This window comes from Dipteris shenzhenensis, chromosome 32, assembly GCF_047967505.1.
Source record: "Dipteris shenzhenensis isolate YYH24624 ecotype China chromosome 32, Dip_SZ_1.0, whole genome shotgun sequence".
Classification (NCBI taxonomy): domain Eukaryota; kingdom Viridiplantae; phylum Streptophyta; class Polypodiopsida; order Gleicheniales; family Dipteridaceae; genus Dipteris; species Dipteris shenzhenensis.
This window is the reverse complement of record NC_141627.1, coordinates 13,355,699-13,499,877: the sequence shown is the minus strand read 5'-3', so window position 1 is coordinate 13,499,877 and position 144,179 is coordinate 13,355,699. Positions and strand designations below refer to the sequence as shown.

Genomic DNA, 144,179 nt, shown 5'->3' with positions numbered 1-144,179 from the left:
TACAAAAGTGTCTTTTGTTTCCATTTTGATAACATGCCATTTCTTTCCTTGCCTCACAATCCATTCCTTGTGCCTTGACCAAGCTTTTCAGCTTTCCTATCTTACTTCCTCTGTCTGGTTCTCTTGCAAGCCATGAGGAGTTGCATCTTGCCATTGATGCCATGGAGATGAACAGTGAACCATCACCATAATAGAGATAAAATAGCTTCTGTGGTGAACAAAGAATAGTAGATGACTTATCGCGAGTAAAGAAGATAATGCCAGACCAAAAGAACGAGGTTATGTCGAGCTGCCTCTACACAACTTAGGTTGTAGGGTGCTAGGAGAAGAATGTACTTTGCAGGACGGCACGACGAGGATGCACTTTAATATTTGAAGATTTGCAGTGCAAGAGGTGAACAAATTTGAAAATGCACGGGGATGGTCAAATTTTCATTTTTCGCCTTCGGTGATACACGTTAGTAAAATTGGATATGTCGGTTACCCTCAAGCAAGTACAATGTGTCCCGATTGCTTCAAAATACAATAGGCCAAAGGGCATGCTATCGGGTTTGATGCTGTATATTATGAAATGCAATGACTTTTGGCATGCTTATGAGCCATATAAACATGCAAGTGCATGAAAAAAGAGCCAATACAAAATTGTAAATAGTGTTGAATTTATTAAAAGACCTTGGCATATTTATGAATTATTCCATTCTAGGGTGAATCTAGATACCACCATGCAATAGTCCCACTAGTTTGGATTCCAAATTTTCAATTTCAACAAATCAAGAAACGGTTATGGAGCATGTCCTCAAATGGGTGTCGAAAAATTTAGGACAACATTGGAGGCGCCCTAAACCATACCTAAGGTTCTCAATTAGGTGTGTTATTGGGTTGAGGAGAAGCTCACATAGTGTAGTTTTGAATGATTACTTGGTTGCATTATGTGGAGAATTAAATTTTGATGTTTTTAAATCAATTGTTATATCCTATACTCTTTAGGATACATGCTTCACTTGCAACATAGCACTTGTAATGATTTAATGGTCTCATTCCAAATACTTATTCCATATTTTTTGGTCTCGTGTTCAAGATTGGAATGTGTTCTACAACTTGAAGACAAAGTTTGTTGTTTTAGGATATTCCTTTATACAAACAAGTTGTTTTAGAATCGCAATTAGCACAATGGTAGTACAGGATAAGTGCTCACAATTTAGGATCACAACCAGTACGGTGGTAGTACATGATAAGTGGTCTCACAATTTAGGATTGCAACCAGCATGGTGGTAGTACAGGATAAGTGGTCGACCACCAATGCAATGGTTGGTTGCATACAATATATGGACCTTGAGGGGTCCGCTCTAAGTGCCATATTGACATGTCCTATATGTCCAGTGCCATGTCGATATGGCCCTTGCCCCTAAGGGGGATCCCTAAGGGCCATATCGATAATTGCATTTATACAAGCTGTTTTAGGATCACAACTAGTGGGGTGATTGGTTGCACATGACAGGTCATCTAGGATTAATTGCCACCAGCACGGTGGTACTATCTATTTTTGTTGACGTTTCATAGTTAGGTATTTTGCTACTATCTTATGCTTTCATGGTTTCCTCCTCCAACTATCTTGTCACAATTTTCAAAGAAAGGACCATTGATTTCTATTATAATTTGTTACAGTGTCTACTTTTGTTGATGCTTCATAGCCTCGTATTTTGCTTACTATCTTGTTTTCTTCCTCGACCTTCTTCTTAACAATAACTAGGGTGGTGTTGGAAAGGTCACCTCCCCATCTGTAAGCCCCCATATGAGGAGAGCATGGGGGAGGTAGACCAGGGGATATTGGGGCTGCCACATGGGCAGCACACAAAAAGGGCAGAGGCTGCCACATGGGCAGCACACAGTCTGCCATGTGGGCAGCTATCAAAATAGGAATCCATGGGCCTATAAGAGAGGTGCGCAGGTGGTAGAATAGGTAGGCTGAAGGTGCTTGCATGGCGGGTTGTCTGGTAGAGGAGATGGCACAAAAGCACAGGGCAAACTAGTAGATTGGGCCAGCCACATAGAGGCCAAGTGGAGCAGCAAATGGGGCTGCTAGTGGGCAGTGGCATGCCTTATATAGGGCTGGGCCCTTGCCTAGATTGGAGGGCCAAAGGCCCTAGAAGTGTGGGCCAAAGGGCCCTGGTTTTAGAGCCCTTATGGGGCTGGACCAGCCTAGTCGGCCAGTTTGTTGTAGGCTAGTTGGTTTTTTGTCAGCCCCCTTGGGGCCTATAAAAGAAGGGCCTCCAGCCCTCATTTGGTCCTCACTTGGAGTAGCAGTTTAGGGAGCAGAAGGAGCAACAGATCAACCACCTGTGGGCCTCTATCCAGAAGGAGACAAGTGGGCTATAGAGCTGCAGACCTAGCTCAGAGTGCCACCCACCTAGGCTAGTGCAAAGATAGCAAGGTGGAAGGGATCTAGGCAGAAAGTCTACAAACGCTCGAGGTGGAGCACGCGGGCTCGAGTCTAGAGATACCAGCAAATAGGAGAAGTACCTTGTGGTAAGATCAGAGGACCACACCATTGGTGGGACTTTAGATCTCTCTCTTTTGTATTGTGTCCATAGCTTTGGACGGAAATATATTAGTTTTGGTGTCTTCTATATCTGGCTGGTTCATTGTCTATTGATGAGTCTGCACATCTATGTGATGCACATTAAGTAAAGAAGTTTATGATTCCACACCCACATGCACACTGTGTGAGCTCTTGGGCATTACTATAAGTCTTTTATTGTGCGTACCCTTTGTTGGGTAAATTATAACATGGTATCAGAGCCCAAGTAGGAGGCTCATAGGTGTGGGAGCGTGAAGGCAGGGACCTTGCTGAAGGGACCTGATTTAGAAGCTCTAGGGAATCAACTTCCACGACTGGAGGATTGTGCCCTTGCGAGAAGGAAGGTGACTCAGGTTTTAGTCAGGTACGTTTAGAGTTCTAGTCTATTGAAATTGAGTTTGGTTGACTTTGCTGTGTGGTATAAAGAGCAGAGATGTCAACCTCAATAGTCTCTTCAGCCCCTGCTCTCCCTTCCTCCTCCCCCAGTTTTCTCTCATTCACTATCCCTAACTTTAGAGAGTCTGGGAAACTGGACGAGACCAACTACCTGTTCTAGAAAGTGAAGATCCGGAGTCATTTAGTGGCTCGAAAGTTGTGGAAGCTGACCATGGGAGTGGAGGCGAAGCCGGAGGACATGGTGGATAGGAAAGGGGAGATAGTCATGGCAGTAGACAGAGAGGAGCTCGAAGCTTGGGAAGACAGATATGCCCATGCCCTGGCATTAATCATAGGGACTATGGCGGACTCTGTTCTTCCACATATCTAGATGGCCAAGACGTCAATAGAGGCGTGGGTCACTCTGAAGGATTTGTACGAGATGAACAACACCTCTCGGATTTTGCTTCTTTAGCATCAACTCTACAATCTTGATCTGGAAAAAGGAGATACGGTACATAGCCACTTGATGAAGGTAAAGGTGGTGAGGGATTAGCTGGAGCAGTTGGTTAGAAGACAGATTCATGCCATTTGGCCTTGATGGCACTGAGGAGACTACCTCGGAGTTTCAAGAGCTTTGTTACGACTGTGACAGCAGGACAGAGGACCAAACCTCTGACATTTGAGGAGTTGGTCCCATTACTGCTACAAGAGGAAGCTTGAGAGAAGCTCTACAATGAAGACAAAGATGACAAGGCGATGGCAGCAAAGGATTATGCTAGAAAAGGAAAGGGCAAGCCTAACGATGGCAAGTCCAAGAAAAACAACTCTGATGATGACGAGACTTCGAAAAGGAAGTAGAAGAAGAAGTGCTTCTACTGTGATATGCCAAGACATTTTGCAAAGGACTGCAGAAAGAAAAAGGTGGATCAAAAAAACAAAAAGGGATCCAACTCAGATTTAGAAGGAGAGGCCAAAGCAAATGTGGTAATTAAAGAGTTGTTCCTGGTGACATCACCGAGTGTTACCGAGGTCAGATATGTTGATCCAGAAATCACAGTGAGGATGTCTGACATAGAGATGTGGGTCAACGAGGAGTCAGATGCCTTTGTGAAGGTGAAGGACAGCATCGAGCACTTGGTACCTTCCAAGTGCGTGGCTGTTGACACTAACAGAGGGTGGATTCCATGGAGGGCCCTGGGGTCTCATGGTCAAATGGATGTTGTACTTCAGAAGGGGACAATAAAGGATTACACCGGCTCTTGGCGGGTGCCTCATTGAGGTACAAGGTTTGCTTCCAGAGCAAACATACAGGCAGTACAACAGTCTGGTATGTACTTGATATTTTGCATTTGAGCCTTTATAGCATGCTGTGGAAAGACTCTGCTCTTCATTTGTCTCAGGTGATACGAGATTGGAAGGAATTGGCCTTCTTCGAAGGCAGAAGGGGAAGTATTGGTGCTTCTTCAAATCTCAGATGCAGATTGCTAGAAGGTGATGGACAAAGAGTACTAAAGCCAGAAGAGTACCTACTTGAGAACTCAGCGAGAGTTCATGGTCCAGGTTATTTGGAAATATTCATTGGTTGCAGACCTTCCCAAAGGAAGGACGGGTTGAAACAGACCCTCAGAGCATGGTGCCTAGAAGACTCCAGGTTGTTCACTCATTATGAGGGGGACAACTGGAAGATCGTGACGGCTGGATTGCTCGAGTTTGAAGGTGGGAACGTGACTGAAGGAGGTTGTGCCAGGAGGTGCTACCAAAGATGGACCTATGTACCAGGATGGTGTGTGGAAGCAGAACCAGACCTAGTGGAGTAGGAGCCACTGGATGAAAAGCCAGGAATTCGACATCGAAAAGTTCCAGGGGACTACTACGACCAGGGAGTTATTGGAGCATTGTCATCGATGTGTTGGCATTGGGCCTGGATGTGTCAGTGAGAGGGGGTGTTGGAAAGGTCACCTCCCCATCTGTAAGCCCCCATATGAGGAGAGCATGGGGGAGGTAGACCAGGCGATATTGGGGCTGCCACATGGGCAGCACACAGAAAGGGAAGAGGCTACCACATGGGCAGCACACACTTGGCATGTGGGCAGCTATCAAAACAAGAATCCATGGGCCTGCAAAAGAGGCACACAGGTGGCAGAATAGGCAGGCTAAAGGCACTTGTGTGGCGGGCTGCTGGCAGAGGAGATGGCGTAGAAGCGCGAGGCAGACCAAGAGATTGGGTTAGCCACATAGAGGCCAAGTGGAGCAGCAAATGGGGCTGCTAGTGGGTAGTGGCATGCCTTATATAGGGCTGGGCCCTTGCCTAGATTGGAGGGCCAAAGGCCCTAGAAGTGTGGGCCAAAGGGCCCTGGTTTTAGAGCCCTTATAGGGTTGGACTAGCCATAGATTGGTCGGCCAGTCTACTACAAGCTGGTCGGTTTTTTGTCAGCCCCCTTGGGGACTATAAAAGAAGGGCCTCCAGCCCTCATTTGATCATCACTTGGAGTAGCAGTTTAGGGAGCAGAAGGAGCAGCAGATCAGCCACCTGTGGGCCTCTATCCAGAAGGAGACAAGTGGGCTATAGAGTTGCAGACCTAGCTCAGAGTGCTGCCCACCTAGGCTGGTGCAAAGACAACAAGGTGGAAGGGATCTAGACGGAAAGTCTACAGACGCTCGAGGTGGAGCATGCAGTGGGCTCGAGTCTAGAGATAGCCAGCAGATAGGAGAAGTACCTTATGGTAAGATCAGAGGACCACACCATTGGTGGGACTCTGGATCTCTCTCTTTTGTATTGTGTCCATAGCTTTGGACGGAAATATATTAGTTTTGGTGTCTTCTATATCTGGCTGGTTCATTGTCTATTGATGAGTCTACACATCTATGTGATGCGCATTAAGTAAAGAAGTTTGTGATTCCACACCCACACACACACTATGTGAGCTCCTGGGCATTACTATAAGTCTTCCACTGTGCGTACCCTCTGTTGGGTAGATTCTAACAATCAAGAGATGAGAGGAGATAAAATAAATAAAGAAGAATGAACGATAGTCCATGACAACATGTTACCAAAATCGTGATTTTTATTGGTAAGAAGAAGTAAGAGGAGGAAAATACTTGGTTATATGAAGCATTAACAAAAGTAGACGGTAGCAAGTTGGAGAGAACAAGGTGTATGCTTATCATACAAGCACCTCAATACACAAAAGTATAGTGTGAGAATCTAGATTAAGTAAATATATGTTGGGGAAAGAAACAAAATAATGTTTTATACAACAAGCAATTAATAAATATATTCATATAATAATATGTAACATAATTATTATAAACACACATATAATAATATGTGGACGGGAAGGCCCCTAAAGAATTATAATCCAAGGAAATGGACCCTTTCCTGGGCATCGTATTTGAGAATGTCATGTGTATTACAATCTTGAAGAAGTCTTGAGTGAAAAATAATGGATACATAAGAAACTAACATATATAACTGGATGTCAATTGGCAATCGTTCTCATACGCATATTGCAACTGAAGAAATGAATATCATGGATACACCATCCACATGGATCTCTTTCACTTTTGAGGAGAGAGGGAGAGATACAGAGAGAATTCAACACGTCTAGCATGCCAGTGTAGACGGACTCCACATTGTTGGTAGCACAAACATGCATTTCATTGTCATTTTAGTAGACATCATAGCATTGTCCACCAAGATTTTTCCCAAATACCCAAGGTAGAACCCTTCTATGCTGCCATTATCTTCAACTTTCCATAAACATTGGACTATCTATGAGATAGACACCTTAAAATATGACTTTGCCAGATGGCTAAAGCTGGCACTAAGTTGGCTCTACAAACACCACTGTGAAACAATCTAAGGCAACCATAAGCCAAAGAATGTCTTCATAACCCAATGGCATGACTTAATACTAAAGAAGTTAAGGATGAAAGAGCTCAAAATATGACAACTAAAACACTCCCATTGTCCCACATGCTCTTTTGCTCTAGCACCTTAGGTAATGCCTTGCCCAACATCAGCCAATGCCAAGATCTAACTTGCTATGCCAAAGCCTGGATCTAAAGCCTGGATCTAGCTCACCTTAGTTTGCCTACCAATGTTCAAATTAACCCACAGTGAAGAAACCATCTTAAGCTGAATTCTTTGACGATGTTGCAGGCTTCACATTTAGTATGATGTAACATAATGCTTTGCTCTGGACCCAAATGTAAGGTTTTAATGTAAGCCAAAGACAAACAAGCAAACTGTCTAGATTGTCATTACTCTCAAACTTCCAAGATTGCAGGTACTCTCAAACTTCCAAACTTTCTAATACTATTGTAAAGCCAAAACCTCATCACTCTCATAAATACAAGAGCAAACATGATCAATGAGTGAAAAGGCATAATCTCCTCTCTCATATTCTAGAACGATTAGCATGATATTGCTACAAGCTACTAAGGTAGATGTCATAATTCACAACCATAGGGACAATTGATGGAAAACAACACGAATCTAGTAAAAGATGGGATCACACAATGCTTACCCTGCTGTTAACTTTGAAGTGTCTCAATAGAGGGCCTTGGCAAACAAAGGGATGGATCAGCTCTAAAAAAGAGTAGAGAGGAATTGACACAAAATTTAAGTTACCTACAGCTTATGTACTAAGCAAAAATTAGAAAAGCAGGAAGGGGCTTTTTAAAAGACAATGTCTAATCCTTTGGATCATAGTCCAAGATCAAGGGCCTACAATTTTACAAGTGGCTCAAGGAGAGCTCACCAAAAGAAAACTTCGGTCTAGCTTGCCTACCACAAAAATCACAATTTTTGAAGAAGGAACCGTTGAATTTGCTATTGTATACTTTGATTGACACTTCATGGCCATACATTTTGCTAGTATCTTATGATGTCACGTCCCCCCCCCCCCCCCCCCAAATTTCTTCCCAATAAAAAAAATCACAAAATTTGAAGAAGGGACCATTAGCTTTTATTATAACTTTCTTCATAGCCAAGTAATTTGCTACTATCTTATGCTTTCACGATTTCCTCCTTAAACTTTCTTCTTAACAAATAAAAATCACAGTTTTTGAGAAAGGGACCATTGACTTTTCTTACAATTTTCTTAACTTGCTACTATCTACTTTCCATAGCTAGGTATTTTGATATTGTCTTACACTTTCATGTTGTCCTCCAACTTTCTTCTTAGCAATAAAAATCTCATTTTTTGACTTTTACTATTGTTTACATTTGTGGATGCTTCATAGCTAGGTATTTTGCTACTATCTTATCCTTTCACCCCAAGTTTCTTCCTAACAATAAAAATCATAATTTTTGGAGAAGGGGCCGTTGACTTTTCTCACCATTTTCTTAACTTGCTATTGTCTACTTTTGTTGATGTTTCACAACCAAGTGTTTTGCTACTACTATCTTATCCTTTCACGTTTTCCTCCAACTTTCTTCTTAACAATAAAAATCACCCCAACTTTCTTCTTCACAATAAAAATCATAGTTTTTGGAGAACTGTTCTCACAATCTTCTTAACTTGATACTGTCTACTTTTGTTGACGTTTCATAGCCAGGTACTTTTGCCTACTACTATCTTATCCTTTCACGTTCTCCTCCAACTTTCATCCTTAACAATAAAAATCACAATTTTTGAAGAAGGGACCGCTTACTTTTGCTACTGTCTACTCTTATTGGCGCTTCATAGCTTGGTATTTGTGCTTTCATGGTTCCTCCTCCACTTTCTTCTTAACAAAGAACATTACACGTTTCGAAGAAGGGACCATTTTTTGAGGTCCACATTCATTGGTCTTCCCTTTAGTCTCTCCTCAATAGACAAGATTGAATTCCGCTTCCCCTTTTGTGATAGCCGAGACAATCGTTGAGATCCATCTAGATTAGATGTCCCTTGTAAGAAATAATTTCTAGCTTCAAAAACAAAACAAAGAGAGCCATTGAATGAACTTAGACATGGACCACATACCTGATAACACTTGTTGACCTCTTGTGCTTGCTTCGACATCTATTATTTCATTCTCTTCAATGGGAATATCAGGTCCATGGATTTGATCCAATGTAGCAAAGGAAGCGCCCTTGGAACTATGAGAAGAAAAAATTGAGATAAACGTAGTATCGAATAAACCCCCCATACAGAACTTTGAAAAGCTTTAAAAGGGATGCCCCAAAAGTGCCATGCAACAAGGAAAGTTGGAAATTATATGCTTGACCGTGAAAGTCAAGGTTAGGTTTAGGGTTTTGAGCATAGAGAAATTTTTAAAAATAAAAAATTCTCTATAAATATGAGATTCCAAATTTGTTTCTCGTTATTTCCAAATACTCCCAAGAGTTCAAAGAATCACGAGGTATGTCCAATTTTCTTATGCTTTAGTGTTTTTTATTTTTAATTCAGTCGTGAAATCAACTTTTAAGACGTGCTTCACTATAATTTACCGGGTCTGCTTGAATATGATTTAAAGTACTTTAGGTTTGATTTTTTCAAACACACATTGCTTTGATTGCTAGTCTATCCTATTTACTAAAAATAGCAAGAAACATATAATCGTCCCCGAGCGGAGGCTCTGCTGCCGGGACTGAATGCGGATCGCGTCGACGATCTGTTGGCAAATGACGGGACTGTGATTCGTTGCTCTCGCAAACGATTTCCGGGAATGTGCTCAATGGAATATAATCCTAATATCTTGGTGGCTGAAGACCTGACGATTCTTTCCTATCGCGAGGATCTCTAGGTGGAATAACTCTTAGACGCAACTGTCGTCGTTTCAGCGGAGGCTCTGCTAGCGGGACTGAATACGGTTCGGGTCGACGATCTGTTGGCAAATGAGGGGACTGTGATTCGTTGCTCTCGCGAGTGATTTTAGAGCGAATCCGTCTTACAGCCGGTTCGACTTGGGGTTCTTCGCTTTGAATTGAGGGATTGAGAGGGCTAGTTGGCGGATTCTCATGTAGACAAGGGCTGGGGGACGGTGAGACTTGCATCCGTATTGTCATTTGCATTGTCTTGCGAGCTCGGTCGCAGTTTATCTCAATGATATCGCGGGACTTGTCGTGCGCCCAGTCCTTGAGCAACTGCTGGAAGTAATATATCAGCAAGCGCGCAGCGCTGCTCACATTTGGGCACGCGTGGCTACACAGATCTGCTACGTACATGCCCATGCAAGAGTCTCGCAAAACTGCCATAGTGAGCGGCGTGCGCAACAGCACGTTCAACTGTTGAGGGATTGAGAGGGAGGCTTTAGTAGAGAGGCAGAGAAGAGAGAACGAGTGGGGAGAGGGGGGGCGGGGTGGAGAGAGAGAGAGAGGCGGAGGAGGAGGAGCACGACGAATTTGTTACACGAGAGAGAGAGAGAGAGAGAGAGAGAGAGAGAGAGAGAGAGAAGGGTGGCTTTCGTATCTTCTAAATCAGCTAGCATCTCCAAGACAGAGGTCGAATTTTTCCTCTGTTGGGTGAGCAATGGGTGCAGAAGCAAATGCAAGGCAGTTAAGATTTTGCGTTGATAGAGGGGGCACTTTCACTGATATATACGCGGAGGTTCCATTTGAGCCTGGCTATCGTGTTCTCAAGCTTCTTTCTGTGGATCCTGGCAATTATGAGGATGCTCCCAGAGAAGGGATTCGCAGAATTCTTGAAGAATGCACAGGGGAAAAAATTCCGCGCTCTGCCAAGATACCCACTGATCGAATTGACTGGATTCGAATGGGTACCACTGTAGCAACTAATGCACTGTTAGAAAGGAAGGGAGAACGCACAGCACTCTGTGTAACCAAGGGGTTTAAAGATTTGTTGCAGATCGGCAATCAAGCGCGCCCAAAAATATTTGACCTCACCGTAGCTAAGCCCTCTCCTCTGTATGAAGAAGTAATAGAGGCTGATGAACGAGTGCAGCTTGCTGACAGTGGCAATTCGCAGGATCTACCACGAGTGAAAGGCATATCAGGAGAAATTGTGGAGATTCTGCAACCACTCGATGAAGAAAAACTAAAACATTCGCTGCAGGTGCTATTAGGCAAGGGAATTCGTAGCCTAGCGGTCATATTTCTCCATTCATATACTTTCCCTGATCATGAGCAGGCTGTAGAAAGATTGGCCAAGAGTTTGGGATTCAAGCAGGTGTCCATTTCCTCTGCATTGACTCCCATGGTTCGAGCAGTGCCCAGAGGCCTCACTGCAGTTGTGGATGCTTACCTCACGCCTGTCATTAAAGATTATCTCTCGGGTTTCCTTTCTGGGTTTGATGAGGGCCTAGGCAAAGTTGCTATTTCATTCATGCAGTCAGATGGTGGACTTACTCCTGAATATCGGTTTTCTGGTCACAAAGCCATATTGTCAGGTCCAGCTGGAGGAGTTGTCGGCTATGCAAAAACCACATTTGGCTTGGAGACAACAAGGCCTCTCATTGGATTTGACATGGGTGGCACATCCACAGATGTCAGCCGATATGCAGGGAGCTATGAGCAGGTTCTGGAGACCCAGATTGCAGGGGTCATTATTCAAGCTCCACAACTTGACATCAATACAGTTGCTGCAGGTGGAGGATCAAAGCTCAAATTTCAGGTAGGGGTTTTCAAGGTTGGACCTGAATCTGTTGGTGCTCACCCAGGTCCTGCTTGCTATCGGAAAGGAGGGGAGCTAGCAGTTACAGATGCCAATGTGCTTCTTGGTCGGGTCATCCCTGATTATTTCCCATCAATATTTGGACCAAATGAGAATGAACCTTTGGATGTGGAGGCTGCGAGAAAAGCATTTGATGCTTTGTCTGCAGAGATAAATGCACATCGCCTAGATCAAGATCCCCTATCAAAACCAATGTGTGTTGAGGAGGTTGCACAAGGATTTTTGGACGTTGCCAATGAGGCCATGTGCCGTCCAATTCGTGAGCTTACAGAAATGAAAGGCTATGAGACTGGCCAGCATACTCTGGCATGCTTTGGGGGAGCTGGGCCTCAGCATGCCTGTGCTATTGCTAGAGCCCTTGGTATCAAGGAAGTCATTGTTCACCGCTACTGTGGAATCCTCAGTGCTTATGGAATGGGCTTAGCAGATGTTGTAGAAGAAGCGCAAGAACCATTTGCATCAGTTTATGGGCTTGAAGCAATGGCTGAAGTATCAAAACGTGCTCAATTGTTGACAACACAAGTGAAGCAACGCCTTCTGCAGCAAGGATTTAAGGAGGAGAGCATAAAGACAGAGTTGCTGTTAAATTTGCGCTACGACGGCACAGATACAATTATAACCGTCTCCCCTCCTTCAGATGGAAGCCAAAATTATGCTGCAGAGTTTGTAAAGCAATTCCGTAGAGAGTATGGATTTGAGCTTCAAGGGCGTTCCATTTTGATAAGTGACGTGAGGATTCATGGGGTAGGGTACACAAACATTCTGAAGCCTGCAGAACTGGTAAGGGCAACTGGCCAACCTGAATCAGAGAAACTGCAACACAAGGTATACTTTGGAACTGGATGGTATGATACACCTATTTATATGTTAGAGAAGCTGGGCTATGGCCATGTTATTGATGGTCCCTCAATTCTCATAAATGGAAACAGCACAATAGTGGTAGAACCAGGTTGCAATGCTTCAATTACAAACTATGGAAACGTCAAGATTGAGGTTGCTGCTCAACATGTCATTGGTGACAGAGGGCAAGCCAGAGTTGACACAAAAGCAAACGTTGTGCAACTATCAATTTTCAATAACAGATTCATGGGCATTGCAGAACAGATGGGGCGCACTCTTCAAAGAACTTCAATATCCACCAACATAAAGGAAAGGTTGGATTTCTCATGTGCATTGTTTAGCCCTGATGGGGGGCTCGTTGCAAATGCACCCCATGTACCAGTGCACTTAGGTGCAATGTCTAGCACTGTCAGGTGGCAACTGGAGTACTGGGGTAAAGATTTGAAGGAAGGAGATGTCCTGGTGACAAACCATCCAGCTGCTGGTGGGAGTCATCTCCCCGATATTACTGTTGTTACACCTGTATTTCAAGATGGGATGGTTATCTTTTTTGTGGCGAGCAGGGGTCATCATGCTGAGGTTGGAGGCATCACTCCTGGTAGCATGCCACCCTTCTCAAAGGCAATATGGGAGGAAGGAGCAGCTATCAAGGCCTTCAAGCTTGTAGAGGGAGGCACGTTTCAAGAAGATGGTATAACAAAAATTTTGCAGGCTGAAGTTCATGTTGATACAGAGAAGCTCCAACTGGGACAAGCCAGTGCAATTCCAGGAACCAGAAGGCTAGAGGACAATCTATCCGACCTTAGAGCACAGGTTGCCGCAAATCAGCGTGGAATCACCCTTATTGGAGAGCTTATAAAGGAGTATGGGTTAGAAGTTGTACAGGCATATATGTTGCATGTTCAGGCTAATGCAGAGGCAGCTGTGCGAGGGATGCTCAAGTCTATGGCCTCTCGAGCTTGCAAGCTTTTTGAGGTAGAGGAGGCGAATCAGTTTGTTACTTTAGAGGCTGAAGACTACATGGATGATGGATCTACTATTCATTTAAGGCTCACCATTGATAAGGAAAGAGGTGAGGCTGAGTTCAATTTTGAAGGAACAGGTCCAGAGGTTTATGGAAACTGGAATGCTCCTGAGGCTGTCACAGCTGCTGCAGTGATATATTGTTTGCGGTGCCTGGTGGATGTAGATATTCCACTGAATCAAGGCTGTATTGCACCTGTTTCTATCCACATTCCTAAAGGCTGTTTCCTCTCTCCAAGTGATAAAGCAGCTGTAGTGGGAGGCAACGTCCTGACTTCTCAACGAGTGACAGATGTTATACTGTCTGCTTTCCATGCGTGTGCTTGCTCACAAGGCTGTATGAACAATCTCACATTTGGTGACAGCACGTTTGGTTACTATGAGACCATTGGTGGAGGCAGCGGAGCAGGTCCCACCTGGAGTGGTGCAAGTGGTGTACAATGCCATATGACCAACACACGCATAACTGATCCTGAAGTTTTCGAGCAGAGATACCCCGTAATTGTGCACAGGTTTGGTTTGCGTGAGAACAGTGGTGGTGCAGGCAAGCACAAGGGTGGTGATGGTATTATCAGGATTATAGAGTTTCGGCGCCCTGTTACTGTGAGCATATTGTCTGAAAGACGTGTGCATGCTCCTTGTGGTATGGAAGGAGGATGCTCTGGAGCTAGAGGACAAAATCTCCTAGTTGTGAAAGATGGGCGATCTATAAACCTTGGTGGTAAAAACACTGTTCATGTGTCACCTGGCGAAATTCTCCAAATCTTCACTCCAGGAGGTGGTGGTTGGGGAGTCCCTGATACATCAGACGTCTGAAAATATAATTAATGTCCATAGTGACAGATGCGAGTTGGGAATATATAATCTACAATAAGAAAAATGAATCTGCAATCGTTTTGCTTGTGAATGCTACTGTATGAGCAAAGAACATAGAACATGGCACAACCATTGAGGACTTACTGCGAGGGAATGCACATGCATATTTCTACACCTCACATCTGTACACATGGGAGACTCACATGGGTTGCTTGGTTTGCTGCTCCATTTGTATTGGTGAAACTCCAAAGCTTGAGAAGACAACTGCCTTATTTCCTGGCCTTAGAATATCAGATATACTATTTGTTTGGTTTTGTATGTTGACCTAGGTGTTGGGGTTATTCCATAAAGTTTGGTGCTCTGCTTTTATTTTTTGCTCTCCCTACACTCGGTATATGTGTTCTCCCCAAGGGTCTTGTCCCATCTTGGTTATTCACACTCAACCAGTGATCTTGTTTAGATACAGCTGACTGATCTTATTTTATGAGGCATCTTTTTGTATAGAGGCACTGGGTCATCTCCTCTTTCTTCACAAAAGAGTAGAAGAGAGAATAATTGACTGATTTGATGGTCTACAGATACTAAACATGGGCTATGGGAGCCAATATTCAATTAGATGTGTGATCCAAAGGTTCTCTGCATCAAAACTCTGCTTGAGAAAAGTCTTGGAATGGTACATAAGAGGATGATATTGACCTCAAGGTGATGAACTGAGATCAGTATTCAAGGACTTCTGTGAGGGATTCTATACAGGTGGTGCTCATGTTTTGCTGCTCCATTTCTAGTTACTGTAAGGAGGAACTCTTCAAGATAAGTGCTAATCCCCTTCGCGAAGAAAGTCAGATATATCACTTGGTTTGATGTGAGAGTATTGGGACAAGACCATTTGGGAAAGACACGCATGCCAACTGTGTGAAGTGCATAATATAGAAATTGGGCACCGATTTTAATGTAATGGCACCCATCTCCCTCTTTTACACTCTAATTGGTGACATATGATGACTGTTATTATCATTTAACGAGGCATCTTTTTGAGTAAGGGTCTTTGTCATCTCCCCTTTCTTGCAAAAATTTGGTCTTATATCTTGGGTCGAAATGCTGAATCAGAGCATTTGGTAAATTGCACTACATAGTCAGAGCCTAACCAACTTACCTAGGGTTAGTCAAAGTAGCTAAATGAGATCATCTTGGTTAATTTAGATTCTATTTAGTTAGGTCTACTATGCATGGCCTTAAAACCTAACGAGTCCCAAAACTTGTGGAGCAAGTAATCATTTGTTGGAGATTCCAAAACGTCCTTTTTTAATAATTTTACTTTTTCTAGCTTTCTTTTTGGTTTTTGCTTACCTGCACTTGAGGGATATTGCTAAGTAGTTCTTATTCATTTTATGTTAACATTATTCATGGGCGTTTTTTAGGTTCAAATTCATGGCCAGGTACGTTCTGAAACCCTGTCTACGACATGGCTTGATGCCACATGGCATCATCTTCTCTAGACTGGCTGTTGTGAGGCTGTTTCTTCCACTATTGGGGTTGTGAGGTTGTAATGCTAGGGTTGTGTAGCACTATGTTGCACTAGTCACTACATCAATTGTCTTGTGGTAATTATTGTGTGTTATGTTGCTGGTGTCACATGGATTTGTTTGAGATATGATGAGAATCACTCTACTTGGCCATTGCTATACTTCTTATTGCTGTATTGCTTTTGTTGAGTGTCTTATAGCTAGAGTCCTCTATGTTTGTCTTGCATCAAGTTCTACTGAAGCTTTTTTCTACTTGTCGTGCATGTTGTTGTAGCATTAGTTTTGCTACTGCTTGAGTGATGTGTTGCTAGTTTAGGTTGTCTTTTGTGTTGCGTATCTTGTGTCTCACATTTGTGTTATGTAGCTTCAGGCCTATTCCTTGCTTGCCTAACCTTGTGGTCATCTTGTTGCTATTGGTCATAGGAGTCTGCATTGCTATCACGTTTTGCTAATGTAGTTTTGTGCCTTGAGTTGAACCTTGTAGGTAGTTTGTAGTTGCAGTCAAGTTATGTTTCCATTTGAGTGTTATCTTCTCTCTCCCTAGCCTACCCTCTCTTTCTCTCTCTCTCTCTCTCTCTCTCTCTCTCTCTCCCTCTTTCATTTGGGGCATACAATAAAGGGCAAAGAGCCAGTCCTTGGTGCTTTTGGGATGGCCTAACACGACCAGCCAGCCAGGGCACTTCATTCAGTGGTCACACTAGCCCCTTTCATGGGTCTAACTTTGGTGAAGGTAGCTTCTAGTTCAATGTGTGTTTTACAATGAAGTTGATGGCTCGCACTCTTCCTTGGCATCTTTTCCGTGTGCTTTCCCATCGATTTCCTAGGGTTGTTAGCTAGCTCATGGAAGTACTCTAAAGTAGTTCCTTCCCTTCAACATGACCTTCCCCTGTTGAATCTCAGACAGCCTTCACTTCCCTTAACAAATATTAAACAAGTGCTTCCTCCTTCAGCGGCGGTGATGGGATCTTGGCAGATCTCCTCCCCTTCGTGGGAGCTTTTCTTTTGCTCTTTCTAGGGATGTGTGCTAGCTAGCTGTCCCTAGCTAGAGGCTCCCCCTTCTTTTGTCTCCTTTCCTCCCTCTAGGTTCCCGCCTTTTTCTTATTTTAGTGGGAGGTGCAATTTTTTACTCATTTCTAGTGATTGAGGTTCTTGTTGGCGACCTTTAGTCTGGCTAGAGGGGCTCTATGGCAGCACCCTCGACTCCCCAAGCTGTCAAAGTTCTCCTATCGCTGGCTGACAAGCAACATGTATAACAAGCGATGAATCTACTCCAAGACAGGGCAGTGGTGGGCAGGATAGTCAGCCTCATGCCTTCGAGGAGACAGATTAGGGATTGGATCTAGGCCAACTTGGCATTAGATGGCGACCACATTCAGGAGGTCACAATTTACAAATGAGGAATGTTTCTCCTCCAACTTGGTTCCTTGGATACTACTCTGGATCTCATGGAGAGGAGCCTTATTCTCCTGGGCCCACATTTGGTGCACCTTTTCCCTAAGTATCATGGATTTATGGTAGAGGACGTGGACTTGATCCATGTTTTTCAGTGACGGTCCACTTCTTGGGGCTGTCGAGGGAGTATAGGGCCATCCTTTCTTCTATCAGACGAGCATTTGGTATAGTACTAGAGTACCCTCTAGACTTGACAGCATCTATATTGGAAAATAGTGGGGGTTCCTCAGCTACGGTTGGTTGTAGAGAGGACAAAATCCCTCCCAGAGGTGATTCTCTTGGAGACTATCGAGGGAGGTCCACTTCATTAGAGAATGGAGGTATCCAAACTACCAGGCTAGTGTCTGAGGTGCAAACAAATGGAGCATTTAGCCCGTGATTGTACGAGAGGCTTGAGATGGGCCCCTTCCTTCCTCACGAGATACAAGGACAACATAGAGAAGCTTGAGAGCATGGGACCCAGCGGCCCCCCAGGCAGTCGTAGAGCAACAACCTTAGCGATAGCAATAGCAAGAGTCCCAGACCCCCTAGGTTGAGCATGTTGAGGGAATGTGGACCAAGGTTGGGGAAGAAGAGGAGGAGTAAGTGGGCCAGAAAGAACCAATGACAGTGTGCCAACCACAAGAGGCAAGCACAGGCAACCACCCATCCCTAGGGAGATCAGGTTGGGCCGCCCCAGACATGTGGACCTCGAGCTCCGGAGAGGGGTCCCTTGACTTCAGGCCATTCCACAGGCCGCTCCGAAGGCGAGGCTCCGTGCCCATAGGATCCCTTGTAGCAGCATGAGTAGAATCCAAAGGTTTCTGGATCCCTCGCAAACAACAGGAGTACAATCCAGATGTTTCGGGAGCCTTAGTGACCTCTACCCTTTAGATCCACCCTCCCTTGATCTCAGAGGGTGAGACCCAAAGGCCCCAGGCATCCCTATCACAACAGCAGCCTCCCCCCCGGCCCCTTTGGATCCTTCCCCCTTGCCCACCTCAAACCTACCTTCCCCTCTCCGCCTCCCCCCCCCTCCACCTCCCCACCCCCGCCACCTATCGCCCCCGCAGTGCTTACCCTCACCCCACCAGCCCCGCTTCTCCCCCCAGCCCCATCCTCCTGATAGTAGTAGACTCGCCCAACGCCTCTTCCTCGCACGCCCCTTCCGAATTTGTTGCTAACCCTCCGCCCTTGAGCAATGGAAAGGATGAGGCCACCTCGCTGAATGACGTCTCCATGATAGCAAGTCAGCTCCCTTGGACACGTAGGACACATTTTCCTTGCAAGTGGTACCATGCAGAGACGGCTTCTCGGAGACATGTATTAGAGGGATTTCATCTCTTTATGCAGGCAGATCTAGGAAGGTGATCATCAGGGGGCACACAGGAGAGGCCTTTCCTCTTTCCCATCCAGTGAGAGAGGGCTGCCCTCTTGCCCCTCCTCTACCTATTCCTTTCTGTAGCGGAAGCCTTAGGTTACTTTCTACACTCTTAGGCACTTGGCCTCATATAGATGAAGCTCCCACTCTTTGGTAGGAGGAGGAGCTCCTAGACTTTGAGTTTGTAGATGATAAAACTCTTTATGTGGAGGGCTCACCATTGAGTCTAGAGAGGGTTAAGGGAGCTTTTTCCATTTATTGCGACGCTTCCAAAGTTCACATAAACTTCTTCACAGGGCTAGAGTAGATCTAGGAGGTTCGGGACTAGGGGTTGATTTTGACTTTCAATGGATCCTGAGAAGAGAGACGGCGAGGCACTTGGGCTGCCAGGTTGGCATAGATTTCTCGGTAGAGCAGTAGTTTAGTACAGTCCTAGAGAGTGTTCGGCAGAAGCTCTTGTATTGGAGCTCAGCCAAACTCTTACTAGTAGGTAGAGCGTTGGTGGTTAAGCAGGTCCTTCTTGCCACGGCCTGGTACATTGCCTCCTGCTGGTGTTTCCACCAAGGCGGTATGGGGCAGCTATGATGCTTGGTGCAAAATTCTGTGGGTAGGATTGGATGGGATGCATAACACCAGAGCCAGGGTGGCTTGGCAGATAGTGATTATGCCATAGGCACAAGGTGGGATGGATTTTTTAATTGGTTTTTAATAGGCTATGTTTTTTTGGCCTTATTTTTTGTTTGAGGTTTTTGGTTTTTTAGGTTAGTTTTATAGTTTTATTGTTGACTAGGCTAGTTTATTAGTCTATCGTATTTTATTAGGTTAGGTCTAAATGGTCATTGTTTTCTTTTGTATAGGTTAGTCTATTACTTTAAATTTTAGTTTATTTTCATAATCTTAGATTTTACATTGAAAGTATTCAATCATTCTATTTTTGCTAGGACTTTTTGTAGGTATTTAGTTTTTAAGTTTTAAAATTTTCAAGTTAGTCTTAAATAGGTGCATGCTATCTTTTTAAAAATATAATTGTCCTTTTTATTTTAAATAGGTCATTGTTGATTCCATTGTTGTATAGTTATTTTATTAGCTTATTAATGTTTACTAGGTTAGTTTATTAGTCTTAATATGTTGGTCATTAAAGAATTTTCATATTATAGGCTCTTCATTTCTTAACAATTTAGTTTATTAGCTTCTAATAGGTTAGGTTTTTTGTTGACTTGTTTTTATTAAATGGTTATTAATTGATGAATAAATCCTTGTCACCTAAGCAATTAAATCGTCTCGCGTTTTCTTTGCTATCCTTAGGCATACTTGTGCATTATCGATGATAATATGGACAACGCAATCAATCAAAGACATAGGTAAGTCCTTTAGCTCCGAGTGTCTTTGACTGGTATGATAACATCATGATAACATATGGACATGGTCGAAGATGTTATGGTCATTTTTCTTTGTTGTTGTAACCATCACATACTAACTTCTCAATTGGTCCATTGGCTTTGTGTTTGCACAATCTTGAAAGAGTTGATAACGATGCACGTGGAGATTTGGTACATGTTGGGACTCTAAGGTGTATCAACGCATGATCAAATGCACTAACCTCAAGAGAAGCATTGTATTTTCACTATGTCTCTAGTGGTAGGAAACAATAACAACAAGCTAGAGTAATGGGTGGCACATCCAAAGATGTTGTCAATAGAATCCTTTTATACGAAACGAACTGAGCACCTATTGTTGCAATCGCATGCTTGTGCTTCCGGGTACTTTTTGCCATATCTACCATTATTTTTTGCTGAAGGGGTTTTCAAGTCGACCCGGTTAGGATTCTTGATGAGATTGGCCATACACATCAAGATATTGATGCAATGTTTAGCAGATTTTGAGAGAGGTCAAGAACCAACCAAAAACTTACAATTTTCACATCTCATGATACTTCTAGACAATGCAAGGGGTTCTCCCCTACATTTTTGGTAACAAAAGTCCCTAATTTCAAGAGCTACGTTGATGGATGCCTATTCGATGGGTAAGATGCCTTAAGTAACAATGGAATACTCAAAGCCTCTCCAATTTTGATTCATTATGCAAAATGAAGTTGCTATCATGCAATATAACTTACATCCACGGTCATTATATTGGCAACAAGTGAAGGTTTTCATTTTGTGTTGGGTAACTATTTGCAAAAGAAGCAATGCATAGCTTTAGGAGCTGTATGCAGATTGTTTTGGAACATGAATTGGATGTGCAATAAAAGTGATCCTCCATGTTGTGGATGTGTTGATGGTATTATATGGTCATGGGTGCTAAAAGGTAGTAACCACCTCATAAAGGTATCCTTGAAGAGCAACGACGACTTCCCAAACAAGGTGAATATATTAGCAATTGTACACAAGTGAGCTATATTAAGTTTGAGTCATGAGAAGGATTCGGAATTAGATATTGACTCTTCAATGGAGTGAAGGTAGTAACTTGGGAAAAGTATGTTCTAGTATGTCTCTAGTGTTATAGAATTGAATGCTCTTAAAGAGTTTGGAAAGTATGTCATTGATAAGTTTTCTTTGTTTCTTTTGTAGACCATTGGTTTCTTGCTGCTGCAAACTCTAGACACTTGGCCAAATCTCAAGAGTAGGGTTGGTTATGTCAACATGGGTTTTCAATTCAAACACAAAGTTGAATCCATTCCTTTGAAGGCCTCCAAATAATAACAATTAATAGAGAGATGATAATCAAACTTGAAAAATGATAAATGAAATAGGTCAAAGTATGACATTCGATGTCAAGATGCGGTATGCAATACAGAGGTGTAACATGATAGAAAGTAGTGATAAAGAGGAGAAAGAAGGAGGTTATGTGTCACCTTCAATGACATGTGGCAACGTTTTGTTTAGCTCCTCTCCACCTAGCCTTATAAAAGAGAGGTTGGTAATAGATGTGTGACATGATAGAGAGTAGCAATAGAGAGGAGAAAGAAGTAGGTTATGGGTCACCGTCGATGGCATGTGGCAACTTTGTGGTTAACTCCTCTCCACCTAGCCTTATAAAAGTTGATTTATAATTTTTATTTTATCCTTTAAGGCCCTCTTTTAACTTTATCCCAAGGCCCTCTTTTAACCTTTTTTACTTGAAAAAGGTTTGAGCTTGTGTGCCTCTCTAAGCCATATTTTAAGGTCACACGTCCACGTAATGGCTTTCCATATTTATATCATGTTCAAATAACGTGAATTCTGAATCCCTTTGTATAGCCCATGTTCAAAAAGCATCTCAAACACATCATCATCAAGCCCCTCCAATGAGAGTAATTTTGAAGTTTTCTAAAAGATGTTCATCAAGCCAAAAGTACTAAGATTTGAATATGCTTGATTAATTTCCAAGGCAAACACCTTGAATGAGTTCCATGGTGTTTTGCAAGGCATAAAGAAGAACTAGACTCTTGTAGAAACCATGTGCTCTCTTGCAAAAGTATAAAATTCCATGCAACTTCATAACTTAAAACCATTCAAATGCATTTTTGCATCAAAATTAGTCTTCAAGAAGACCCAATTACTGAGTACCAACATCAAAGACTTCAAGGTTTACAAGGAGTCTTCTATAAAGAGTCTATTTAAACCATGTTTTAGAAGGCATCACTTTCTAAAGGAAGACCGAAATTGTGTAAAAGTATTACATAGTGAGAGATTCTATTTAAACCATGTTTTAGTAGACATCACATTCTAAAGGAATAGGGATGTTGTGAGAAAACATCGCACATTGAGGACAATTGTGAGGAAACACACAATAAATTATTGAGCACTCAAAATGGCATTAATAATGGACATTTGAGCTCAAATATTATGATCTTTGTTAGTAACAATTACCACATATGGAGCTACAGGGTTAAAACTTCTTAGTTGACAAGAATTTAGGAAATCTAGTGTTGAATTCTATTATAGTACTAGATGAGAAGGTTGCACATGGGTAGCTTATCATGTAGACTTCCAAGGCACTAGATATTCTCACAACATGTTTGAAGGGTATTGTCTTTGCTCAACTAATGAACCCGACACATGCAAATAATTTTGGACAATGAGGCAATTATGTGCCCCCACTCAACTTTAATCTTTATGAGGGGATGTCATTGATTAATCGTTTGAACCTAAAGGCACAGTTGGCGAATATGAGAATGTAAGAAAATGGACTTGTCACTCATGGAACGTTTGACATAGATGTGTATACTTGAGAACAAAACTTTTAAAGGTTGGTGCATTGCTAGAAGATGAGAATTTGTAGAGTAGAGTCTCAAAATTATACCGCCTTCAAAAGTATAACCCCATCAAATAAGAACCTCAAGGTTTAAATTGTTGTCACTAGAGAAAAGTAGAGCAAATCAAGGAATGGACTTGGCGGAACTAACGTATGAGGATCCATAATGTCAAAGACAAAGTTCAAGGCTGGGGGTAAGAGACATGGTGATGCAACATGGTGGGACAATATGGACAATTCCTCAGAGTAAAGAAAATTTATGGCACGAGAGAAAAGTAGAGCAGATCATTTGTTGTCCATAGGCTTTTGATCGATCAAAACCCTAAAGGAATGGACTAGACGGAAGAAATGAATTGGGATCCATCATGTCCAAGACAAAGTTCAAGGCTAGGGGTAAGAGACATGGTGTTGCAACATGGTACGACAATATGGACAATTGCTCAGAGCAAAGTCTCAAACATCTAATTTTCAAATCATTACAATACACAAAGAAGAAGGATTTGATGCATGGTCTACCAAAGAGAATCAAATGGAAATTTTATGAGATTGTATGTATGGTAGGCAGCACAGAGGATCGTTTTCTACTAGAGGAGGATCTAAGGCTTCGGGTCCATTGGATGGAAAAACTACAAGAGTGGGGCTCAAGATATATCCATGCTGCTAACCAATTATTATCCACTACACATAATGGCAAAAGCTACATTGCCCATTTATTAGCCATTATAATTGAGTTTGCAATACAGTAAGAGGAAGCCTCTACACCCCTCTGAACACAAGATATAGAAGACTTTGAAAATTTGATATTATCACCGTAGTGGGAACTAGAGCCTCCAATTACTCTCAATGTGGATAACATGGATGGGCAACAATCAAACCAAATTCCAGAGAATGACGATGTAGAACTCTGCCAAAGAATCCTGCAACTCAGTTCAGTATTGCTACCACAACAAAAGGACTCGCGAGCGAAGAAATCCAAGAGGAGACCCTGCCACCCAATTACTTTACAAGTGAGCCAGAGAGTGGCTCTTCAAGAATCACAAGTCAAAAACGTTGATGACTCGACAGCTCTAGAGTCACAACTCCCAAATGTCTAGTGGCATCCTACAATAGACTGCTGTTCAGAAAAGAGATCAGAATTCCACATGGACGCATGGGAGTCAACTATACGACCACATTCTAGATTATATAGTATCATACTCAGCAATTGCAACAATGGTCACAATTATTTGCTACCATGGCATCAGATGAGTAAGAAAGAGAAATGGAAAGACAAATGTTCACATCACTCCAAACCAAGTTGCAAAGTACTGAGACTGAAATTCATAAGCTCAAGGAAAGCATGGCCGAGAAAATGCAGCAATAGCTCCTTGTTCAAAATGCTCTAGCAGAAAGGAGGAAGGAGGCCTTATAAGCCATGATTTTTCTCCAAGAAAAACACGTACAGCTATCTAATGCTTTGAACAGAAAAAAAGAGGTTGAGTTATCCCTCTCCTAAATGCAAGTCACTTGTGATGATCTAAAAAAAGAATTGGTGCACTTATACGAAATCCTACTACTTAAAGAGGACCAGATCCATGCCACAATAGACATAAATAATGATTTGCAGCACAACCTCAAAGAAGGTAAACATTAAATTTAAGCACTACAAAAGGAATGCATAGCATCAAGGGAGACACTTGTGAATGCCAAAGCAATATTGGATGCTCAAGAACAAGAGATACTCCAACTCCGCACGCTGAATCATCAACTACCAGGGCAGCTAAAAGCAGCTCAACAATTCAATAGTCTAAAGCTTGCATACACCTCAACATTGGGTAAGTATAAAGAAAGCGCATAGAGTTGCAAAATCCAACTACTAAGTCAAGCCGATGACAATGCAAAGGGGGTAACACAAGATCTGTTGTTGCAGGGCATCACTACATTATACCCAGAGCTTGTTGCAGTCCTCCAGCAAGAGGATCACCTTGAAGGAATAATATGCATTCAGTGGAAACACTTGCAAATCAAGATGTTACATGCAGTATCTGGTCTTGATTGGACCAGGCTAGTAAGCACAAAGACTCTCCTGGATCTATGCCAGCAGATGGATGAAGACGAAAGAAATGTGTTCTGCTTCTCAGTGCATGCAAATCTCATACGGTTAAAGCCTGATGCAATACTGGCATGAGTGCTTGATGGGAATTTCCCCTCTTCCAGTAGTAGTCAGCCTCCTACCCTTACTGCAACAATCACCATTAACTTCCCTGCGATATAACTCCCAAAAAAATCCTACGTTAAAGCTAATAATGCCTACCAGAAGCGACAAAGATCTACCAGAGGAACATGTGGTCTACCTTCAATCTAATCTCCCCTATCTTGTCACTCTCTTTTTTTATCTTCTCACATCCCTCCCTAACTCCAATACCATCCTTCGTACCTTTCCAAGAATCCATGCTAACTCATATTCCTTGCCAAGCCTCTTCGCCCATGCCTCTCAGCACTACCTCCTAATCCAAGAATCTAACTCCTATCATCTACCTCATCGAAATCTAACAGGCCCACCTGTCTGTTCCCAGTACGTGCATTGAAGTCACCAAGGAGGAGCTTTAAACTATCCAGGAGGACACAAAGAGGCAGATCTACATGCTGTAGAAGAGGATCTGCAGAGACTCTAGCTAGAGCAGCCCCTGAAGTCTGTGCCTAGGAGAGGTCTACAGCAGTAGAAACAGCAAATTGTTGAGTTTGGTGCCCTACGTCAGCAGATGTTTGCTGGTACTCTCTTTTCCTCTTAATTGTTCTCTCTCTATACATACATGTACATGCAGTGAGTATTCATTTAAATTTTTTGTTGTGAGATCTCGAGACGATGTTTATTCTACTGTGCAGGAATTGGCTTCAGCAAGCCATTCCGTTTCTCTAACAACCTCTCCCTATATTCCTAGCCTATGGAAGGTCAATATGGGGTATCTTCCTAGCCTTTGGAAGATCAAAACTGACTAGAGGTTGATTTAATACTTTGGTGGCACATGCCCATCCTTCAGTGTGACACTCTCCTCAAGCGCTCCTTGCCCTACTGCAAAAAAACATGGGCCTATTTCTAACAGTTTTTAACTCTTTTTCAACCCCGTCAACATAGATCTTGGATCAAAGTGCGTGATTTCTCCCATTTGAGGCTTCCATTTGCATAGTAGGCTTCAGACCTAACCTTGCAATTCCATCCAGCATGAAGATAGGAGCTGTATGCTCCCATGCAGCCATATGCACCCTGTGGTTTCCCAAGCATGAGCGTGTTTTCCTCAAGGCCTTCTCAAGCCTAGCCTCATTGATTTTTGTCAAAGTTCCCATATACTCCATATTCCCAAGTATTTGCATGATCTCGTCAAAAAAGTAATAAAACGCTTTCTTTGGAGTCACATCCATTCTAAGGTGTCTAAACATTTTACCGAGTCATATACCATGAAACCCATACTTCTCTCTTCGATGTAAAGTGAGGCATTTTTCCTTGTTGTTTTTGGAGCTATATATAGATTCTTGAAACTCATCAATGGACTCATCAATGGCATTGCCTAGATTGCCCATTTTCTGCACATCTCTACAATGAAATTGTTGGAGTCACTAGAAAACATATTTGTTGAGCCTGCTAAATAGTTGCCCAAGAGCAACACATTGACCATCTATATTCTTTCAAGAGAAAATGTTAGAATAATTGGAAAACATATCTGTTGAGCCTACTAAATAGTTGCCCAATGTCAGAGGTAGCTCTTTCTTTTTCTGCTCTCTCTACACCATTTGAGCTTGTAGGGGAAAGGTGAGTTGCCACATCTAAAACTAGAGGGGTGGGCAGCCCTTCTCCACTCACCTTTTGAAATTGAAGTGTTGATATGTAAAGTGCCAAGGAGACATTAGGAAAAAGAGGTCTAACCATGTATGTATAAGAGTCCCCAATCCCCTCAATTTTGCTAAGATGTGATTCCATCTCATTTCTTGGATATGTCAAGACTTACCATAATTACCCTCTCCTATTGAGGGAGGGCTAATTCTATGCCACGTGCACACTCGCAAAGTTCTCAAGTACTTTGCATCCCTTTATAAATTGGAAGTGCACATGGCTAATTGGGGGCTAATTAAATGTGTGATCATGTGTTCATTCCCAAAAGAATGCCTTTAGCCACGATTTTATAGTCTTCAATCCCCCAATTTAGACTTTTGGCATTACTTTGACCAGACCTAATATTACATTGAAGAGAAACCCTATTGTGATAGGGTTCGCCATCCTTGTGTATGTATATCTTAATGCATTCGTCGAAGTGTTTGAAAAATACTGTAAGGAATCCGTCAATCTTTCTTGCATTTGCAAAGCCATTGAGTTCAAGCGTGTTAAATATTCTAATTGTGGCCACTGTTGATATGCCATGTGTGTGTGGGGCCACATGCATGATGGTGCCCACCCCTTAGTCTAGAAGTACTATTTTTTGTTAATGACATTATAGTGTATAGTTAGTAAGTCACGGCTTCTAATCTCCTGTCCCTATCGTAATTATCTCCTCACGGTCGTTTGCTGTGTGTGTGTGTGTGTGCGTGCGCATGCGAATTAGGACTCCCCTCCCCTCCACTCCTTTTCATGATGAAGACCTTGCCATGGTTTTGGTTCTTGGGCCTTGCCTATATCTGATGATCCTTCTCTAGTGAGGGAGGCCTTGAAAGCAAGATGACTTTTCTATATATTTATCTGTTCTTTCAATGGAAACAATAATTTTAGGTGCACTTCCTGAATTTTCCCTCACTGTACTTCCAGGATTATTTCCCTCACTGTACTTCATGGATTATTCCATTGAACTATGCCTCTATGTGTCACAGTATGCCTGCAAGGAGTCCATGGCTCCTAGCCCGACACCATATCAAGCCATTTCCATTTACATCAATTGCTTTAAACCTAATCAAGCATTGGACTGAAGCTAAATATAGATCAACAGTATCCCATGAGAACCAAATTGTGTAGAAATAGAAGACAAGCCTCATCTCAAAAGGCCTGAAAATAATCTACGTCAAATAGCATGTCAAACCTTATTCACGCAGCACCTACTACAAGCCTATGAAGCGCCAAAACCTAGCAGACAAGTTCCAAAAAAAGTACCAGAACTCAAGAAAAAAGCATATAAAGCCAGGAGCATGCCCAAACTCATCCTATAAAAGCATGCTTAGTCACCCACAAGACTGAAAAAGTTCAAGGCCGTTGATATGGGTAATTTCTCTCCCCCCACATCAGAATCGCAAAATTAATAGCCCCATTTAGGCCGTGTACAAATGAGATCTAAGATACAAACCGACAGTAATGAGAGTGTCCTTTATCTCAATTCTGCTAAATCATGCCCTTATAAGCGTAGCACTAGGGTCCACACTTTGACCAACACAAGAATTGAACATGGTGCCCAGCATACTCACATTGTGAGAACTTGTTCACCTTCCAAAGCTAAAATCTTGACCATTCTGAAGGAGCATCCTTTTCCTTTATGCCTCACTTGCCCCTGCAACGTAAAACAGGGTGAGATGGTGGAACCAGTGGAAGATGCTTGATTTGCACACAAAAAAGTGATGTTCCCACTGACTCTTTTCCAACAGCATTTTAAAATGAAAAGCCAGAGGTAACAACAGCCCACCTACGTCTGTTTCCCATAAATAGTAGTGCTAGGCACACGTTTGTTTCTGAACATCATGTATCCAACCGGTAACACCACCCCCACCATCATTACAATAGCTCCCATTAAGTAACGTGTGGGTCCTGGCGATTCAATTTCCAGAAGGTGTCGGAACTACAGTAACATCCAATAGCAGTTACTCCTCTGCCCAAATATGAAAATCACCCTCAAGAAATTTCAGAATGCAACTTGAGAGTTGAAGTATATAATCCATTGAACAATATTAACAAGAACTAAAAGGAATCAGAGATGATTGGCCTACCAGCCCCATCTTCAAAGAGGGCACTGCCTTCCAGGGATTTCTATGGAAAACGGGTAAGCCATTTGCAAAACTGAACCTCAAGGACTTCAACGAGGAGATTCCACTGCAGGTCTCTGTAGTTGCACGAGACCAGTGGAAAATTGTTGCCCCTTTGGATAGGATTGATATTCGGGCCATGAGACTACAGAGGATATGGAAGGCTACTCCCTCCTACAAAGTAAATCTGTTGTTGTGGAGGGTATTGGCGGGTAAGCTACCTGTTAGAGCCAGGATCTCGAAGTGGAACCCGAAGGTGTCCCCCTTAAGCCCGTTTTGCAATAGGCATAGGGAAACTCATTATCATCTGCTGTGGGAGTGCTTAATGGTCTGTGAATTTTGGAGAGGAGTGGTGCTAAGATTTAGATCTATTCAAGTTCTCTTTAATATCAGATGGAAGGTGGCTCTGTTGGGTGACAAGAATGGGATCAACAATGCCTTATATTCTATATGGCAGTTGGTGAGGGGTTTAATTATACTGCAGGTTTAGTCTCTCAGGAACAGAGTGGGATGCCTGTCACTAGAAGACATTATGGAGAATTTCAAGAGAACCGCTCAGTTTTTGGAAGGAGAAGCGATGCCTTGAAGACTTTTGAGCAAGTTTTGTCCTTCCACGTGAAGGCTGCCAGTTTTCATTTTCTGTTAATAGAAATTTTGGCAATTTTACCGGGAAACAAAAATCATCGTATTGTCTGGCTTGTAATAAGCATCTATCCATGCTCAACAAAATCTCTATAGGAACACACTCAGCGAACATCGCGCCATCGCGCCCAGTCTCACAGCAGGGGCGGCACTGAGCCTTTTTAGGCGGGCTTTGACGGAAGACCTTACTTGCTTACAGTGCAAATTGAATTCTAGAGGAAAGGCCAGAAAGCGCACAGGGCCGGCGGGGGGCGCTTGTGACCCCTTCCATTTGGTATCTCAAAAATAATTTCAACTAAGCGGGGCTTCCATCAGGTCAGTACACCTTAATAAGGTGACTGACAAGCTCTAGGATCCAGTTTACATTGGTCGCTCGAGGGCACGAGGATGACAATTTTTCCAGCAGCCGGGTATTGGAGAGTGGCGTCTTGGTCTCGCTTTCAATCCACAGCAAATATTGAGAATTCTAATGCGCAAATTCTAATCTTGCACATGCATGTTTTTGTCACAATGAGATGCATGTCTTTCTACACGAAATTGATCCGCGGATCTATGATCGCTCGGGGTGAGATCGCTCCAGCAAATTAGCAATCAGGATCGTTGACATGGTTGCGACTATAGAGCAGCGATACCAAATACGACGATTTGAGGAAAGTGTACTCACAGGCATGGCGGTAGGAAGGCCTTTCCTTTCAACGACGATAACGCATATTTTCAAGCACTGTAGACTTCATCCGTTAGATCGAACGCCTACCCCAAGACAAAACTGGCCACTTTTCTCTCGCGTAAAGGCCGACACGTGGCCCCTCCCTGCCGCGTGATAGTCGCCCGGCATCGCAACAAGTTTTTTTTACACGTGGAAATTCTGGCACCGTTCACAGTTTGAGACACATCATCAAATTCCCGGCAAGGCGCTCATTTGATGGGAGTCGCAAGAAGTTTTTTTACACGTGGCAATTCTGAGCATGATGCGATCGGCACAGTTCAAAGTTTGAGACACATCATCAGATTCATAGCGCCCACCACCACCCACGTCGTATACAGAGTTCATCGAATGGCTCCTCCGAGCGCTAGTGACTTTGATTATAATCTATTTCAATAAACATTTTTCTCACCAAATCACAAAACTTGGTTTTCATAATTTTGAAGACAGTTTGCACTAAATTGAGAAAATCTTTTGTGAAAATGAAAATGTTGAAGGTTCACTGGGTTTTCTATGACCACTGATTTATATCTAAATATAATAGTTGGGCATGTGCATTGCTGCTTTGGTAAACATGATTGTACCTAGTTCTTATTGAGGCATTTCATGCCAGATGTACCTTGAGAGTGGAAAAATGGCTTGTTGATGTGGCAAGAGGATAAGGACTAATCTCAATTGTAAAGGACTACACGGAAAATTTCACTGAGAGCACGGGGAATATCAGCCACATTGCATAATCCATAACCAAGTGTCACCGCATCAAACGTTTCATCTGCCAATGGCATGTATAACGCATCACCTTGCAGCCAGTCCAATGCTTTTCTTCCTGGTAAAAATGTTGGACCAAGTGGAAAGGTGATAGGCCTGACTTCTTAGAGGAGCAGATGCTCGTAGCATAAGAGCGGGAAAAGCTCTTGGCATTTTGTAATAAAAACCAGTTTTGTGGTTTTTTTAAGCTTGCAACCTTGTGAACAGTCACTTTGTAAAGTAAATATCTTTTTACCCGTGTGGAATTAAGCTTGAAGCTGAACTGAGAAGTTGGAGATTGGTGGACGAGCTACAACTTTGCTTTTGGAAACACCTCACAATCTGGATTATGCATAAAAATATATGAGGCCTGCAAAACAATAAAAACATTGCAGTATGCAGTTAAGATATGAGGCCTGCAAAACAGTAAAAACATTGATGTATGTAGTTTGAAACCAAGTATCAAACAATTTCAGAAATTGGCAAAGCTTGTGGTGAGCAAATGCCTTGATATCGGAATTGATTATATGCCCTGATTGTGATGCATATGCCTCACATGTTGTGATAGGAAAGTCTGTGATAGAAAATAACAACTCATTATCTTGAATTGGGGCAGTTGCTTGTCTTATGCCGGAGCTGTTAATGCTTGGTTGGTTGTGGATTGATGCCCCTATTCCTCACGTTTTCAGTTTTTGAGGTATTTGATGGAGTTTATGCTTTGATTGGAAAGTGCCTACACATACCTTCACATTAAATTTCATGAGTGCTTATCGGTGGTTGTTGATGCCATAAATTGGATGGCATTGGTGCCATACATGCGCAATGGAAGCAACGGACTTGGAAGCAATAACAACCCTGGGCATTGCACGTTCTTGTGTCACTTCTACATAGTTCTCAAAAGCATGTCCTGAAAAGGGCAGGAGTGGAGGGCAAGAGCATGTTGAGCAAGGCGGCTTGTGAGGAGAGGATGGAGAGGGTGCCACTTCTTGCTTGTTTTTCAAACCTCATTTTGGGAAGGTGACAAGTGTAGAGAGAGAGGGTTGAGTTCTAGGAAAAGAACAACATAAAAAATATAGAGTATAGATTGATCTTGTTCTATCTCTAGAACTAGACGAACTAGATATTCTCACTCTTACATGTATCACCTTCATGAGGTTTAAAGAAAAACAAAAAAGTGGCACAATCAAAGCTAAGGTTTCTCATACCATCGTCCACTCCCCTGCTAGCTAAAGCCCCCTGCCCACCTCCAACACATCTCCCCCTTCCTCACTTAAACCTCTTGCAAGCTGATAGTCACACTCTACAAAGTGTATTTCACACCTTTGATGAGCTTGCCATGACTTTGAGAAACTTGGCATTATAAAGACGGAACAGGCCGTTTCCTCCCTGTTATATTCCATGCATCTCAAAGACATTTCATTTCAATAGTTTGACAAGGAAGACGGCTTCATTGATTCTATTTTTCTGTGGGTAGAAAAGCCATCTATGGAGAAAAATAACCCTTGTACGTCTTGGTTTTAGCCACCAAAAAGAGGTTTTCTAGTCCCTGCAAGCAAAAATGACCGACGTTGGTTGCGGTTTGTTGCATGTAAAGTTTCTAGCTTCGTGCTTTATTCCAAGGATTGATTCAAAGTAGCAACTTGCGGTCCCTTGCTGAAAATGTAGATTTTATGTCATTTTCAATCCTCAAATGCTTTAACAATGTCCTTTTTCCCACAAAACCATTGACCTCAAGAGCTCTTAAAAAAGGTAGGGTATGCAGAGCAGCTTAATGGTTTGGGCATGCACCCAACTTAGCTAATTGCCTGTATTTGAATCCCCCTAGATGCTCCTCTATTGCAATAGTGTAGGCCACAGGCTACTTGGGTGCGTCAATTTTACGAGCAAAAACCTATGAGCAGGTTTATTCGAGCATGATTTTCAAGAGATTTAAGAAATTGTATTTCCTTAGGAAACATGGTTTTTACACTTTTATTTTCACTAGAACTAGATCCCTTTATCATAAAAATATACAGAATTTTCACTCATTCAATTTTACAGAACATAAATTTTCTTCTTCATGGAAATCCTTTGTACCTCTGTTATTACCTTTAAAAAGTGTTGAAAAATAATTCCTTTAAGAAACATCCCTCATAATCACTCTCAATGTAATAATATTGTACATATATAATCACTTATTAAACACATTTAAATCAATATGATAAGAGCTTTCTAGAGTTTTAATAGCATAAATAACAAGATATTTATGGATATGTTTCTAAAGAAGTTTAAATTACTATAAATAAGTATTAACTTGGGCTTATATATCACTCTTATAAAATAGATTTAATATTTAATACTATATATGCAATATTTTCCAAAATATAACCCCCATAGATGTTCTCAAATGGGGTTTTTTGATCAATTTGAGTGGCTGAATGACTATATTTGGACATTCGATGTGAACGTTATGCCACTTTTAAAAGTGCTGTCCATGGTAGTTTGTCTAGCAAAACTACCTTCATCACTGGGCGAAACTACCTTGATGGCTTGCTTCAATAAGGTTTCTTTGGATAAACCCTTTCATGAGAGGTTTTTCAATGTCACCCCCTATTAAGTTAAAGTTGTAAGAAGGATCATAAGGGAATTTTCATACAGAAGTCTAATCTACATGTGGGTTTCTTCAAAAGTCATCCCATTATGTTACTTACCATTCCCAAAGATTCATGTAAAGACTTTTGTATAAAATGGGCATTGCTATAATACTTTGCATATTTCTAAGGGAAACTATGTCTTGTTCGGATCTATTTTTGCCATATTTTTACATAGTTGGAAGCTTTTTTTTCCCTTCGCTCAGACGCTTGAAAGATTTTGCTCCGAAAATGCTCATCCCCCAGGCTGCTTGGAGGACCACATGGCACCTTGGCATTAAATATCCCAATTCCCACAAAACTACCACAATGTCATACTTAACTGAGGCTTATCAAATTGACAACAAAAAGTGCATAGACATTTTGGGCTTGAATACATCTAAAAACTATGTGCCACAAAACTACCACAATGTCATACTTAACTAAGGCTTATCAAATCGATAGGAAAAAGTAGCTAGGCATTCTATGATTGAATACCTCTATATAACTATGTGCCAAGTAATTGGTCACTCAATTGAGGGAGTTGCTTCACTACATAGTGTGTAAAGGGAGTTGCTTCACTCCATTGTGGGCAAAGTGGGGCTAAAGAGAGCCCTTTGAGATTGTCTCATGAAGAACATACTTGATGTTATTATTAGTATTGGGTCTTTTCAATTTTCTTTTGATCACACTTTAGCGGTTTGGTTTCCAAGATGATTTACACTCTACTTTGTGAATGCACACCAAATGTGTCTACACTCAACGTTACTCAATTTTAGTAGGATTTGAAGACATCTTTGAATTCCTAAATGATGCACTTGTCTATGGAATAAGCCTTTTGTAAAAGTTCTTCCTCAACTAGAAAAGATGAATGTGGAAGTTGTTCAATACATGATGATATTCAAGAACTATGGGTGGCTGGTGATCAAAGATAAAACATGGAACAGTCATTTTTATCAATTAGTTGTTGGTAATGTTGATTTGAGGTGTAAAGTCGCAACCACTAGTAGAAGGATGATGTACACATGATGCACCAAACACATTTATATATGCACATAGATCACTCACAAAGAGCTCATTGGTTTTTCATACGTACTAAAGAAAAATCATTTAGCAATATGCATATGATAAGTGAGGAACTGATTTCAGCCAAGTACTTTTAAATCTATAGCTTGGGACAAAGCTAGCTTTATAGGAGACACCAATGTCCATTACAACCCCTTTTCCCCCGAAAATTGGATAATATTGAAGAGGTGACAAAGGGATAGGGATGTTTAAAGATGAAAAAGGCTTGAAATCACAACTTTCAAAACGAGTAGGAAATTTATGGGCAAGGTTAATGTTGTTGTTATGTGGAAGAGAGGTAGAAAAAATTGGACTAAAATGTTAAAGGGCTACCCAACAAATGAGTCCAATGCCTTGTTGGTTGGATCTAAATGGGGCCATATTGCAAGGATTGTATTACTACGGTGTGCACTTGCTTCCTCAAATCATCATGAGTCAAGCAATGGCAAACGTTATGATGCCATAGTTTTTGTAGGGACACGATCATTAGCAAGATGTACAAGACAAGCATGCAAACTTAGGACCCCATTGCAATTTGGGTGCCTAGCCTTTGATAGTAGTTGACACTCGCTTCTCTCAGCTTGGGTGCCTAGCCTTTGATAGCCTTTGATAGCTCTGCTCACACTCACTTCTCTCAACTTGATCTCCTTTTTCCAACCATCCTTCCTTTGCTCTATTCCCACAACTCTCACCTATGGTTGCTATGAATCTTACTACCATGAAACCATTTTCCATTGATTGAATGAAGCTTGCTATCATGAAATCATGATTTGGCCTTGATGATATGAGAGAACAAAGGTGGATCTAGAAGGGTACCTTGGGGGTACCAACATAGGTGTTCTTTACTTTGAGGACTTGTGGATGGGTATCTTTGGGGTAACAACATAGATATTTTGATTTTCTTTGATGGACAATTGGATGAACAATTACACACTACTAAGTAGATGAGATAAAGTTAAGATGAGTATTTTTGGGATACCAACCTAGATGTTCTCGGCTTGTGGCACTGCAACTTGAGCTTGTTGTAGAAGTAGCGCGCCTAGTTTGTCCCTTATTGGACGAGGTCGAACAGTCGGGGAAGGAGGTTTAGCATTATGATGTTATGGTGGTCGACCATGTCCACCTTCATGAGGAATCTAAGGACTCATGTGGGCTTGACATACATGGGGTCAAAGGGGACTCCTCCCTTGTATTTTTGGCTATCCTAGTCAGCAATCTTTCCCAGTTTGACCTCAAGATTCCACTGTTTCACAAATGGCTGAGTCATTGTGGGGAGACCAAACACAACAAAGATGCAAAGTGGAAAGTGGATTGTCTTCCCCTCATCATCATTTACCAGAAATCTTGCTTTCATGTGGTTGTTAAAGTGATCCACAAACTGTGCCACTAGCTTGAGATCAAGGAAGCAAGGGAGGTGATCCACCAATGGAGTCAGTCCTAGTGCCTCAAGGCACAGCACTACCTTTAGATCTCGCAGCACTTGATAGCAAGGAGGGTTGTGGTAGAACATGAGGAAGTCTAGCTTGGGCTTATATTGTGGTAAAGAGAGGGGACATGACACCACTGAGTGCCTCAATCCATTGTTGACCCAAGGGTGAAGTGTTGCCCATGGTCATTGAATGCTCTGTATAGAGAGGTGCTGCCACGATGGTCATCTTTCTTCTCTTTGTCAGACATATGGCTGATGGATGGACTCTTGTGGCTATGGGGTTGAGGCTCAGGTTCCAGATTCACCACTTCTTCAGTGATGTGGCATGATGGCAAGAAAGATAGAGGGAGGGACAAATGATGTTGGAGTGTGGAAGCAGAGGGAGCTATAGCAGTAGTAGAGGGGGGGGTGGAAGGGGTAGCAAGGCTGGTAGAAGGAGTGGCAAGGCTAGCAGTACCATCATAGGAAGTGGCGGACTTCATCAAGTTGAATGAGTAATAGATTTTGAGCATTGATCAGATTACTTAGCCATTCATATGAGTTGGAGGACATAAAGATTTGCAGTTTGAAAGCTGGAATTAGGCTGTAGCAAGCTGATAGGATTTCTAAGGAAAGTTTGGCAAAAGCTGGTTAGAATTGCTAATTCAATGTTCTTGGCCTAGGGGGGTGGTTTTTATAGAATTGCTATTACAATGTAGCCCCTATGCTAAATTAGCATTTTAGCCTAGCGTTGAATTGGCAAGTGCATTGGAGTAGCCCTCATTCAACATTTTGTTCCATTTGATTATTTTTGAAATTTTCTAGACTATTTGGACTTTTTTGACATTCCTTGACACTTTGATGACTCTAACTTAGCTTGATTTACCCTTGGAGGTGTGGTTCACTAGGAGGATTGGAAAAATACTCACCCTGAAAATGAGACCATGGGGTGTAGATATTCTACCTTACTCTTGTTTGCATGAGTGTTATGTTATGCATGTGTTGATTAATGGCCCTTGAACTAGAGCATTCTCTAATCACCTAGTGAATGCTGACTCTGGGTGGACCATTGACAGGGGTTGTGTAGTTGTTGAGGCTTTATTTACAAGACTACCTGTTGATTTTCCATCATGTGCCTATGCCAATCTATCCATGGGATTTCCTCACCCTTTTTGATCTCCTCAAGGGTTGTGGATTTGACACTTGCTTTCTTGCATGTGGTGAAACATACTTTGTAGCATGCATGCTTGGTATCTTGAACTTTAACAAGCTATCAATCACTCCCTTCATCTCCACTTGGATCCTCAATGCTCTCATCAACCTCATCTTTTGCTTCCCTCTGTCCACATGCATATTGCCCCTTAGTTTTCCACTCTAATGGCTCACACTATTAGCACTTTCTTCAAGCTAAGATGGGCCTTTAATATCCATACTTGAAGGCACAACTTGCTATAATTTTTCTTTCTCAACCTTAGGCATGTATTCATCCTCAACCATAATTGCTTTGGGCTGATACCAAGGTTCATGCTCACTAAAATTGACATCTCGGCTCTCATACACTTGTCTTGTGATTGGATCGTAGCATTTATACCCTTTTCTTTTAGTGGGTTACCCAAGAAACACAATTTTATAGCTCTTAGCTCCATCTTCTTTCTTACTTCATTGGGCACATGCACATAACAAACATAGCCAAATACCTTTAAATGTGCCAAAGTTGGCCTATACCCATAAAGCTTCTCATAAGGTGTCATCCCATGTATGGCATTCATAGGAGTCCTATTCATTATATGTGCACCGTGCTTTGCTTCAGCCCAATAAGTCAATGGCATATGCATTTCATCCATCATGGTTCTAGGCATATCTCCAATCACTCTATTTTTCCTTTTTGCAATAGGATTTTGTTGTAGAGTGTATCTACATGTAACCCGTCTCTTTATGACTTGACTATACAAGAACTCATCAAACTCAAGACATGTACTCAAGATGTACTTTCCACCATCATTGCATGTCAAAGAATTTTATTTGACACCCAAGCTCCTTCTCAACCATTCTTTTATATTGGCAAAACGCTTTGAAAGCATCATTCTTTGCTTTCAAAAAGTATACCCATATCATGCAGCTGAAATCATCTATGAAGGTAATGTAATACCTTGCTCCTCTTGGGGTTACAGTATTCATAGGACTCCAAATATCAAAGTGCACTATTACCAAAGTATACTTACTTATTCTCCCCCTATTTGGAAATGGCAAGTGTGTTTTCTTTGTAGATTGACATGCTCTTTTGTTTGAATCTCCTTTAACCTTCTATAATTAATATGGCCAAGCTTTTTATGCCATAATTCAGCCACTTGATCTTGTTTGTGTCCACTTTGTGCAAACATTCCTTGCTGTAAAGATGGTGTTCCTGCATCAAAAGTAAATTGTCTTTCTCTCTATGGCCTATTGCAATCACTTTTCTAACTTTGCCATTATAAAATTCATGCACAAAGCATCCGAATTTATTGAATCTCACTTGATAATATTGGTCAACCATCTGACCCATTGATGCAAGATTCTTAGTGATGGTGGGAACATATAACACATCCCCCAAAGTGTTCTCTACACCATTTCTATCAGCCAATGGAATGTTTCCAATGTGGGTGATTTTATGCATGGTATCATCCCCCATAGTCACAAACTTACCATCCACCATCTTATCTTTATAAGTAAACCATTCATCATGGTAGGTCATACAATTGGTGGCACCGGAGTCAATAAACCAATCATCACTTTGTGATGGGCTGACATGCTACCCATAACATGCTCCATGCGAAATAAACGAGCTTAATGCTTATGCTCATAATCAAATTCCCTTTGGCAAACATAATTGTTAAACTGATGCCTTCCACCATGACCGCATAATTTTGTTTGGCATAGAAATCTCTCTCATAATGACCATATTTTCCACATAAATAGCAAATTTTACTTCTTGCCAATGTGGCTAGCCCTTCCTTTGCCACAGTTTAGGGCTCTCCCCCTTCCTCTTTGCATGTAACCATGGCCTCTTGGCACATATTCATTTATTTGCCTATTGTGTTCATGAGAATATGAGGCTCTACCATGGCCTCTTGAGGGTCTACTCCTCCCTCTAACAACACTTCTACCTCCCCTATGGTAGAATAGATTGTCTCTTCAACTACTACTTGACCCTTTTAGCCCAAGCTTCACTTCTTCCATCATGCATAAAGAAACCAACTCTTCAAGATCGGGCATAGTACCTCTCACAGAGATAGATGTATTCAAATACCCCGATCCATTCAAGGTGATGGACATTAAGTCACCATCCTCCAGCTGAACCAAGTTGCTCCTGTTGCCCCCCTCTCGACTCCTCCTCCTTCCAACTCCCCCTCTTTGCCTCTTCCCTCTACCTCCTCCGCTACCTCTCAGCTCCCCCTTCCCCTCTCCCCTCGCCTACCTTCCCCGCCTCCCCTTGCCTCGTCTCCCCGTGTTGCCCCCTCTTGCCTTCCCTCTCCGCTTCCTCGCTCCCCCTCCTCCTCCCCCTCCCCGTTGCTTCTTCCGCCTCCCCTGTTGCCACTTCTCGCCTCCTTTTGCCACCTCTACCTCCTCCCCCCACCACCTCCCCCCGCCTCTGCTGCCTCCCCTCTTGCCTCCCCCTGCCTCTACCCCCTGCTGCCTCCTTTTGCCTCCCCTGTTGCCCCTCCTCGCCTCCCCCCATCACCTCTACCTCCTCCCCCTGCCTCTTGTTTCCCCTACCTCCTCCCCCCTCGCCGCCTTCCCCACCTTCTCCCCTCTACCACCTCCCCTCTGCCTCCTCTTCGTCTCTTGCCTTCGCCTTCTCTCCCTCCTCGCCTTCTCGTCCCCCCCTCCTGCTTTGCCTTCTGCCCTCCTTGCCTCCCTCCTTCCTCTTCCGTCCTTACCCCCCCTCACGCCACCTCGTCTCTACCTCCCCCTTTGATGTTTTTCTCCCTTTTCTTCTTCCTCCCTGCAGCGGGAGCATTTACACTTATTGTTAAGGCGAAAGAAAACCTTGGTGGTGACCCTTGGTCTGGCCAGAGGGGCTCTATGGCAGCACCCTCGAATCCCATGGCTGTTAAGGTTCTTCTTTCCCAAGCTAACAAGCAACAGATACAGCAGGCAGTTCAATCCTTCCAGAACAAGGCGCTTGTAGGTAGAATTGTGGGCCTCACGCCTACACGGTGATAGGTGCGAGAGTGGATCCAAGCAAGCTTGGCATTAGAAGGAGACCACATCCAGGAGGTCACTATCTATGGACGAGGCATTTTCCTCATCTAGCTGAGCTCCCCCGACACTGCCTTGACACTTGTGGAGCAGAGCCCCATCCTCCTCGGCCCACATCTTGTTTACCTCTTTCCTTGTTGGTATCATGGGTTTACAGTGGAGGACATGGATAAGACACACCATGTTCCACGTTTCCTGATTACACTTTGCTTTCCAGGGCTCCCCAAGGAGTATCGAGCCATCCTCCCTTCCATTGGTCGAGCATTTGGCACAGTGCTCAAGTCCCCACCAGAGCCAGCTGCCTCAATTCTAGCAGATGATGGAGTCCCGAGGATCAGATTGGTGGTTGAGAGCCCAGCGTCCCTTCCAGAGTTGATCCTTCTCGAGACCCTTGAAGGGGGCACACTTCGCCAAAGGGTGGAGATTTCTGGGTTACTAGGCCAGTGTCTTCGGTGCAGACAGATGGGTCACCTTGCCAAAGATTGCCCTCGTGGCCTCCCTCGTGTGCCTCCCCCCCCTCCGCAGAGTACACAGAGTCAGCAGGCTCAGGCCCACCAGTTCAGCATTGAATTACTAGTTTAACATGTGCTAAAATAGGAACTAATTCAGTGTGACCTTCCCAAACTATGTTGCCGATGGAAATTTTGGGGTTTTCAGATGTTTTCAAATCCACAAGAGGAGAAAGGGAGAAGGAATGGGAAAGGAGAGAGGAAGATGGGGAGGGGAGGGGAGGGGCACCAAAAATGAGTAGTTTTTGGTAGTGACTCACATGTTGTGGGGATCTTAGAATAATGCCAATTGAGTCTTCTACTCCAAGCTACTCCTTGTAGGAGCTATGCAAGACAAACGGTCCACATGTGTCACCCGAGTGGCTCCAAGAGTTGTTGCAATGGTGAATCCACAAGAGGAGAAAGGGAGAAGGAATGGGAGAGGAGAGAGGAAGATGGGGAGGGGAGGGGAGTCAAGAAACAAGAGAAGGGGAAGGGGGATGAGTGGCATTCACTAAAGGCATGATGAAGACCATAAGACACAACTCTTGAAAAGAAGAAACTTGAATACAACAATTGAAGACCAAAGTCAAACTTTTGGCCTTTTATACATAGCACCTTTTGAAGCCCTATGCTCTCTTCCTCTTCCTAACCTGTCTTTCCTATTGTTCCTAGTTTTTACAATCTTCTTGGGCCGATATGGATCCAAGTCAATGCCTAATAGAATCTTTAGGCGAATAGTGCATATTTACATGATTACATGGGAAGGCACAAAATGTGGTAGTGTTGACCAAGGTGATTAACAAATCATGAGACTTAGCAAGACACTTAAAGGGTTTGTAGTCCTTTTGCAAACATCACGCCTCTTATAGTCCTTTTGTGGTCCTTTTTGAACATCACACCTCTTATTTGAATCTTTCAAGACTTGAAGAGTGTGGGCAACCGCTAACCTCTTTTTGACCTTTCATGTAGTGACAACATCAATGCCGTGTCCTCTTATTGGGCATCAAGTAGCAACATCATCAGTGTAGTGTCTTTGTATATTTCACCTTTCATGTAATGTCTTCATCGATGTAGTGTCATGCTACCAAGAATTGTGTGCTTATGTTAGGACAAATCCTCCCATATACACCTTCGTATGACATTATCAGTTCCTCTAGTGTAAAGTGCACTTACAATGATGTGGTGAGGGGGTTGCCTTTTTTATTAGCTTGGTTAGCTCATGATTGTTCCAATCATCAATTAAGAAATACAATTCATCCTTGCATCAAGTGCATAAGTTTTCCAACTTGAAGATATATGATTACAAATGCCATTACCGTAGTGTGTCCTTCTCCTAAGGTTAGGTTGGAATAGATGATCCACCAAGTAATGATGCATCCCTTTTTAAACCATTATAATAAATTCAAACTTCAGGATGAGTAACCCTATTGGTATTTTCCATGTTCTCTAGATGATGCATGGCACCAAATAGAGCAATGCTTGGTGGTCAACATCAAGCTGATGTTGTTGACAAGACAAAAATGCATGTATTGCATGACTACATAAACGATTGGCAAACTTTCCCTTTAGTGGCAATGCCATTATTTTTAACATAATTTAGTTCTTAAATTGCAAAGCACACAAGTAATCTAAATTGAACTTACCTAGTGCATGAGCATATACCCATTTTGATATTTTAAAGTCATCAATGTGAACATGAAATTATATCTCCCAATTGAGGGACTTTAAGATTGAGGCTTTAATGAAGGTGTCCTCCAAATGGTTGAAAGATGTTTCACACTCCTCGTCCAGATAATTGTGATGAGGAGGTGATAGAAGGGTTTTTCCTTAGTTGTAAAGTTCAAGATAAACCTTTAGAAATTGCTACCTTTGTAACTCTTAGGAAAGCATAGTTCAAGCATCACCTTGATTTTTGACTTATTTGTGGATATACCGTACCTAGAAAGAAGGCTTCCGAGTACCCAATGGGTAACCATGAATGGGCATTTGAATGCATTGGTGATCAAAGATCTCCTTCAAGCACTTTTGGTAGTTGGCACACAGAGGTCATCGATGAATACTTCCACACACTTTTGTTGTCAACATCAATATTTGGAAAATGGTGAGGGTATTTGCTCGGCCCAAGGCAAAACCTTGTATGCAAAGCCTTCCCATTCAATAACAATAACAGTTTTGTGCCCGTCTTTTGGATTGATCCAAAAGAAGCCATTAGATAGAATTCTTCCTGTGCTACTCTTTTGAGTAAAACGGTCAAGGGTAGTAGTTTCTTAGGGTGTTTGAGCATACCAACTCATTTGATCCCTCTCCGTCTCTCTAGTGCCATAGTTGATATTAGGGCCACAGCAAAGGCAACCTACACCATCATGATGTGGTACCAAAGTTTATTAAGGTATGTGACCACCTCAAAGAATGCATCAAGCTCTAGATGTGTGTCCTCAAACTCTACTAATAGGATAAGGTGAGGGACTTATGGCTTGCTAGGGATCATCCATGCAAGATGCCTTGCCAGGGATTGTTCGTGCAAGAATAAGGTTTGGGACTAATGGCTTGCTAGGGATCATCTATGCAAGAAGTAGAGCCTGTAGTCTCTCGACATGGGATAGTCTACATTCACCTTCTCAAGGTTCACACATTGTTATATTCCTATTCTTTTTTAGCATTAAAAAAATGGGGGGAACCTAATTGGCATGCTTTATTTCATAGATAAATCTAGTTTTATGTGCATTTGCAATTCTCGCATGACCAAGCTAGATACTTAAGACTCATAGGGTAGTGTCTTTATCACGTAGTCTAGCATCCTTCCTCATTGTAATGGTATGTGTTCATGGCATGCCATTCTTGTATTTATAGGACCAAGTCAAGCAGTCCTTACACTCTAGAGAATCATTTTGAGTGACTAAAGCTTTGTCATCTCAAAAGTCCTTAGCCACAAAGACTACCTTGAGAGTTTCTCTTAGTTGAAACGTAAATACAATTCAAACACATACAATAGCACCAAAAATCGAATATGCACAGAAACTCATGAAAGACAAGAGGCAATCACTGGGTACAATCTCCCCCCTCAAGGTGTGTGGCTCATGATCCCACACCAAGATTATTTATAATATTTCAATAAGCATATGAGCCATAGATACAAAGTCACATATTCATCTCTTGATCATCCCTTTTCCATACTTTTCTCTTGAGCATCCTTTTACATTACTTTTCTCTATGTCACTCGTTTTCTCACATACTCATCCAAATTTACATGTCAAAAGTGGAAGGCTTTTAAGCACTCTCCCTTATCCAAATGTAATGACCCTTGGCCATTTAATACATCACATAGCACTAGCACAAAACCATGGCATTTAGCCTTTATTCCCTCGAGTGTGTTTACTCCCATCCGTCCATGTCATTTCTTGTACTCAATAAACCAATCCACCATGGCATTTAGCCTTTATTCCCTCGAGTGTGTTTACTCCCATCCGTCCATGTCATTTCTTATACTCAATAAACCAATCCACCATTAGTCAAATACTTAGCGCAATGATATACATCGTATGATTAGCCAATCATGCTAAGTAATGGTCTTTACAAATGACAATCCATTAATGTGAATGGCACATGTTTAGTTAGGCGTCCCTGACTAAATCCAAGGATTTAAATAGGAACCCTGCCACGTCTGGTGCAATCCTATAAATACTTTACGTCATTTCTAACAAGAGCTTTGAGAAATACTTTCTCACATTCCCTCTTGCTTAAGGTGCAACTGACCTCAATTGTGATTCCGTTTATATGAGTTAAGGATATCAGGATGGTCTCGGAAAAACTGCTCAGGAAACCACTGTGCATTTTCTTTTGGATGATTTTTAAACTTCAATAAATAGGAGTTATAAGTCTTTCCTTTGTGCTTGTTCTTTGCTGATCATCTAGAATACAATCAGGCTCCTAAACTTCAACTTCATCCACAATCAAAGGTAGTTCTTCATATACAAGATGTGTTGGTAATTCTCCCTTAAAAGGTTTCAAGAGATGAACATGAAAGGCATTATGAATCTTCCAATGATTTGGCAAGTCCAAACGATAAGTCAAATCACTTACCTTAGCGGTAACCTTGAAAGGTCCATAAAACCTTGGTGCTAATTTCACTGCAGGGCATTTATTAACACTCTTTAAACGCCTCTTTTCAATTCGTAGAAGGACAACATCTCCTTCCTTATACATCATATGTTGTCTTTTCTTATTTGCTTGCTTAGTATACTTCTCTTGAGCTCTCTCAATGGCTTCAGTCACTTCTTTCATGATCTGATCATAGTTTCTTGTAAAATCATCTGCAGCTTCTATCTTTTGACTAATTCTTATGATAGGGATCGGTAATAACTTTCCATAGATTATTTCGAATGGAGCTCTTCCTATAGCAAAATGGATTGTATTGTTATAAGCAAATTGCAATAAATGCAAATACTTATCCCAATTTCTACCTTGAGCATCAGCATATATCCACTGCATATCCAAGATAGTATTGTTGGGGTTACCTCTGTTTGTCCATTTGCTTCAGGATGGAAAGTTGAAGTAAAATCCACCTTGGTGCCAAGATTTTCAAATAAAGTTCTCCAAAGGCACTACAAAACTTGGAGTCTCGATCTGAAACTATAATCTTTGTAATCCATGATGTGGAAAAACGTACTTCAAATACATGTGTGTTGCTTGAGGTGCAGATAATGTCTTTTTGCAAGGCAAGAAATATGCTTGCTTACTAAAGCGGTCCACGATAGTCCATATCATGTTTTTTTTATTAAAAAAAGGAAATCAAGTGATAAAATCCATAGATATTTGTTCCCAAGACTGTGACGAAATAGGCAAAGGCATTAATAGTCCTGGTGTTTTTCCCTTGAAACTTTTAATCTTTTGGCAAATCAAACATTCAGTAACATACTTAGAGATGTCTTTCTTCATTAAAGGCCAATGAAATTCTTTGACAATACTTTGATAAGTTGCAGTCACCCTTGGATGTCCCACATAAGGAGGTTGATGCATTCCCTCCATTACTTGTAATCTAAATGGACTGGTGACGCAAAGTCCTTTCATAAAAGAGATTTCCATCATTCACTGAATAGCTAGATATAGGACTCCAATTGTTTAATTCAAGCTTAGTCCATATATCAGAGAAATCAGAGTCATCGTGGTAAGAATTTTTCATTGCCTCAAATGGTTGTATTTCAATTATTGAAATGTTGTTGATTTTTTGTCTTTGACTTAATGCATCTGCAACCGTATTTTCTTTTCCGAGCTGATATTGAATCATTGGCTAAAAACTTTGAATAAAAGAAGCCCATTTGATATGTCTATCAGAAATCAATGGTTGCGTCAAGATGTGCTTAATACTTTCTTGATCAGTCTTGATCAAAAATTCTGAGCCCATTAAATAATGCTTCCAAATCCTTAGGGCATGTACAACTGCTATCAATTCTTTGTCATGGGTGCTATAATTGAACTCTGGTGACTTAAGCTTTCTACTTTTAAGTGCTATCGCGGATGATTATCTTGCATAAGCACAGCTCCAATTCCAATTCCACTAGCATCAGTTATGACAACAAAGAAAGGTCATGAAAAGTCTGGTAACTAAAGTACTGGGGATTTGACTAAAGCTTCTTTTAAAGCTTGAAATGATTTTTCATGGCTAGAAGTCCAAATGAACTTTGTAGTTTTCTTTAGGAGATAGGTTAGTGGATTTGCTAAGAAAGCAAAGTTCCGAATAATGAATTTCCTGTAGTAACTACATAAGCCTAAAAATGATCTTAACTCATGTATATAGGCTTTGGCTAGGTTTCTATACATTCCACTTTCTTTGGGTCTACTCGAATACCTTTACTTGAAACGATATGACCCAAGTATTCAATGCGATCTTGAAAGAATAGACTCTTCTTAGAATTGATGTATAATTGGTTTTCTTTTAAAAGAGAAAAAGTCAATTTCAAATGTTCCTTGTGATCTTTGGTATTTTTGCTAAAAACCAATATGTCATCAAAGAATACTACGACACAATCTTGATGCTTTAGAAAGATTCGGTTCATTATTCTACTAAAAGTAGCTCGAGCATTGGTCAAACCAAATGGCATAACCAAAAACTCATAATGACCTGTTTGCGTTCTAAAGCAGTTTTGTAAACATCTCCTTCTGTCATTCTAACTTGATGATAACCAAATTTAAGATCAATCTTGCTAAAGACTTTAGCTCCTCTCAACTTGTCAAGTAAATCATCTACTCTTGGAATTGGATACCGATTCTTGAGTGTAAGTTTGTTAAGTGCTCTATAATCCACACACATCCTAAATGTGCAATTTTTCTTTTTCACCAAAAGAACTAGAGCACCATACGGGGAGCTACTTGGTCTAATCAATTTTCTTTCTAGCAATTCTTCAATTTGTCTTTGAATCTATTTTCTTTCTAAGATGTTTACTCGATATGGAGCTCTATAAGGAGGTGAATTTCCAGGTAAAATCTCTATGTGATGATCTTCAAGTCTAGACTTGGATAAACCTGGGGGTAATTCATCCAAGAAACAATCTGAAAATTGCGAGATAAAATCTTTATAATTGTCATTCGATTTAATTTGCACGGCCATAATCGAATTAACCAAAACCAAAAATGAATTTTCACCTTTCCTAAAAGCCCTTTTAGCTTGTGTGTGATTCAACAAAGGATTCATTTCACTCTTTATTTGACCCTTTAAACAAACTCGACTATCCTTGTGTGTGATCCACATTTGGTGAGTGTTATAATCAACATCAGGATTAAATTGATGTCGCCACGGCATTCCCAAAATTATATCTTTTCCACTTAGAGGGGCCACTAAGAAATTTCTCTTTTCTTTATATGGATCAATCGCGAGTTCCAAATCTTTCACTTCATTCAAGCAATTACATCTAGTTCCAGTAAAAGCAACTTTAAGATTCATTGCTTTTACTAATCGTTCAGAAATGAAATCGTGTGTACTTCCATCATCGTGTAGAATAACAATTTCTTTCTCCTTTATTTTCCCCTTTATTTTAAGCAATGCATAAGGAGAAAACTTACCTGATTTACCTGAGTCAAAAGTGTTACCCTCTTGCTTGACTTCTTCGATCACATTAATCTTTGCGGTTGATGTTTTCTTCAATTATTTGCATAATGTCCCTCTTTGTGGCAGTTGAAACAAGTTCCCTTCTTCAAGTTCGTCTTCTTTTCTTCTTTTGATTTGTCATGGTCCTTCGAAGATGTAGTCAATGGTGTAAAGTGAGAATACAGCTTGAACTTAAACTTCTTGTATCTCTTATGAAAAGGAACAAAAGGTTACTCTTTTCTCCATCCTTGGGTACCCCGTTCTTTCTTTCACAACTAGCAAGTGATATGGCCGAACTCAAAGAATGAGGATGAAACATGTTGATCTCGGCTTTTATTTTAGCCCTAAGACCAGATACAAATTTTCTCTTTTGCTCTTTCTCAGAAATCCTATCTATGGTTTGAAGTTGAATGAGAGATTGCCAAAATCTCTCAACATATAAAGCAACATTCTCTTTTTCAAGTTGATGCAAACTATCCCATTGTTGACGGACTTTTGACTTGAATTGTGTTGGAAGAAAATCTTTCTTCAATCTTTTCTTCAATTCCTTCCAGGTAGTTGGTCATCTTTTACTATTTTTGACCACATACCACCATAGTGCTGCATTGTCAATAATATGGTTAACAGCACATTTAATTTTATCTTTTTCAGGAAATCGTTCACCCTGGAAATAATCATCATGTTGACTAATCCATGCCAAAACAATTTTTGCATCTTTCTTCCCATCATAGTTTTGAAAAGTAAAAGATTTTCCACTAAGTTTATTTTCCTTTTTCTCTCTCAATGCAGATTTAACAGCTCTACAAATCACTCCCTCTGAATCAGATCCTCATGAACTCTCATCTCTCGCAAGCTTAATCTCTTCCAAGTGGCTGCTGAACACAAATAGAAGATTAAGGATGATAAAATAGCTGCACAGTGGAATATGTTTTAGAGGTCGATGCGAGTGATTATGCGATTGGGGCAGCTCTATTCCAAGAGGGCAGACCTGTAGCTTTTGAGAGTAAAATAATTTTATATAAATATATCATATTTGATTGTTTTGCATCAATAAATTTATATAGTTAATTTTATATTATTTAAGATTAAAAATATTATACATACATATGTCATAGTACTAGTATTATTTTTATAATTTTACATGATTATAAGGTTTTGTGTATGCAACACAAGCTGGGACTTTTTTTAAAATCAAGAAACTTTTCAAAAAGCGCTAACTAAGACTTTTTGACGACATTGCATACGTAGGGGCTGAGAGAGAATTTAGGTGCAATGAAAGCTTTTTGAAGGTTTTGCATACATAAGAGGTACGGAAGGAATTGATTTTTTGAAAAAATTCTTGAAAATTTTCAATTAGTGCAAAGAAAAGCTTATTGAAGTTATTGCATACGCAATAAGGTTAGGAGAGAACTAAGTTTTTTGAAAATCTAATTTTTTTTCACAAAGCTCAATTTGAACCTTTCTGAAGATGTTATGTATGCAATAGGTGGAAAGACAATTGATCTATTGCCATATTTTGAAATTTTTCAATAGGTGGAAAGACAATGACCTATGTATGCAACAGGTGGAAAGACAATTGACCTATTGCCATATTTTGAAATTTTGCCAATTCGAACAATAGGTGGAGATGTAGAGTACTTATACTTTAACCTAGAAACATGCCCTAAACCTAATTATTCCCTTACAATCCCCTTTCCATCCTCCACCTTCTACCCTCCTCCTCGTGCCCCTTCCCTCTCCTCCCCCCACTCCTTCTCCTCGGCCGCCTCCTTTCCTCTTCCTCCCCTCCTCCTCTTCTTCCCTTCCTCGCCACCCCCTCCCCCTCTCTGTCACTTCCTCTCCTCTCCCTAGCTCCATTGTTGCGTCTCTCTCTCTCTCTCTCTCATAGCACTCACTCACTCACTGTTATGGATAAATTTGACCAAGGTAAAAGGCATAAATATATGTGTGTGCTTGTATGTGTGGCAAAAGTATAATAAAATATGTTGTGCATAGGGCCCAGGGTTGAGGTGGCAGGCCATGACCATGTGCCACCCTTCCACATAAGAAGACCCATAAGGTGTGTTGTACATAATCCATGGTAGTTATATTATAAAATGTTAAGGTGGCATGGTTCCTCCATGTGCCACCCCTCCACCTAGGCGGCAGTCCCATGCCTGCATTTAGTGAGACATGGACCAAGGACCATGGGAGAAGTAATATAAAATAGGTGGAGATGGATATTCTATTGGATTATTTCCTCCATGTAGGATAGGCCCATGTGGGGGGGGTGTAGATAGTCCAAGAATGCAAGTTAAATAATGGGGAAAGTAGGATGAGGTGGCAAGATTCCTTGTGCCGACCCTCCACTTGTCCTCCTAGATGATTGAACGTATTATAAAATTGGGAAGAGACCAGGGGAGTATCTTAGACTTGGGATATGGGGTTTGATATATGTGGAAAAATGAGGCCAAGGGTTGTCGCACACAATTGAGAGTGCGTAACCACCCAGCCCACATAAGAGACTTTTCCACACACACCATGCATGTGGGAGGATGCATTTATTAGGAGAGACCCCCTCTCTTGGCTATAAAAGGAGGGGGCTATTCCTTGATGGAACACGCTCATTCTTGTAAAGCCACCTAGCTAGTACTTTGATTTCTTTTCCCAATCTTTCCTTTTAAATAAAGCATGACCCTCCTCCCTTGATGTCTCTATCTCTACATTCCTCGTCCCATCATGTACATGCTCCTCTTCCCCCTCTCCCTTCCCCCTTGTGGCATAGTCTCTCTCTTCATTCCCACCCCTCTTAATCCTTTTCCCCCACCTATGTTAATGCTTCTTCCCTCATGTTCCCTTTTCCTCTATGGCCCTCGAGCGTTGCCATGCCTTGCATCTAGCATTATGCCTCGAATTCTTTTCTAGTTAATAGAACTGGTGTGGCTGCTGGGATTGAAATCTCCACAGCTAGTGGCGTAAAAGTCGTTACTCCTACGGTTGGGTGTAGTTCTGCAACACCTTCTGTGTACAATTCTCTTCTTCTGCGCCTCCAATCTGCGTGTCTTCTGCTCACAGTTCTCCATCTCTGCGGCTGCAGAACTTCTCAATTTTTGCGCCTTCTACCTATGGTTCCTACCCATCTTCTTGGTTCTTGTGCGTCTTCTGGTTGACCACGCCTGCAAAATCGCTTTTGCGCATCTTCTGTGCGGCGCCATGCAAAACTGCTCCTCCGCATCTGCAACAGACCTCATGCCCCCCTTCTATCTTCTTCGTCTTCTTCTCCTTATGTTTCTCTTCTCTTCTTCTCTCCTCTCCTCTCCTCTCTTTTTATTAAGGAGTGGGAATTGAACCCAAGACCTCCCCATTCACAAAAGGAAGACTTACCAATGGGCCAGCAAATAGGAAGTGATGAAGTGTAATAATATTGCTTATATGGTGAAATCTCATGAACTGTAACTCTCTAACCGTAGGGAGTTTCCTCTTGTTGTAAAAAGCAAAAGTACTTTTCATGTGCTCTATTCATATCTAATACTAGATCGTAGATTCTGAACTTTTTCAAGTTCACTCCTTGAATGCACGCCACACGAGGAGGGTGGATATTTATGGCACCTCTCGACATGTGCAAGGATTTGGTGCTTGGTCTTTCGCTCATCACGGCTACCAATTGGCGAGATCTCTTTCTTGATCTTCATGTCAAGCTTTAACAACTGATTGTACAATGCATGGTTCAAGGAGACGATGGGTGGGATGATACACCATGGATGATTCAAGGTGAACAACTAGTGATACACTGGGAGGACTTTGATTTCAATTCTACTCATTGTGCAGTGATCAAGCTACTTGTTGCATCGGAGGTAATTAAAAGGGTGACATTCTCGAAGGGGGGATGCTCCCTAAGCTTGGGGGAGATTTGGCGCATTTGCTTATTAATTCCTGTGGATAAGCTCGTCTTGAATGATTTCTTCTCGATCTCACTACAAAGGTTTCTAGGGCTCGGCTATGGTTGGTAATGTTTCGACCAAGGAATCCCTTTGTACCTAATCAACCTTTTGTGCCTCATTTTGAGCTTCAAGTTGTAATTCTTTTTGGTCTAAAGATAAACTATCAACAAAGGAGCGGAACCTCTTGCTCAAGTATTGAATTCTCCCCACCCTCTCCTTCTACCTATCTTGGACTATTGAGAAACTTGGGATGTTCGGATTTTAGTCTTGCTGTGATGACATCTTGGCTCCTCCAATTTGATGGAGCATATAAACCTTCGACCAAGGCTACTGGTGTGGGTGTGAAGCTCACTTCACTAGGGGGTGAGGTGTATTGTTATAGCAAGTCTGCACCAGCAAGTACTTGCAACTAAGCTTGGTACTCGGCACTCATTTTTGGGCTACAAAAGGCACAAGAACATCGCATCAAGCAACTTGAGGTGCAAGGAGATTCTCAACTCATGTGTGAACAAGTTAGTGGAAGGTGGAAGGTGCGGAGCGAAGGCTTGGTTCCACGACATCAACAAGCATTGCAACTTTGCCAACAATTTAAAGAGGTAAAAATTCAGCATATCCCTCGAGCTCAAAATATAGTTGCTGATTTCTTGGCACGTGAAGCTTGTACTTCAATCACACATGAAGCGAGTGGAGCACCGCCCCAACAAAGCCGCAAGCCACGAATGAGCGTGATCATTTGTAAGGAATGCAAAGGTTGTGGTCATCATGAAACTAAGAGTTGGGTATATTTGATACGAGTTTACCGACTTCGGAAGATCATCAGAAAGGTCCTCAAGGACATTGCTCAAAAGAAGGATGCCAAACTGCACACCCCTTGAAGAAATAGCATGGCGACTACAAGAACTGGAAGAAGTTGAAGGTGATGTGCAAGCTCTCAAACTGTTGACATTTGTCATGGCATTCTTGTTTGCCTTGATGAACAACCTCATGCAGCGCCGCGTCTCTAACCCTCGCTTGTAAAGATGGTTGTGATATCATGAGGGTTGGTCCTTTTAAGATTGTCTATGAGCTATTCTATGCTAAAGATTCTTTCCGTATAATATTTCACAATACACCAATTACACCCTACCCTACCTATGTGTGCTTTGTGGATGTATCTTCACCTGATTTTCAGTTCAAGCTACCTCTTTCCATTGTTTACAATAGATAAGCCTCATTTCATCTCTCTCTTTTCCATTTTCCAAGCATGGTTGACATTCCCGTGTTCTGTGGATGGGTTGAAGAAAATCCAAATGAGTATCTTGTGGCCTTCAAGCGCCGTTGTGTTTCAATCAGCTTTCTTACTGAAGATAGATGGTTGTTGGTTCTTTCCACATTTCTAGAGGGTTTGGCTCAAGTGTGGTATGGGAAGTAGGCTGAAGATGTTCGCCAAAGCTGGCCAAGGTTGACATCAGCGATGATTGAGTATTTTGGCAAAGAAGAGGAGCCGGAGAATGTGTACATGCAGGTGGCAAACTTGAAGCAGTTAGAAGGTGAGACAGTGCGTCGATATGTGGATCGAGCGGCCATGCTCCTGGACTGTTTAATTGCCACGTAGGAGGACAATGCCGGATTTCAAGCTAAAATGACTCATGTGCTGGGCTACCTTGTAGTAGGAGCAAGTGATGAATTCCGCCTCAAGCTTAAATGGGAGAATCTAGAAACTATGGTGCTAGCACATGAGATTGCTCAAAAGTTTGATAAAGTTCAATCCGACCCTGCTTCAAAGAAGACAATTGTCCCTCCGCAACCCCCTCAGTTCTTGCAACAACTTGGGGGGTCCAACTCAGGGGCATACCCCCACACCTCATCAGGGATGTATCCACCGCCTCCACCTCAAATGTATGGTCCTCCCTTAGATGCTTACCCTCAACAAGGAGTATATCCTCAACCTCTGTCTGGAAGATTTCCCCAGCCTCACCCACGAGCCCCCCTCCTTCCTACTCCCCCGGCCCCTCCTGCTAAAGAACTCGGAGTCAATGGCCTAGCCAAGGCCCTGAATGATCTTCAGCTTGAGATGGTCGGAATCAGAAATCAAGCCAATCGCCCTCCAAGAGAACGTGCCAATGTTGTGCGCTATGAGTGCCACCAGAAGGGTCATTATCACACGGAATGTCCCAATATTCCAAGGGTGAATCTTCTAAGTGAATCAGGCACCGAGGATTCTAACGTGGAGATCCTTGACCTTGGGAAAAGAAGTCGTACCACCTCGGACTCCTCTCCAAATCGTGGCCCAGGCCGCCCCAGGAAGAAGGTGTCCTTCTCAGAGCCCTTAGATGCTGAGATGGCAGACCCACCAACAGAGAAGAATAAAAGATCTTGCAAGAGTAAGTGGTCGCTCTCGGATTTTCCCATCGGCTTGAGGCAAGAGGACTATTCGATCGTTCAGGACCTTGCTCATCGGTCTTTGAGCATCACGCTCCCTCAACTAATAGCATTAAGCCCTAAGGTGAGACGTGAGCTGCAGCAAGGGCTCTCAACAAGGAGGAGCAAGAAAAAGGGAAAGGTACGAGAGGTCTCTTCTATCTCTGAAGAAATTGATCGGCACCCACATACCGTAGATGTCATCATAGATGATTGCCGTGTCAAAAGTGTGTGTGTCGATGGGGGAGCTGCATGTAATATCATGGTGCCCCGTATCATGAAGAAATTGAATTTGAAATGCACAAGGCATTCCTCCAATCGAATCAAGGTAGCAGATGGTCGACAACTCGCCACCCTAGGAGTCATTGAGGATTTGCCCATCACTGTCAATGGGTTAACCACCACCGTCAATTTCTATGTAGTGGACCTCGAAGATACAGGCAGGAATTACCCAGCCATACTTGGGAGACCATGGTTGAGAAAGAGTGATGCAGTCAGCTTTTGGAAGATAGGACGCATGTCTTTTGGTGCTTCTAAGGAGAAGATTCCGGTGCAACCAGGTGCCACTGAACCAGAAGAAGAAGAGGAGCAAGACAGTGATACTCTCTCTCATCCTCGGTGTTTGAATCAATGGAAAAATCAGACCGCGGGGGGGGGGGGGTTCTCAGAGGAGGAAGTTTACATGATGGGGGTGTCTCCGACCTCGCCACCTACAGAAAAGGTAACAGCTAATCCTCAATAGCTTGAATCTATGCTTTCCCCAGACCTCACGCCAAGTGAGAAAGACGATTCCTAGAAATGTTCAAAGATTTCCCTGACCTCTTCGCAACTAGCTACCACCACCTTCGCCATGTGACTTCCATAGACCACAAGATAGAGCTGAAGCATGATGCGAAGCCTTTGGCTTAGAAGTATCGGAGATTAGGGCCCCTACAGACCGATGCTTTGTGCTCAGAGTTGCAGAAACTTGTAGAAGCTGGGTTATATTATGTCGTTCCATTTGGCATCTAACTAGTCAAGGAGCTATTCAACCCTTTCATTCTTTCTCTAAAGAACGATTGGCAGAACTATTCATTAAGGCATTGCCAAGAGCAAAGTTTTAAGCATGCAAACAAAGTTTATGTATCATAGATATGGGACATTCATATACAAAATTGTCAGAATAATTCATTAGTCAGCCTCATATTCATACATAGGTTGGTGTGTGTAAGGGTGATATAGCGTGGATAAGGGGAGCAACTCCATTCAAGGTCACCTTTGTTTTGGTGGTCTCTTTGTCCTATCTCATCTTCTCTATTCCTATACTTTGATATGAATATTTTGTTTGTAGGATCATTACTCTTGTTGGGACTCTACACCACTTCTAGATCTATCACCTTGGGCCTTCTCTAACTATTCATTGGGTCTCTAGATTTGTGACCTTGTCTATGACTCATCCTTCTGGTCCTACTACTCCATATTGATAGCATCTTCTTCTAAGACATTCTAGGTATTATCTTCTTAATCAACTTCTGTCTCACCTTATCCATGCTCTAATAGGGCCACTCCTCGAGTTGAGTATCTTTGCATTGTTTTCCTCTCACATCACAAACTGATGATTTGAGTTATCAAACACTCGGCAAAAATCATGTAATCTTATATTCTAGAATTCCTTGATATCCTGCTTGGGTACTGAAGAGAAATAAGTGTAGCTTTATTTACTAACTTATTTTTATTTGATATTTTTCTCATTTACTCAATAATTTTGTTCAAAGTCGCTTACAAACTCACTCCTTTCCTTTGTTTTTTCACTTGTTTAATACAAAATGTAATTTGTAAGATTACACCACTTCTAGATCTATCACCTTGGGCCTTCTCTAACTATTTCTTGGGTCATCTAGATTTGTGACCTTGCTTCTTCTAAGACATTCTAGGTATTATCTTCTTAATCAACTTCTATCTCACCTTATCCATGCTCTAATAGGGCCACTCCTCGAGTTGAGTATCTTTGCATTGTTTTCCTCTCACATCACAAACTGATGATTTGAGTTATCAAACACTCGACAAAAATCATGTAATCTTATATTCTAGAATTCCTTGATACCCTGCTTGGGTACTGAAGAGAAATAAGTGTCGCTTTATTTACTAGGTTGTTTTTATTTGATATTTTTCTCATTTACTCAATAATTTTGTTCAAAGTCGCTTACAGACTCACTCCTTTCCTTTGTTCTTTCACTTGTTTAATACAAAATGTAATTTGTAAGATTGGATATATTCTAGTCTTATGATGGTGCGTATATTCAAATATCTCAATATTTCATTCATAATGCAATGGTGTATGCCACTTCGATGCTACACCCAAAAGAAAGTAACCTCCTTTTCCATAGACAATTCCAACACTCTATGGTGATCGCCAAATGTTGATGGATAGTCTTCTCAACAATTACCTAGTGCTAGGAGCTAGCGAAGAAGAGTGAAACCTTAAATATATGTGGACTCAAGATGATGAACGTCTTGCTATGTATGCACCACTTAAACATATCGCAGTTGTCCATACTTATATTTGTCTCATAAGTCAAGTGGTCTAGCTAAAAGCTATCGTAGTTGATGTGTGAAGCCAAGACATTGCAATCCTATTCCATCTTTGAGATTCGTAAATTCCCAAGCATTGCTCGTGCAGCCAATACTCTCCTCGTGCTCGCAATTCCTTCTGCACACAAACGCACCCATCTATATCTTACTAAGCCTATCTGTAAGCGTATCTGGCAGAATGTACAAGAAAGCTCCCAACGCATTCAGGAAGCCTATTCTGCTCCCCTAACCAATCCTCCTCTAATCTAGTCATTAAAAAAACTGAATTTAAACGATTGGATATATTTGTCTTACATATCTTATTTAAAAAATCCTCAAATTTTCCATGGTTCTTTTGGTAATGTATATTCTTGGCCAACGGCAACTTGACTTATCGTTAGCAAGATTCTTAACCTGCACATAGCCTTGCTCTCCAATTTGATTGACTTCTAGCCTTGGTCGCATGCACCCACTTTCTAAAGTTTGATGAAGAAGCTGCCAATCTTTTACTATCATATCAAGTGGGCATTCCATTTCTTGGAGGGAGATTGTGCACATATTTTATTCATCATCAAACAAGGCTATGACCTGGTCGGATGATAATGTTTAGAGGATGGATTTCAAAAGAGCCTATGGGTGTGATTCTAAATAAGGCAATCCTGTAAACAATTTCATGTCAACAACAAGATGACTCGGCTTGAGGTAGTGTTGATTTTACTGTTGAACAATTACTCTAGAATCCCAAGTGCCCCCTTGAAGAAGAAAAGTGTGTTATTGTGCTAACCCACGAGGGAAGCCATAAAGGGATTTTTGAGGCATGCCTACGAACTTTTAAAACGGGCTATATTACTCTTTTAAAATGTCAATGATCCAACTAGATTGAAACAAGGACAACATGGTGGTCCACTACCCCCCCCCCCCCAAAAAAAAAAAAACACGGTGGTCCACTACAACTCATGCCTCATGGAGTAACTTGAGCTCATTGCACTTTGTAAGCCACTAAGTTTGGAGACTCGTGAGCAGCTAACAAACTTACAAGCTCTTGATCACAAAAAAAGTCCGAATTCTGCATGCCTCATATATAAATGTGCTCATTGCACTTTGTAAGCCACTAAGTTTGGAGACTCGTGAGCAGCTAACAAACTTACAAGCTCTTGATCACAAAAAAAGTCCGAATTCTGCATGCCTCATATATAAATGTGTATGCCCAGGCTTAGTTTTCCAAGGTAAAAATAGTATTTCAAACATAAACTATCCACAAGATACTGCACCATGGGAATTACAGGCACTTGTTACAACGTGACTTCATAAGAATCATATAGGATGCATACCCCTCACAAATCGATTAAAGCCAATATAATGCAATATCCTCCACCAAGGATGTGAAAAGAAAAGCGCATAAGCTCTCTCCCGATAGAGGTGTTGATTTCTTGGTTTTCCTTGACAAAAGCAAAAAGACAAAGAGAATCACTTAATTTAAAACCCCAACTACATGATAAGATAACAAGAAAACTGCAGTACCAAGCCAAGACTTCTAAAAAGCATCAGCAGCATGCATACTACATCAAGATTAAGAGATTGCCTTAAGACATATTCCAAGCACATGAGATCTGTGAAGCCATCAATATTGAAAGAATTCAAGAACCTTGATAGCCATCCAGGCTTCCATTAGAGTATATGATTTGCTCCAAAGCCCACATGCTAGGTCGAGAGAAGCACAAAATTTATTAGCCACAGCATTACGCACGATGTCCCCCTTAAAGTGGATTACATCTAGTCCACACTCATCGATGTCTCCATTGAGAGAAGGCCTTAGATCAGTCCCATCTGATTCGTGCCATGGGGAAAGCTGCCCCCTCCCCCCCCTCTCCCCAACGATCCTGTGGACTTTAATAGAATCATATAATATCATCTCTCTCTCTCTCTCTCTCACACACACACTCTCTCTCTCTCTCTCTCTCTCTCTCAAACCCAAACCCATACCCACACACGTGCGTGCACAGAGACACAGTATTTAGTTCCCTGCATTAAAGCAAATCAAGCAACCCAAGGATTGCACAAAAACCTAGTGCTGCTGGCAGAGCCTAAGAAAGATGAGACATTGGACGACATGCCTGAAGGCATAACTTCTTGTGTGATCTGTACAACCCAGAAGGCTAACAATACAACAAATGTATCATTTTCATCCCCACTGGTATTGTCGTGTTTCTACATAGCAGTCAGCACCTTACGATGAACCAATACTCACTTTAAGCAAAATCTTCAGCATTATAACTGGATTAATGGTTGATACAAGACTGTTCAAATCTTTAATTTGCTGGAATTGATGCTAATACTCGTTAAAATGTATTCCTCCCACCTTCCAGACTATGTAAGCAGTACCAAACATAATGCTGATGATCGTTAAAAATGAGAATATGAGAACTAATTGGCCTGTATTCAGAGTGAATTCAAACTTCTTTTCGTCTGTTGGAAGCCTCCTGGGCTCATCAAAAAGATTTGTAGGGACCACTGGCTGTCCAAATTTGGTGGTCTTACCCTGGAGATCAGCCTGCCTTAAGGCATCCAGCAAATTCTTTGAAACAGACTCTTTGGAGCGAGTGCTAGGCTCTAAAAAAACACTTGGCCTGGAATTTTTTATCTTCTCTCCTGCTGCAAATGAAGGTGCACCAAATGACAGAGAACTTTTAGAGCCTGTTACTTTGGAGCTTGGAGAGTCAACTGGGGTAGCAACCGATACTATGGTTTTTATATTTCTGCCGTCTGCCATTTCAGCCACACCTGTAGAGCTTGTTACTTTGGAGCTGAGAGAATCAACTGGGGTAGCACCTGATCCTGTGGTTTTATTGTTGCTGGCTTCTGCCGTTCGGGCAGCTATACGAGAGGAGATTTTTGCACCTACAAAGGGGCTGCTAGAGGAAATGAATGGTGCTTCTGATCCAATCTGCTGTGTACCCTTCTCCAGCGGGTCAGAACTATCTTCCCAGGACTCGGTGCTGTTGCCTTGGTTGTTTTCACCTAAGCTTGCAACCACATGCCTACTTCTAATTCGGACTTTATCCATGATAGAGGAGCTACAACCAGGTAGTAGGTCAAGATGATTCCGATAATTTTGCATCGTTTTCACAGAAGATAGAGCATGCACATTTCCCCTACACTTGAGAAAGAACTGATGTCCATGTATCTGCAAACACCAGAACACTATAGAATTAGCCTTCTCACAGAACATTGTACCATCCTAGGACAAACATACATTCATATGAAAACAGAGATCACCTGGGTTTGACTAACACTTGAACTGCAGGCAAAGGCCATAGTGGAAATCCTGACTTCACTGAAATTTTTCCCCTCGACTAAAACTGCAAATGTTCTCTGCCAACAATGTAGAAAAGAAATTAGTATGCAATACATTAAGGAGTATCCAACAAGAAATTAGTATCCAACCCATAAAAAACGCTAAACAGGCACAGATTAAAACATACATAAAGACTCATTTAGAAAGTCCAACCCTTACATTCAAGCAAGGCCACCATACTTTAATCTTGAACTGAGGACAAAGCCATGCGTGCATAAGAATTGCACATATTAGCTCTTCATTCACTCTTGTCATTGGGAGTTTCTCTCTTCAAATCACCAAGTTCATTATGTAGACCATAGAGCATACATTTTATAGCATATTTTCTTACATCAATGGTTCACATAATAGTCATGAAACAAAATGTCTCTTTTACTCTTTCATACCCACAAACTTTCTATAGCCTACCAAGGTAGAAGATTAACTATGATGATCAAGGCTGGCATCCAAGAACAAAGTTGATCAAATACCGTTTCTTCTGTTCAGCTACCAGTCTTCCCTTTTGGTTTACTCACTCCAAGTAAAACAACAAATAAAACATATAAATGATACCACCTGTGAAAGTTATGGGGGAAAAAAATTGGCTGCAAAAGGAAATAAATTTCTATCAAGCCAGTGAGAGCCTGCAAAATAAAATATCTAAATGACAAGGGAATGCACTGCCTATCAAAATGTTAAGATGGCTGCAAATGGATGTTAATTATATCAAGTCCGTGAGCCTGAAACAAGCTATAGTCAGAATACCAGGAGGCGACCAGCAGCAGGTAAAGAGCAAAGTGGACAAGCCCCCTCAGCAGAGAGCCAGGGTCAAAGTCCCCTACATCAAGTCCGTTATGCAGACCATAGAACATACATTCCATAGCATCCCTCCTCACATCAATGGTGCCTGTAGTAGTGATGACACAAAGTACTATGAGGGTACAAGCAGTAGTAGGCAGAGGGCAAACGCCATGCACAGCAATAAGCTGAGAGGTTGGCGGTCAACTAAGCTGTCAACTAACAGGGAGCGTGCCTACTCAAGTGGCCCTCCAGGTTGAACGAAATGGCCCAAGAAGACATGCAACAATTGGTCACCCAGAAACGTATAATCAGGCAGACGGAGGGAGACAAGTTATGAAGGAAGAACTGTTCAGAGCTCAGCATACATACTCAGGTTGGGCTGAAGAGAGAGGTTAGAAATGTAATTGGGCAGTTAAGGGGAGGGAGCAGAGTAGGTGGAGTGGCTGGAGGAAGTAGGCGGAGTGGCTGGAGGGAAGCAGCACGTCGGGCGGAAATGCAGCAGAGGCAATAACAGGCAGGGGACAAAGGCGAAGGTGGGGGGATATGAAAGAGCTAGTCCAAATCATATTATAGTATCTAGGGCTCCCAAAAATGCAATAGATGGTCTTTTGCAGAGAGGTCTAACTCGTGTCCTGTCTTAAGTGTCTAAAGTTTGTTAACTACAGGACACAAGTGTCGAACAAGTGTCAAACCAACCATGGTGTCACATCTCAATTGTAGATAGGCGCACTCAACAAGGAAACATCTAATTGCAAATTCCAAGAAGGTCAACAAATCATTCTTTTGCAAACTATCTCTCGGTTTACTGGGCGTCACACTCAAGCATAGTACCAAGCCACACTCCTGAGTTGCATAGCAAAGTGGACCTTCCATGCCCTCCCCCCTACAAATCTTGTATCAAGCAACCATGTAAATCCAATCCCTTTGCTCACGCACAGTCCGCTCATACACTTTGCACATTTTCAAGATTATGCCGCCAAGCATGTCCTCACTCGTATTGGAGTAGTATTTGGCTGATATGAATGCAAGATCTCAGACTCACACAGCAATTCTGAAGACTCTCTTTGTTCATGGTATTTCTATCAAATCAAAGCATTACATTTCCTCATTTGGGAGCCCATAAGCCTTAGACTATTGAATAAGCTGTATAACTTCCTGAGGTTTTCAAGCCCCAAATACAATAGCAACTACATGCCAAATATGCGCAGTACATATGGGAGCATGTTAAGAGTTGCTGGCACAACTTGAAAGCCACATGGATGCCTGTCACGGGGACGTGAAATTCTAAGTACTTTAATGTACTACAAGACCGTGACAACTTTGGTTTTAAAAGTCCAAGCGTGGGCTTAATAATGTGTAATTAAACGCGGCATGGTGCCTAGCACATAAGCGTAATTAATCCCTAGGCCCAAAGGCATTCCAAGGAATTAAAAGAGTGGTTGTTGGGAAATGATGATGTGGCATTTTTAATGGGCCCCCTAGAGGGCCATGTACCTTCAGTGGCCCCCCTAGAGTTCCAGGTGGCTCTAGTGCCTTCTACATGCTCCTTTGCCATTCCTGGACCTTCTTGGGCCTTCTAAACTTCACATGTGTGGTTTTCTCTCTCATCTTCTCCCTTTGTTGAGATTTTGGACTGGTTTTTCAGCCTCCTTCAGCTGAATTCCGTTTTTCTTCATAACTCCTCACCCGTTTGGACTCCTCGACTTCCGCGATGGCTTCCCCTCTTCCTCCCCTTCGTAGTGATATGATTTTCCCTCCGTGCGTTTGGTAGAACGAGCAGAGCTGAGCACTTCTTTTGCTGGTCGAATTTGCAAAAGTGGCTTTTTCTGAACCTTTTTGCTTCTACCGCCTCCTGGGCCTCTGCTCTTGCAAAGCTACAGCTTTCTATTGAATTTCGAGTGGTCCCACGCGCTGGTTGACTGGTTTTTCTCAGTTTTGGAGGACTTTCCGACGATGAAACTTCTCCAAAACCTTCTCAATGCGTTCCTCTCTGAAGCACGCTTCTTTTGAGCCCAAGAACTCCCACTTCTTCGCGACAGAAGTGCTTCTTTTCGCATTTTTCAATGGAATTCTTGCTGGTCGGCTCTTGTAAATGCTCTTTCTTCATGCCTTTGCACTCCTCTTTGGCTGAGAATGCAATTGGGCATTGGCTACTATGTCCTCTTGGCGATTGAGGACTTGGTTCGAGTTTTCAGGGCTTGGTGAGTTGTGATTTTGCTGCTGCAATATCTTTTTGCCATAAGCTATTGGTTGGCCTCGTGTGCCGCCTCTTTCTTGGCTCACAGGTGCCCAGGCAATGCTACATGAGTCATTCTTTGGTTGGGTACTTTGCTGATTTTATTTTGGAGCTTTGAAAAGCTTTGTGAATACCATTTGGAAACCACTCAAAGAGAGTGCAGCTGGGGTGCAGTGTGATTGCATCTGCACAGCCAATGGAATTGCACTCGGAAAAGAGAATGCCTTCGGGTTGAGCCTATGGGTTAAGTGCACTTATGTGATGGTGTTCTATGCTCGAAAGCCTTGCGAAGGCTTAGTGAATTGGGGCTGCGTGCTCAGTTGCAGGGAAGGTCTCCCAGATGCAACTTGTAATCATTTCACTGTGAAATATAAAGAAATACCGAAAGGGGCGCCACGGTGTTTCAATCGGGTGCACTTGTCTATATCTGTTGAGCAGGGGCATTCTAGCCTCCATCCCTTTTTCAGTGGTTTTGTTTGTGAACAAATGGGTAAATGCCAAATGGTGATCATGCAATGGTTAATGGTTGTGATATATGCTTTGTGAGCTGTAAATAAGTGCTGAAGTGATTAAAGGTTTAGTTCCATTACCCTCTGAGTGATTAGAGGCCGGTTTCATTGGTTCCATTGCCGGGATACCACACTCTTTCTCAAGAGGTGGGCCTTGGTAGTTTGGTGGAAGAATATCTTTGCTGCACTTTTTGACAGCTGAATATTACAACCATAAACATGGTGAGTACCCATGAGCAAGAGAGCTCCACAACTCCTCAAAGGAGAAGGCAGGAAAGCCTTAATGATTCAGCTAGTGTACAGCTGCACGGAGCACAACAAATGCCTTTTGAGCAGGCCACACATGAAGCTACAACTGAGCTCAACAGTGATACTAGTTCCAGCAGTGAGTTAGATGATGCTACTATGTTGATTGCACAGCTTGCAACTGCAGTGACTGCTTTGACTCAGCTGGCTCAAAATTTGGCTCAGATTGTGCAAACAAATGCCAAGAAGAAGAAGAAATCAAGAAAGCACAAGCACGGAAAGAGTAAGTACACACATGCATCAGCTTCTCATGGCGGACCGCACACTCATGCATCAGTTTCCCATGAGGGACAGCCATCAAAAATGACTCAGAAAGTGACTTCCAAGAGAGAGGAATCGCCCAAAAGAGCACTTGAGAAAGAGGTACAAAAAGTACAGCCAGTGCAACAGTATGAGCAGCCAGCACAAGGCCTTGGTTTGGGTACTTCTACTCCTCAAAATAATAATGTGCAGTCCATAAATGTGGCTCAACCACCTCAGCCATATTTGAGGCAGCAACCTGAATATTTTGGTACAGATTCTATCTTTGATGCTGTGTTGATTTCACAACCAATTGGGCATAGAAAGCAAGCCATGTATGACAATGTGGGAATGCAGCCAGGCATGCAAGCCACAGCATATGCTCCCATGCCTAATGTTCAGCCAAGCATGGCTCTCCCTAGTGAAGGGAATGCTGCAAATATATAGCCATCTTTGGGACAGCCAATATCAAATGTATATAAAGAATTTAAGGATGGTGGTTCTCATGTCAAGTTTAATACATATAATGGAGTACAGGACAGGTACAAAGCCCTCACATTCCTTCAACAGTTTGATGCTGCATTTCTTGGGGGTTTGTTTACAGAAGCATCCATAATGAGAAAGGTTGCCACATTTTTGAAGGGAGATGCACCTGCTACTTGGCTGGAATTTAAGCAAGTGTTCTCTTTTACTTGGCTTACTCCAACTTTTGAAGTTGAAGTACTTTCACACTGGCATGACTTGTCATACAAACTTTGCAAGAATCTTGATGATTACACCAAGAGATTTTGGGATGTTTTGCTGCCATTGAGCTCTTACAGGCATGTTTCTTTAAAAGAGCAAACAGAGAGGTATTGTTGTGGATTGCCTAGTGAGCTACGTGATTATTGCATCAAAACCAAGGTGGGTTCCATGACTCAATTAATTGAGAATGCAAGGACAGCATATGCATGGATGCAAGAGAAGAATTTGGGCTTTATGGACAGCAAGAAAGAAGACAACAAACGGCCTGCCAAACACCAAGATAAGGACATCAAATCTGAAAATAAAAATTATGGCAAATGACTGTTTCAAAAGGGAGGAAAAGCCCAATTCAAAGCTGGTCAAAGGCGTGGACAGCTTAATAAACAGCCCCGTACCAAGTTATCTGATGAAGAGAAAAAGTCACTCATGGAGCAAAACAAATGTTTTATATGCAAAGGAGAGGGACACCGCTCTTATGATTGCCCATTCGAGAAAAGAGACAGGTCAGATGATGATAAGAATGGTGATAAACAGGCTGATCGGAAGGGTAAAAAGCCTAAACCTTCCGCACGACTTCTTCCAGATGTGATTGGGAGTTTGCCACATGCACATAATGAAAAAGACTGAGATGTGCAGAGCATGGGGAAAATTCAGAAATCAGAATTGTTTGTTTTTCTTTGATTCTGGGGCAAAGGCAAATTTTATAACTCCTGATTTGGCAGGAAGGCTTGGCATCAAGCCTAAGGAAATGGGGCCATCCGGCATGTGTGATATGGTCAACCCTGAACTCAACACACCTGTCACTCCTATCATTGGTAAGTTGAGGATGCATATCCAGGGATATCAAGATACAGAGGACTTCTACATTATGCCTTTGCCAGAGTGTGATGCTTTGCTTGGGATGCCTTGGATGTACAGGGTGGGGGCTGATGTGCAGATGAGAAACAAGAAGATTTCTTTAACTCATGAAGGCAAAAATCATGTACTTGATGTAAAGTTGAAAGGGGAGTCCATCCCTGTAGTTTCAGCTTCTTGTATTTCCAATGTAATAAAGCGTCATATTTCAGCGTACTTGATTTTTGTCAAAGAGGACAGCCAACCAGTTCAGGAAGGCTCTACTCTTTCTGCTTTAGATAGAGAAAGGGCTGCTTTTATTTCAGAATTTCAGGATTGTTTCTCAGATGCACTTTCTCAAGAATTACCTCCCAAGAGGCCCGAGGATCATCAAATTGATATAATTCCAAGAAGCTCACCGCCTAATATACCTCCCTATCGTGTCAGTAAGGCACAATAGGAAGAGATAATGTCACAAGTGAAGGAACTCTTGGAAAAGGAATTAATACAGCCAAGTAATTCTCCTTACTGCTCCCCTGTGTTGCTTGTGCAAAAGAAGGATGGCAGTTGGAGAATGTGTATTGATTATAGGGCTTTGAATAAAGTCACAATTAAGAACCGTTTTCCAATTCCACGCATTGATGATATATTGGATCGGTTGGAAGGTTCCTCAATGTTCAATCGTATTGACCTTAAAAGTGGATACCATCAGATAAGGATACGGCCTGAAGATGTCTACAAGACTACCTTCCGCACTTCATTTGGCTTATATGAGTTCCTTGTGATGCCTTTTGGTTTGACTAATGCACCTGCCACTTTCAATAGAATGATGGACAGAATTTTTAGAGCACACAGAAAGTTTGTGGACACTTTCTTCAATGACATCATTGTGTTCTCTAAAAATGAGCAGGAGCACAGGAAACACCTCACTATTGTGTTTCAAGAGTTGAAAAGACACAAGCTATTGATAAACACCAAGAAAAGTAAGTTCTTTATGCATAAGATTCATTTTCTCGGTCATATAGTGTCAAAGGATGGAGTCAAGATGGATCCTGCAAAAGTTAAGGCGATAAGGAGTTGGCCAATTTTGAAAAATCTGCATGAAGTCAAAAGCTTTCTTGGGTTGCGTTCATACTATCATAGGTTTATAAAGTACTTTGCAGAAATTGCTTCTCCCTTGCATGCTTTACAAAAGAAAGCTGTACCGTTTCAGTGGGGACCAAAGGAAAATGCAGCTTTTGAAGAGCTGAAGCAAAAGTTGTGTTCTGAACCCGTTATTATCTTGCCAGATCTTGCAAAACCCTTTGCTGTAACTTGTGATGCATGTGGAAACAACATAGGAGGCACTTTGATGCAGGATGGCAGAGTGGTTGCATATGAGAGTAGAGTTCTCAAAGATGCTGGCAGCTGAATTTTCTTTCTTACTGGCACAAAGTGGACTTGTTTGCTAAACCTGCAAATTATTGTTCACAATCCATCATGTCCAGTAGGAGTACGTGAAAGATCAAACACAAATTCCATAGCTATGCTTTGCCATGATCTATCCGGAATTGGCAAAGGGTGTAACAACCCAGGTGCCTTCTGCCTGTCAAACTTTACTTTCTGACAAACCATGCATGTTCTCACATATTCTTCCACATCTTTCCTCAAAGATGGCCAATAAAAGTATTGCTCCACTGCTGTAATTATTGCTGTAATTCCCCTATGTCCTGCATATGGAGGAGCATGACTTTCCATTATGACTTTCTGTCGCATCTGATCAGTGACACAGAGTCGTCCATGCATCAAAATGAAACCCTCTTTCAACATATAGTGATCATGCCTTTGACCATCAGAAAGCTGATCATAAATAGTTGAAAAATCAGCATCATTAACATACTGATCTTTCATCACATCTAACACATTGTTGTAAGCAATGCTCACTGCTGAAACACTGGGTTTCTTGGAGACTGCTTCAGGCTGTGGTTTCCTGGAAAGTGCATCAGCCACGACATTTTTGTTACCTGGCACATGTACAATTTGAAAATGAAACATTGAGAGGAAGTTAGCCCATCTCATGTGCTTTTCAGATAATTTTCTCTGCGTGAGAAAATATCTAAGTGACTGATGATCTGTCTGCGCATAAAAATCAGCTCCAAGAAGGTAATGTTTCCATGTGGTCAAAGCAACATTTCCTTCTCGTATGTGCACATTTGAATCCCATCCCATATATGGATACATATACCCAAACATTGGGTTTCAAAAGGAAGGAAATAGAAGCTTTGTCTCTCAATGTTAATACTTATCCAAGTCATATATTATATGTTTTCCCATGATTTCTATGACATTTTATCAACATACGGTAAACGTCCTTCATATGCCTTGATATATATATGAACATATCATCTAAGGGCTACCGCCAAATTGTTTTTGCAGCATGTCTTCAAGTATCATGGGATGCCTGAATCCATAATCAGTGATAGAGATCCGAGGATGACCAGCCTCTTTTGGAGAGGACTGTTTGAAAATATGGGCACTACGCTGAATTTTTCGTCATCTTTTCACCCTCAGTCTGATGGACAATCGGAGCAGGAAAACTCTACCATCTTGGATATGTTTAAATGCTATGTCTCAGACCACAAAAGCAAATGGGAGCATTATTTGCCTTTGCTGGAATATGCTTACAATAATACGGTGCACACATCCACAGGTAAAGCACCTTTTGAAATAGTGGAAGGTGCCAGGAAGATACCTCCCATTTTGCATACAAAAGAGAAAATCTTCGAAGCTGATCGTTTTGTGGAAAGCCTTGAAGAGGCTTACAAGAAAATCAAATATGCCTTGCAAAGAAGTCAGGACAAGCAGAAAAGAGCAACAGATAAGCACCGCAGAGAATTGGTATTCACAGAAGGTGATTGGGTTTTGCTGCGTTTTCAGAAAGCAAGGCTGAAAAATAAGAAAGGCAAGGAAAGGTTGTACACAAAGCTGAACATGCGTTACTATGGTCCTTTCCAGGTTTCTGAAAAGATAAATGAGGTAGCTTACAGGCTGAAGTTGCCTCCGCATTGGAAGATACATAATGCCTTTCATGTGAGCTTATTAAAGCAATATCATGGAGATATTCCCGAGGAGATGAGGTGGAAGAACAGGATGAACTTCTGGTCCCAGAGCAGATTCTGGCACACAGGGATAGAAAGCTCAAGGGTAAAGTTATCCGTCGCTACTTGGTAAAATTTCAAAATTACCCATCACCTGGGATATTGCAGCTTTACCTTGATGCTTTTCAATTAGAGCCGACTGTGGTTCAGGCTCCTACAGGTAGTTCAGCAGAGCGAGCGTCTGGAGCATTACCTGGTGTTCGAGAGGGGGGTGGCACCTCCACTCCCTCAATACAGACGGGCTCACTGTGATTTCATGAGGTCGCTTGATGACACTGTATGTTTCATCCGAGATACTGAGCTAACAATATTTCTGTTGTGAGACTTCATGATATTGATGCATCTTGACTATTGATCGCCGAGGATCTCACAGATTTTGAGCAGTGTATATGGATGGATGCATGCCTCTCCTAGCCATATTTTCACTGTCTTTGTATACTATAGCTGCGGCTTTCTTGTATACTCTTTTATGCTATATTTCATGCTCGCTCCTGTGTTTTGGGGCAGCAAACTGTGGTTTGCTGTTTCAAGAGAGGGGTATGTCACCGGGGCATGAAATTCTAAGTACTTTAATGTACTACAAGACCGTGACAACTTTGGTTTTAAAAGTCCAAGCGTGGGCTTAATAATGTGTAATTAAACGCGGCATGGTGCCTAGCACATAAGCGTAAGTAATCCCTAGGCCCAAAGGCATTCCAAGGAATTAAAAGAGTGGTTGTTGGGAAATGATGATGTGGCATCTTTAATGGGCCCCCTAGAGGGCCATGTACCTTCAGTGGCCCCCCTAGAGTTCCACATGGCTCTAGTGCCTTCTACATGCTCCTTTGCCATTTCTGGACCTTCTTGGGCCTTCTAAACTTCACATGTGTGGTTTTCTCTCTCATCTTCTCCCTTTGTTGAGATTTTGGACTGGTTTTTCAATCTCCTTCAGCTGAATTCCGTTTTTCTTCATAACTCCACCCGTTTGGATTCCTCCACTTCCGTTTGGATTCCTCGACTGCTTCCCCTCTGCCTCCCCTTCGTAGTGATATGCTTTTCCCTCCGTGCGTTTGGTAGAACGGGCAAAGCTGAGCACTTCTTTTGCTGGTCGAATTTACAAAAGTGGCTTTTTCTGGACCTTTTTGCTTCTATCGCCTCCTGGGCCTCTCCTCTTGCAAAGCTATAGCTTTCTATTGAATTTCGAGTGGTCCCAGTCGCTAGTTGACTGGTTTTTCTCAGTTTTGGAGGACTTTTCGACGATGAAACTTTTCCAAAACCTTCTCAATGCATTCCTCTCTGAAGCACGCTTCTTTTGAGCCCAAGAACTCCCACTTCTTCGCGACAGAAGTGCTTCTTTTTGCATTTTTCAATGGAATTCTTGCTGGTCGGCTCTTGTAAATGCTCTTTCTTCATGCCTTTGCACTCCTCTTTGGCTAAGAATGCAATTGGGCATTGGCTACTATGTCCTCTTGGCGATTGAGGACTTGGTTCGAGTTTTCACGGCTTGGTGAGTTGTGATTTTGCTGCTGCAATATCTTTTTGCCATAAGCTATTGGTTGGCCTCGTGTGCCGCCTCTTTCTTGGCTCACAGGTGCCCAAGCAGTGCTACATGAGTCATTCTTTGGTTGGGTACTTTGCTGATTTTATTTTGGAGCTTTGAAAAGCTTTGTGAATACCGTTTGGAAACCACTCAAAGAGAGTGCAGCTGGGGTGCAGTGTGATTGCATCTGCACAGCCAATGGAATTGCACTCGAAAAAGAGAATGCCTTTGGGTTGAGCCTATGGGTTAAGTGCACTTATGTGATGTTGTTCTATGCTCGAAAGCCTTGCGAAGGCTTAGTGAATTGGGGCTGTGTGCTCAGTTGCAGGGAAGGTCTCCCAGATGCAACTTGTAATCATTTCACTGTGAAATATAAAGAAATACCGAAAGGGGCGCCACGGTGTTTGGGGCCAATCGGGTGCACTTGTCTATGTCTGTTGAGCAGGGGCATTCTAGCCTCCATCCCTTTTTCAGTGGTTTTGTTTGTGAACAAATGGGTAAATGCCAAATGGTGATCATGCAATGGTTAATGGTTGTGATATATGCTTTGTGGGCTGTAAATAAATGCCGAAGTGATTAAAGGTTTAGTTCCATTGCCCTCTGAGTGATTAGAGGCCGGTTTCAATGCCCAAGTATCTGACATTCACGGGTAAGCCATACATACTGCTAGATGCAAAAAATTTGCATACAGAGTAAGGTTATACCCAAAAAATCAGAAATATATATATATATATATATGTGAGTTTGTTTCAACTCTTCAAAAAGATAAATGTATTACAGAATCAACCCCACACGGGGTTCATGTTCACAACTGCAGAACAAAAGTTGAAGAGACAAAAATAGATACGCATACTAGGCAGCCATACCATCATCCAAGATCTCCACTGTCTGCACCATTGAGTCCTTACTCTATCAGCAATGCCATCAAGGATTTACTTGCCTCCTGCAAATGATCCTTAGCCAAAGCTATATCTTGCTTCATACTCTTTGTGAAATGCTCCAAACATTCATCAGACTTTCACATATTTGAAGCTCTTTCTTCCATTCATCAACCACTCTAAGATCAATTATTAGGCAATAACCCTGCCAGACTCCAAGACCACAGCATGTCTCTCCAACCAAGCATTCCATATAGTTGACACCTATTGGCATTCCACGCCACTGCAAATCCATTGGAGGATCTCCCAGCAATAAAAAGAAAAGCTCCAACCCAAAACCCGGCCTGTTCCCAAGCATAGCCCAATGTAGAACAGTTTAAAGCTCACAGGCATCTCTAACAAACATCACGACTGTGCTCCAAGACTGCAGCTCTGTCACCTATCTAACCTGCTTTATGGATGCTGAGCCAAAGCAGGCAAAGTATCTCTATCCGAAGTCCTCTAGAAACACTTTCCCCAAAGAAAGCAAGGGTCCTTGCATTGCCATCTCTAATTTAAAACCTCCAAGCCTTGCATGCCAGATCTACCCAAAGGCACATGTAGCTGTTTACACGGTGTGCACCATCCAAATCTTTTAAAAAAAGAAAGCATATGCCCTCCCATCCATGATCTTTTATCCCATAACCTCATCCTAACTTGCAATAGCACGAAATCTGCTCCCAACATTTCCATTCTTGAATATCTTTGTTCTATAAGTCATTCCAAACTCCAACTTCTTTCCCGCGAATGGTTGTAACGTGCGAAGTGGGAGCAAAGGTCTCTTCAAAGTCATGTTGCTGTGCATATCCTTTCGCAACAAGATGGGCTTTGTAGCCGTCAATGCTGCCATCAACTTTTGTAGACCCCCTTAGTGCCTATGGCATGCTTGCCTGCTGGCAAGTCACACAACTCCCATGTGCCATTTGAATTAATGGAATCAAGCTCAGCTTTCATTGCATCCATCCATTCTCTGCTATCAAATGCATCCTTATGACAGAGAGGGTCCTCACTTTAGGCTGCAGCAAATCAAAGCACCATGAAGCAAATTGGCATCCAATTGTCTAGAGCAGGCAGCCAAGGGCTCAGCTTGCTTGCTGTCCCATGGGATACCCAAGAGCCGCCTCAGAACTCATTTCTGCCTTCTAATGACAGACCGTTCCTCTATAACTGCTTGTTCAATAGCATGATTATCATGTGGCAGCCAGATTCTGCAAAGCGTCATCTGAAGTGGTGAAGGAAAGTATTGCATCACATACATCAGAGGCTTCAACAGAGGGCTGTTTTTTACAGTCCAGCCAAGGTAAAGCAACACTCTTGATCTGCATGAATGGAGGCAGCCTGATTACCGCTCCTCCTACAATAGTAGGGCAACAAGCTGATTGAACCTATAGTGGTTGGGGTTACCCATGGCCACTAGTCTAGTGGTGTAGCGAATACCTGGTATTAGTCAAGGAGCCCATCAAGTGTAGTAGACACTCCTTGTGAATCTGACACAATCTCACCAACATCTATGGGCTACTCTCTAAAATCCTTAACTTGGTGAGATAGGCATCCATGCTGTCCCCTTCGTTCATCTTAGCAGTATCCAACTGCCTCCGTAAATAGGCAACCTAGGCCTCATTGTGAATCTGATAAAAACTGGCCAAAGTATCCCCAGCATCCTTGGCTGTCTTGCAAGACTGAATGCGAGGTATAGCCTTGCTATTCATAGCAATCACAGCAGGTGCCTGCAGTGCAGAGAAAGGCCTAGTCTCTGATGCATTTACAATATCCCAAAAGTTCTGAGATACTGATAATTGGCGCACCACGTACGACCACATGGGGTAGTTGGCACCATCAAGCTTGTCTTCATGGGCAAGCATTCCAAGAAACTGATGGTGAGCCATTGCAAAAGATAATCCCCAAAAGAAAATGACCTGCAAATATCAGAGCCTCAAGGCTAAAATGCAATGAGCTGGCTGCTGCAAAGCTGACTGCAAATCTGCAAATGCCAATCCAAAAATGACAACAAAAGCTTTGTAAAAGTAAATGCAAGTTGGCTGCTCAAACACTGAGGAAAATGCACAACCTGTCCCAAAAAGGACCTACAAAAAATGTATGTCCAATCAAAGGACCCCCTAGCCCAATTCAAAGGGCAAATGTCTGCACATCTGTCCAATGAAAATCCAAGCTAAATCTGTCAAAAAATAGAGAGCTCAGGATACAAAAGCCCCAAAATTTGAAGAACAAATTACCCAATCAAAGGACAAATACAAGAAAATCCCAAATTTGACTGAATCAAGCCAATGTCACTACAATTGGCAGCAAATCTAGCAAAAGCCCCCAAGTTTGGAGAGGATAAATATGCCAAAAAGAGGGCAAATGTTGAAAAGCCCCAGATTAAGCTGCAATTTGCAAATGTGACCAAATCTCCTGCAATGTCCTGAAGTTCTCACTCACACTGAGTGTAAAAATGCTAGCAAAGTTGCCCAATTGCAAAAGCCCCAATTCATGACCACAGGAGCGAATGTCACTGCAAAATCTGCAAATGTGACACAAAAGCCCCAAAAATTGCCTGCAAATTGGCAATGTGTCTGCAATATCTTTGATGGATATCAATCCAAGACAAAATGGAGAACCTCAAACAGCAAAACTTTGCACAATTACACGAGAAACAACAATCGTATGGTAGATTTAACTAGCAGATGTACAATCGTACGACAAATTGCACGGACAAACGTACGGGCATACAACACATTATACGGGTGATTTGACAAGTGTACAGAACTTTGCAAGCAACGTACAAGGAGATTCAATTGAGCGTACGTACAACTTGTACAGATGCAATTGTATAGAAGATGATGCTAGTTTGTACGACCAGCTCTAGTTTAACGTCGAAGCAACATACGGTGAGTAGCAAAGGCTTGCAGAGATATATATGTATGGCAGGTTTTCAGATGCAACAACGTACGGTAGATTTGTACAACCAATCTGGAGGAATTGGCTTCCACGATCTGAGCGACAAATTTAAGCGTAATGTGTACTTGAGGTGTTCCAAGCATGAAGGGAGAGCTCCAGAGAGCTTCCGCACGGTGCAATGTTGGAGCTCAGGTGTAAGCACACAACAACACATGCCTGCTCTGACACCACTGTTGGGTACAGGGAGCAATGGAATGGAGATGGAATGCAAGGGAGCAAACCACAAGCTGAGGAAACGAGGAGTACTTGTAAATGGTCCATTCATTCAAAAGGCACTTAGTGCCTATGGCAGGCAAGCCTGCCATAGGCACTAAGTGGGTCTACAAATTGAAGCGAAAAGCTGATGGCAGTGTTGACCGCTACAAAGCCCGCCTTGTTGCGAAAGGATATGCACAGCAACATGTCATTGACTTTGAGTAGACCTTTGCTCCCACTTCATGCATTATGACCATTCGGTGCATCATTGCTCTCACATCCCACAGACATTGGGAGGTCCATCAAGACCGCTTTCCTTTACAAGGATTTACTGGATATCTATGTCACCCCACCTCCAAGCTTTGAGGTTGAAGGTTCTGAAAATAGGGTATGCAGGCTGAAAAAGGGCCTCAATGGTTTGAAGCAGCACCACAAGCATGGTATGTGAAGATACATTCCTCTTTGCTATGCCTTGGATTTCAAAACAGCCCTACATAGGCCACTCTTTATGTCTGAAAGAGTGACTTAGAATTTCTAAATTGAATTCTTTATGTGGATGACATGCTTATCACTGGGCCACACACTCAGAAAATTGCAGATTTCAAGGCATATTTGCGGAAATTGTTTGCAATGTCAGATATGGGCCAGTTATACTACTATTTGGGCATCCAATTTGCGAATGTTGAGGGGGGTGTAGTGATGAGTCAATCCAAATAATTGGACAGCTTTGCAGTGCTTCCAATTCGAGGATTGCAAGCCGGTTTCCACTCCATTGGAACCTAGCTTCCATTTCTTCTCCGAAGATGGGAGTGCCCCATTTGATGCCACTCCTTATCAACAGGCTGTGGGCTGCCTCATTATTATGTCATACCCGGCCTGATTTGCAGCATGTTGTTTCTCAGTTAAGCAGGCAGCATTGGCAGGCAGTGAACTTGAAGGCCATGCAACATTTGGGGTTGTTTTATAGTGATTGGTCTTCACTAGATTTGCATGCAGTCATTGACAATGATTGGGCAAGTTCTTATGACACTCACGGCAACTGTTTCATGCTTGGCTCTTTATGCATCTCTTGGTTCAGCAAGAGGCAGCCTACGATTCCCACTTCTAGCTGTGAAGCTAAATACAAGGTAGCCTTCACAACTCCAGTAGAGTGTGTTTGGCTCCGTATGTTACTTTCAGATCTTCATGTCAGCCAGGACACTTCTACAATGACAGCCAGAGTGCTTTAGCAGTTGCACGAAATCCAGTGTTTCATGCGCGTACGTAGTACATTCAGGCCCATTATCATTACATTCGAGAGCGACTGTCAGCTGGAGATATATAGTTGTCCTACATTACCACAAAGGATAACTCAGCAGATCTCTTCACAAAGGTTCTAGCACGGCCCAACTTCGAGGCTTTTCGTCATGCCTTTACACTTGGCACCATGTATTACGTGATGTTGATCTCCCCGTACTATCATAGGTTGCTATATCCATATTGGATGAATATGTGCAACCATGATATAGTTCCCAGGTATACATGACATGTATCTAGGATACTTCAGCCATACCATGGAGGGGGTTTGTTCCCTGGTACGGCCTTGTAGGCTAGTTAGGACATTTTGTCCTAGTGTTTGGTCAACCAATTGACTTTGTGACTATATAGTGACCACTCTTGTGCTTTCTTCATTATCCATTTGCAAGTACTTCTCGTTTCCTCAACTTGTTGTTTGCTCCCTTGCATTCCATCTCCATTCCATTGCTCCCCACACCCAGCAGAATAGTGTCACTATGGAGATGGCAAGAAGTATGATGGAGGCAAAGAACCTTACGAGGATCTATTGGGCTAAGGCTGTTCAGGCTGCAGTCCACATCATCAATAGGATGAAAGACCGAGCATTCAATGGAATCATGCTAGAGGAGGCTTATTAGGTGAGATACCTTTTTTTTCCCCAGAAAAACGAAACATTTTTTAATGCTTAAAAACACCATACAAAACAACTTCTAGAGGAAGCTAAGGATGGTAAGTACACAGGAAAAACCTGGATGTCAGAGAAGATCCAGCGCATTCTAGAGAAACAACACATTGCCTAAGGATTCTCCGAAACAGAGGCTAACAAGTTACAACCAAAGTGGTCGTCTCTACATCCAGCGGATATCTCCCGCAGAAAGGTAAAAGATTCATGCAAGCCAGGCCTTGCAGAAACGTTCCCGCTCTTGGCGATTCGCTCTCAATCCTAGGGTACTGCGCTCCCAAATGGCACGAAAAGTAAAGATGATGTCCTGCCAAATGGTGGCCGTCGGAGGAATCTACTGGCCACCCATCACCTGGCTGCACTACGCAACTCAATATTCCAAGCCAGGTGAGATACCTTTTCTTGACCATTTCCGTATCTTTGGTTTTGAAGCCCATGTCCACATCCCAGATAGAATGAGAAAGAAGCTAGATTCAAAGTCGAAAGAATGTATCCTCATCAAGTACAACATGGAGACCAAGGGATATAAGCTGTATGATCCGGATACAAAGAAGGTTATGGTGAGTAAAGATGCCATCTTCGATAAGGAAGAACTTGATGTCCCTGTTGAGGAGTTGAAGTCAAAAACAAGGGTAAGGGTGTCCAGGTACCTCTTTCTCCACATATAGAGAGGATTCAAAGGATGCTCATGTTAATTCTTTCTCCTTCGCCTCCCTCTTTGCCCAAAAGGTATATTTAGATAGTGCAAGAATAGACATTCCTGAGTCCAGGAAAGCTAGTGTAAGTCGTCCTCGACGCATACAAGAATTAGCCTAGGCAAATGTTGGATACACAGCTCTAGTGTCGCATACCCATCATGGATGGTAGCCATGCAATCAAAGATAGACTCCATTCAGAGGAATCAAATTAGGACCTTGTTACATGAGGACGGTTATAGGTAGCTTAGTCTTAATCTTGAACTTCCACAATGGGTAGTTTGTGCCATCAAGCTTGCTCGCTTCTATAAAGTTCAAACCTACAAATGATGATGCCATACCTACCACATAAAACATCCTATATTAAGGATAGAACCTCCTTAAGAAGACCCTTTACCTGCTAGTTCTTCTTTTTGAGATATGAGGTCGAATTGTACCATATTTGAATTTTGCATCTCTAATGCTACAATTTGATCGTTTCCTATATTAGTTTGGACAACAAGTGTGAGAAATGAAGTATCTCGCAGTGGAAGCATGCTAGAGCGTCCCACGAATTCATGCGGAAGTGTTTAACTATGAATCCAAAACTTCTTTGCTTATGTGTAATCAACACACACACACGTGTGTGTGTGTGCAAGCCATTAAGTAGAGAATGCTTCACAAGAGATAGAGAAACAACCAAAATATATTTCCGATCGACACGACACAATACAAAAGAAGTCCAGAGTTCCACCAAACCATGGTCCTCTATCCTGACCCCAAAAGGTGTTGTCCTACTACCTCCGTGGCACTTCTAGATCCCCGAGCCCACGTGCTCCTTGTCGAACTTCTGTAGACTTAGTCTCTATGCATGATCCTTGCACCTTGCTGCCCTAACTGTCAACCTAGGTGTGCAGCCCTTCCAAGCTTTGTCTGCAGCTCCTCAACCTTTCTTTCTCCTCGTAGATGTAGGCCCAAAGAAGGCTGTTCTGCTGCTCCAATCTGTTGAGCACTTGCTGCTCTGGTGGATGTAGAACAAGGCTCGGCCTCCGAGGTGCTCCTATTCTGCCAGGTATGACCTTTGTTGTGCTGCCCATTTGGCAGCCCCATGTGCTTTCCTTTTATTAGGTGTATGCTGCCCATGTGGCAGCCACATCAGCACATGGTTCAACCCCCCCCCCCAATGCTCTCCTCATATGGGGGCTTACAGATAAGGAGGTGACCACTCCATTTCGGAGACCTCCTCAAACCGACACATCTTCGCCTGATGCCAACCTGACAATTAAGATACTCCAAAAGTTCCCGTGTCGTAGCCATCTCGAACACTTTGATATGTTGATGTCGCTTTTCATCCAATGGCTCCTGCTCCACCAGGTCCAATTCTGCATAAGTAACCCATCATGGTACACAAATCCATCCTTGGTAGCACTAGATGGCACCACCACCTTCAATTGCGTACTTGCCTTCAGACTCGAGCACTCCAGGCACCACCATCCTCCAAGTCTCTCCCTCATGATGGGTGAACAGGGTGAAATTTTCCAGGTACCATGCTCTTAGGGTCTGTTTTGACCCATCGTCCATTGCATGATCTGCAACCAAATAGCATATTCAAGAAATCAAATCCCAAATACAAATTGGACCATCAACATCCATGTGTAGTCTTGTGATGTCCCCCTCTGAGTCACAGCGTCCATTTGACTCTGAGTCCATAGGTCCTGTCAAAGAAGCCTCCTCTATGTTAGTAACACCAACAAGGCACCTAGATGGCTCCAAGCACTCATCACTGTCCTTCACCTTCACAAAGGCTTCAAACTCCTCTTCTTACCATCTCTCAATGTCAGACATCCTCATCGTAACACCCGTTACCTCAACAACACGAAAAGCTTTCTTGTGACCACCACATTAGCTTTTGACTCCTTCGACTCTGAGCTGTCCCCCTTCTTCTTAAGCCTTCTTCTTTCTGCAATCCTTCGCAAAATGTCCTGGTTCATCACAATAGAAGCACTTTTTCTCTTTCTTCCTCTTCTTCTCATTTTCTTCATTTGAAGAGTCCGCTCCATCATCAGACTTGTCTTTGCCAAGCTTACCCTTATCCGTACCTTAGCTCTTGTCCTGAGCTATAAGGGCTTTCTCATTGGTTCCGTCGTATTTCTTCTCCTAAAGCTTCTTGCTGCAAAAGCAATGGTACCAGCTCCCCGAACATTACAGGCACTACCCTCTACTCCACAATCATTGTAGTCACAAAACTACCGTAGCTCCTCGGAAGCATGCCAAGCAATGGCTTAGCCATCCTTGTCGAACTCGTCCTTTCACCAAAGGCTGCCAGCTAATCCCTAACCACTTTCATCTTGGTGATGTGATCCTGTATTCAATTCCCCCTCATCCATGCTCATGCCATAGAGCTCCATCTTGAGGTCCAAAATCCTCGCTTCGTTGTTGAGCTCACATATATCCCTCAAAGTGGTCCAAGCCTCGAAGGAAGTGTCTGCCGTCTATATGTGAGGAAGCACAACATTTGTTGTGGCGCCCACAATGATAGCCAAGGCCTTCGCACCATGGACCTGCCAAGCCCTCACTAACACCGGGTCTACTAGTGTAGTCACTGACGCTACAGTCATTGTGGCTGTAGTCACGGTGGTTGAGGCATCAACTCTCTGCCCATAGCAATCTCCCACGACTCCCTCAACACTAAATGGCTCTAGACCTTCATCTTCCACAATGGATAATTGCTCCCATCCAACTTGCCTATGTCCCCAAAATTAGGAAGAGCATATCTCTGGGCCATGACAATGAGCTGAGAAGAGAGAGTAAGAGAGTCGTACACCTGTCTGAACCTGAGCCTCCCTCCTTCTCAAAAGGGTACAATCCTTCAAACGTTGAAGTAGATTCCCCCGTTTGCTCTGAATCAAGGTCATCCTTCAGCAAGGTCCTTGCCTTCAAGGCTGAGCAAGCTCCAATTCTCATGAACTTTCGATCAGGGCTCTGATACCATGTTAGAAATGAACCAGACAAAGGGTATCCCACAACGAAAGACTCATAGAGCGTCCCATGAATTCAAGCGGAAGTGTTAAGCTACAAAATCCAAAACTTCTTTCCTTATGTGTACTCAACAAATATGTGTATGCGCGCAAGCCAATAAGTAGACAATGCTTCACAAGAGATATAGAACCAACCAAAATATATTTCCATCTGATAGGACACAATACAAAAGAAGTCCAGAGTCCCACTAAACCGTCGTCCTTTATCCTTGTTGTCCTACTACCTCTGTGGTACTTCTAGATCTCTGAGCCCGCGTGCTCCTTGATGAGCTTCTGTAGACTTAGTCTCCATGCCTGATCCCCACACCTTGCTGCCCTAACTGTCAGCCTAGGGCCAGTGGCAGCCTGCCACGTGGCCAGGCAGGGCCAGCCACGCCTCAACATGGGTGCCCCTATCAGTCAGTTTTTACACACTGGTTGGGTCGGTGGGACTGGCTAATTGGGTCAGCCAATACCCCTACTGGGTCGTCAATTTTGAGGGGCATCCAGCCCTATAAAAGGGGGTGCGGCCCTTCCAAGCTTTGTCTGCAGCTCCTCAGCCCTTCTTTCTATTTCTGGATGTAGGCCCAATTCTGCTGGGCACTTGCTGCTCTAGCAGATGTAGAATGAGGCCCCAAGGTTCCCCTTTTATAGGGTTGGATGCCCCCTCAAAATGGCCAACCCAGTAGGGGTATTGGCTGACCCAATTAGCCTGCCCCATTGACCCAGTCAATCTGTAAAAATTGGCTGGTGGAGGCACATATGTTGAGGCATGGCTGGCCCTGCCTGGCCACGTGGCAGGTTGCTACTGGCCCTAGGCCGTCCTGCCCATACCCGACCTGTTCCTGGACACATAACAGGCCCAAGTCCTGCCCTAATTTGTCGCACTACTTGCCCTGGTGTTCTGCCCGCAACCTGCCTCTATTCCAGAACTGGAACAGGTCCGTACATGCTTGGCAGGCTCCCGTGATCCACAGGCGCTGATCCAGGCATGTAGATCTTCCCAATAACCCACCATACTGCTACAAGTGCCTGCATAGCAGATCCATACAGCTCTAGGCCTCCAAGGTGCTCCTGTTTTGCCAGGTACGCCCTCTGTTGTGTGCCCACATGGCGGACCATGTGCAGCCCATGTGGCAGCCACATCACCACGTGGTTCACCCCCCAATGCTCTCCTCATATGGGGGCTTACAGATGGGGAGGTGACCACTCCATTTCCAACAACAAGGCTACATCTTCTGATGCTACAATTTGGAGTTTCCTCGATCTGCAGTGCAACCATCTCCCTAGTGTCTTTTGACCTATTCACCACTTCCTGGTCATTGAACTCTACTTTCATCCTATGCTTATGTCATGGGCATGCTCCAGCCCATGGAGATGCTGCCTACATGGCAACATGAACAGCAGATAGTTGGATTCTAGACGTGTACCCGGGAGCTAGCTTTTCTACAAGCCTAACCCTTAACGCAGCGGAAGAAAAACTTTTCTCAGAGTAGATCTACAGTTGTGATTCACTCAAGACATTTACCCAAGAATAACTCACAAAACACCCAGATCTAAAGTGATATGAACAGCACGTAGGGCAGCCCATCTTCTGCGTACCTTCAAGATGTATTCACCTGCATCTCTTCCTAATACTCTCTGTCTCCCATGTGCTGCCCAGTGGCAGTCTGTGGCTGGGCACAAGGCCCCCTTTATATAGAAGCCTGCGCACACAAGCCCAAGGGGGCGTGTCCATCTGTTCCAACGCACTTAAATTGGTGAGTTGTGTCAAAACCAGTTTCTCAATACAGAGTGAGCTTTTTACCATGGGTTCACACAATAATGCTATGGTGGTGGCACCTTTAGCCGGGGTACCATAGCTGATACTTCTTATGGTGCTCAGTCAATCACATCTGGCGACTGAATGTTGGCAGCTACTGCATTGAGTGAATTCCACTACATGTGGGATTATGTCCTCCCAATATCGCCTATGTAAAAGTTGCTACTCATTCTCACCCTCTTATTGAAATCTGAGGCCATCTAGCTGCTGTCTCAAGCCATCTTCAATAGGATTCCATCTTTTTGCATACCTTCCTCATCGGGTCAATCTGTTTGAGAAAATGTGTTACTCCTACAATGCTTTACCCCTCAAGATCAGCTTTGTCCACTTTTCAAGAATGAAAACAACGATTTCAGTCCAGCTCGCTAGTTCCATGCGAAAGTTTGCACCTTGTCATCACGAACTGATAGATCTTGGTCCTAGATTAATCTCCAAATTATGATGGAATAGGTTTTCACTATTTCACTTGATATGCAGTCACCCTGATGATCAAGGATACTGGCTCAGCATCCAGTTTGTACCTAATCTTTCACATCCTCTGATCTCCAACCTTCATGAACTATCCATGGAATCCACTTGATGCTAGGGCTAGATCAGGGGCTCCATATCTTAATCTTCTAGGTCAGATAGTTGGTGCCATCCAACATACCCTTGCCTGAATTTGGGATTGGTATGCAGGATGCCATTGTCACATTACAAGAATTCCCTCAAAGAGATTCAACTCACAAAGCACACTGATCTCTTATAAAGACTTTATGCAAAGGTCTTGTCCTTCAGATGTCGAATTGTAATCACTCATGTAGACTTTATCTGGGCTGATTTGCCAAAGGTCTCAACTCTCTGGCTTGGATTCTAAAAATGCACCAAAGCTTGCTCTAGCATCCCCACTTTTTGATTATTGATAAACATCCTTCACGGCTTGGGACACAGCTTCTAGCTTGATGAAAAAAGTCTTTGGTAGGAAAGCTGTTCTAGAGAGCTAAGTTGACAGTATTTGGCAAAAGAGGCTAAAAGGAGAATATGAGTATGACCATATTCTGCTTTTATAGAGGGCTAACTTAGCAATATTATGCTAGGGAGTGTTTGGCAAAAGAGGCGGAAAGGAGAATATGAGTATGACCATATAAGCTCGCCTCCACTCATACATAGTCACGTTTTGATGTGAAATCCCCACTCCCTAAACTCTCTCTCGCTTGCTTCCTCACTCACCGATGTACTCTCCCTCTCTCGCGTCTTACTCTACCTCTCTTTTCTCTCACTCTATCTCCCACTCTCCCCTGCTCCATCTCCTTTCCCTCTAGATCTGCCCCCTTCCCCTCTTCTTACAAGCGGCATAGACCAGTAGCATAAGGTGCGATGGTATCAGTCCAAGGCGTCATCAAGAGGACGATATTTTACACAAACAGTATGATAAGTCACGTGCATGTGTTGAAGATTTGGTAGTAGCTTCCATGTATGTTACGGGAGAGGGAGATGAGGATCACAAAACTAAAGCGTAACCAAACCATCCTGAGATAACTTGGGCTGATTAGATAACACGGGCCAAGAGTTGGAACAAAAGCCAAATAATTTTCTATATCGCCTTGGACTAGATATTTACGTACTCTTTACAGCTGGCTATTATGAAGCGTGTCCAAAGCAGCGTCAGTTTGTTACGTCTTTGCCCTTGCCCTCAGCGCTGCCCTGCGCGTGGCCTTTCTTCGCTTATTAATCTAATGAAAGAGGTGCAAGAATGCAGTAGTAATCAGCCATTTGTAGTGCGCAATAGATTTTTCTTGTGCATTCTTGACTTCTGGACTTCTAGCAAGAAGCTATTACTGCAAGTGGACGACTCCATCCTAATCTGACGCCTTGAAACTCCTAATCTCCCTGGTTTTGACACGTTCGACTGAAGACATTCTAGAAATGGAATAGTGAAAGGAGCAAAGAGGTCTACGAACGGAAACTATAGCGCTGATAAGCAAGGAGCAGGAACAAGGCTTTAAGAGAAATAGAGCTGAAGCGATGTATTGGGGTGGCAGAAAGAGAGAATTACTCACAAAGCTGTGATATGTGTGGAATCTAAAGCCTTGAAAGAAGCAAACCAAGTGTATGAAAGCAACATGGGAAGGGCATATTGATGAAAAAACATGGAGAAGAAAGACTAGGATGAGAAATGTACCTGTGTGTGGAATTGCACCTGTGAACACAAGGGATAATCCACTTAAAAATGGCACAACCACCCAAACTCATCAGCATTTATCTCCCCTTATCACATCTCTCCACCAAAGATTTTTCCACAAAATTTTGGTATCAGTTCTCATAGCCCTTCTTACTCTTGCCCCTTCACATTTAGAAGGTTTTTCTTTAGATTTCGCAGATTTTAACGCTCCTACATTTTGCCTGTTTTACAAGATTGAGAAAATGTTTTTTAACAGGTGAAAATAGAAGCATTACAGGTTCACTCTGTATAGTTAGGTCGTAAAAATGGGGCAACCAACCAATTTCATCATCATATCTCCCCTTATCACATTTCTGGAGCATGATACCGCACACCAAATTTTTTTTATATAAAATAAAATAATTTTGAAATACCACTCAAGTGAAAGCAGGCTCTGCTTAGAGATAAAGGGTAGTTGAATGAATCTGATGAGACCGAAGTGCTATATATCATCTGGAAACAACCTTGTCGTGTTTCAACCATTCAATAACCATACCTAACCAACCTAACCTAACCTAACAGAACACAAACTAATGTAATGTAAGTTCATGTGGTGCTACGAAGGTGAGGGAGAGGGAGAGGGAATTACCACATGCAAATCAAGTATTCATTCCCATTCAATTTAGGATAGGGAGATTACTTTAAAAGAACTTGCAAAAGATGGCTAGGATTAGCAAGTGCATAAGAGGTGATTATTGGGCCCACATCCTAGTATATGCAAGAGCCCCATCTTCTCCACCACCTTGCAAAATTATTGGAAGCTCATCGATTGCTTCAAGTGTTCATCCTGTGGTAGATTACCCATCCAACATCTAAGGAGGAGCTCTCAACCACTTTGTAGAGATCGTAAAGTAGGCCATCTAATCAATGATTTCCTATTGGTCAATAAAGTGGAGATAAGGGTTGCTACTTTAACTCGTCCATCGCTACACTAAAGATATCGACACACGTTATATGACTTCAATGATACAAGCTACTTATCTAAAGGAAGTAAAGATTGATGAAGATTCCACCTCATCACAAGGGTCATATCCATCAGCCTCAAGGACTCAAAAGAGAAACAAAGAGGGAGAAATATAAGAAAACAAGGTAGACGTAGAAGGAGTTTGGATATAATCTTTAGTGTTGTCTCTTCTTCAACCCCTTCTTTACATAGCCCTGGGGAATATTTGGACCATAACATGAGAAGAAGGTGTTTGATTATACATGATTTTGGATCAACAATGAGAAGAAACTTGGAGGTAAGACAAAGGATACATGACTTCCTAAAGCTTCTACCCCTAGCATCTCATAAATTTTAGAAGGACAAGACGGCCTAGAATGCTTCAACTATGTTGACAATGGATCACTAATAGATGAGAATCAAATATAAGCTCTAACATCTTTAATAGATTCACTAAATCATCTAGCCCAAAGTCTTGAGTTCCATGGTTCACACCAATATGAAAAGCTTGGTGGCAATCCTTATCACACACATTGCAGTACCATTGGGCGCCTTATCAAGCCAACTCTAGTTCCATGGGTGCACTTGTTGAAGCTCTAGGTAGAAGAACAAGGCAATGCTTCAATTTTTATAACATTTGATCAAAATATGACCACCATTGGAATGGATATGAACTCAATTCTACAATTCTAATGAGTTTAAAATTCGCTTGGGGTCTTGCTTCCACCCTCTCCAAAACCACCTCATCCAACAAGAAAATCTATCACCTTGCAAAGCCAAACCAATCAATCTAATGTGGAGGGTTCATCACATTCCTTGTATCTCAAGACATTTAAAGAATCACATTAATGATACTCAAACCTAGAAAATAAAAATGAATAAGGGAACGTTGATATTTCTATAATAAGTCCAAAATAATGAATAAAAAACATTTTATCATAAGGCTTGATGATGACATTGGCATCCAACTTTTTGGATGATTATCTTGCACAATGATGCACATCAATGATGTACAAAGGTTAGAACGACACACAAGGTGGAGAGTTTTGCCAATAATAAATCCACAAACTTTTTATAAAAAAATCATATTAAGAAGAAATAATTGCCTAGTGAGACAAACACGCTTACCTCTAAGGAAGACAAGTTTCAAAACCACCAAACAAGAGAAGAATGATGAGATAACTTAAGTCATTCTTGATGTTCTGCTAGATACATGATTGGAAATGTACCATAGCTACCCGCCGTCGTTAGGCAAAGAGTTAGTAGGAGGAGGAAATGGAGATGGTCTAGAAAAGAAAAAGGCCATATATCTAGCTTAATTTGGCCTTACTAATGTTATGAGAAAGTATTTCTCAAAGCTCTTGTTCGAAATGACATAAAGTATTTATAAGATCACACCAGACGTGGTAGGGGTTCTATTTAAATGCTTAGGTTTAGTCAGGGATGCCTAACTAAATGTGTGCCATCAATAAGTATCATGGGTGATGCCATTTAGAAATACTCACATTAATGGATTGTCATTTGTAAAGACCATTACTTAGCATGATTGGCTAATAATACGATGTATATCATTGCACTAAGTATTTGACTAATGGTGGATTGGTTTATTGAGTACAGGAAATGACATGGACGAATGGAAATAAACACACTCGAGGGAATAAAGGCTAAATGCCATGGTTTTGTGCTAGTGCTATGTGATGTATTAAATGGCCAAGGGTCATTACATTTTGGATAAGGGAGAGTGCTTAAAAGCCTTCCACTTTTGACATGTAAATTTGGATGAGTACGTGAGAAAAGGAGTGACATAGAGAAAAGTAAGGTAAAAGGATGCTCAAGAGAAAAGTATGGAAAAGGGATGATCAAGAGATGAATATGTGACTTTGTATCTATGGCTCATATGCTTATTGAAATATTATAAATACTCTTGGTGTGGGATCACGAGCCACACACCTTGAGGGGGGAGATTGTACCCAGTGATTGCCTCTTGTCTTTCATGAGTTCCCGTGCATATTCGATTTTTGGTGCTATTGTATGTGTTTGAATTGTATTTACATTACAGTGGTATCACAGCTCTTGCTACGCTTCACGAGGACTGACATTGAGAGGTACTTCCCAAGAAATTGTTGGAAAGAGAGGTGAAGGATATGTCGATTGAGATTTTGAAACAAGAGCTCCAAATGTACTTGGAAGATTGGGAGAGTGGTAAATTTGTGAAGTCAATTTTTGAGTGCCTTAGACTTTGATCAAAGCGTTCTTTCTTGAGAGAAAAAAAAAAACAGAGAACTATGTCTCTGATGCGTGACGCCATGCGATCTTCTTCTTCTCCTCTCCCTTCGCAACGTTCCTTCCATCTCCTCTCCTTATAGCATAAGCCTTCCAAAGCCTATTGCTAAGCCTCTCCAAACATCAAGCATCGATTCGGAGCTAAAAAATTCGTTTGGTTTCTCTTCCTACCTCAAACGGCTATGCGAGATGAAGAGGGAGCAACCCATAAAGTTTTGGCGAGATGAAATTGCTTCTAAAGCTGGCTATAGGGTTTTTGGACCCTCCGAATCCATTCCCCTAGTCCGTTCGAGCTAATTTTGAGCACATCAACGGGTTCGAAAATGCTCTTCAAGGTGAAAACGTTGAAGAAGAAGATAAGAACAGTTTTTTTTTTATAATGATAAGAGGATAGGAATTGCTTGATAAGTTATCAGAGTCTCTCAACAACTTACCAGAGCCCTCTACTCCTTTTCTACCCCTCTTATTTTCGCACTATTTCTCTCATATCTCGAGCATATGGATAGCTCTCCTCAAGCTGATTCTTGGAGGTTCTTCTACTCCAGCAACGTTATATTCGGCAATATCCACAAGCCGTAAAGCTCTTGTCACTAAGTGTTGAGAAGGTTTTCTCACATATTGATAGCATCATAAAATTGGTATTGCGGATCTTGGCAAACATGATTGGCAACACGTGAGGACGCTCTCAACTTGGGTGGTGAGCGCACAAGAGATAAGTATAACAACTGAGCAAATTTCATTTTTTTATTGAGTGTAAGAGAATTTATTTACTTCCGCAAAATGGCACAGCATCTTCCACCATCTCCTATGATTCAAGAGCAAATTAATGCACTTCACCTTCAACTTTTGCAAGAGAGAGATCAATGAGAAAACATAATATCATTTATTTTAAACATATAAATAATATTATCTATAATATATGGTAAAATATAATTAATATAATAATTTAGTCATATAATATTCATCTAAAACTCAAGAACCATAAGCTTCGGGCTCATGTGCCACTCATAGTGGGCCATGAGTGGATGGATGTGAAAAAAAACAAAAACCTTCAGAATCCCATTTAGCATATTATGCAAAGTCCCCAACCTATCAAATCGCATTTGGTTGTACACTTTATTTCCCGGGCCTCCAGTTGTCCATTTTCAATGTTTCCGAAGCCGTTTCATAGGTTTTTGGCCCGCTCCGAAAGCACCAATGAGGTCAAAAACACCAAATTATGTACCCTCTATTAGATATAACAAAGTATCTTAGGTATCCTCATTGGATGCAAACTCAGTGGTCTTTCTTTTTTTCTTATTTTTTTTTACTTTTTTCCAACGTTAGGTTGGCCCTCGTTTGATTGGCAGAGGGCTATTTTTCTTTTGGGCTAAAAGGCCCCAAAACGAGCTCTATATTTTCCTAATGGAGTAGTCTGGGGGGCAGTTAACAAGAGTTAGGTTTAGTTTAGGCGAAGGGGTTTGGGGTAGCTGAGTGTAATTAGAGGGAGGTGTAGTAAGGGAGAGTAGTTGAGGGGTAGGTTTAGTTAAAAAAGTTTTATTTAAAAAAAAATACGGGGAAAGCAATTGAAAATTAGGGAAGAAACTAGGGAAAACTAGGGGGAAGAGGGGGAGAAATTAGGGGAGAAGATAGGGGAAAAGGTGTGGGGAGTTGATTTAGAGAAATTTAGGAGAAAGTAAAAATAAAAAATTAGAGCTTTAGGAAAAAATAGAGAAAAATTAAGGGGAATTCGGAAAAATTAGGGAGTGTTAGTGAGAGAGTGGGGAGAAGGAGAGAGAGAGAGAGAGAGAGAGAGAGAGAGAGAGAGAGAGAGAGAGAGAGAGAGAGGGTAGAAGGGTAGAGAACAAAACATTAGGAGAAGATTTTAGGAAAATTTAAAAATTTTCTTTAAGGACAAGGTTAGGATAAACTTAGGAAGAAATTAGGATTAACTTAGGAAAATTTTAGAAAAAATTAGGTTAAATAGTGAAAATTAGAAGGTGATTAAGGGAAATTAGAACTTAGGAGAAATTAAGAGGAGAATTAGGGATGGAGAAAAAAGGAAAAATAGGAAAAATAAAGAAATGTTTAGGAAAATTTTGAAAAAATATTTAAAAAATAGAGAGAAATTAGAACAATTAGGAAAAAATTAGGAGAAATAGGGAGAAGTAGGAACTAATTAATGGGAATAATACTAAAAATTAAGAAAGAAATAGAAAAAAATTAAGAAAAAATTAGTTTAGAAGTTAGGGAAAGATTGGGAAAGAGGGAAATTGGGGACGTTTAAGGTAGAGAGAGGAAATAGAAGAAAGGATAAGGAAGAGGTCAGAAAACATATTTTTTAAGAAGGTAAAAGAATTTAACTGCGTAAACACAAAAGGGAAGAAAGGTGTGTGTGTGTGTGTACGCGCACGTGTGCGCATGTGTTAGTAGGGGAGAGAGAGAGAGAGAGAGAGAGAGAGAGAGAGAGAGATTCCAAGGCATAGGCCATTATTGTCATGTAAATCTTGTACTTGATGAACATCTATTTTAATCGAAAACAAAACAACACCAAACAAAGTCCCATAGAAGTCGTTGTAGAGCAATCCCAACTTCACTTTTGAAGTGGCCACCAATTCATCGAAACAATAAATTAACAAAGGGTGAGGAGTTGTTGACCCAATCCATTGCCGATGAAGTTATAGTCCCATTTTGATAAACGAACTTGATATGGTCCAAGCTTGCATAGTCCCAGACCCGTGTGTTTGATGAACGGACGTTTGTGAAGCTGCCATACAAGTAGTGCACAAGAGCAAGGACCAAATGGCCATGAGGTCCACCATGACAGAGCCCACAAGGTAGAAACAAGCCATACAACCATTGGTCCAAGATGATAGGTGTGAACAGTACGCTAGAAGAGGACCATAGCAATTAGGATTGGAGGCTACATATGGGGGGCAAGAATCTCCCCATAGAAGAGTTATAAGACCGCCCACGAAGTCAATGGAGAAACTAGAGCATTACCTAAAGATGGTTAAGAGTCTTAGTCCAATAAGACAATTTGGATGCCAATAAGGAGCAAACTACTAGATATCGCCTCTAAGGAGGAACTTAGGATTTTACAAGAATGGGGATGGCTACCAATGGTTGTAAAGGAGAATCATGGCTTTGAACAAGAGGAGTTGCTAATCGACTAGGAGAGGGTGAGGTGAAGTAGGTGAAGATAAGAAGAAACAAGAGAGAGACATTATTCATGGAGAAAAAAAGAAACAAAGAAAGTTTATTAAAGTCTTCGGAAGACCGATGGGTCTATGAGACTAATAAAAAACTCATACAAATCAAGCTGAAAGGGTGGGGCGCGTGCGGTTTGACTGAAAGAACTCTGAGAGGGAATGGGTCCTGAGTCTGAGGACTGTCTCTATGTCCTAAGTGCTCCCTATAGCGGACCTCGCCTCATAGATGAAGGCGGCGAGGCATCCCTGGTTTGGGTATGAGAGAAGTCTGGATAGTGGCCCAAGATTGTCCCTAAAAAGGCGATGGTATTGACCGTGGATCTCGTAGTACACAGGGCATTTGAACGCGAAGTGCTGCTTTGACTCCACCTCCTGTCGATCACATAACGTGCATATGTGTCTCTCCCTAGGTATCCCCTCAACCAACCCGCTCTCAATACGGAGTCGGTGTGATGAAACTGCCCGATAGAGATCCTCAATGAGAGTGGCAAGTGGATCCGAGTGTACTCTAGTGGGACAATGAAACCCTCCTCAGAGATGTGCAAACAACGCTCTCTGTAGAAACTGAGCTTCACTAGAAGCTCCCTCAGCTCCAGCCATGTCATGAATGTGTGAGAAAAGGATGACGTGAGAGGCTATCGAACGAGGATTCTAGGAGAGTGACATTGTTTTCTTGCTTTTGCATTGCACTAAGCTAATGTATTCTTGTTCTCGTGTCGCAAGTTCATCTATTGTTTGGTCTCGCTTCAACATTGCACTAAGCGAGCGTTTCTTGTTCTAGAACTGACAGAGTTGCACATAGATCTTCTTTTTATGTTTTTGTTCGTCTTTAATTTGTTTCGTTTGATCAATTGCACCATAGTTGTATGAAGTCGCATGTGCATCACACATGAGTGGCCTTTAGCTTCTAGGAATACGTCCGGAAGAAAACAAACCCCACCCCAAACAAGGTGCAAGGGTGTCTCCAATACACTAAGAATGTTTCTTGGATGGATGCAATCAATCCTATGCTTTATTTCTCCCTGCTGCCTCATTTTTCAGTAAAGCTTAAAAAATATTGTAAGAATTGGCTCTCTCCAAATGTTTAGGAAGAGAAAGGAAGAAAACTCAAACTAAGGATTACTTGCACATCGAAAATTAATCTCTAAATAAAGTATGCTAAAGCACAAAGAAACAATTGAACTTGCTCACTGAGGTAGAACTTGCTACTTGCTCACTGCTCAAAGATCAACAAGCATTCTTCTACACCTCTTTCAATTTTAAATTCAAGCTTCAAAACACTAGTGGGTATAATTTACATATAAGTAAGACCAACATCATTCTTCTACACCTCTTTCCATTTTAAATTCTTCTCATCTTCAGTTACCCACAGCTGGCTTGTTTCTCACTTTTCATTGTGTACTGCAGAAAAATAAATCAGCTTAGCAATTTATAGCAGCATGACTTTCAAATTTTCTTTTCCTTCAAGCAGTGATCAATATGCTGTTAGTTTGTATGGATTTCCACCCTTTAATTCGATCTTGATCGACAGGATTACTGATGAGACATATTATCATGGCAATCGAGAGAAAAATGTTTTTCCTTCCTTTCAATTTTGCATCTTAGTCCGACCAAATAGGTCCATGCAGTCCTGTACATACAATCCTTTCAAATCCATTTACTGACCTATTTTGGATCTCTTTGCTCAAATTTGCATAGAGTTCAATAAAATTACTGTTTAAGCTAATTTCAGTTGTAGAGGGCTTTCCGAATTCCACATGAAAGTGATATGCACAAGGTTGAATTAGCCAGTGTATACAGACAGAAATATTAATAATCAGTAGCTGGCCAGCTTCATAGCTGAGATAGCTCAAATTAATGATCTACTAAGCAACCAAATGGAAAACAATTAGTGCGCTTAAAGGCACCTCATTATGTTAGTGCCTGACTAGCTTCATACACTGAGGTTGCTCAAAGTCTAATAAACCAAATGGAAAATACTGTCGCAATTATTGTTACAACACCTGACCTTGAAAAGATGAGTTCCTTCCAAGTCAGGGGTACTGTAATTTGCTTGTAAATTTCAAAAATTTGGGCCTTAGTTTCATCCAATGTGCCAGAATTGTTAATCACTATATCAGCTTTATCCCTTTTCCAATCTAATGGGAGTTGTGAGTTAATCTTGTTGACTGCATGATCTTTTGGTATCCTGTCCCTTTTCATCAGCCTCTCCTCTTGAGTTGCCAAATCAACCCATACAACAACAATAGGTTTGGTCAACCTGCTCAGCCACGTCTCAAATAAAAGTGGTACATCCAAAATAACTACTTTTGTTCCCCAAATCCAATGCTTGAAAAGCTCCTGACAAAGACCCATGGCTATTGACAGTGACATAGCCCTGCAACAAAAAAGGTGGTGGTAAAACATAAATCGAGACAATGTCAGGTTCAATCAATGAAAACAGAAGCTCGGCAAACAATTACCCCAGGCATGTCTTGCAAATCCCAGCTAATAGAAGAATAAAAATCTAGATAAACATAAGGATGAATAAATCCTGGAAGTCAGCAGAAGGTTGCTTTGGCATGATAACAGGAGATTTCAAATACAATTATTAAAAGAGTCTTTACAACTTAGCCTTGACATGATCCTTTGGAAGGTTCCGGACAGACTAGATAACATGGAGCTCCATATCCTGAACCATTGCAAGAAATGAGCAGCATAAAGATATAATAGGCATGATCCTGGTTGGTTGTGTGGTATGGCTATAGTGGGCTGCTATCTGCTGGCTAATGCTGGTGTTCATTGCTGCATGCTCTTGCTGACAGCTGCTGCATGGTGCTTGCTGCTCGAATTTGGGAGAAGAACAAACAAACAAATACTTCTAGGTAGACCTGAATACAGGGCCGTTGGGGCTGTCCAACCCAACTTTCCTGCTGCTCCCTTACTGACTCTGTACAGCCAACTGCCCCTATGTTGCTGGCATGGCAGTCCTGCCACACAGAAGGCTGCAATTTACTGATGCTGCTGTTGACCTATAGTGCTCCTGCTGGCGCAAGCAGGGCCCTGAAAGAACCGCTGTGCAACTGTGCACAAAAGTGGGTACCTGGCTTAAATATGGTGCTTCAAGGCTGCCATTGCTGCCCCAAATCTGCCCTCTGCTTGGACAATCTGGAGATATGTGCATGCTGATCACTGTTGGCATGAAACATCCTCTCTAGAGATATATACCTTCATAAGCTGCAAGATCTCCAGAGAGGCCATGGGCTCTGTGGTAGGGCTAGGGAAATCACTGAGAGGTGGGTGAGCTGAGATAGAGTCATCATGGTATGTGGCTGTACTGTCCGCCTGATTCCCGCTGCATGTCAACCTTGTGTTGAATTGGCCATTGGTACTATCTGTACGCGTACCCTTTCCCTTTTCTTTGTCATTGTTATCTTTCTTGTCTTTTGACTTTTCACTGTTCACGCCCCGCAGCTCTCCCTTTTGTTCCCCCACCAGGTCATGCTGGTCACTGAAGCCCCCCATTGCAGATTCATGGCAATTTGTGAAGGCATCCTGGAGCTGGGTCTATTCGCGCCTCTTCCAGGGAGTCGGCCTGCAGCTCATGGCTGTTTTTGGTGCCCAGGGGACTGCTTTCTTGGGGTACATTTCAAGTATTCTGTCCCGGGCTTTCTTTATAGCCCGGTCAGCATTTTGAGCTGTGGCTGGGCTCCCTCTTGAGCCTGGCTGCCCCTGCTTGGCATCTTTGGATAGAGCACCCCTTTGCAGCTTGCAAGTTCTAGGTTGGAGTGGCGCTTTTTAGCTCCTTTTCGCCACCCCCCTCTAGTGTTTGGAGCAGTCTTTCTGCCCAATCTGGTCGCTGGCCTTTCCCTTTTTCTCCTTACTTTTTCCCCTCTTTTCCACCCCTCCTGTTCGCTCTTTGCAGCGGTGTGTTTATTGTCTTGCCTCGGAGAGGAAGTTTCTTGGTGGTGAGCCTTAGTCTGGGCTCATGGCAGCACCCTCGACTCCCCTTACATCAAGGTCCTCTCTCTAGCAGACAAGCAATAGGTGAAGCAAGCAGTTCAAATCACTCCAGGACAAAGCAATGGTAGGCAGGATTTTGGGTCTCGCTCCTACGAGGCGCCAAGTGCACGATTGGATCCAGGCAAGCTTAGCATTAGAAGGTGACCACATACACGATGTCACCGTCTACGGGAGAGGTGTCTTCCTCCTCCGGTTGAGCTCCCCCAACACCACTCACGCCCTGTGGAGCCGAGTCTCCTTTTCCTAGGCCCACACCTTGTGTACTTCATCCCTCGGTATCACCGTTTCATTGTAGATGACATGGATTCGACTCATCATGTCCCCTGCTTCTCGGTGATGCTTTGCTTCCCAGGGCTCTTGAGGGAGTATCGGCCTATCCTCTACTCCATTGGGAGGGCTTTTGGCACAGTGCTTGAGTCCCTGCCCCAAACAACAATGTCAATGGTAGCAGATGATGCGTTCTTCACCTCAAGTTGATACCCGAGTGCCCCCAGACTAGTGAGGATGGCTTGACTCCGGCCTTCTTCCGCAACTTCTAGGAGATTATCTCCACCCCTTTCTGTCTAGCTTGCAAGGAGATTTTTGACACAGGCCTTCTCCCTTAGTCTTTGAGTAGGGGGTGGATTTGTTTGATCCCGAAAGGAGCAGATAGGTCAAACATCCGACAGTGGAGGCCGATCACTCTGCTTGATACTGCATACAAGATCCTCGCCAAGGTCTTGAGTTTGCAGTTACGGCCCCATCTTACCGACATCATCCATGACACACTGACTGGGTTTGTCTAGGATGCTACCACGGACAACATCTTCACGTTCTGGGAGGCAATGGATTGGTCCAGAGAGGAGTCACAGCCGTTGGCCGTCCTCTTGGACTTTGAGAAGGCCTACGACAAGGTGGAGTGGTCTTTCTTGGAGGGCACTATGAGGAGATTGGGTTTCTCAGACAGATGGGTCAGAGGAGTTTCAACGCTATATGCAGGGAGCTCTAGCCAGATGCTTATCGGAGGACATACAGGAGAGGCCTTTCCTCTCTCTCGCTCAGTCCGTATGCTCAGACAACGGACTCACATTGGTTGGGCACAGTGGGACAGTGGTCCAGCAGGGTCCTTTGGCCGTTGGAGCAGACTACCTATGGAGACAGAGGTGAGGCTCGTTTGGAGCTGTCCTGCGTCATTTCGAGGTGTAATCTTGCTGCTTTTTCATTAGGGTTTGCCTTTCCAGACACCCTCTTGCTGCGCTTTGATCAGGGTTTAAATTTTGGAGCCTCCGAGGCTCTTCTTCGCATTCAACGACTCTCCGATCAGCACATTGAGAGTCATGACATGATGTCCCTTGGTAGCTGCTCCTATGGCCTTCATCGACACATCATTCGAGGGCATCCTCGCCTGGTTCTTCACGGACATACCTCTTCGCATTAGGATGTGCACACTCTTGTGCGGTAGCTACTTCGGGATCATGGGTTCTTTGCCCTTGCTATGCATAAAATGAATGAAAATATTTCTATGTTTGAGTTAAAGGCTTGAGTAGTCCCTCTAAAATGAATGTTTGAAGAGTCAATAAGAGGTCCTCTACCCTCGGTTGTCCCCCAAAAATGAATGTATTGTCTTCTACTTTGGTTGATGATATTGACCACCCACTTCAGAGTAAGGGGGGATGACAAGTGATGGTTTGCCCTTGCCAATCGCAAGCTGACTGAGAAGTCACTATCACACGGGAGGTGTTGGATAGTTGGACTTGCTCTTTGCAGTATTGCGGTGGAGGGGGGATCGGTCTACTCTTGCATGTTGGGTCTCACACCTCTTTGCTCTGAAGGGTAGTGTTGGAGATATCATACTCAAAGAGTGTGTTGGTGTGAAGTGTTGGTGTCACATGCACCCCTACTCTTGGGTGCAAGGTGACACACTCGCTACATCGACAAGTGCATTATAGTTCCCAGATAGTAGATTTTGTCGTATGCTGTGACCCCTTTGTGGGACAGTCAGGCACAAGCTACGTAGGTCAGTCTCTCAACCTTAGGTCAAGTAAGTAAGTCAGTTCTTGTTCACTAGTACCCACTGGAGAACAGTAGGTTAAGTGTTTCCATCTTATAGTTAGGTCTTAGCCTAGGTTAGGAATCCCTTTAGGGTCCCCAAAGGCTGGACAGGTAAGCAGGGAAGGCAGCCTGCAAAGGCTGCCCAAAAACTCCCCTAGCAAATGAGCCAGAGAGGGCTTTTTATAGGCTGGTTGTAGGCCAACCAGTCTGTAAAACAGACCGACTCAGTCGGCTGTTTACAGACTGGGTTGGCTCAGTCTAGCCCTATAAAGGGCCCCTTGGCTTCCCTGTTTTCTCATTCAGTGCTCCTGCCTTCAGCTCTCCTACAAGCTCCACTCCAGCCTCCTTGTGCAGCCCCTGAGATCCTCAGTTCTGGCCCTGCTCTAGCCTCAGTCCCTTGGCCATCAGTTCAGCCTCATCTGAAGGTGTCCACGCAGCACAACAGTCGAAGGTTTGGACCAGCAAACGGAGAGAGGTTTGGACACTGTTTCCTTAGCTTTTCTCAGTTTTCTTTACAGGCTGCACAGCCTACTTCTTAGCTCTAGTTTCTCAGTCATATCTCAGCTCTCTCTCAGTATCTATTACTCTCAGCTATCACTCTCTCACTCACGCAGTAACCCTAGCATTCCGGTAGACAGCACAAGCCTCTCCCTTGCCTTGCAGAAGCATCCTACATCGTCAGTGTGGACAGCATCAAGGTCTCAGTACAGGTCGGCGTTGCCTCTTAGGTCTTTGGGTCTGCTATACGTGTGCACAGTGAGCTCTTCAAGAGTGTGTTGGTGTGTAGTACTAGGTGATCTAGTACTAGTCTATGTGTGCGTGTCTTGTGTGAGTGCCACATGTCATCATAGGACTTACCCATATACACTAGGTGCTGGTGTGTGAGTGAGTAGCCAACATAAGGCTTGTACTTCACTTGTCTTGTCATACTTGATGAATGAATGAAAGCCTTCTTCATGTCTTCATTTGAGTATCACTTCCTCACACCCTAACTCTCTCCCTCTCTCTTTTCACCATGTTTCCAACAGTTTGGTGGCACAGGTGGTACTACTTGAGTGTGAGACACCATGGGACTGCCTCCATGCATTCTAGGCTGTACCCCCACATTAGCATACAAAGGATTTAAGGCTGGCTGTGAGGTAATGGCCTGAAATATAGATCCTCCTCCAAAGTGAGTTGGCTGAACCACATGCTATGGTTGGGCTTGTTGCCCTTGCTGCAAGTTTTGAGAATTGCTACCATGCTCATTCCCATTTGGTCCTTGCCTCGGCGGCACTACAAGTGGCTGTACCATTGGTGTCTGTGGCTCTGGTAGTGGCTGTCCCACATGCATTTGTGGATCCTGTATGGGCTGAGCCTCTACCCTCGGCAATAGAGCTGGATTATGTACAATCTCAGCAAAGCTCTGAGTGAGCTGAGTTAAAACTTGCAACACAGAAGCCATCTGAGTTTGCATCACGGCCATAGCATTTGGTTGTACACTTGGGTCTACACCCAATGTAACTGTACTAGCAGTGTTATGTACTTGTGGAGCTGGCTGCCCCAATGCATCAACCTGAGTATTCTGCCCTTCATGGGCTGCATCTTGCACTCTTATTCCAGGGTGTGCTCCCCTTATCTGCTGTTCTGGCTCAGACTCTGAGTCTGCATCATAACCAAGCCTTATATGCTCCATATTAAAGGCAATGGGTGGCTGTACCAAGAAAAATCAGCAGATACTTTCTCTGCCCAAGCTGCCCAGGGACTCTCTGGATGATTTGATGAGGGTTCCGGCAACGGAACCGCTGTAACCGGCCTTTGACTGACAAAGGGCACCAAAAAACAACCACCATGTTCCATTGCCATTGCCCAAACACAATACTTAGAGCATACAATTCCACAGCATAGCATCACTGAACAAAATAAAACAAGGGTGGCTAGAATGCCCCTACTCAATAGCATACATAGTGACACCTATTGGCCCCAACACTTGGCGCCCCTTGTGGTATTTATTTATTCACTAGTTAGTTCAAATACAAGGGACTCCCTTCTTGAACTCACCTACAGGTGCAACCCAGAATGCCAACCTGTGGCTGTGCAAGTGACTAACTCCCAGTGCTCTCCTCTTGGTTTCCTTCAGTAGCCAAGCATTTCACAAGTAGAGCAACCCAACACATCACTGAGCCCAAGGCTTGCCACTGCTTCCCCAAGAAGAGAGTATCACATCCAGTGCCCCAACCCTCTCCCAGGCCAACGGTAGGGCATCCAACCTTCCAAAAACTCAGCAAGAATGACAATAGCACAAAGCAGAAGGAGAAGACAAGAATTCGGCCAACAAAAGGAGCCTGTTTCAGCTCGAAACAGCATCATCAGATGGTTGAACAGCAAATAGCAGACTTTGGTAGGAGAGAGCTGTCCTTGACTGACTTCCAGCACCAGAAAAGGTCATAAAAGAGGGCTTCCAGCAAAAAGCAGCAAATCCGCCATGAATTCACCCACCAGAATGAAGATTCCAACTCACTGTAAGCTCTGAATTCAGTGCACCTTGCACCAAAAAGAAGCCAGGAGAGGCGCGTCCAGGAATATGACTTCAGATGAAGAAAAGGAGAACTTCTGTCGTGAAGAAAGTCGAGAAAAGCTTTTAAAAAAGGTCCAAAATAGAGACGCCCAAGTCCAAGGAGCATGCCAACAGCAGGAAACACCAAGGGGAGGAGAATTGTTGCAGAGAAAGCTTCAAAATCAACTTCAGCCAGCCAAGAGAAAGCTGCAAAAATCCGCCATCTTCAAAAGAAGACTCCTCTGGTAGGGGAGAAGACCTAGAACAGCAAGGAAGACTAGGGAAGGGCTCCAAGGCCTTCCACGTGCTTCCAAATGTGACACACAAGTGCCACAAGTCAAGCAAAGAGGCCACACATGCTCCACACACAGACACCTTGCAAATGGGGCGTGGGATTTTAATGCTCCTAGGGGGTCACTTTGGAAATCATGACCCTAATGGTTGAAACCAATGACCCTAGTATATAGGACCTCTAGAGCATGACCCCAGTGAATTAAACCAATGACCTTAGAGAATAGAACCCCTCTAATAGCACTAGGAGTTGCAATTTGTTGCACATAAAATCATAGGTACCCTTTGGACATTAACTAATGCCCCTAGCTTGGCACCCCTAGGCCAAATTTAGTGACAGTTAGTTTAATCACTTCACCATCACCATCACCATCACGTCCCCGTGACAGTCACAAAGTGTACCTGCTGCAAAAAAAGATTCCCAAAGGCAACACAAGACCTTCCAAGGCAAACACAAGGCCTTTCCAAATGCCAAGAAAAGAAAGGACTGTTTTGCTGGAAATGAAGGAAGCCTTGCAGTAGGTGCTTAAAATGCAGCAAGGAAAAGGCTCCCAATGCGAGCACAGACTGACCTTGTAGGAGAGGTAAAGGGGACAGAAAATGGCAAACAAGAGGGCTGTGAGAGGCTGGAATATGATGTTTCAGCAAGAGTAAATGCTCCCACAAGTGAGAAAACACCTCAAAATGATTGCAGCAGCAGCGAGATGTGAGAAGCTCGTAACCCGAGGTGTTAGAACAGCAAATGAGGGCAATAGAGCTTCAGAAAAGGTCTCCAAACAGCAGCAGCAGGCTCCAAACTCCAAGGTCGGTGGCTGTAAGTGCTCAGAACAGCAGCAGCAGGCCTCCAAGTGCAAAACCAACTTCAACAAGTCCTCCAAAAGCAAGCTAAATTCACACGTGTGGAAGGTGGCTGCAGCAAACTCTGAAAACAGCTCTGAACAGCAATCGTACAGCTCCGTACGACCTTAAACAAGCACTAAATGTGCCGTACAATTGTCTGTACAGCTGTATGGCTCACACGTACGAAAAGGACTGCAATAAATGCGCTATACAGAGCTGGAACAGGCTGGAACAGATCGCAAATGCTGAGGAATTGACCAAAAACAGCAGCGCTCGAGGCGCCTTGGTTGGAGGAGCCCCAGAAACATGTTTTCCAGCAATGGAATTGCTCAAAACAGCCCCGACCACTTCAGCTCGCTGCAATACCTTAAGAACGAACAGAGCTCCAGAAGTGGCCAAACAGCTTGGAAAAGCTGTCAATGGCTGAGGGAATGGATTCCCAACTGCTCTATTACCCCACTGTAGGCTAGGGCAAGCAATGGAGCCTCAAAAATGAAGGAGAGAAGAAAAAAAACGAGCTATTGTAATGAATTACTGCAAAACTGAGTGGAGGCTCAAGAGAGAGCCAACATAACAAAACCCTAGGGCTAAGTGCCCTAATTGGACTAAGTGTCCTAACTGTCCTAAGCGGTACATGCACTAACTGTACCAACTGACCTAACTGACTGTAACTAGGCCTACAAGGCACATACCAAGAAATGAGTGGCACCTATGGATAGCCCATAGAATGGCCTACTGGGAGGCCTCAAGGATATCCTCACTAGTGAAGACATTTGCAAATACTCCTAATTTTTCTTGAGTTTAGATTTTCATTCTTGGACACGTCATCTCTTGTTTCATATCGAGCATGCACTGTGGACACAAAAACAAGATAGGCTAAATCATTCTCCAATAACTTGTATTTAAAAATAGATTTAGCAACTTTAGGACTCTCACTATTCACAAGGAGTTTCCTTCTTAAATCTTCAGTAAAAAGCTTGTGCTTTTTCATATTTTCCCTTTAATATATTTCAAATGAAAGAAAATTTATTTATTCCATTTGATCTTTTATATCAGCATTTCAACTCTCAAAGTGCAGCAAAAAATAGCACACATTGCGTAAGTGATAAAATGTTGAATAAATTAAACTAATGAAGACATGACGCTTTTAGCATGTAAGATACTCGCTCTGATTTTAAAAGTGAGATAACTTGCAAATTTCCTGCATTTCATTGAATATATACTTACGAATTCAATGCTCTTCGTTGAGTAGGGTCAGAGAAAACAATGTGTCCAAGTCGTGCACGATCAACTTCCCCATTTTCTTGCAATACACCTTCCCCAAAAGCTGCAACCACCCTCCTCCAAGCAAGAGTTCCTTTCCTCAATGCTGCCTGGAAAATCACATTAGACATTTGAGCTTTTATCATCTTTCAGACACATGATAAAGCAGCGAACACCAAACAATTCGTTGACCAAAATTTGCCACTCAAACAAACTTACCATATTGCATCTCCTCCCAGTTTCCAATACAATCAAGTCAAGCTGGCATTTATCTTCGCAAGCAATTCATTCTCCAAATTCGTTGCTTTCATAGAGAAAGGCTTATCCTTCATCTCAAGAATTCATGAGATGTTTGTGTTACAACCGTAGTGCTTAAGAGGATAAGAAATCCTACTTAATGAAATACCGTTAGTGCTAAGGAGCAAAAAGAGAGCGAAGTATAACAATACCAGCACATTAACAAATATTCTCGGTTGTCTATTCCAATTAAAGGCCTCTCGTAATAGAACATGAAGAGTCACACTTGAAAGGTATCTGCATGACGTGGTGAGTAAGATGTGACACTTTCTAAGAGGGTATATGATGTATATTTATCAGTGGAAGGCCTCTCTTAATGAAAGCCACCTCTCGAAAGAGATTTTGAGAAATGAGATTATGGATTTGGTTATGGATTTTGTATTTGTCATGGGTGTTGATGCCCGTTTAGTGGCTCCACCCGTCAGTTCATTGTATCAGTTTCTTTTAGTCTCATAGCTCATAGACCCTTTTTGGTCTTCCGAAGACTTTCAATAGACTCTCTCTCTCTCTCTCTCATATCATGCTCGTAGAGTTTGGGGCTACGCCTCTACAGCTCGATGCAGGCTTTCCAAGTGATACACTAATCTCCATAGTGTCAAGGACTTTGGTACGATCACATCAGAACGACACACATACTCTTCTTTTCAAAAAGTTGAGCAGCCATATTACTATGCCTTATCCTGGTGTTGGACATATTCATCCTTTAAGAAGTCCAGAGATGTCCCTAGAAGGTGTAATCACAACCACCAAGAATTGCAGTGCTTATTAAGAGCATCTACAACAACATTACACAAACTTGCAACTGTGCTCATTACTCAAAGTCAGGAGTATATTGACAATCACCACATCAGCTTGAACACCAACTTTTTGGCCCTAAATGCCATAATCTGCAGGTTCCTGCATCAGCTTGGAACAAGACTTCTTCAGTAGTGTCACTCAGGTGTAGTAATTGTTGGGGTAAAGGCACATTGCCACCCCTTTATTAAAGATAAGACATCTATGACTGTCTTAAGACAGTCATAGGGTAAAACCTAATCCTAATAAAACTAATGAGTTTGTGGTGTGGCTCATCACTTCACACCCGCACACTTGAGTCTTCTCTCTCTCACTCACTCTCTCCCCCTTTGCTCTTCTTCCTGTTTCCTTCCCTCTCAACTGGTATCAGAGCCTCTTCTCCCTCTACCCTTGCCTACCCACCCCCCTCGACCTCTACCTAGCCTCTGCAAGGGCCAACGGGCCAGCAGGCGGCAGCGCGGGCCAGCAGGCGGCGGCGCGGGCATAGAGCAGGGCGCGGGCAGTAGCGCAGCTGCTAGCTGCAGCAGGGCGGCGCCGCGTCACGCCAGCAGCTACATAGCAGCTGCTAGCTGTTAGAGCCCTCGGGCTTCGTCCGGGCGTCGCACAGGTTCGAGCAGGTGTACGGCCGTACGGCCGTCCGTACCGTCGTACGGACTCCGTACGGGCGTCGCCGTACCTACAGGGAGCTGCATCAGGGAAGAACTTTCGAAAAAAAAAAATTTCCTCTTCTGGGATTCCGTACCCTGCACAAGTACAGGAAGTACAGCAGGACTGCGCAGGTACAGAAAGTACAGCAGGCGCAGATTTTTTTTTGGAAGAAAGAGAAGGAGAAAGAGCACTCTGCTCTTGATTCAAGATCATCTTTCAGTTCTCAAAACTGTGTTTTCTTGAAAGTACAGCAAGTACCTTCATTTACCTCATGCTTGAGGTGAAGAGAACCACAGTGTGTGGTTGATTGCATAGTTATCTGTTTTCGTGAAGGAAATGCCTTGATTTTGCAGAGGACTTTTATGCTTTTACTGGGCTTGAATCTCAATTTCCGGGTGAGCAGATCATAGGGCTTTTGCCCGGCAGTTGATGCTTTGTATGCCTTGAGGCAGTGTGGTGCCAGAGAGCACACATTTGTCTCGATTTCCGCAGTGTCGAGGTGACATTTTCTTGCAGGTCACATTTCTTGTGCAACACTCAGAGAACCTCAGTTGAGCCACGCTTGGCCAGGGCGCATCGAGTTTACTCGGTCCCTAACTGTCCATCGTTGACAGTGCTCAAAAGGTTCCTCATTGAGTGTTTGTACGTTGGGATCTGTGTATGTCATTTCTACACACGGCAGTATATGCATTACACTGTTGGTTGATTTTGTCAGAGAGATTTTCACATTGCATGCTACCTCAGTGTTGAGGTGTTCTTCACTTGGTTCAGGTGTCAGATCAAGGGGCTTTTGCCCAGATTTTGTTTGATAGCACTTGGGTTACCGACAGAGATCTTCAGATGCATTTTATCCCCTTGGCAGAAGGGTGATTGCTTGGGATTTATCGCATTTTCTGTTCCAGGTTTTGTGACAGGCTGAAGTGTCTTTTTTTTTTGGGTGTATGCCAAGTGGTTTATGCATATTAACTCAGTGCAATACCTCATCTGAGGTAGGAGAAGTGATCAGTACAGCCAGTACAGCAGTGTTTACAGCAGTGTTTTGTGTTTTGTCAGCTGATGATGCACTGTTAAAGCACTTGTGGAACAGCTGCAGCATTCTGGATTTACTGTTTATGCCTATTTGAGCACGGTACAGTGTGTCAGAAGGTACAGCGATTGCAGGGACATTTACTGTTTTGCTGCAGATTTTCCTGATAGTAAAAAACAGCACTATTGTGAGTGCTCCTGGCTCTTGATAGAGCAGGTTTTTTCTGAGAAATCAGAATTTTTATTCAGTCCTTTTTACTTCCAGGGAGTCAGATACTTTCCTTATCTGATATGGCATCAGGGGGAAGTGAATCTTCGATTCTGAACATAAAGAAACTGGAAGGAGCACACAATTATGCATTATGGGCAGAACAGTGCTTGAATGTACTTCTGTTAAAGAAGATTTCTAAGCCCATAAGGGTGAAGGGTGTCAAGCCATCTAACATGGCAGCTGATGATTGGGAAGAGCTTGATTTGTCCGCAAGGGCAGCTATCATGCTCACTATTTCTGATACTCTTGTGTTCAATGTTCAAGCTGAAAAGACCTCTTATGGCCTATGGCAGAGGCTAGAAGAGTTGTATGCCCAAAAGAGCTCAGCCAGTAAGGTTTATTGGTTGAAGAAGCTGGTTGATCTTCGCATGAAGGAAGGTGACCTCACACTTGAGTGAGTTCAATGCCATCTTTACACAGCTTATTGCACAGGGATTGAACCTTGATGAGGAGTTCAAGGCTACTTTCTTGTTGTGTACCCTCCCTGAGAGTTGGGACACTTTCAAGACCACCCTGTCAAATTCGAATGTCACTCTTATGTATGCTGATGTAGAGAGCTCTCTCCTTATGGAGGAGATGAGCAGGAAGAATAATGCGAGCAGCAAGTCTTCAAATGCCTTGCAGGTACAGGATAGAGGCAGGACTCAGCAGAAGGGGAGATCTGCTAGTAAGTCCAAATCCCGCAGTCAGTCCCGTGGCAAAAAGGATATTGAATGCTTTTATTGTGGCAAGAAGGGACATGTGAAGTCTAAGTGCTTCAAGTTCATACGGGATCAGAAAGCCAAGAAGGCTGAAACAAAGGATGCAAGCAATGGAAGCAAAGGCAAAGGCAAGGCCAAGGCAGATGACTTGGATGCAGTGAATGTTGCAGCAGAGGACAGTGACAGTGACATACATGATGTTTTATGCTCTTCTGCTGTAATAGCACATGCTTTGGTTATTAATGGCCATGACATGCACACCTGGCTCTTGGACTCAGGTGCTTCTTTTCATGTTACTCCTCATAGGGAGTGGTTTACTTCCTACACAGGTACTTATGGAGTTGTTCATCTTGGGAACAACTATGCATGTCAGATTGCAGGGATTGGCAGTATACAGATAGTATTCCCTGATGGACGCATATTTATGCTTGATGGTGTTCGCCATGTGCCGCAAATCAAGAAAAATCTGATTAGCACTGGCTTATTGGATGACAGTGGTTACCACACCACATTTGGGGATTCCAAATGGGTGATTACTGATGGCCAGGCTGTAGTGGCTGAGGGTTTTAAGAGTGATACCTTGTACCCTCTTTATGTTTCCAGTGTGGGTAATCATGTTGTTGCCATAACCGAGCTGCCAAAGGTTTCATTGTGGCATAGCCGGTTAGGACACATGTCTGTTAAAGGAATGCAAGAACTGTCACATTTGGGTTATCTGCCGTCTCTTTCTTTTTCAGATTTGCCTACTTGTGATCATTGCATATTTGGCAAGCATTCTGTGACTCCTCATAAGAGGAGAACTCCCCAGAATAGAGCACCGCTTGATCTAGTGCACACTGATTTGTGTGAGATGCCACAGTTATCACTAGGGGGTGCAAAATATTTTATTACTTTCATTGATGATGCCACACGCAAAGTGTGGGTCTATTTCTTGAAGCATAAGGGCGATGCCTTAGATGCTTTCAAGAAGTTTGTCGCTCAGGTTGAGAATCGGACAGGTCGTAGGCTGAAATGCCTCAGATCCGATAATGGGGGTGAGTATGTGTCACATGCTTTTGTGCAGTTTTGCGAAGCTAAGGGCATCAAACAGGAACTCACAGCCCCTCATAATGCATCTCAAAATGGTGCAAGTGAGCGGATGAATCGAACTATTCAGGAGAAGGTTCGATGTATGTTGTCTTATGCTGCATTACCCCATGGCTTTTGGGCAGAAGCCGTGCAAACAGCAGTTCACATTATTAACAGGTCGCCAAACAAGGCTTTGGAGTTGAAAGTGCCAGAGGAGGTGTGGTCTGGCAAGCCACCTTCATATAAGCACTTACGTGTATTTGGCTGCGAGTGCTTTGCTCATGTACGCAAAGAACTGCGCACCAAACTGGATCCAAAGTCTATCAGATGCATCTTTATGGGTTATGGTGACGAAGGTGAAATGGGGTACAGGTTATGGGATCCCGTTAAACGGAAGATTATACGCAGCAATGATGTCATCTTTAAAGAGGATAGTGTACACAAGGAACCCGTGCAACCTGTGAAATACAGGAGGGTTATTTATGATGATGTTGGACAGCAAAGAATGCCCATTTATATGCAGCAGCAGGCTGCTGCAGATAACCCTGTTCAAGAGGGTATACAGGCTGAAAATCAGCCAGATAATTTTGCCAATGATGCACCACTGGATATGCCAGCAGATGGGGCTGTAGAACAGCCAGATATGGTGGTACAGCCACCCGTCATGCATGACGAACAGGCTGGACAGCAGCCTAATCCGGAACATTTTGTTAGGAGGAGCACCCGTGTACAACGGCCTCCTGCCAGGTTTGTTCCAGGAGCCAATAATGTGGCTGATTTTATCATGCTGACAGATTGTGGTGAGCCTTCCAGCTTCAAGGAAGCTATGGGAAGAACAGAGAAAAAGAAGTGGGAGAAAGCCATGCAGTCAGAAATGGACTCCCTACTTCAAAATGATACATGGGACTTGGTGCAGCTACCTGCAGGCAGAAAGGTTTTGCCATATAAGTGGGTTTACAAAGTCAAAGTGGATTCAAATGCTTTACCGAGGTATAAGGCCAGATTGGTTGCCAAGGGATTTAAGCAGGAGAAGGGCATTGACTTTGATGAGATCTTTTCCCCTGTAGTCAAGATGACTACTTTGAGAGCAGTGTTAGCTCTTGTTGCTCATGACGACATGGATTTATGTCAGATGGATGTGAAGACAGCCTTTCTTCACGGAGATCTCCATGATGAGATCTATATGAGTCAGCCAGAGGGATATGCTGTTAAAGGGAAAGAGCAGCTTGTGTGTAAGCTCAAGAGGAGCTTGTATGGACTCAAGCAGGCGCCAAGAGAATGGTACAAGAAGTTTGATGCCTTCATGCAGTCCCAAGGGTATCATAGGTGTGAGACCGATCATTGCTTATACACCAAACCGGCAAAGGATGGCAGTTTGATGCTACTCATTCTATATGTGGATGACATGCTTATTGCCAGTAAATCTCAGCATGAGATTAGTGCTTTGAAGAAACAACTGCATAAGTCTTTTGACATGAAAGACTTGGGTGATGCAAATCATATTCTTGGCATGCGGATTACTCGTGACAAGTCCAAGGGACTTTTGTTTCTGTCACAAAAGGAGTACATTGACAAAGTACTGCAGAGGTTTAAAATGGAGGGAGGGAAGTCTATTAGTACCCTGTTGCCTCCACATTTAAAACTCAGCAGTAAGGACAGCCCCAGATCAGATGATGATAAGGCTGAGATGGCCAAGGTTCCGTATGCATCTGCAGTTGGTTCTTTGATGTATGCCATGGTTGCCACTCGTCCGGATATTGCTTTTGCGGTGGGAGTCATCAGCAGGTATATGGCAAATCCAGGCAAGCGGCACTGGGAAGCAGTGAAAGGTGTCTTGAGGTATCTCAAGGGTACCAAAGACTTGTGCATATGCTATGGTAAGCAGGATGCATTGGTGCATGGTTTTACAGATTCAGACTATGCAGGGAATGCAGATAACCGGAAGTCTACTACCGGTTATATTTTCACATTTGCAGGAGGTGCTATATCATGGGTGTCTCGGTTGCAGAAATGCATTGCACTGTCAACTACTGAAGCTGAATATGTTGCAGCCACTGAGGCTTGCAAGGAAGCAATATGGCTTACTCGGCTGGTGGGAGACTTGGGCATTACAGGAGATATGCCAGTTTTGCATTGTGATAGTCAGAGTGCTATCATGTTGGCAAAGAATCCGGTCTTTCATCAGAAGACCAAGCACATAGATGTGAAATATCATTTCATCAGGGAGGTACTGGAAGACAAGCGACTTGAGCTTGTGAAGGTGCATACTGATGATAATCCTGCAGATTTGCTCACTAAGAGCTTGCCTACAGAGCGGTTTGCACATTGCCGCCACATCATGGGATTAGGATAAGACCATTCTTATTTTATGGTCTTGTATACAGTAACTGTATATTGCTGTAATTTTTATTCTTTTCTCCCCTTTAGGCACATTGGCCTTTAGGTGGGAGGTTGTTGGGGTAAAGGCACATTGCCACCCCTTTATTAAAGATAAGACATCTATGACTGTCTTAAGACAGTCATAGGGTAAAACCTAATCCTAATAAAACTAATGAGTTTGTGGTGTGGCTCATCACTTCACACCCGCACACTTGAGTCTTCTCTCTCTCACTCACTCTCTCCCCCTTTGCTCTTCTTCCTGTTTCCTTCCCTCTCAGTAATAATGCACAACCAGCTGTAATCGATCATAGCAAACAGGGCTTCATTTTTGTAAGAGTTTCTTCATCAATTGGCACAAGTGTCATTAGTGAACAATTCTAGATTATGATTTGAAAACTTCATTATCATTGCACTTGCCTGATTTTATATCAATATTTTGTGGATAGCTCAGCTTTTTTTCTCAAGATGGTGTGACCCCTCTTGGACAAGTTGCTTAGCCTCAGGTATTGTGGATCAACTGGCACAAGCTAACAGGTTTTTGCACTAAGACACAGAACTTTGCCACCAAGGCATGACGCCATGAACGTTCATCAGATCCCAAAGCACAGGCTGTTGGGTGAACCAGTTGATGGCGCTTCGGTATCTTGAAATCTCCAGTAAGTTTGTGGCAAAGATTGGCAATGCCACTAGCCCGTGTGGTTCTAGGTTGGTTTTGGTTGTTCAAGCACGATGCTTAGCGTCACCAGGAGGTATGAGACGTGTGGGAGATTGTACCTGCATACGATGACAGCTACGACAAGTTCCTGCGAGCTTTTTAATGCTTTTGAATGGAAGTAGATAGGGTAGTTTTTTAATCAAGTCAGTGAGGCCTTGGTGTGTCATTGAGAGGGGGTGTTGGGTAGAAGGTCAAGCCCCACCAATAGGCACCTAGGGGCACAAGCCCCTGCCATGTGAACACACCATATAGATGCCACATGGGTAGATCTGGGTGCAAAGATGGGGCTAATGTAGATCTCGGCAAAAAGGGCCATACAAGGGATTGCATATAGGCCTGGCTGAGGTTGGCCAAGAAGGGAGCAATCTAGTTGGAGTGATCTGGCAATTAGTCAGCTCATTCAAAGGCCAATTCGACCAGCAAAATATGGGGGCAAATCAGCCCCTCCCCTATATAAAAGGTGTGAAACCACACAAGCAGGAGTGGTGTAAAGGATAACTTTTGGGTCCAGCATAACTGCCCACACTTTTGAGCTAGACACTGCGGCACGGCACTTCACTGCAGGTTATATGCTCACCAGAAAGATGCATGGTTTGTAAGAGATTGGCCCCTGGCCCCCATGGGTGCAATAGACATATAGTAGCTTGGAGGGTGGGCAAGGGGGATGCACCAACCAGGCCATTGAGTGTGAGGCTCCGGACGGCAGTAGATAGGTCCACCCTTATGAGCATGAGGACAACATTGAAGGGTACTAGAACTTTCTTGGACAATGATCTCACACTCTTGCAGCAAGAGCACCGACAGTAGGGATGGTCTGTGTCATGGCAGCAAGACAGAAAGGGAAATGGGCTGTGTACCGAGATGGCAAAGTGATCATTCGAGAGAGAGCAGAAAGGACAGAAGGGGGAATGGATAGCACATGACGGTGTCTCCCCCCGAGACAGGGTGGACAATAACCTGAAAATGGCAGTTTGGAATTGCAATGGCACCCTCTAGTCTGACCCGGGTAGTTTCTCAGAAACATACATTGGCAGAAACATGATCTTCTACACTGAGACACATGAGAGCCCGGAAAGAGGACTGCCCACAGTGGCAAGATATGCTTGGGAGTCAGCCCATAGGAAGGAGATGAGGAGAGACAGTTGGGTACGCAGGGTCTGGAGGGGTGGCTGTCCTTTTCAAATCACACATGAGATCACTCATATCTATGGTACGGAGAGAGAAGCACGCTCGACACATGTGGATACGAATCCAGATACCAGATACACGTCCTATTTTCATCGCAGTGTGCTACCTCCCCCCCCCCCCCCCCGATACGTCATCATATGCACACGAGGTCACTACAGAGGGACACAGCCCATATGAGACGATACATAACATCATAGAGTTCTCCAGGCAGGGTATCCTTCTTCTAGGTGACTTCAATGCACGCACAGGAGATAGACAGGTAGGCTTGCTGGATTTTACATCTGATCCGCTCATAGTGCCAGAGCTAGATTCAACAGAGCTTGGGATAGTGAGACAATCAGCAGACACAGCACGTGTGACAGGACATGGGCGACACCTACTTGAGTTGGGGGCAGTCTATGATCTGATCATATATAATGGTCTACAGAGGTGGCAATCATCTGGCGGGCTCACTTGCTTTCCACATGACAGGGGGATGACCACAGTGGACTACCTAGTGGGTCCCTTAGCCTTCGCCTCACGAATACACGACTTTATTGTGCCTCCCCCCCCACTCGGTGCTGACAACTCATACTTAACCTTTCGTTTATCTGCTACTATGCCAGTTACAGGGAGGGTCCATCCCACATCCACTCAGGTATAGGTCCACTTTAACCGTGCCTTTGACCCTGTCTATGTGAGCACACGAGCTCCGGGCCTCACTACTTGGAGATGATGGAGATCTCACCCATGCCTCGGACATCCTTGCCTCAGTAGTACAAGACGCCACCATCACGTCCTTTCCCACGACTTGATCCACACATGCCCCAATCGGGAAGATGCCCCAAAACCCTTGGTATGATGACGAATGCAGAGAGATGAGAGCTTACTTCACACATGAGCGAGCCCTAGGCCATCTGACGCCACCTAAGGCACAGCAGATCTCCCGACGATTGATACATCGTAAGAGGCAGGCTTTCCTCACGCATAGGATGGAGGAGGTAATCAGATCATTCCAAGGGGGAGATCCTATCATTGGATGGGGGCTTCTATCGAAGGGGAAGTCGCCTATTCCCATCACAGAGCTAGGGGTTTGGCACACATATGCATGCTCTCTCTGTGACGTCCCGATGCAGGCACCACCGGACATGTCCTCTATGCCCAAGCCCACTTGCCATTTGTTCACTGCACAAAATGTACGACTGCACTCCATCGGCTTCATAACCGGAAAGATGTTCGACCATGCGGTATGCCACGGCTTCCCGCCTACTTGGAGCACTACCACCATTGTACCAATACACAAAGCAGGTGATCCCATGAACATTGGGAACTACATTACCCTCATGATTGGCCACACCTTGGCCAAGATTTATGGTTCAGTTCTAGAGAGAGAGACCAATGGCCACACAAAGGCAAGTCGCCCTCTTTCTTATCTTGAAAGACCACCGTGGGAACGGCGTTCAAAGCAGGGAAGACGGCATTCGTAGCTGAGGATGGAGGCGGAGCTGGAAGACCCAATACATTAGCGACAGACGAAGTAGGTGCTTTCGCATCCTTTTCGGCAAGCCACTTCGAACAATCCTTCTTGCCATGCCCAGCAATGTGGTGGCAATGAAAGCAGCAATGTTCTTGGTGGTATCGCTTCTGCTCGTCGGGTTGTAGATAGCCTCTTGTAATACCCGCTTTAGTCTTCTCATCCGGAGTCATCTTTGGCTTGGGTTCCCTCCTTTGACCAGATGCATGGCCATCTTTCTTTTGGAACTGGTTGTCCTTCTTCTGATCCTAACCCGCCGTGTTGTTTGACTGCTGCGGGGCTTTGGAATCTTTCTGGACCTGCTTGGGCTTTCCCCCGTTCAGCATCATCTCCTAATTCTGTGCGTGAGTCAACGCCCGCTCGTAATCCGACGGGTCGAAGTTCCGAATGGTGAAACGTATGTTCGTGTCCAAACCTCGAGAATGAATTGCTTCATCTTGGCGCTCTCCGTCATGCCCAACTGTTGCGCCAGTGTGATGACCTTATTACTGTAAGAAAATAATACAATGTCTATGCTCAACAAATAACAGGATCTCGTACGCAAGATAGTATGGAGAATCAAAAATTTGATTACTGTAGAACTGATACAATAGATGGCGCTGCCTTCCAACCGTGCGCTCCTGTGAAAGAAGCTTCGATGGCGTGCTGGAAACAGTAGAAGACGGAGGCTGGATTGCTCTTATATAGCCACCAGTTGTAGTCGGTTAGGGTTAATTGGGTGACCGACCCAGTCCGCCCAAAACGGTCGACTGAGAGTCGGTCCCGAAATAGGCCACCGACCATATGATAGAACCGGTGCGCAAAACAGAGCAACTGACCTACGATGTCCGTTCGGCCCAGAGCCATCCGGGATCATTTGAGGCTCCAAACGGGCCCCGCAACCTGAGAGTGGGCTGCCCCGAAAAATGCTCTGTCTACCCTCAGTGCGGTTAGTCAAGGAATTCCTTCCTGCACTTGCATGTAGCCTAGTTAGCGGTGTGCCAACTCTATCTGAAGCCGTCCAGCCATCAGGCCACACATGGCCCCCATCTGGTGTCCAAACCAGGACCTACCATATGAGGAGAAAGCATTTGAGTAGCTCGGTTATCTGAGGGCTTACAAGTAGAATTAGTTGGTTCCCACGTAGTTACACGAGAGTGGAGCATTGATATCTAACATCTCCCCTCAATGTCCACTCGCAAGTGAACTTACTTTTTCGGCCCAATGCCAAGTCGATGAAGATGCCTCTCCAGCAAGTCTCTTCCAAGAGCCTTCGTGAAGATGTCCGCAGTATTCTCTGTAGTCGGACAGTACACCAAGTCGACCTCTCCATCCATGATGAGCTCGCGTACAAAGTGATATTGAATCTCAATGTGTTTTGTGCGAGCGTGGAACACCGAGTTCTTTGCAATCGCCATGCAACTCTGATTGTCACATGATAACTACGTAGGCTTGTTCTGCACTACACTCATGTCCCCCAAAATCCTCCTCAACCACATTGCCTCGCAAGAAGCAAAGCATGCAAATTTGTACTCGGCCTCGGTAGAAGAAAGAGCAACTGTGGGTTGCTTCTTGCTGACCCATGACACAACTCCAGATCCAAGTGAGAAACAATACCCTGTCACTGATCTCCTGCTGTTCACGTCTCCTGCCCAATCCGAGTCACAAAATCTGATCAAGATGTTGCCCTTGGTATAGGTGATGCCATAATCAAGTGTGCCTTTAATGTATTTCAGCACCCGCATCCCTGCCCTCCAATGGTTCTCCCGGAGCTTATTGGAAAACCTGCTTAGTACACCAGTCGCAAAACTGATGTCCGGCCATGTGTTGCACAGGTAAATCAAGCTGCCCACAAGCCTTCTATACTTCGCTTCGTCCACCAGTGGTCATGAATCCTCGTTTGAGAGCTTCGCGTCAACCTCCATAGGGGTACCAACTGTCTTGCACTCAGCCATGCCAAATGCCTTCAGTATCTCTCCAGCATACTTTAGCTGTGAAATGAAGATCTGTTTCGGCTCCTGCCAAACTTCAATCCCCAAACAGAAATGCATCAGTCCGAGGCCTGTTATTTCAAACTCTCTTCCTAGCAAATGCGTCGTCTGCGAGATCTTCTCTTCATGGTTCTCTGTTATGACAAGGTCGTCTACATAAAGGACCACGATCATACACCTGCCTCCTTCTCTGAAGATATACAAATTTGCATCAGATGGGCTCCTCCTGAACCCGTTTGCAGAAAGTAGGCATCAATTCGTTGGTACCACGCTCGTGGGACCTGTTTCAGCCCGTAAAGTGCCTTCTTCAGTTTACAGACTTTACCTTCTGAACTGGGTTCTCAAAACCTGTGGTTGTTCCACGTATACCTCCTCCTTGAGATCTCTATTCAAAAAGGCGGATTTCACATCCATCTGAAACACGGGCCAACTTCCCTGGACAGCTAAAGCCAAAACACTGCGAATTGTGGTTAGTCGAGCTGTGGGAGCAAAAGTATCTTGATAATCAAAACCATGTACCTGTGCAAATCCTTTTGCCACGAGCTAAGCCTTGTACTTATCCAATGTGCCGTCGAACTAGTACTTGGTCTTGTGCACCCACTTGGCTCTGATTACCTTGCGTTTTAGTGGTCAATCCACAAGGTCCCAAGTGTTCTTCTTCATTATGGAGCCATACTCCGACTGCATAGCCTCCATCCACCTATCATCGCCCTGTGCCTCTTCAAGACACTTAGGTTCATCAACACGGATCACTTCTATCATCAAAGCATAGTTGACCAAGTGTTCCTACACCCTTCTTTGCTCCTCTAATCTCTTGGACCGACGGTGTTCGGATGGTTCCTCCTCAATCGCTGGAGGTTCTCTGCTGTCCAAAAGCTGCTTTATCCACTTCGGGAATGGCCGTTGCGTTGTAGTTCTGCAGGCTCTTCTTCATCTTCTTTATCTTGAATCCTCCCAAGCACCATTGGGGAAGTTCGATCTGCTGTAGGTGGCGGTACTGGATGGATATCCTGGTTCTGGTTATCTGGAAAGGAAGCATCCTCCTCCAATTGATGCGGTTGTTCTAAGACCACATCGCGACTTACAATTACCTTCTTGGTAACAGGGTTATAGAGACGGTAACCCTTCGCCTCTTCACTGTAGTTCAAGAAAATACACTTCCGGCTCTTCGGTTTCCATTTGGTCCTGGTAGCATCAGGGACATGCACAAAACAGTCACATCCAAAAACTCTGAAATGTGCAGTTGAAGGTTTCTTACAAGAAAAGGCTTGCAGTGAAGTCATCTCGTTCACAGCCTTCGTGTAGCTACGATTCAGGACGTAAACTACAGTGTTACATGCTTCAGTCCAGAAAGTCTTTGGCAAATCTTTCCCTTTCATCATACTCCGACCCATTTCGCAGATGACGTGCATCTTGCGTTCTGCTACTCCATTTTGTTGTGATGTATGTGACGGGGGTTTCTGCCTCTTGATCCCGTGACTTTTGCAATAACATTCGAATTCAGTTAATGTGAACTCTCCACCTCTGTCTGATCTCAACTTCTTCACATTCCTCCCTCATTCTTTCTCAACCATTACATGTCATTCTTTGAACTTACTAAAAGCCTCATCTTTAGTCTTCAGGAAGTATATCCATATCCTTCTACTGTAGTCATCGATCTGCGTCATGAAGTAGTAGGAACCACCCAAAGCTTCTGTCTCCATCTTTCCGCAGAGGTCCGTGTGAACGAGCTTTAGAGGAGCCTTTGCCCTGCTGGCCTCTTTAGGAAAGGGCTACCAATGCTGCTTGCCCATCATGCAAGCTTCACATATATCGGACAGATCTGTAATTTCTGGTAGGTCTGCAATCATTCCACTTTTATGCATCTCCTTTAAAGAACTAAGATTTAGATGACCAAACCTCTCATGCCATAGCTTAGTGTTCTTCACATCGGCTCGAGCACTGAAAGCTGAGAGTTCGTAGATGTTGTTGCACCGTGTACCTTTACCAATGACCTTCCCTTGAAGATCCAAAATCTGTGCGCCATTCTTATCGAATTGAACTTTGAGGTCCCGATCCGTGATCGCAGAAACGGACAACAAGTTTCTCTTGATATCTGGCACATAAAGAACATCGGACAACTGTTTTACAACTCCATCTAACTTAAGAGCAATTATACCTTTTCCTTTTGCTGGACATTTTGCATCATTGCCGACTGCTACCAGGATGTCATTCCCTACCGGCTGTAGAGAGGTATACCAATCCTTCTGACTAGTCATGTGGCGCGATGCACCACTATCAATAATCCAAGGTTCATCTGCAGGTACATGAACTGCCTCCGTGCAAATCTCCTCAATTGCTATGAACAGCTCTACTGGTACTGCCTGTGCGCTGTTGCTCGACTCTTTCTTTACTCCATTCTTCTCATCTGTAATCTTCTTTCGGCACTCATTCTGCTTGTGCCCTGCCTTGTTGCAATAGAAGTACTTGATCTTCTTCTTTCTCTTTTTATCATCAGAAGAAGATGGGTTACTAGAGTCCTTACCCTTACCTTTCTTTGATCCAGCCGAGAAAGCCGAATCTTCTTCAGTCCTCATCTTTTGATGCATCTTCTCCTCCAGAAGCATTGCGCTGAAATCCTCAAAGTTGAGGGACGGATTTTTGTTCTACGTATTTAGCGCCGTAACAAGACCGTCGTACTTTAGTGGGAGAATCCGTATGCACCTTCGTGCTAGATTCTCGCTGGTGATGGTGATGCCAATCGCAATCATCTGATCGCGTAGATTCTTCAGCCTGGTGATGAACTTCTCTGCCGCTTCAGACTCAGACAACTTCTCATTCACGAGTTGAGTTTCCCGATTCTAAATCCACGTCTGATTCGTGGTCTCGTACTGATTTTTCAAGACCGTCCAATGCCTCCTCCGCTGTGGTGACATGTTGAATTAACGCCATGACGGAATCACTAACACTGCAGACAATAGAACACAGCGCATCTGCATTTCTTCTTGTCCACGCGAGAATCTCATCCGCAGTTGGTACTATCTGTTGTCCTGCATTGGTTGGATCCGGTCTCGCAACCGGCCTCACGTCCACCCTAGTAGCAGTGTCCCAAAGCTCGTATGCGCTTAGGATGGTCTTCATCTTGAACTTCCAGAGTGGATAGTTAGAGCCGTCCAACTTTCCGCTTTCGCCGAACGGTGGGATTCGCAGTCTTGTAGGCTAGGCCATCTCTCACAATCTGCTCGCAAACAGAAATACACTACCAAATCTTCTTGCTAGAGTCCAGGCTCTGATACCATGTAAGAAAATAATACAACGTCTGTACTCAACAGATAACAGGATCTCGTACGCAAGAGAGAAAACAAGATAGTATGGAGAATCAATACTGTAGAACTGATACAATAGATGGCGCTGCCTCCCAACCGTGCGCTCCTGTGAAAGAAGCTTCGATGACGTGCTGAAAACAGTAGAAGACAGAGGCTGGATGCTAAGGAATCAGGGTTGCTGTAGCCAGTGATGAAATGGGCTTCACAGGCTTGCTCTTATATAGCCACCAGTCGTAGTCGGTTAGGCTCAATTGGGTGACCAACCCAGTCCGCCCAAAACGGTCGACTGGGGGTCGGTCCTGAAATAGGCCACCGACCATACGATAGAACCGGTGCGCAAAATGGGCCCCGCAACCCAAAAGTAGACTGCCCTGGGAAATGCTCCCTCTACCCTCAGTGCGGTCAGTTAAGGGATGCCTTCTCGCACTTGCATGTAGCCTAGTTGGCGGTGTGCCAACTCTATCTGAAGCCGTCCAGCCATCGGCCTAGGCCACACATGGCCCCCATCTTGTGTCCAAACTAGGACCTACCGGATAACCGAGCTACTCAAATGCTTTCTCCTCATATGGGGGACTTACAAGTAGAGTTAGCTAGTTCCCGCGTAGTTACACGAGAGTGGAGCATTGATATCTAACAATTACTGTATGTCAACACATGCAAACCATTCTAGGAGAGACGAGCGAACTCATCCTCCAGGTTAAGCATACATTGGGGTGGGAGAAAACGGGCTTTGAGGTCAGCCATAAACGTTGCCCAAACGAAATTCGTCTTAAACGTTTTTGGGTCAATATGCTTACTAGCCCAATGCTGCCACCTAGCGGCTTTTCTGCTTCTTTTTCCTCCAGACGTTTTGTCCGGTCCAGCTGTCTTCTGCTTTCTTCCAACTGGGATAAATGTTCTTCGCGTTGCTGCAGCAGGACCCGATTCTGCTCTAGAAGATTCGCCATCACTTCTTGAGCATTTGGTGGAAGCGTATCTTGTTGGTAGTCTTTCTCCTCTTCAAAGTCTTCACGGTTGAAATCTTTTCCTGACCCTTCCATGGTGCTTGATTGTGTGTCCTTTCCGGATCTCAGCACAACCATACACTCGCGGTAGTCAAGCTGGATACAGACCGAAGCTCTGATACCAATGTAACATGCAACGGTTATCTGATCGTGTAATTAACAGCAAGACCTTCTTTAAACCTTTAGCGAGGAATGAGCGTTGTTTACCATACAGAGAGAAAGGAGATGAGGGTAGAGAGAGAGTGGAGTCGACAACCGATTGGGTCCCTGTACCCACTGAGAGCCCCCTCCCCCAAATCACGGGAGAATTTGCTTTACACTTGGAGAACTGAGAAATACAAAGAACACTCTTCAAGAGAGCACGGAACACGCTTCTGAAAAGCTCACTGTGCACACGTATAGCAGACCCAAAGACCTGAGAGGTAACGCCGACCAATACCGAGACCTTGATGCTGTCCACACTGATGATGTAGGACGCTTCTGCAAGGCAAGGAAGAGGCTTGTGCTGTCTAGCGGAATGCAGGGTTACTGCGTGAGTGAGAGAGTGAAAACCTAGAAGTGATAGATCCTATGAGAGAGCTGAGAGATGACAGAAATATAGAGCTAAGAGTGAGCTGTGTAAACTGTAAAAGAGAGCTGAGAAAGCTGAGCAAACAGTGTCCAAACCTCTCTCCGTTTGTTGGTCCAAACCTCCGACTGTTGTGCTGCGTGGTCACCTTCAGATCAGGCTGAACTGATGGCCAAGGGACTGAGGCTAGAGCAGGTCCAGATCTGAGGATCTCAGGGGCTGCACAGGAGGCTGAGGTGGAGCTGTAGGAGGACTGAAGGCAGGAGCAAACTGAATGAGAAAACAGGGCAGCCAAGGGGCCCTTTTATTATAGGGCTGGACTGAGCCAACCCAGTCCGTAAACAGACTGACTCAGTCTGTTTTACAGACTGGCTGGCCTACAACCAGCCTATAAAAAGCCCTCCCTGGCTCATTTGCCAGGGGAGTTTTTGGGCAGCCTTTGCAGGCTTACTAGTAAGCCCTCACTCCCACATCAGATCGTACAGGCAGAGTTCGCTATGACACCACTTCAGATTGATGCCATCTTTCAGACAGTGACTTTTCTGCATGGAGTCTGGGAGCTCTAGGTGGAGATTGCCGAGGCTGGCACTAGAGTCATCCAAACGATTAGCAAAGTGCCGAGGCAGCACATAATGGTATGCACTTGTATCCGCATGGTTTGCCAAACATGGTATTCAAATGGACCTGCTCCCCCCATTTCAGTATAGCATGGATGCACTGCCAGAATCAATCCCACGAGATGAGATTAATTGTATCATACAGTTAGACCTCCTCCAACTCTATGCGTCTCAGACTTGGGGAGGGGGACCAGGAGTTCCCCACCAAGATCTAGTTCTACCACCACCATTTCTTGAGAGTATCAGAGGACAAACTCATCATCAAGTCCTAGTACCTTGAGGACAAAGGTGTCTCACACGCACTGAGGATTGCTATTGGACAGATGTGAGTCTCATCACATCAATTAAGAATTGAGTCAAGGAGAGCTGTAGGCATACCCAGAGAGCAGTGGACTTGCAGATTGTGTACGATGAGGGAGGTTGAGACAGAGGATCATTTTCTATGCACCTGCCCCGTCTATTATGAGATCCGGGGACAATAGAATTGCCCTTCTAGGAGGGACATGGCTTCGGTCCACTCACACGACTGATCCACTTCCAGGACCAGGTCATTGGGCTATACCAGATGGAGATGCGACAACACAAAGAGATCCTACTGCGACACATCAGAGAGCAACAAGAGACAAACCACGCCACAGGATACTGAGGCAGACCGAGCATAGAGACAGGTCACGGACTTCTATGCATTTAAGTCAGCTCTAGGTCATAGTGGAGTGGAGGAGGAGATAGCGGATATGACGATAGTATGGATCAAGGGAGAGAGCAGACACGGCACCACTGAGCGCGGGACACATAGACCAACACAGAGGGGGGCCAGAGCATGCATGATCGAAGTCCAACCTATCTTAGCTCTCCTCAAGATCGCCAAAGACGATCTTGGATCACATTGGATCCAGCGATCGAGGAGACATCCTCCCACAGCACGAGACAGCTAGACAGATGCAGATCCGGGATATCTTCACAGCACATCGGAGAGCTACCACGGTGCCAGGTTTCGGCTTCTGAGTCTTGGAACTCAGCTCACATTTGAGCTTATATTTAAGTTTTTTTTGTTTGAGATTTTGAGCTTCAAACTTTGGCATAGCACTCAACAAAAGGGCCTTAGCGTACCCTTTGCTTTTGCTTCAGCCCCATGATGCTTGTATGAGCTATCTTTTTTCTGGTGTAATTTGTCCCATAGGCCCGCGAGGTCTTTCGAGGACGTTAATATATCTTTATTTTCTTTCTTTCTCCATATCAATGTGTTTGTTTTGAGTTTACTTGTGCACACATCAGTAGCAATTGAATCTTGTGAATCTAGGTTGAGTCTTCCATTATGGGGTTCGTGTAAGACACTAGCCTTCATTATCCTCAGATGATTGTCTTCATTAGATTAAAAGTGGTCTAATCGCATTATTGATTGCCTGCCATGTCCTGGGATGAAGATGGCACACCTATTAACTATTCATTGCAACAGCGCACAAGGGATTATTGACCCGTTCTTAGTGGTGATCTTATGCTTCAACCGATGAAAAATGGAAATCCAATGCTGTCCAAGCCCTCACTTTATCAAATATTTACAATTTACAACATCTCTCGTTGTTGCCCATGAACACGCATAGCTATTAAATAAAGCTGTAGCATTGTGCAATTTTTTTCATCAGTACTTAAGGGGCTAAGATGCGTGCGTTCAATGAAGCCACTGACGTGTGGCTTACGATTTGATACGATTTTACTAAGCAAGCTTTAATAGCCAGTTATTAATTGAATACCTTTGAATGATTACGGAAGGGTAGACAAGTGTCTCAAACTGCTTAAAGCAAAATGTAGGGAAAAAATAATTGCAAGGATAAGAAGAAGGGTCACTTACGTGTGCTATTTTGTCAGCATCAATGACAGAGATGCCAAGTGCTTGAAACTCTTTTGAAGCAGTACTTTTCCCAGATGCAATCCCTCCAGTTAGACCTACTATCCGCATTCCCTTTAACTTTCCAAAAGTCTCACAATTTTCTATAACTTTGGTCGTAATTCCTCTCGCCTGCTTTGGGTGTTTCGAAATGTTAAACCCTGTCAAATGGAAAAATGTTCAGAGCTTATCAGTTCTCTAAGGGACAAACTCGATAATGATGAGAGAAAGAATAAAGGAAAGAGCAATGAATAAGTCCCCCAAAATGTATTGATAAGTGGAAAGGGAGGAGGGAAGGGGTGGGGTGTTGTACCCAAGTACATAAAAAGTACAAAAATAGTAATAAATATTAATTACTAGCTGTGTACTGACTCGAATGTCGTTTTTCCTTCTCCGATTCCCATGTTTAGTGGGGGTGGAAGTGAAGATTAGACATTGGAGCCGGACGTTTGATTTCAAATTCTGGTTAGATATCAGTTCCGGTTTTCTGAAGGGTTGAGAAGAGAATTTGTCTTCTCGAATCCAGTATCTTGCCTGTGCAGATGACCTGCCAACCAGTGGGAGTGTGGATCTCAGCTTACCAAAGACCCAGGGCCAGGCAACAGAGGATTCCCTCCAGGATTTTTCCTAATGTTTGCTGCAGCCGACTCAAACGAAAGGGGCGACGGACGGTGGGGAGGAGTGGACTACGCACCAGCTTGCGTCTGGTACAGCAAGCCTTCGCATGGTGGCTCAGCACAGCAGCACACGCGTGTGACAGCCGCTCAATGAGATTACTCGTATTGAATTGAAGCCACAAAAAGACCTTAAAAGTTTCTACCAGGCTTGCAAACACAAAGCGAAGAATGTTCAAGGAAGGAAGGAAAAGCAGCTGCATAGAATAGCTCAAGACCAACAATACCTCGGGTGAAACCGAAGCTAAAGCAGCAGCAGGCGAGAATTCGAAGATCACGCAGAAAGGGAGAGATGGTTGGAGGGAAGGGCCATTTCCCGGGAGGAATCCCGGCGATCCGTCGGTAGGCCGGGAGCCAAATCCGGTCGGATTGTGACCGGCGAGGGCGTTTCCCGGCCGTTAAGCGAAGTGGGGATGGGATGGGTGATCGCCATGTGTTAGGTACGGCTGCGGGTTTTTGAGAGGCGCATTCCACCCTTTTAAGAGGGCTTCATCCAACAGTGGAGATTGCATCTTCACCCACCCATGATCTTGACAGTCAACCACGAGGCTGATAGGATGATGACAAGTAGCGTTCGGTCCAGTGCATCTCGTAATGAGAGTGATCACTTGTCACGTTGACCGAGGCCACACCTGTCCCCTTTCTCGACTGTCTTAAGGTCAGCCACAAGGCTTGATGGTGGTGACAGGAGCGTTCGATGGTGAGAGCAACCAAAAAGCGTATTCATTGGTTTAGACGCCTTCCCCATACACCACCTAGCGATGATGCGGGCCCTACGTTAGGGGCGTTGTTGGCTACCTGTTTCCACGCAAGCTTGAAAGCGCCACTTGAATGGTGGATCGAGCATTTAGGTGGTTTCCACGTTACAGGCTGGAGTGCGCACTCAAGTCACAGAAGGAGCCAACGATGGCCATTTGCATCCACCAGATTTCCTTGGATCCGTTTCACCTCCAGGGTGCCAATTTCATCGATCTGAGCACCTCTAGAGAGCACCCAGCCAATGTATTTTCTCCGGCTCCTCCCCTTCTCCTCCTCCCTCGAGCCACTCTGCTTTTCTCCTCCTCCCCTAGTCTTTATGCTCCTCCTCCCTCTGAAATACAATCTAGCTTTTCTCCTCCTCCCTCTGAAATACAATCTAGCTTTTCTCCTCCTCCCTTGGTCTTCTGCTCAAGCATCATCTCCTCTCCCTAACCGCCTCCCCCCCCCCTCCCTACGTTTGATGACACCTCTCCCTACAAAATACCTCCATCCATCCTCTTCATGATGCTTTTCCTCCACCTTCATGCAAACGCCCTCCCCCATTTTCTATTGTGATGTCCACTCTCTTCATGGCGGATATTCAGTCTCCTGCGATTCTTTACGACAGGCAGCCTAGAGGGAAGTTTCCCTTTTTGAGCCCTTCTTAAGCCATGTGTAATTATAAGCATTAATCTTTATCAAGATCCAATGGCGAAGCAATAATTTCTTGATTTTTGGGGGGTTTAAAGTGCTTTTCACTGTCTTGCTCTTTTCCAAGCTTTTCCTTTAACATTTTGATTGTAAGATTGATTTTGCTGCCATCCGTTTTGATCTTGTTCCTCCCCGCATCCTTCCTTACATTGGAGTATCTTGCAATTTGGGAACATCCTCCGTCGTCTTACTCGCAGGGCAGCTTTTGCTCTCATCGGAGAACGGCGATTTCCTAATCTCTAAATGCCAGGGCCAGAAATCAAGCACATGAAGAAATCAAAGGGGATTATCAAGGCCCCTGGTTCCCCCGACGTTGATATGTCGTCCTAGGACCGATGAGCCCACGAAAAGGAAGAAAGATAACACCCGTGAGAGAAAATTTGTGAAAGTGAAAGTAGAGAGAGCGCTGAAGCGAGCAAAGTAGCGAAGTCACGAACCCCTACTCAGTGACTAATTTCAAGTTATTGGAACCTGTGAGACAGAAGCTGAAAGCGAACAAAGTAGCGAAGTCACAAACCCCTACTCAGTGACTAATTTCAGGATATCGAAACCTGTGAGACAGAAGCTGAAATCATCAGGCGAGGCTGCTGGCATGCAAGCCGTAAGGACCGGTGGCCTTTTGTGTGCATTCATCCGTCTCGCTGCCTCCCCAATCACCTTGGCTTGCTCACCATGAATTGCCGCTTGCTAATCAATTTTTGTAAAAATCTAGATTGTTGCTACCGTAGCCAGTTCCAATACGTGAACAATGGCCAATGGCGTTCTTCTCTGCGGGCGGTTCGAGTCTTTACTCTTGAACTTTTGGCATACATGATGATTTTACGCCTATCTCCACGTTGTTAACCTCCGCCAAGAGAGAGCCGCAGGATTTGGAGAGGAGACATGTCTGCAATGACGATGTCTAGCGTGAGTTTGGCATCTGATATAGTTGCTGACGCTTGCTTCTCCCGGATTGTGTACAGATTGCCATGCACAACTTGGTTATCACATCTTTCTCAATGTTTGACAACTCTGCGAGTGGATTGGCAGGGATCATTCCCTTGCTTTTCAACAACTATGAGCAAAACAAGTTGAACGAACCGGCTTGCACGAGAACTGATCTAGTAGGCCTTGTTTCATCGAGTGATCTATGCCAACATTTTTACCCTTGCCGAAAGTCAAGTATTGCGATTGTAACCCTGGGCTTACCGTGTATGCAGGATATTAACATTATTACAATACATCAGAGAGACTGCAACTTCTCACAATAGTTGCATATATGAATGATGGATCCCATGAGATTTTCATCCAATTATATGATTTGTACCAAGTAGATCAACTAGGAGGTGAACTGATAAGCTTTATCCTACAAAGATCCACCCTTTAGTAAGCTATGCGATCATTCACAATTTCAACTTATGGGGTGGAATGATTGGCTATTTTAGCTTGCAGATCATATTCTCTTCACCCTTGAATCAGTATCACAGCATTCACTCACGGCCCCCAATTGTGAGTCTTAAGTGGTTGTTGCAACCTTGCAAATTGTAATGAGCCGTCTACATTCTTTTGAATCATGATGTTACTTAATGATCTGCACTTTGGAACCATGAGGTGCTAAGAAATCACCAAACTCTCGGGACACAACCACCAGTGCATAGACCACTCAAAGAGTCTCGAACGTTGGGTGTCATACTTTTTTCTGCAATTAGAGATCGTGGGCCAACTTATTGTTTTGCTAGCTACGACAGGCCGCCTAGGGGGAAATTTGAGTTTTTTGAGCTCTCCTTGAGCCACTTGTCACAACTGTGGGCATTGATCTAATGGTGTGAAAAGCAAGGTGCAAAAGCATAGTTAAGCTTTTTATCGAAAGGATGGGAGAAAAGCATAAAAGTGCTTTTGTCATAAATCTATATAATTCATAACAAGCTCATGATTGTCAGTCAGCATTGTCTGTGTCTTCAAGCAACAATGGAGAGGCCTGGTTGCTTGCAATGTCTTCAACTAAGATTTTGAGGTAAGATTCTCTCCCAGTCGTTCGGTATTTTTTGTTTATAGATTTAAGGTGGCAAGACAACTGAATGATTAGAGCTCTATGGGAATGATGTGATCAATCAATCTATCTGTCTATCACTCCGTGCGTCACATTAGCTACAGTGGAGACACTGCAGTGAGGTTGTTGGAAGCCAACTAGCCTCTAGGATTTCATGTTAAGCATCTGCAAAGCAACCAATATAAATTTGTGTTTAAGCGAGTGCTATAAGCACATAAGTGTAGCAAGTGCCTTGAAGAGATGAAGCCCAATGTAGCATAGCATTGGCATGTGAAGCTTTGGAGAGCCTCGCGATGACCTTATGCTCTAATCTCACAAGCCTAAAAGCTCAACTTACTACAATGATCAAACTCCCATTTTTTTGAGGTTGGAGAAGCACGTAACGTTGGCTAAGTGGAGAGTGAGAATGTTACGTGCTCTACTTCAAACTTCCTCTAATGATAGTTGTCTTTTGTGCTGTTCACAGTCTACTGAACGATTTGAGAATGTTTGAATCATCTCACTCAAGGACGCGCATAGATCCTCTTAGGGTCACATTGGCAAGTTTTTGGGATATTGTCTCTCGATGTTTGACTACGATTATGACTATTGACATTCAGGTAATATGCCAATTTCTTATCCATTCACAAGACTTATCCTCGGCGCTAATATTCTCAGCGTTTATATTCTCATCGGCATTATCTCGACACCCAGGGAAGGACCCGTTCCCTGAGATTATAACTCTTTGGGGAAGGAAGTGCGCTGCCTCCCACACTGTGTGTGGTTATAGTAATTATATATTAAATATTATAATATAAATATTTTCAATTACTCGTCTATTCAAAATTCATTGTTTTCAATCTGAATTCTTAGAACATTCTGAGAGTGCTCTCAACGGAAGCAAGAACGGAAGAAGGAGAGAGAGAGAGAGAGACAGAGAGCCACACAAGTTTGGTGGGTGAAGAACCACCCTAATCTTCTTTTTCATTCATTTATATATGTGTTTGAGTATTGTACATAACCGGGGTTAAGGCACAGTGACCTTTAACCCCCACAACCTCCCACTTAAAGGACAATGTGCCTTTAAGGGAGAACAACCAGTGAGCATACTATCCAATGCCCATCAATACATGACAATACCCAAACCGCTGACTAGGTAGACTCTTTGTCAGCATATCTGCAGGGTTATCATCTGTATGAACCTTGACAAGCTCTATGCGCTTGTCCTCAAGTACCTCCCTGATGAAATGGTACCTGACCTCAATGTGTTTGGTCTTTGCATGAAAGACCGGATTCCGTGCTAGCTGAATAGCACTCATGGAATCACTATGCAATGTCGGTACACCTGTATGAATCCCCAAATCTCCCACTAGCCGATCAAGCCATATAGCCTCCTTGCAACCCTCTGTGGCTGCAACATACTCAGCCTCTGTGGTAGACAAAGCAACACACTTTTGTGCATGAGACATCCACGACACTGCACCACCTGCAAAGGTGAACACATAACCAGAAGTGGATCTCCTACTATCCACATGCCCTGCATAGTCTAAATCTGTGTACCCAAGTACACGCATGTCTCCTTTACCAAAGCAAATGCACATCTCCTTGGTACCCTTCATGTACCTCATGATGCACTTAACTGCCTCCCAATGTCTCTTTCCTGGATTAGCCATATACCGGCTAACAACTCCCACTGCAAATGCAATATCTGGTCTAGTAGCTATCATAGCATACATAAGACTCCCAACTGCTGATGCATAAGGAACCTTGGCCATCATGGCCCTCTCCTCATCTGATTTAGGACTATCTGTGTGACTCAGTTTCACATATGGAGGCAATGGAGTACTCACTGCCTTCCCCCCCTCCATATTGAAACGTTGCAATACTTTTGTAACATACTCTTTTTGTGAAAGCCAAAGGAGTTTTCTACTCCGATCACGCGTGATGCGCATACCAAGAATATGACCTGCAAGTCCCAAATCCTTCATATCAAAGGCCTCATGCAACTTGGCCTTTAATGCATCTAGCTCATAAGTATTCTTGCTAGCCAATAGCATATCATCCACATATAGTGCCAGGATTATTAGGCTATTATCCTTAGCCCTTTTAGTGTAGAGGCAGTGATGAATTTCACTCCTTCTAAAACCCTGGGACCGAATGAAAGCATCAAACTTCTGATACCATTCTCTAGGTGCTTGCTTAAGACCATAGAGACTCTTCTTTAGCTTGCAAACTAAATGCTCTTTGCCCTTTTCTTCAAAGCCTTCCGGCTGCACCATGTAAATTTCCTCATGCAAATCCCCATGCAAGAAAGCTATCTTGACATCCATTTGCATAAGCTCCATATCCTCTACTGCCACTAGTCCAAGGATGCATCTAAGTGTGGTCATCTTCACAACCGGAGAGAATATCTCATCAAAGTCCACACCCTTCTCTTGCTTGAACCCTTTAGCAACCAAACGGGCCTTGTACCTAGGCACATCATCACCTGTGACCTTCATTTTGTAGACCCATTTACATGGCAATGCTTTCTTTCCATGTGGCAAAGAAACCAAGTCCCAAGTCTTATTCTTCATAAGTGAACTCATCTCTGATTGCATAGCATACTCCCACTTGCGTTGATCCTCACGCATCATAGCCTCTTTGTAGCAAGAAGGCTCCCCGCAATCAGTAAGCATCACATAGTCTACCCCTGGAACAAACCTATCAGGTGGTCTAGACACTCTAGATGATCTTCTCAAGGGCATTTCAGCTTGCTGTCCCAACTGCATCTCAGCCACATTTGGCTCATCATTTCCACCAATAGATGATCCATCATCTACCCTTGATTGTATACCTGTGGGAGTACTTGGTGGCACCATTTCTTGCACATTTGGTGCATGGACAGCTTGCTGTCTATCAACATATGCAGGTGGATTCACATCCTGGAAAGTGATTCTCCTCATTTCCACATCCCTCATGGGTGCCTTATGCATCTTCTTCTCATTGAAGACCACATCATGGCTGCGTATGATCTTCTTTGCTTCTGGATCCCAGAGACGATAGCCCATCTCTCCACTTTCACCATAACCCAGAAAGATGCATTTCCTAGACTTAGGATCTAGCTTCTTTCGAAGCTCTTTTGGCACATGTGCATATGCCTCACACCCAAATATACGCAAATGAGAGTAAGAGGGCTTCTTGCCACTCCATGCCTCTTCAGGAATACCACCATCCAAACTCTTGTTAGGTGATCTATTGATCACATGCACTGCAGTCTTCATTGCCTCAGCCCAAAAACCACCAGAAAGACTTGCATTGGAAAGCATGCATTGCAACCTTTCTTGAATGGTACGGTTCATCTTTTCTGCAACTGGATTTTGCTCTGGAGTACGAGGGGATGTAAGCTCCCTCTTAATCCCACGAGTATCACAGAAATGCTGAAAGTCATGAGAGAGATACTCTCCACCATTGTCAGTCCGTAGGCATTTAAGCGTTCTACCTGACTGATTCTCAACCAAGGCCAGCCATTTCTGAAATACCTGGAACACATCACTCTTCCGAGCTATAGCATAAGCCCACACTTTCCTAGATGCATCATCAATGAATGTCACATAGTATTCAGCCCCGCCTAATGACCGTGTAGGCATGGGACCACATACGTCTGAATGCACCAAATCAAGCATTTCAAACTCTTTCTTTTCCCTTCTTTTATGGGCTGATTTAGTCTGCTTCCCATAGAGACAATGCTCACAAAATTCAAAATCAGAGAAACTCAAATGCGGTACATAACCCAAACGGCATAAGAGTTTCATTCCATTCTGGCTCATGTGCCCCAACCTGCAATGCCACAAAGAAGTGCTTGGCTGCTCGGTTATTGCAACAACATGATCAAATACCCCTGATACATGTAAGGGATACAAAGTCCCACACTTGGCACCCCTGGCCAAAAGCATAGAGCCCTTTTGAATTTTCCAACTCTGAAAGCCAAAAGTGGTGTGAAAACCAGCATCATCTAGTTGACCCACTGAAATAAGACTCTTGGTCAACTTAGGCACATGTCTCATATGTTTCAAAACAAATGTAGACCCATTTGCAAAAGAAAACTTTATGTCACTGCTCCCACTATGTCACATGCATAGTCATTTCCAAGATGCACACAACCTGTCTTTCCATTATCATAAGTGGAGAACCATTCCCTATGGGGAGTAACATGGAATGAAGCACCAGAATCCAAAAGCCAATCTTGGGAATATGCATCATCTGAAGTGGTAAGCAACTCTACAGATAAACTAGACATGAAGAGAACATCATTGTCACTATCATGTGTGACCGCATTGATCTCCTCGATCTTCACTTTTCCTTTGTCCTCCCTTGGACTCTCTTCCTTTTGATTTGCACCCCAATTTGCATTCTTTTTCTTATCCTTTTGCTCTCTTTTCAGCTTGTAGCAATCCTTTTTCATATGGCCCTTCTTGCCACAATGGTAACACTCAATGTTCCGTGCCCTGGATTTGCTACGAGACTTCCCTCTTTCTTGGGACTTCCCCCTGAACTGTGATCTGCCCCTTTGCACATTTAAGGTTGCATCCTGCTTGTTGCCATCCATAGACTTCCGTCTAATCTCCTCGGCCAACAAGCTACCCACAACATCATCAAATTTCAGTACTCCACCAGGTGCAGAGTTACTGACAGCTGTACGGAAGGTATCCCATGAGGATGGCAATGAACATAAGAGAAATATTGCCTTAGTCTCTGCATCAAAATTCATTTTCTGAGCCTGAAGCTGGCTGAAAATAATATTGAATTCATTCAAGTGAGAAGCAATGGAGACCCCTTCCTTCATCTGCAGCTCAAACAACCTCTTCATGAGGTAAACTTTATTAGAGGCAGTTTCCTTCTCATAAGTGGCACATAGTTTCTTCCACAAATCTTCTGTAGTCTGCTCATTTACTACAGTGAAATAAACTGACTCTGCAAGATGAAGTCTAATAGTAGACTTTGCTAATGCATCCAACTCATTCCAATCATCCTCAGACATATTTGCAGGCTTAGCTTCAATCCCTGCCAAGGGTTTAATCTGCTTCTTTTGAATAAGCACATCCCTTATTTGTTCTTTCCACAAAGAAAAGTTTGTCCCATCAAACTTTTTAATGCTAAAAAACTCCTTTTCAGACATGGAAGAGGATGCCATGATGCAAATAAAGCAAAATCCCAAATGCTAGTGCCTGCAAGAGAGAATCACACCAAATACCAGGTGCACCCAAATGTGTATGCCACAATAGAGTGAAATATCACCAAAACTCAAAGCTCAAAGCATCTGACTCATGTGCATATACTATGCATCCATATGAGCAAATCTGGCCCAAAAGAAAATGCCAATAAGTGCCAAATGACTCAAGCATAAACACTGTCCACTGGCATATGCATCAATAATGTCTCATCCAAGAGAGCATAGCACTATCAGTGCATCACCTGCAATGTTTCAAAGCTATCATCACCTGCAATGTTTCAAAGCTGTCCCTCAGCATAAAATAGCATCCATGTGCAAAGCGTTGATAAAAAATAGCATCCCACAAGGCAATTTGGGCCTATCAGCACATCCAACAAGGACCGCAATGCATCCAAATGGCCTATAAATCATCCATGCAACCCAATGCATACCACGAATGAGCGCACACTGCTCAAACACACTGCTCAAACTGCAACCAGAGTGATCTGCATAAGGTATGCTCAAGAAATCATAGTCCCACGGTAATGAGCGCTACTGAAAATAGAACCTGAGATGCCTCAAAACATGGGCGCCATTGCATAATCGGACTCAGCAAGAAAATCTGCAAATATCTCTCTTCTGCCAGAACTCCAAAATCCCAACCGATGAGTGAGAAATGGGAGTCAATACTTATCCACTGCCATGTGGCATAAATCTAAGGTTTCAAAACCTTAGTATGAAAAATGCATAACAGAGAGACGAAATCGAATACACAGAGATTTATAACTCTGAAAATCCTCCACCGAATCACGCAAGAACTGATAGGTAGGGGTTTTTGGGCGTCCGGAACGCAATGGGACAGACGGTTTTGGAAACCGTGGTCTCAATCACTGGGTCCAACACACGGACTGAAAAACGTTTTTGGAAACAGAGCTATCTGTAAACTCCACCAGAGTGCGAATGATGAGCAACATAGAAGTTTTAGGACCTCCTGAGTCCACCGGAACTGACAAATCTGCAAATAGTTGCTCCTGTCAGTTCTGCAAATGGTTGCTCCAAACTTGAGTTCCAACACCCGGGCAAAAAACGCAGGAACTGACACAGTGACTCAGAAATCCAATGAAATGATCCCAGATTCAGGAATGAAGGTGTTTTCAGGCTCCTGAAGTAATGTGGACACCAAAAGCAAGCAATAGTTGCCTCTACAAGTCAATACGGAGTCTCTGTCATCGAACGGAACAGGGAAAAGCTCAAAAAACGACTTTTTTCTTTGAAAGCTCTTAACAGGCTCTCAAAACCACTTCGCAAAGCCAAAGTGACTTTTCCAAAGGTTCCTCCAAGGTCTCTGCACACTTGGATGCAAGTAAAGTCGCCCACAAAACTTCCCACAGAGCTTCTCCTTCCTCCCACAGAGCTGCTGAGCTTCCAAGCATTCACGCACGCTCAGCTAGATCACCTGGGCTCTGATACCAGTTGAGAGTGCTCTCAACGGAAGCAAGAACGGAAGAAGGAGAACGGAAGCAAGAACGGAAGAAGGAGAGAGAGAGAGAGAGACAGAGAGCCACACAAGTTTGGTGGGTGCAGAACCACCCTAATCTTCTTTTTCATTCATTTATATATGTGTTTGAGTATTGTACATAACCGGGGTTAAGGCACAGTGACCTTTAACCCCCACACATTCCTCTTGTTTAATGCATGTTATCAATGTGAGGGAGCAAGGAAATCCAAGATGGATGCAAAATTGAAGGATGACTACACCTTTATTCATATGGTTGTAGTCCATGTGACAATATTGTAAAAACTGCAATGAGGATCAGTTATTGTATTGCCTTATTCATGTATTTGTTGGACTTCAGCTTCCAAAATACGGACATCACAAAATCAAGAATAAATCACCACCTCTGACATTTGCAAGGAGGATCGGGTCCTAACAGACCCTGTGTTGCATCTTATGTCCACTATTTTACTCATTCCTTTTTTCCTTAAACAATTGATAAAATAGTAGGATTGAACTTCAATTTCGAGTCAGTAGTTATGTGCTCCACGATGGAAACACTGCCTGTTGCAAATCTAGTTTTGGAGGCAATCCCATGCTTGGCCATGTATAAAGTTGTTGGAATATGAAGCCAAAGTGAGTAAAAAATGAGTGTACTAGTGGCTTGATAGTCTAGTGAGTCCTAGACATGCCACGTCTCATATTGGGAGATATCCCATAGACATTGTGACTTTCTAGACTCTAGTGGCACACTATATATTGCTGTACTTGTCTATTGTCTAACGTATCAGTCAACATCAAGCTATCAATACATTGTGAGTATTTTGGTTATTGCCTTGCACTTGTACTTTCCTTCCTTTCCATTTTGCCTTTCATTATGCTTTCCATATTTCCATTCCATTCCTAGCTAACTACCATGTCTCTTCATATGGTATCAGAGCCTTCCTTCCTAGCCCTTCCCTTCCTCCTTGCTTCTCCATGAGGTAGAGGGTGGCCGGAAAGAGAAGTTGCCCTCTCTTCTCTTGGAGGAGCTCCGTTTTCCTACTCCTCTCCATTGAAGGCTTCATCAACATTGGGATTCTCCTCCAATGTTGTCTTCTCTAATTTAAGCTTCTTCCACCTCTCTTCCCTTTCCTTGGTGATCTCTTCTCCTTCCTTCAGCTACAAAGACATCCTGGAGTGGTGCTGTTTCTGTTGCTCTCTCTCTGACCTACAGACGATGTGATGCTTCCCTCTGGATCTAAAAGCAGAATCATGACTTTGTGTCTTCAGGAAAGTTGTAGAGGATCTTGAGTACTACAATTTTTATTTTTACATCATTGCAATCCAAGTTTACTATGAAAAGATATAGCTCATGCAAAAAGTGACGAAAATTATTCATGCGCACAGATTTTGTTCTTGAGTTCACGGGATAGAAAAAGTTTCCAGCCTACTGTCACTATCTTGATCTCCACCTCCATTTTTTGCTACTCCAGTTGGTGCCCACGAAGCTAAGTTGTAGCTGCCCATGCAGCTTCTCCTGCTTCCCATGTAGCTATCCTCTTTGCCCACCATCTAGCTACCCATACTGCTTCTAGCTGCCCATGTAGCTACTCCTACTACTCACGCTTCTCCTATTGCCCACGAAGCTCTATCTTCTCACCATTTGAGCTGCCACATTACACACCTCATCCGCCTTCTATAATGGTGTGTAGACTCCACACTAACTTGTAGCAAGAAGATAAAGAAAAATGATCTTGATGTGAGATACGGTTACTTCCCGGCTTCTCCTATTACTTCTCTGATTGCCCGTGGTGCTAGGCTTGCACATTGAGTGACTCTACTAGTCCTTGTGGCACCTCCGGCCTCTACATCAAATTTTTAGGTGACTCTCCATCTTCTATCTTGAGAGTCATGCCATGACCGCTCCATGTAGCTACCCCATGGACTTCACCGACACATATTTTGGGGCATCCATGCCTAGTGCTTCATCGACATCATCATCGACTTGCACGAATGTGCACACATGTGCAGTGGCTACTTGGAGGACATCTCTTACTCCTAAGAGATCTATTTTTATTATTCCTACAGCTTGATGTATTTTGGGGTCCTTTGCCCTGGGTAGTCCCCCTAAAATGATATGTATTGAGTGTTTGGTTGTCATTGAGTCTAAAGGTCCTCTACCTTGGATAGTTCTCCTAAAAAGATGTATTGGTTTTCCTATTTTGGTGTGTGGCTTCCTAACATGTCCTATTATGAAAACAAGGGGGGATGTATTGTGGGAGCCATGTATTAGCTTTGATAGGTTTAAGGGGGATGTATTGTGGGAGCCATGTATTGGCTTTGATAGGTCTCGTTATCAGGCCTGGTCGATGTACTGTGGGAGCCATGTATTGGCTCTGATAGGTTTAGAGGGGGATGTATTGTGGGAGCCATGTATTGGCTTTGATAGGTCTCGTTATTAGGCCTGGCCAAGTTCTAGGATGGTGGTGTATTCCTAGACCTATGAGCTGGTCATGTAGCCATGCTATAATGTGAGCCTCTGAGCATGTTGAGTCTCAAGCCATGAGATTGCTTGGATCAACCTCTAAACACGCTCAGACTTTAGCCTCTGAGTTACATAGGGTGCACAGTTTGATGACCGTCATTGTCATGTTCTGTTCTTGGTTCCATTCCAATAGTCCCTCACCTTAGACCGTCATTGTCATGTTCTGTTCTTGGTTCCATTCCAGTAGTCTCTCACCTTGCCTTCATGGGGGGGTGTTGGAATATGAAGCCAAAGTGAGTCAAAAATGAGTGTACTAGTGGTTTAATAGTCTAGTGAGTCCTAGACATGCCACGTGTCATATTGGGAGATATCCCATAGACATTGTGACTTTCTAGAGTCTAGTGGCACAGTCTAGTGGCACACTATATATTGTTGTACTTGTCTATTGTCTAACATATCAGTCAACATCAAGCTATCAATACATTGTGAGTAATTTGGTTATTGCCTTGCACTTGTACTTTCCTTCCTTTCCATTTTTCCTTTATGGGGCTGTTCGTTTGCATTCCCCAGCTCTATCTGTGTGTTCTTTTTTAGTATGGCATCGTTTTTCGATCTCAATGAGTCTTGGATTCAAGAAGAAGATGGGGAGGAGGTCGTTTTTAGCACCTAGCTCCAATGCCTTTCCCCCCCACGATCTCCACAGCTTGACAAGATTGTTCTGAGTACTCAGTTTCCATCTCCTCCACACTCTGAACGTCAATCAATGCCTGTAAGACACTCACCTTTGGCTGTTATAATGAATCGAAATGCTTCCAATACCATGCGAGGACATCTTCCTACTTCAAAGTCAAGCCATGCGACCCTTGTTAGAATACCCCCTCACTAGAATGTGTGTTTGTTTCGTGGCCCAGCATTGCCATCCGAGATCCACCCTTTCTCCAACCTACACTATCTTTATGTGAGCGATTGCAAAGCCTTGGAGTCCACCCAAGATCACACTACGCCTCTCATCACACTTAGTAGAAGGTTCATTTGTGTATACAGGGTGTTAGATTAACAGAGGTCGTTATGCAGGTGTACATCGTTGTTGCTCCCTCTCCGTTTTTGCTATGTGTGCATTTAACTGCTAACAAATTTATCGAATTTGCGAATCCTCCTGTAGTTCAACTCCCCTGACACATTTGGTTGCATGTGCAAGGTTCAACCGAAGGAGACGGTGATCGTTGCTCCACTAAGAAACAGGGGAGTCCTGGCCCTTGCTCCCAAAAAAAGGGAGGGAAAAAACCTGTGCAAGCTAATCCCGAAGTTGAAAATGAAGGGCCTTCTATGGAAGGTGGACTTGAAGATGGTATTGAAGGTGGGGGGTCGCAAGTCATTTAATGGGATGCATTTGAAAATGAGGTTCTCATTTCTGCCAAGCTTGCATTCGAGGAAGAGAATACTGCTCTTCCTGTTGAAAAGGACAGGACCTATAAAAAGGTCCCCCAATGGACAATTGTGTCTGAGAAATGCAAGAAGGAAGGTGTGATTCAAAGTTGGAAACAATGTATGGATCGCTGGGACTGAGTGTACAAGGATCGAAAGGCTATTCACGACTATGGTTGAAACACTCCTTCAGGCTTGTCTGCCTACTGGGCAATGGATCATCGAAGTTATAGCAAAAAGAAGCTCCCACCACGTTTTGAAGAGCATGTCTACAAAGCAATTGAGCTTAAGTTTGGCAAATCTCAAGCCGCGGGGCCTGGGGATCTGTTGGTTTATACCTCTAGTGGTGTGAAAGGTACTTTTAGCTTAAGGCTAATCTTGTTTCTCTTTTTATGAATGCAGGAATTGTTTCTGGCTCTAATTTCCAATGCCATATTCGTGGTTTTGCAAAAATAGTAACTAAAGCTAACCAGCAGGAGATGGATTGGACCGGGTTGAACGCTTGAGCATGAAGGAATAAACCCCAATGGACAGAAAGTGCCACAAGCAGTTGGGACATGTGGGAGAAGCCTTTAAAGAGTTTCAAGACAAACTTGATAGGCTGCTTTGAGAAGATGGAAGTCAAGCGCATGAAGTGTCAGGAGGACCTTGTGGAAATAACCCAGGAAGAGTTTGAAGAAAATTGCCAAATCAACAAAGAGAGGCTTGAGAACGAAGGGCAAAGGAACTTGGCTCTCTTCAAGGTAGCATTTGCAATGAAGGCTTTCTCTTCTAGACTAACCTCTCTGTGAATGCAAGAGCTATTGCTATTTTGTCATGGGGAATGCTACTCAAGTCCATTTTGTGTTTTTTGGGATGCTTGTTGCATAAACATGTTAGTAAAAATAGGATGTGTTGGTGCTATCAAAGCCTCTCTACACATAGCAATGCCTTGAGCAGTATATGGCACTATGGATGCCTCTCTACACATACCAAAGCCAAAGAGTTGAAAATAGTGTTATGTGGTGTGATTCTTGGTTGTTAAGGTTAAGAGTTGAAAACAACATAATCTAAATTTTGAAATTTAGATTATGTGGTGTTAAGAGTTGAAAATAGCATAATCTAAACTCTGAAATTTTTTATGTGCGATATGTCCCATCGCCATTCAGTTTTGTATTACATTTAGACTCCCATATATTTGCTGGCAAAAGAGTTGAAAATAGTGTTATGTGGTGTGATTCTTGGTTGTTAAGGTTAAGAGCTGAAAACATCATAATCTAAATTCTGAAATTCAGATTATGTGGTGTTTTGAGTTGAAAACAACGTAATCTGAATTCTAAATTTTTTTTGTGCAATTTATACCCATCACCAATCGGTTTTGTATTACATTTGGACTCCCATATATTTGCTGGCAAAAGAGTTGAAAATAGTGTCATGTGGGGTGATTCTTGGTTGTTAAGATTAAGAGTTGAAAATAGCATAATCTAAATTCATAAATTTAGTTTATGTGGTGTTAAGAGTTGAAAATAGCATGATCTAAATTTTGAAAGTTTTTTGTGTAATATATCCCATCACCATAAGTCTATTTTGTTAAGATATATTGGTTGTTCTTGACAAAATCATGTTATACAACATCAAATCAAGCCTCTATAGTAGAACTTATATACAAATGAAGCTCTAGTATGTTTAAAAATTTCATCAATGTTTTGTTGCTTTATAAACTACACATGCAATACAATACATCTACTCATACAACCTAAGGAATTATTCTAATTTGAAGGATGGTAAGTTGCATAAAATGTGAGTAAAATTATTATATTTGTTGGAAGGATATGATAAATTGAATAAAAATTGAGTAGAAAGATTGAATATGTGAGACCATTATATATTGGGACCTTAAAGTGAATTCTCCAATAATAGTACACTTGTTGCAACCTTAAACTTAATTTGAGTCTCCCAAAATGGTTCACTTAGTACAACTGACCTTTTGTAATATCATATGATGCTTCTTTATAATATTAGAAGCAATGTTGGCATTTTTCCATGTTCTTTTGTGGAATTAGTCATGCCATACAACATAAATCAAGCCTATCAAAGCATTGTAAAACTTAGAGTTGAGTACATTAAGTAATGTGAATTGAGTATGTTAGGTTAGAATAGATTGTAGCTTAAAATTGAGGTCCATTACTTGATCCGTCTTGTCATGGATAATGTATACATATCATACAGCTTTGAGTCTCCAAGGATAGTACACACTCATGCAACTAACTTTTACTAACATCAACTCTACCAGATTGCCTTGACCTCCTCACAAAACTTTGGCAGCTATAGAAGGGACTTTGCAACTTTGAACGGGATATGGCTTGCTCCATTAGAACGCAGAAATACCACTCAACTGGAGTGTGATCAAAGAGCGATGAAGTTAGAGAAATACCACCCCTCATGGGTCCCCTCATTCACCAGTATTCCTCCGAACAATAGAACCGATCTAATCTCCCGACCCTAAACTCCACCCCCCTACATCTATTTTTCCAAGTGAATTAGCATGGCCCCTACTTTGTAAGCTCTACACAGTCAACTAGCCCCCAACTGAGTGAGAACTCCTCCCATGCATCCTTCTCTTGTCCTGAAAGTTGGCATGGGGCATGGGATCTATTTGCAGTAGATTTGATAAAGTTCCAGTCCCCCCCCGAAGATCCATTTCTTACCCTCTACCTCCCACTTTAAGCAAATCCAGCAGTTTGCTCGATCTATGGAGAGATCGGCGACGTACACACAGCCGACATAGGACTCAAAATTATCAACTATAACTCTTACTGCTGAGAAGGCATTGTGCTCATCGCCTGAAGCGAACCTGTTGGGCCAAACTCTGATTGTTTAGGAAATTAATCTTGATTAAGTTAGGAGTCTCTTGGCTCCTATGCCAAAGAATCCAAGCACGCCGACTCCAACACTCTTTGGAGGAATACGGTACCTATAGAACCTTTCCCAACATGGAAGTCGACTTCTTTACCGAATTGCCCAACCATTGAGGGAGATTAGGAAAACCAACCCAAACTGGGTTGATTAGGAAAATCAAACTGGGCATTCGTGGAAAATAAAATCATCAATAGAAAAGGCTAGGCTCCACGGAATCAAAAGCACCAAGGATCTTGCAAACATGTAAGTCTTCCCAGCCAACTCATTCCAAATACTTTCTGAGGCACACTAAACAAGAAGAATACCTTCCCTAAAAACTTGGCAACATAGCAGTTCGAGGATAGGTCGCACTCATAGACCAGGAATTGACTAAGTTCATCAAGAGAGGGTATACGACCTATGAAAAGCACATACACAGCCCCCTTGGCCAAGGAAGTGAGTTTTGATTTGACATCCTCCAATTCCATCGAACATTCTATTGAGTGACCTTTCCCACTCTTGAACCAACCTTGTCTCTCAGTATCCTTGGCCTTATGGGAGATTTCATCATGAAGAATCTTCGTTGTGGTTCATCCTCAAGCAACGTGAAGCCTCCCTGGTGTCTATTGGCCAGAACTTCCACATACAAAGGAGAGATGTGGCTTTCCTCTCGAATCTAGATTGGATGCTTCATCATCTTGCGACTTATCATCATGCTCTTCATTTTTCCCACCACTAGTGGACATGACCTCTCTATCAACTGCTCCTAGATTCTTCCTTCTATGCTTTGAGTCAATTGAGCCTCTCTCACCATGCAAGGCAGATGCACCACTCATGCGGGCTTACTAACCTCTCTAAGCCTATAGAATGAGACAAATTGTCCTACAACAAAAGTTTATAGTAATAGTCTACATCAACATAAAGATGGAGTGCAATTCCAAATGTATAATCTAAAGTATAATCACATGAAGGAAAGATACAACCAATTTGAGGCAAGGATGATGGCCAAATTCCATATATATTCCAAATAAACCATATTGAAGTGTAGAGACAAACCATATACACATGTTCCAACCATAGAGATATTCCAAGCATATGGAGATATTGCAACCATGAAGGTAGGTCATGCAAGAGGAACCCAAGAGTTAAATACATCTTGAAACCAAAGAAGTTAAAAAAAGCTTGTCTCTTTCTTTGGTGGAGATCAAGATGTTGACCTTGGTCTAATCTTCTTTCAATCGAGTTCTGAAGAAGGCGCCTCACATGGCAGTGGTGATTATGAAAATTTTATCTGGACATCATGTTTTGCATGTCTTGGACTTCTTCCTCCTATTGTTGAACAAAGCTTTCTAACTTTCATATTGCTTCATTCATTGTTTTGTAGATGAATTAAACCCTGCGACTTTGATTTTAAGCGACCGCCAGTCTGCATGAGATGGAGATGAAGATGCTAGCTCGAGATGAGTATGGTGCAAGAAGGCCAAGCACATTGCTAGAAATCTCAAGGAGTTGGTGGACACGGCCAAGAACATGGTGGACATGCTGGAAAAGTGTGAGACTTTAAGGAGCACTCGCTTCATTGATGCCGAGGCTAGCAAGGACAAGTGCGAGAGGCGACACGGCTTCAGAAGATGGAGGCCATAGAGGCTCAACGTTTGCAAGTTCAATGGGAGAGCACACAATCTTTGTGCAGAGCTTTGAATAGGATCTTTGACTCCATTGGTGCTTTCCTACTTCGTGGGAAATATGAAAACATGTAGAGACCCAATTCTTCTTCCAGATTGTTATCCACTGGGAGGCAAGCTAACCTCATCTACTCTGCCATCATGTTCTTAATACCCAAAGCATCCAGATGGTATGGCATGTTCATAGTCGTAGTTGCAATGAAAGACGCCATTCAGTTTCTCCCATTTCAACTTGCATTGCATCTTCAAACATTACACTCTTGCTGTAATGCAAAGCTCTAAAATATACTTCCATCGATCCTTCATGCGGGCACAAATTCCACCCTCACGACATTCAATCTCCACCTCCTTTTTCTTCTCTATGACTATGAGCACATCTCAAACCCGCATGTTCTACTGTCCTTATGCTCCTCATTTTGCAGGGGTAGTCGAGTCCTTTGCATGCCTTGTGAGTTGTTAAAAGACATGAGAATGGGTGTGGAAGAGGGGTGAATAGCTCGATGGCTGGATGATGTGTTGCTTGCTACTAGTGTAGGGTGGGATGGAAGCTCAATGCTCAAAAAGCAAATAGTCTACCAAGGAAGAACCAAACCCCACGATTTACAAGTGGAAAAAGGCAAAGTTCTAGGGAGTGAGAAGCTATATAATCTACCCAACAATAGAGATAGAAAATGAAGAGCACATAGTCCTTCTCTATAGAGCATACATGCATTTCAAGGAAAAAGTACATGGAAAAGTACAATACTAATGCCCTCAACCTAAATGTCCTCATGAGTCAAACATCCAAGCAACTGGGTCCACTATCTAAAGGAAATTTTAGGAGACCACAATAAAATTTTAGATATGGCCAAATACTATTAGCTAGCCAAGCACATACTTACAAAGGAATTTTTAAAAATGTATCAAATGGAGGTAAAGAGCTCCTCTCAAATTGATAGCAGTTTCTAGTCCCATAGTTTCTACAAGGTCTCAAGTGAGCTTCAATACATATCATCATTCTGTCTCTGTCTCTCTCTCTCTCTCTCTCTTTGATTGGTCACAACGTATTTGGTTGGGCCAATTCATGCAACTAATGCCGGTTAAAGACTTTATGGATGGTAGATCTAGGACGAGTGAGAATGCATCTTCCCATTTGATAAGTGTTCATAGAACTCAATAAATGACTTTGAGGCATATTCTTTCCCATTGTTAGATGGAAGGCATTTGATGTAGCAAGTTGATTGAACTTTTGTTATGGTCTTCAATCTTGAAATTTCTCAAGTATTTCATATCTTTTCTTCATGAAGTAGAAAAATAAAGTTTGAGTAGCGTCATGTGTAAATGTGACAATATTTATTACCTACTACAAATGGGTGGTATATCTACCATATAGCTTGCAATGTTGCTATGAATTACTCCGAAGGGGTTCTTAGCCCATGTGGCATGATTATATGGGAATTGTTCCACAGAGACATCCTTCAAAAAATCCAATTCCTTGGTAGGTGTGAGTCCCATGTTTCACCTTACATTGCACTAAATTGAAAACAACCGGATCTTTGATGAGATATATTGGGGTGACTATGGCTATCATCCATGCACACTAACATGGTGATGCTATTGGAAGCCCAACGATCCCGTCAACAAGCCCTTATTTTGTCATCAAAGTAGATTCTTGTATTCTAGAATTTGATAAAAGATTCATTGCTAGTTTCATCACAATTAAGAAATCAAATATTGATTATTTGCCTATTATTCAATTGAATTATTGAATTGAATTGAAATGTCACCCATTCTCTTTTATAAGTATTGGAATTTTATCACCCAATCAAGATGCAATGGAGAAAGGGATTTAAACCATTTAATTTTATACAACACATATTCTATAGGGTTAACAAGGATATTTTTGAAGACATCTTCCTAAAAGTAGAGTCTTGAACACAATTGTAATTCATTAAAACCAACATGCAAAAGATGGGGAGAAGATGTGTATTCACAAATATCTAAGTCATTATAAAAATATATAAAAAACATGGGAAAATTCTATCAAGTTTTCTAATCAAATGCAACATCATCCCAAAAAAATCATCAATCAATATCTTGCAAGCTCAAGGAAACTCATAAAAGATTATTTGATAGAGAACATATCAAAGATTTGGTTAATAAAAAACACATAAATTAAAAAATTTTGGCATTTTATTTCAACTTATATGAAAATTATTATTTTGTTTAGCAAAATGGTTTGAAAATGTACTTGACTATTAACTTAAAAGATATCACATGTCAACAACAACGTCATCATGACCATTATATAATGCCTCATGAGATGAGAGATCCTTTAAGGTATGTCTTTTTACTATATGAGTCAAAATAACCTTCTCATTACCATGCCCAATCATCATATGGGATTAGGATCATTGGTAGCAAAACTAGCAACCTCATGGAGCTATTGTGCTACTAGGACCAGTTTTTTATCTATTGTTTCCCACAAATGGAGAGTTTTGCCAAGAACTCTAGCTATTTGTTCACTTCCATAACCACAAGTCTACAAAAATCTTTTCCTTGATACCTAGATCTACTTGGAATAAAGAGCCCGTCTCTTCTTTGAAGCATTCCTTGTTGGGAGTGACATCTTTATGAAGAAATGCAGTTTATTTTTCTTGAAGATTGGGAAACATGGGAATTTTGGGAGAGGCCAACACTTTCTTGACCTCCCTAACAAAAAAAGGCTTGCAATGATATATTAAAATTGAAGAAATTATCAATACCTTGTCACATGCCAACTCTATACTCCTCATCTTCCTTAGAGTGACCATTGTTTAATGCTTAAACTATAAGCTTGCAAATTTCTTAGAGGTGGTTGAGATCTTAAGATGTAAAAAACTCGCAAGTTTTGGAAATATCATGCTTTCTATATAAGGGCTTCCAGGTATCTAATAGTACTAACATATGATAGGGTTTGGGATGTTCCTATTTTTTCCTTTAAGTGTTGAGGGTGTGTTTTTTTGGCAAGCCTATTCAAAATGGTGAGCTTACTCTCTCCTCCCTCCCTCCCTCAATATCCCAGGTGAAAGGCACTTGCATGGAGGGACTATGGGTAGGTGTATGGCTTATAACAGGGCCCTCCGCCTCTCTCTCTCTCTCTCTCTCTCTCTCTCTCTCTCTCTCTCTCTCTCTCCATTGGTGACACACACAAATCAAGTCGCACTTGAAAGTCACAGCTCGAAATGCGATACCCCGTCTACCATACTAGTGCAATTGCCATGTGTCTCCCACGCGATGGCCGCATAAAATTCCACCACAGTCCTATGGTGGCAAGTAACACCTAATTTGATACCATGTTGGTAGCATGCACGGTTGCCACATCTCCCAAGGACATCAACAATTGCAGGGGGTCCTAATGCCCTACCTCCTACCCACACATACCTCTATTGCCCCCCAAAAGGTCCAAGGACGGATGAGAGAGAGAGAGGGGTAATCAAGCCAATATATCCAAGGCCATCAAGGCCACATTAGTGCATATTGAATTAAATCCCATCAATGCCACAAG

At 43.1% G+C, this 144,179-nt stretch overlaps 4 protein-coding genes across 7 annotated transcripts; 1 reads left to right on the top strand and 3 right to left on the bottom strand.

The window, feature by feature from the left end:
• Window positions 1-10,290: 10,290 nt before the first annotated feature.
• Window positions 10,291-15,240, top strand: OXP1 (oxoprolinase 1). Its single transcript, XM_087370793.1, has one exon. It carries the CDS (start codon window positions 10,414-10,416, stop codon window positions 14,251-14,253), a length of 3,840 nt encoding a protein of 1,279 aa, XP_087226919.1. The 5' UTR covers window positions 10,291-10,413; the 3' UTR covers window positions 14,254-15,240.
• A 12,641-nt stretch (window positions 15,241-27,881) lies between these two features.
• Window positions 27,882-30,166, bottom strand: LOC147880327 (uncharacterized). Of its 3 annotated transcripts, none has more exons than XM_087371055.1 (3): window positions 30,104-30,166; window positions 28,465-28,613; window positions 27,882-28,328 (listed from the first exon to the last, which is right to left on the bottom strand). In XM_087371055.1, the coding sequence occupies exons 1-3, from the start codon at window positions 30,107-30,109 to the stop codon at window positions 28,319-28,321; spliced, it is 165 nt and encodes a 54-aa protein (XP_087227181.1). In that variant the 5' UTR covers window positions 30,110-30,166; the 3' UTR covers window positions 27,882-28,318. The 3 variants fall into 3 exon arrangements, with proteins under 3 accessions (XP_087227181.1, XP_087227180.1, XP_087227179.1); XM_087371054.1 differs by lacking the exon at window positions 30,104-30,166 and adding an exon at window positions 28,762-30,088 and having other exon boundaries at window positions 28,461-28,613; XM_087371053.1 differs by lacking the exon at window positions 30,104-30,166 and adding an exon at window positions 28,762-30,088.
• A 28,591-nt stretch (window positions 30,167-58,757) lies between these two features.
• LOC147880326 (uncharacterized) lies at window positions 58,758-84,044 on the bottom strand. The gene is made up of 4 exons (XM_087370892.1): window positions 84,014-84,044; window positions 83,892-83,920; window positions 59,929-60,024; window positions 58,758-59,836 (listed from the first exon to the last, which is right to left on the bottom strand). Exons 3-4 carry the CDS (start codon window positions 59,965-59,967, stop codon window positions 58,982-58,984), a joined length of 894 nt encoding a protein of 297 aa, XP_087227018.1. The 5' UTR covers window positions 59,968-60,024; window positions 83,892-83,920; window positions 84,014-84,044; the 3' UTR covers window positions 58,758-58,981.
• An 8,175-nt stretch (window positions 84,045-92,219) lies between these two features.
• Window positions 92,220-124,628, bottom strand: ATCOAE (dephospho-CoA kinase family). 2 transcript variants are annotated; one of them, XM_087371178.1, is made up of 4 exons: window positions 124,057-124,628; window positions 121,347-121,543; window positions 101,397-101,542; window positions 92,220-92,846 (listed from the first exon to the last, which is right to left on the bottom strand). In XM_087371178.1, the coding sequence occupies exons 1-4, from the start codon at window positions 124,136-124,138 to the stop codon at window positions 92,420-92,422; spliced, it is 852 nt and encodes a 283-aa protein (XP_087227304.1). In that variant the 5' UTR covers window positions 124,139-124,628; the 3' UTR covers window positions 92,220-92,419. The 2 variants fall into 2 exon arrangements, with proteins under 2 accessions (XP_087227304.1, XP_087227305.1); XM_087371179.1 differs by lacking the exon at window positions 124,057-124,628 and adding an exon at window positions 122,284-122,426.
• Window positions 124,629-144,179: the final 19,551 nt, after the last annotated feature.

Bases quoted from the DNA above. Each gene is read 5' to 3' on its own strand.
- OXP1 (XM_087370793.1), top strand. From the start codon at position 10,414: ATGGGTGCAGAAGCAAATGCAAGGCAGTTAAGATTTTGCGTTGATAGA.
- LOC147880327 (XM_087371053.1), bottom strand. From the start codon at position 28,938: ATGGCCCGAATATCAATCCTATCCAAAGGGGCAACAATTTTCCACTGG. The intron at 28,614-28,761 runs GTAGGCCAATCA...ATGTTACTGTAG, and splicing joins CCTCTTTGAAGATGGGGCTG to TTCCGACACCTTCTGGAAAT.
- LOC147880326 (XM_087370892.1), bottom strand. From the start codon at position 59,967: ATGGCCTTTGCCTGCAGTTCAAGTGTTAGTCAAACCCAG. The intron at 59,837-59,928 runs GTGATCTCTGTT...TGGTGTTTGCAG, and splicing joins CAAGTGTTAGTCAAACCCAG to ATACATGGACATCAGTTCTT.
- ATCOAE (XM_087371178.1), bottom strand. From the start codon at position 124,138: ATGAATGCACACAAAAGGCCACCGGTCCTTACGGCTTGCATGCCAGCA. The intron at 121,544-124,056 runs GTTTCGATATCC...TCCATTTGACAG, and splicing joins TTTCAGCTTCTGTCTCACAG to GGTTTAACATTTCGAAACAC. The intron at 92,847-101,396 runs GTAAGTATATAT...TTTTTGTTGCAG, and splicing joins CAACGAAGAGCATTGAATTC to GGCTATGTCACTGTCAATAG.